The sequence below is a fragment of the Psammomys obesus genome, unplaced genomic scaffold (genome assembly GCF_907164565.1).
Source record: "Psammomys obesus unplaced genomic scaffold, mPsaObe1.curated_primary_1811, whole genome shotgun sequence".
Lineage (NCBI taxonomy): Eukaryota > Metazoa > Chordata > Mammalia > Rodentia > Muridae > Psammomys > Psammomys obesus.
Genome location: NW_026596962.1, coordinates 2,041,733 through 2,185,911, shown reverse-complemented (window position 1 = coordinate 2,185,911; position 144,179 = coordinate 2,041,733). Strand labels below are relative to the sequence as shown.

Below are 144,179 nucleotides of genomic sequence, written 5' to 3'. Positions count from 1 at the left end.
GGGCTATTTGAGACCCTGTCTGGAAAGAAGGGGAGAGGAAGGGAGGGAGGGAAGAAGGGAGAAAGAGAGAGAAAGGGGTTGGGGAGCCAGGGAGGGAGAGAAGGGAGAGGAGATGGAGGAAGGGGTTTAAAGGGCAGCGTGCGGAGGTTTAAGCCTTGGGCTGAGAAGGCACGCTTTGTGGTCTTACTCCTGGCGTGCTGAGGTCCGTGGGTAGGCACAGGAGTTTAGGTGGCCTTGTAGTCTGGGAGCCTGGCTGAAAAACATCTTTTTAAACATCACCTAACTGCTGGGGAGGCCTCGGCCTTGAACATGATTTACTCCCTCTAACTGGGCTTCATTTTTCTCTCCTAGCTTATGTTCCCGAGGAAGAACTGAAGGCAGCCGAAACAGATGAGGAACACGTGGAGGGTGGTGGACTGTCTTTGGACATTCAGGAGAGCGAATTCGTGTGCAATGAAGAGACAGAGATCAAAGAGGCCCAGAGCTACCAGAATTCGCCCGTCAGCACTGCCACCAATCAAGACGCTGGCTACGGGTCGCCCTTCAGCGAGGGCAGCGACCAGCTGGCCCACTTTAAAAGCTCCTCCTCCAGAGAGGAGAAGGAGGAGCCCCAGTGTCCTGACAGTGTCTCCTACCCCCAGGACAGCTTGGCACAAATCAAAGCCGTGTATGCGAACTTGTTCTCAGAGTCCTGCTGGTCTAGCCTAGCTTTGGATTTAAAGAAGTCCAGTTTGACCACCAGCAACAACGATGCCAGCCAGAAGGAGAGCTCCACGCCCACCCCCATGCCCCCGACCAGCACCGCCAGCACCGTCTCCACCACGGCTACCACGGCCGTCACCAGCTGCACCACCAGTACCAGCAGCAGCTCAGGCTATGACTGGCACCAGGCCGCCCTGGCCAAGACGCTGCAGCAGAGCTCGCCCTATGGCCTGCTGCCCGAGCCCAGCCTCTTCAGCACCGTGCAGCTGTACCGGCAGAACAACAAACTGTACGGCTCCGTCTTTACTGGCGCCAGCAAGTTCCGGTGCAAAGACTGCAGCGCAGCCTATGACACGCTGGTGGAACTCACGGTGCACATGAACGAGACGGGCCACTACCGGGATGACAATAGGGACAAGGACTCCGAGAAGACCAAGCGCTGGTCCAAGCCCAGGAAGCGCTCCCTAATGGAGATGGAGGGGAAGGAAGACGCGCAGAAGGTGCTGAAGTGCATGTACTGTGGCCACTCCTTCGAGTCCCTGCAGGACCTTAGCGTCCACATGATCAAGACAAAGCATTACCAGAAAGTGCCTCTGAAGGAGCCCGTGCCAGCCATCACCAAGCTGGTCCCTTCCACCAAGAAGCGAGCACTCCAGGATCTGGCATCCCCGTGTTCCCCGGAGCCCACGGGCATGGCCACCGAGGTTGCGCTGAGTGAGTCGGCCAAGGACCAGAAAACGGCCAACCCCTATGTGACACCCAACAACCGCTACGGCTACCAGAACGGTGCTAGTTACACGTGGCAGTTCGAGGCCCGAAAGGCCCAGATCCTCAAGTGCATGGAGTGCGGCAGCTCCCACGATACCCTGCAGCAGCTCACAGCCCACATGATGGTCACTGGCCACTTCCTCAAGGTAACCACCTCCGCCTCCAAGAAAGGGAAACAGCTGGTGCTGGACCCGGTGGTGGAGGAGAAGATCCAGTCCATCCCCCTGCCCCCGACCACTCACACCCGGCTGCCGGCCTCCAGCATCAAGAAACAGCCGGACTCCCCTGCGGGTCCCACAGCCTCAGAGGAAAAGAAGGAGCCTGAGAAGGAGAAGGAGAAGGAGAAAGCTCCCCCAGCTGCTGGGGACACGGAGAGAAAAATCAAGGAGGAGGCTGACGAGTGCCCTGAGAAGTTTGAGCCCACCGCCTTGTACCAGTACCTGCGTGAGGAAGACCTGGAGGACAGCCCCAAGGGGGGAGTTGATATCCTGAAGTCCCTTGAGAACACCGTGTCCACGGCCATCAGTAAAGCCCAGAACGGCGCACCGTCGTGGGGCGGCTACCCCAGCATCCACGCGGCCTACCAGCTGCCCGGCACGGTGAAGCCGCTGCAGACGGGCGTGCAGAGCGTGCAGATCCAGCCATCCTACGCCGGCAGCGTCAAGTCGCTCTCTTCCACAGAGCACAGTGCTCTCCTACACTCCCCCGGGAGCCTGACGCCCCCTCCCCACAAGAGCAACGTGTCTGCCATGGAGGAGTTGGTGGAGAAGGTGACCGGCAAGGTCAGCGTGAAGAAGGAGGAGAGGCCCACCGAGAAGGAGAAGCCGTCCCCTGTCAAGGCTGCCTCCCCCGTGGCCAAGGAGAACAAAGACCTTCCTAAGCCGGAGGAGACGGGGAGCAAGCCGCCAAAGAAGGGCTCGGACACGGAAAGTGGGAAGGCCAAGAAGGAGGGCCCGCTGGATGGCCACACCCCGAACGGCACGGAGCCTCCTAAAGCCAAGGTCACCAACGGCTGCAGCAACTTGGGCATCATCACAGACCACTCGCCGGAGCCGTCCTTCATCAACCCGCTGAGCGCCCTGCAGTCCATCATGAACACCCACCTGGGGAAGGTGTCCAAGCCCCTGAGCCCCTCCCTGGACCCGCTGGCCATGCTCTACAAGATCAGCAACAGCATGCTGGACAAGCCTGTTTACCCCGCCACCCCCGCCAAGCAGGCCGATGCCATCGACCGCTACTACTACGAGAACAGTGACCAGCCCATCGATCTGACCAAGGCCAAGAGCAAGCCGCTGGGCTCGGGCCTGGCCGACGCCGTGGCCTCGCCGCTGCGGGAGAGCGCCCTCATGGATATCTCGGACATGGTGAAGAACCTGACTGGCCGCCTCACCCCCAAGTCCTCCACGCCCTCCACGGTGTCTGAGAAGTCGGATGCGGATGGCAGCAGCTTCGAGGAGGCCCTGGACGAGCTGTCCCCCGTCCACAAGAGGAAGGGGCGCCAGTCCAACTGGAACCCGCAGCACCTGCTCATCCTGCAGGCCCAGTTTGCCTCCAGCCTCCGAGAGACGGCCGAAGGCAAGTACATCATGTCGGACCTGGGCCCCCAGGAGCGGGTGCACATCTCCAAGTTCACAGGCCTCTCCATGACCACCATCAGCCACTGGCTGGCCAACGTCAAGTACCAGCTGCGGAGGACAGGGGGGACGAAGTTCCTCAAGAACCTCGACACAGGGCACCCTGTTTTCTTTTGTAGCGATTGTGCCTCTCAGTTCAGAACTGCCTCCACCTACATCAGCCACCTGGAGACGCACCTCGGCTTCAGCCTGAAGGACCTCTCCAAGCTGCCGCTCGGTCAGATCCAGGAGCAGCAGAGCGTCTCCAAAGTACTGAGCAGCAAGCCCCTGGGCCCCCTGGGCCCGGCCGAGGAAGACCTGGGCTCCACATTCCAGTGCAAGCTCTGCAACCGAACTTTCGCGAGCAAGCACGCAGTAAAACTGCACCTTAGCAAGACACATGGCAAGTCGCCAGAGGACCACCTCATCTACGTGACGGAGCTGGAGAAGCAGTAGTGTCCAGGGGCACGCGTGACTGCGGGCACCGCTCCCACCCTGTTGTGCTGCACTAGGCCTGGCCTGAGCCGCTGAAATCAGTCTCTCCTTTGTTGCCGACCTGCCTGTCTGGACTCGGTTTTTCTTACACATATTTTGTAGTTATATTTATATGCTCTTTGTCTGATCTGTGCATGTTCTTTTTCTTTTTTTTTTTCTTCCGTGAGTCAAAGTCTGACCTTTATTTTCAGCATCCGTTCTTGTTGTTAAGCTCTCTGTTGTAGGAAATAGTGGGGCACGCTCGGAGACATTGTTTGGCAGTAAAGAAAGATACAAATAGCAGCGATAAAAAGACATCCTAAAATTACGAAGTTGCCATGACAATAAAGGTCTCGGGACCTGGTTGTGTCAAGTTTAACCCTTTGAGGACTTTATCTCTGTGCCTTTCACTCAAAAATTAAAAAAAAAAAATTAAAAAAGAGAGAAGGGGAAAAGGCTCTTAAAGGCTTTTCATTCAGATCAAAAGCTGTGTCAGACACAAAACCTATTTAATAATTAAAAATGAGCTTTTATATGCAGGACTGGTGTGTAACAACACATGCATGCAGAGGTTGAGGCAGGAGGCTGTCTAGGACTCCGGGGTCAGGAAGCCACAACTTTATATGTTCAAAACAAGAGCAATGTGCACCCCAGTCGTCACTATGCCCCAACCCCCTGGATGCTGAAAAATGCCACTTTTGGCAAAAAAGTATGCAAGCTTATTATTTAAAAATGTGTAAAAATGCTATTTCTTTTTTCCTGTAAAATATTGCAGTTTATAGTTATTTACAAATGTAAGCTTTGGTATCAGCTGACCTTTCTATAGCGTGATGCATTGGTAAATGAAAAAAAAAAAACCACAGAAAAAAAAAACCAAAAAAAAAAAAAATAGGGCAAATGTTGGATCCTTTCCTTGTAAATTGCCAGCATCAGCTTACCACGCCTGTATGTTACATATCATATCATTTTAATCTACTCAACTTTCTTTGTACCTTCTGGCTGTATGCGTTCTCTTTTAACTTTTTATATTGTCATTTTATATTAAATTTCTGTGTATATAATGTAAAACCACAATTTTTGGATAAAATTTAGTTCCTGCAGCTTGATTTAAATAGAGAAATTTTACTGGCACCTGCATCTTCTCGGATGCATGTACTCAGAGGAACTATCAGACAAAAATAAATAAATAAAAACAAAGCAAGCAATGCACTATTAATTATACATTTTGATGTCCTGTCATTAATATTGTACAGTACATTTCGGTTCACACAATTAAATCCACTGTTTTCTCAAATGTAAAATAAACCCACACGCAGTTCTTGATTTACAGATTGTCATGTCGTCATTGTTTCCCCTTTGAGAGGCTACTTCAACCATAAGAGGCACTGCTCGTGCGATCAGCCAACAAAAATGTTCTTCAGAGTCGCCATTGCATGGTCTGTGTGCTGACACCCTTCCCTCAGATGAAGATTGCGTGTCTAACAGCGATAACATTCTCACCTCTGCTGGGTGTGGAGTTCAGTCCTTCCGTGGTGCCGGTTGGTTCCCAGAAGGGCTGTGGCGCTTCTTTCTGATAATCCTTCTGTACTGTTGGAAATTGTTGCCGCCAGTTTCTTGTGTACATCTGGGCCCTCCTGGCCAGGGAGCAGGCTAGACCCTCGCATGGCTCAGGCCCTGGGGATCTTGGGATTAGTTCTGTGTTGCTGGCTTGTGAGCTTTAAAAAATGTACTTTTTATTTATTATCATCTGGTGGTTTTCCATCCAGTCATTGAGCAGAGGCATGCTTTTGTCACTGCCAAGGCCCCACACCAGTCCCGACGTGCAGTCAGTCAGCTCCTGGAACTTGCTCTGCTTCATTTTCAGCATCCGAGGACAGGGACCTCTGTTCACCTCCCTCAAAACACTAACAGGAGGAGTCAGTTAGTTTGTTTATTTAACCATCTGCCTGAGTTTCCATGGAATTTTAAGAACTCACCGCTGTTCGGAAGTGCCTAAGCAGTCATGGCGTTTTGGTGACTCCCTGGCCTGCTCCTGAGGTGAGGGTCCACCATGTTTCTGCTGATGGCTGGGGGAGGTGGCACAGGGCAGGCCTGGCCAGTCGTTTGCAGAGACCTCTGCACAGGGTGTTCACTGATCTCTTCCTAATTGTTTTCGCTGGGAAATAGCTGTGACCTTCCGGGGCTTCATTTACACACACCAGCTCAGCTTCTGGGTGAGTGTGTGTGTCCACTGGGCTGAAGGGGTGACAGCGGAATCAGGCAGGCCTACACTGTGGACTCGGGGTCCTTGCAGAACCATGTTTGGATGACGGATGCTTGTTTTTAACTGCAGATGTGCAAACATAAGAGCTGTGAAGCAGCAGCATAATGGGAGACAAGAGTTTCGAGGAGAGGCTGCTGAGGACAGTCCCAAGGTCAGGGTCACTTGCAGCTTGAGTTCTGATCGCGGGGGAGCAGGTTTTCTTTGTAATCCCTTAGCTCATGGGCACATTGGCAGCATTCCAGTTCCCCAACTGCTACACAGAGCTTTTCTCCGCCACACAGACTGTGAGCCCAGTTAACACTACTGAGTGCTTCTAGAACACCAGGCCCTACTGTGTGCACTGCATGTGTGGACTCGGGCCTTCCTCACAGCTTGGCACCGGGTCTCTGACTGTCAGCCAAGTTTGCAGGGGTACAGCGCAATCAGAGCAAGGGGTAGGCGTTTACCCTTGCCACATGGCTTGTGATGGACAGAAGTTGGACTTTGAGCTCCAGGGTACTTACCACGGTGTCTGAGCTCTTCATCACCAGCAGATATGCCCAGGTAAAAAGCTGTGATTCGGAAGAGGCCTGGAAGATCCTGGAAGAGGCCGAGGAGGTGGGTTTGTTTGTTTGTTGTTTTTCCTGGGTTATGAGATAGAGCCTAGCCCTAGAAAACAGAGTGCAGCTACAGGAGGAGCCGCCCTGCCATCGTTCCAGGCACCCCCAGCTTGGCTGTAGCAGTCACCAGCTCCGGTGACTTATGTTCCGCTGGATCTGGAAAATAAGTTTAAAGGATGTTGGCTGTGAGTTTATAACTGGAGCTGCCTGGAGGATGCCCAGCGACATAGAAGCTCAACTAGGAGACAGAACTAGAGAGAGCTTGCCAGTTCCAGGCTTGGGTCCCTAGAGGCGGGGTAGAGAGGCCAGGCGTGGTCAGCACAGCTGTAATCCTAGCTCAGGAGGCAGGACAGGCAGACCCTCAGGGCTCATGGCCCACCAGCCTAGCCTGCTTGCTGATCTCCAGCTGAGGGAAAGATCCTGTCTTAGAGAAAAAAACAAAGTGGATGCTGCAGTAAGAATGGGCCCAAGGTTGGCCTTTGACCCCCATTTGCATGTACATACATGTACCCACACAAATGAGTCTATGTACACACATAGACTAACATGAAGGGTAAATCAAATGCCCACAGTTTGAAGACTTAATGTGCCTCCATTTCCTACGCTGTGCTGGGGCAAACATCTGTCATCTGTATAGTCCCAGAATACAGGCTTCTGTGTATCATGCGATCCTGCCTGTCTCTCTCTCCTCCTCCCTCAGTTCTCAGTGGTTGGGAGGGCAGGTTACCTATACCCTTAGGATGTGGAAGGAAGCAAGCAAGAAGGCAGGCGACTGCTCCCTCAGGCTGGCATGCTTGTTGGGTCAGGCTGGCAGTTGTGCATACACAAAAGTAATATTGGTTTGCATTTCATCTGTAATCTGACCATTATGTTTAATGACTAATTAAGCCCTTTCTCCCCTTGGATGTGGGGTTTTCAAAGTCGAGCTGTTTTTCTGCATGTGGGTTGCTGTGGTTGCGTCGTATCTGAAGTGGGATAAAGCCTGTGGGCTATGATAAGATAGTCGTTTATGGAAGAGAACCTGGCGCTGAGGCAGCGTGCAGAAAAAGCGGTGCTTAAACACTTCAAGATGTGTGCCTTTTGTGGCTGGGAGACAGCTGGGTAAGGTTGCGCAAGCTTGGGGGCCAGAGTAGCTCATCTCCAGAAGCCAGGAGAAGCGCCAGCTCTGCAGCCATGCAAGCCCAAGCCTGGCCACTAGGGAGACTGACACCCGAGGATCCCAGGGACTCCCTGCCCAGCCAGCCTCCTCTCACCAGAGACTTCCAGGCCTGTGAGAGGCCACACATAAAGGAGATGGATGGGATTTCTAAGGATGACATCAGGTGTCTTCTAGCCTCACACATACATACACATGTTCACACAGGCATGAGTACAGACACCCACACAAAGCTTGTGGCTTTTCATTTCAGTGGGAATCCTTAAAGAGCTGTTCATCTGGCAGTGTGGTGCACACTTGAAATCTAGCACTCAGGAGGCAGAAGCAGGTAGATCTCTGAGTCAGGGGCCAGCCTGACTCTCCTAAGTACAGATTATTTGAAATCTCACCGGGATGGACTGTAATACAAGTCCCTAACAGGTAAAGTTTTAAAAAGCAGCCCCTAGGCTCATTTTTAGATTCTCGTTATTTCTCTTAATACTTTGGTGAATAGTTCTGGTCACTTTCTTAAAACCGAGTACTTGGAACTGAAATGTCCCTCACTGTGTTGGGATGCAGGTGGTCATATCTCCCACAGGCAAGCGATAGAGACGCCCCGTAGGCAGCCTGCCCTGCTCAACTTTGCTTTCTGTGCAAGGGAGGATTTTTTTTTAAGTTTTGTGTTTTTTCACTAATTTTCTTGTATAATAATATTTTAACTTATAGTGCTTGTAGTATTTAATTACCTACTCAAGTGATCTAAATGAAATGCGTGAACATTCATGGCTTTGGGTGTACTCTCAGGTGGATTATGACTTCACTTAGGCAGCTGGGACATGTGCTTTACAGATACCCCAACAATGAGAAGAAAAGGCACCCCTGAGGCACTTGAGTCACCTGGCCCTGAGGGCCAGCTTGTGGCAACTGTTTTACTCTCAGGTACCCATTTCCGTCTGTCTTAGCATATCTCATTTGTTGGCTTATTTGCTTCCCCAAGCCCTGGGTCCCAGCCCTGACAAACCGGGTGTGGTGGCGCAGGTCGTCAGCCCGAGTGTGAGGTTAGGGCCAGCTTGGACTAGGAGATACCCTGTCTCAAGTAAAACAAAAACTCTAAAACCAAAGTAGCAATAATAACGATAATTAACAAACAAACAGAACCTCTTCAACTGGACTTGAGGTGCAGGCTTGTACTCCCAGCTACTTGGTAAATTGAGACCGGATCACAATTTTAAGAGTGAGCAATAGAGTGAGTTCAAGACTAGTCTGGGCACTTAGGGAAATGCTATCTAAAAATAAAAAGTGTGTTTTGTTTAGTTCACAGAAAGAGTACTTATCTGTGTGAGGACCTGGGGTCAGTGCCCAGCACCGAAACAGCAACGGCTGTTGGCCAACCCCAGGTCAACCAACAGTGCCCTTTCAGACCTCTACCAAGTAGCCCACCCGGCCCATAGGAAGGGAGGCTTCAAATTCTATGATTTACATTAGTAATCAACCTGTAATATTAGCAAAACAAAAACCTCAGAATCAAGTGGTTAAACCGAAGCAGACCACCTCAAGCTGATTCTACCGAGTGTCGTTCTTTAAGAACGTTAGCAGGCATGGGTCTTCCTGCAAGCTGCTTGTCTCCCATGGCTGAGTTACTCCCGGAGCCGAAGTTTAAGGGCTCTGCTGAGGACCCCCTTCTGTGACCCGGGCTTTGATGAGCAGGTGTAGAAGCTCAGGGTGAGGCAGGGAGGGTCATGGGTTACAGGCAGGAGGTTCCAAGCACACGAACTTGCAGATGGATGGTTTCCCATGAAGAGCAGGGTAACTGCTCAGACCTGGGCCTCCCGAGTCAGCCACCCGGCATGGCTGGCTCAGCAGAGGATGCCGGGGCTCGGGCCTTTGCCTGGAAAGAGTACAGCTGCCCCACATCTAACCATATCTTGTTAAAGTGTTTGGTAAATGGCTTCCCTCACCGTTAAACAGGAGCTTTAAAAATCCAGGCGTCTTCTATCCCAGAGGGTGTGCATCCTGAAGATGGATTTGAAGGTATTAGGGTATGAAGCATTGTAAACAAAACCACCATTCCATGGGCATTTTTCTCTGAAAATTTGTTTGACCAAAAACTCCATTAGTAGCAAGGGGCTGAGGATGGGCATACTGGGAGCACCAGCTTCTAAACAGATAACAGCGAGGAAACCCGTCCATCAGTCAAGTCCCGGTGGCTCCAACTCAGCTGGCTTGCCCAGGGCCTGTCACAAAACACCAATCAGTCCCGAGGTGAAAACACCTGTTTCCCATCAGCAAATTTGCTCCTTTAAATACATTTTAGCTAATTTTTTTTTTAAAGCATGTGTTTGTTTTTTGTTTGTTTGTTTTTCAAGTTTTCACTGACTGGAAGTTAAGGATTTCCTTTCCTCTTCATAATACTCCAGAACATGTAGTGTGAAGCTTACACTATGTCACAGCAAAGCCAAGGGGGAGGGCTTTAAAATCTCTGATGACTAGGATGGTCTGAGGTGATGTGGTGAGTCCTGCTGTGTGCGCCCTGTGTGTGCAGGCCGTGCGCACGCTGCTGCAGCCCAGTGCTTGTGTGCGCTCACCCTGTGGGGGCCAGAGGTCAGTGTCAAGTGTCTCCTTCCATTTTTCTCTGGTTCTCTGGAGACAGGCTCTCTTATGGACCCGGCGTTCATCGATTTGGCTAGGCTGGCCAGTGAGGTCTCCACCTCTCGGCGCAGAGACGACGGTTAGGTCTGATGACTAGGTTAGAGATGAATGTCGTCTCCAGGCGTCTAACCTCAGATCTCCTCTTGTGTGGCAGGCGCCTCACTGACTTCGCCATCTCCCCCTTCCTCTAACTGACAGCTTCTTTATGTTTCATGATATACCTAATTGGTATCAATTATTAATCAATCATTCACATCAACTTCGACCCTTAAATATATTAAAACAATGGGTGCCAAACCCTTGGTTGTTCTGATTTTTTAAATTGAGAGACTAGTGCTCTAAACCCCCGTATACTAGTTATAAAATGTTTACTTATAACTTAGATAGACCTAGTTTTCATTTTCAAAGCAGTGGGTTGTCCTCTTGGATTTTCCTGTGCCTGCTCCATGAGAGCCGTGAAATTCACAAGTCATCAGTGTGAGTTTGCAGGATGCAGAGCTCAAGCAGGTTTTCCTTATAAGGACCATGAGCCTTTGTGTCATGGATCAGTGTGACAAAGGGCTACCTCTTGAACTTAGTGTCTGGGCATATTGGTTGGGGACTTGTTCCTTTTTCTGCCATTCTTTTACCAATGATTAGAAACTGATAGCATTAAAATATGAAGTAATTTGCAAGAAGAAATCAGAATGAAAGGACTGCATTCACATGATAGAGGCCTGTGGAAAAAAATTTCAAGAAACGAGGACATTCAAATAGTAGTTCTTTGCATGGTGATGACATTCTTAAACATCACAAGAATATTCCCCTTGAGTTCTGTGGAGATGGTTGGAACCTGGCAATAAATGGCATCTTCTTTGTTGTCATGGAAGCATCGTAATACCCTAACAAAATCCTCCCAATAAAACAAAGAAGGCTGGCAGAGGCACATAGTTTCCTAACTACACTGTTCAAAGGGAAGCAATAGATTTAAAAAGAGTTTCCAGGTGACCTCTTACTTCTCTTAAAACGTGTTTCTGTACAAACATCTCCTCCCTGGTCTTGAAGGCACCGAGAGTTTTGAGTTCTCCTCACTGGGAATTGGCTGTCTCCAAGCTGGCTTGGCAGCCCGTCCTTTGCCAATGCTTTCCATGCTAGAAGAATGATCTAACTGCATTGCTTTGGCATGAATAGATGCATAAACTCTTTTTTTTAAAAATCTTTTCAGTGTGAAATTGGCAATAAGCTTGCTTGATGCAATCATGGTAGGTAAGATGGGGCTGTGTTCATTTCTTCATGTTTCTCCCCAAGTGCACTGTTGGCCTCTCCTAAGCTTAATGAATCAAAGACAAAACAAACACATTTATCCTGCTGCAGTAAAAGCTTTCCATCAAGGCCTCAGGATCTAGAGTGCTTTGGATTAGGAAAATGCTTCTGCATTGGGGGTGGGGGGGCAAGCAGAAGTGCTGAAGAGAGCAAGTGCTCCATCGGCTGACACCCATGTGGGGTGGGCCAGGTGTCTTCTGCTCTCACAGCCAGACCTTGTGGCAGGAGGAGAGACACTGGCTTTGTGTGTCAGTGGAGAGAGGAAGAATGAACAGTAGGGCATCTGAGAGTCAGGAGAACAAGCCAGGTAGGCGGGAGAGCCCTGAACTGTGGGCAGGGCAGGGCTCTCCATGACCACTGTTGCTCTTAGAAGTTCCTGGGAGCATTCTGTCGCCTGCAGTGGGAAGGAGGGAAAAGAGATGAATGATCACTAAGGAGAGAGAAGAGAGAGCAAAGCTGGAATCAAGCCACCGATCCAGTGAAGTAGCTAGGGAGAGCAACAGGTAGAGAAATGCACCACAGCTGAGCCTGGCCACGACGCTGCCAGGAGACTGGTTGGCAGAAGGCCGTGTGAGGTTTGTGACCAGGAGGTAGCACCTGTTTGGTGGACAGGACAAACTAAGCAAAGCAATCGGAAGCCTCCAGACCTCATGGTTTGGGTATGTCAGTTGGTAAAGAAAACGTCAGCAAAAGGGAATTGGAGTGTGGCCTGTCTAGGGTTAAAGATCTTTAAGCTTTAGAGAGAATGTATAAAAGAAAACTCTCTCTGAAATAATTTATGGAAATGCTGCGCTCCCTTTGAAGGCTCCATGTCACTGTGTGGCACGATGCAATGTTCTCTTTCTTCACCTGTCAGGCAAGGACCACCTCGAAGAGTGTCACTGCTGATTACTAGTTAATTGTCATTAATAAGTGACAACTGACATTATGGGGGCTTAATGCAGAGAGAACAGAAAGGAGCCGCAGATATTCTAATGAGCTGACTCCTACGTGCCCTCTATTGTTGTCGAAAATGAGGGAGCTGTCGTCATTGTTCAGGAGATGGGCTTCGGCTGCTCCGGAAAATATTCTCTTTAATTTCTTTCTGCAGAGATAATTCCTGGTGCTCCATATTTCTCTCTCCCGCCCCTCTCCTTTGAGCACACATGTGCACACACACACGGACACACATGCACACCTTTCCAGCCTTTTCTCTGAGCATGCTTTAAAAAAAAAAAGAGGAAGAATGAAGCCAATTTAAGAAGAACTGGAAGTTATTCCTGGACAAGGGAGCAGTGTGCAAGCACTTGTCTGTGTAACAAGCAGATAGACAGGAGATGCTGCTGCTTTCTATGCATAGAGATTGGCTCGGGGAAGGCGGCGTGAGATTTGTGACCATCGGCAGTCCATGTGTGGTGGACAGACAAGGCTCATGGATCACAGACGGACCAAACTAAACTAAGCAATTGGAAGGAGTCAGAGCTGACAGGTGTGGCCGGCTTCATTGTGCTGAGTGACGTGGGAACAGAGGTGGGAGGGCCTCGGCGGACAGTGGAGGGGGGAGGCCCGAGAAAGGGCCTTAGGAAGCAGAGACCAGACAGGCATGGCGAGAGCATCCAGAGTGCTGAACACACGTCACAGCCATGCCCAGAGAGATGCTGCTTTCCCAGCCACGGAGCCACGAAAATCCCTGTGGGATCTTCCGGAAAGAGGCCAGAATGAGGGGAAGGGATTCCAGAGACAGTCAACTCTGGGCTGCATCAGTTGTCCTCCTCCTCCTCCTCCTCCTCCTCCTCCTCCTCCTCCTCCTCCTCCTTCTTCTTCTTCTTCTTTTTGTAAACTTTATTCACATAAAATTGGCCTGTTTAAAATCCTTAATCACAGGAACGTCCCAGGCACCAACTCCACGCTCCTGGCGTGTGTGTGTGTGTGTGTGTGTGTGTGTGTGTGTGTGTGTGTATGAAGGCTGGGGAGTTAGTGCAATGGGCTAAATGCCTTCCAGGCCATCCTGAGTACTAAGCTGGATTCCCAGCGCCCACAAGAACTGAGCATGGAGTGTGCCATACCGGAGCCCCGTGCTGGAAACGGGGAGGTGCGGACGCCTGTGGGCTGTGCTGGCCAGCCTGGCCAGCCTCACTGGTGAGTTTCGGATCTTAGTGAGAGATGCTATCAAATAAATAGATAAATAGATAAATAAATAAATAGATAGATAAACAAACAAACAAATAAATAAATGAAGTGAATAGCCCACAAGGAGTAACATCGGCAGTTTAACGATGGCTCCACACGCACAGACATGTGCACACACAAACGAGCACCTATGCGAATGGGCACGTGCCTACATACAGTAAACACACAGGTGGTGGTTAAGCCAAGTAACCTGATTCTACCACCTGCACTGCATACGAGCTCCAGAACACACGGTACCACTAAGTGTATGCGATGAGTATTTGCCAATTAAAAACAGGAGGGAACACAAAGAGCGAGTGGAGCCTGCGCCGCAGGAGGCTCTCGCTGGTCCCAGTGCTGTGGGGAGAGGGCGGGTGTCGCGGCGTGCATTGCACTTCCTATCAGCTCAGCTCTAAACAGGAGCGTGGTGTCTGGGAGAAGGCTCAGGCTGACACCAACAGGAAAGAGATGTGTTGTTTTTCAAGTGCCAACACCTCCTAACAACAATTTTTCGTGCTATCAGATCATTTCACACCCCGCCATTCCACCTTCTCTCAAGTCTTATCACACGTGCAGTGTTGAGCAGATCTGATGACTGCACTGGGGAGGGCCGGTCTTGCACGCTCTCCCTGCGTACACGGTGGTCCCTCCCTGCCTTTGTCTCTTGTTCTTCTGTGGTGGGTCTGGAAGACCTTCAGCAGTGGGTTTTGACTTCCTCCACTTTCAGCTGTCCTTGGCTTCCTGACGAGCAGGAAGGCCAAGAAGCTCGGGGTGACCCTCCTTCTTACGGCTCACTCTGCCCACGCTGGTTCTGTTCTCAGGTCAGCAGTGTGGAGCTTCCCCCTCTCTTCATCCACTTCCTCTGTCTATTGTGTTTCTCTTCTGAGTGGGATGCAAGCATCCTCCCCTGGAGTCCTCCTTGTGCTTCTTTGGGTCCATGGATTGAGGGTGTGGGGAGGGGAATGAGAGTGGGGATCAGATATGGGAGGGCTGGGAGAAAGAGGGAGAACTGAGGAGGCATCTCTGGGACAAGCTGGAGACCTACAGCAGGGTGGGCTCCTGGGAGGACATGGGGGTGATTCCAGCTGAGACTCCTAACAGCAGAGGACATGGGGACTGGAGAGGCCTGAAGAGAGTGGAACACCAACCTACCCACAAAACCTTCGACCCAAAATTTACCCTACCTACAAGATGTGCAGGGATAAAGACAGAGCAGAGATTGAGGGAAAGTCCAACCAATGCCTGGTCCTCCCTGAGATCCACTCCATGGGAGAGAGCCAGCGCCTGACACTATTTATGAAACTCTGCTGTGCTCACAGACAGGAGCTGGCGTAGCTGCCCTCTGAGAGACTGCACCCAGCAGTGGATAGAAATAGATGCTGAGACTCACAGTCAAACATTGGGTGGAGCTCACGAAGTCTTGTGGAAGAGTAGAGGCAAGGACTGAGGGAGCTGGAGAAGACAAGAACTCCACAAGAAACCAACGGAGTCAAGCGACCCAGGCCCACAGAGGCTCATGAAGGCTGAAGCACCAACCAAGGAACGTGCACGAGCTGGACCTAGGCCTCCTACCCAGACCACAGATGTAGCCAATGGGCAGCTCAGTCTTCATGTGGGCTCCCTAGCAAGTGTTGCCGGGGCTGTCTCTGGCACGGACTCTGTTGCCTGCTTTTGGATCACTTGCCCCTAGCGGGGCTGCCTTGACTGGTCTCAGCAGAAGAGGATGCACTTATTCCTGACATGACTTGATGTGCCGGGGTGGATTGGTATGAGGTGGGGAAGGAGCTCCCCTTTTCTGAGGAGAAGGGGAGAGGAGACAGGGGGAAGAGGGTGGGAGGGTGGGACTAGGAGAAGAAAATTTTTTAAAAAGTGTGGTGCTGTGGTGCTGAGTGTCTGATGCTTAGTGCCACGGAAGCCTGTGCATTTTGAATGTGAAATGTTGCCCGCTGGCTCATGTGTTTGAACACGTGGTCCCAGCCGGTAGTGCTCTTTGGTGGAGGTTATAGCATCTTTAGGAAGTTGATGGGGTCTTGCTGGAGAACATGGGTAGGTGTGGGCAAACCTTGCCACTTTGGAGGCAGCTGCATTTCCCGCCTGCTCTTAACTGAAAGCCGAGGACTGCACCGTGAGCAGGTGCGCAGGTGAGCTAGGTGCTCAGGAGTCTCTGTCGGCCTTCATAGACGCCATCAGAAGTGTCCTGCCCTTTACCAGGACTCCAGCTTTGGTTCTGAGGGGCTAGACCTGACGGTTTCTAAAAGGACCCTCCAAAATAAATGGGTAACTGCACTCTGCTCTATTCCAACAAAGTCTCACCAAACCATTATATTATATCTGGCCCTGATACAAATTCAAGCTCCTTCCCTTGGGTTGGTGTGGGCTAAGGACAGGGAAGTCCATGGTTCCCCCTGAGCTTAGAGGTGGAGCTGGTAGGTGCTGGACTTGGCTTCCAGCGGGGAAGAGCAGGTACTCTTTTCTGCCTCAGTGCAGCAGAGGAACCCGAGTGGGAGGACCAGGGATGGTCTTCCTGTTCCCCAAAGGCTTCGATTGCTTTCTCTTTGGCACCTTGGTGATGTTCAGCTTCTGTATCACTCGGGCTTCCCCTTTTCTGGTCCTTATTTTGAAGTTTTGAAGTGTGTTGGTTGGGCCTATATCTTCTCATCACCTCTCTGTTTCTCTGTCTCTGTCTCTGTCTCTGTCTCTTACTCCTCCCTTCCACCCCTGGTGTGTGTGTGTGTGTGTGTGTGTGTGTGTGTGTGTGTGTGTGTGTAGGTGCACGCTCAGGTATGCCATGGTGGGCATGTGGAGGTTAGAGGACAGCCTTCTGGTGCCAGTTCTCACTGTTCTACTGTGCTGGCGGTAGGGGGAGATTGTGCTCTCTCCGCCCCCATCTATTATTGGGATGCCCAGGGGTTACAAATTCTTATGTCACTGCATCCAGTTAGGCTCCCCAGGTTCCTGAGGATCAGAATTCAGATAGCCAGGCTTGGGTGGTGAGCTCTTTCACCTGCTGAGTGGTCCCCAAGCCCTCCAGCCTCTCCATCTTCAGTTATGTGTTTTAACTGTTCCAAGTCATTTCTAACATTGGCTTGTCATCTATTTTGGTTTTCATCATTCCTTCTTTTGTCCACCAGCCTGTCATCAAGGACTGTTCATGAAAATTTTCTCGTGGAATTTCTGTTCTTTAATTAGCACACATATAGATTTAGTTCTTACAAAATGGGCTTCGATATTCCTCCATGAAGGAAACTTCATGCTCCAGAGTGCCACCATCACGTCCAGCAATGGATGCTGGGAGAGCCGCTTCCGGCAGCATCATGTTCCACAGCATCATAACTTCGGACTTCGTCACTTCTTGTTGACAGAAGAGGAAAAAGTCCTCCTTTGTCCTGCTGCCTCTTTGTCTTTTACGCTGTTTGCTTTGCACTAAGGTGTAACCACAAGCACAGTGCTTCTCAACAGCTCCCTGCTGACAGCCGGCTCTGTAGGTCCTCACTGCCCTTAGGCTTAACCTGTGCAGCCTGGGCATGGTTCCCGGATGGAATCTCACCTGGGCTCAGGGTCAGCTTCTCAGTGCTGGCTGTTGGCAGAAACCAGTTGCTCATGTTCACACAGACACACTGAGAGTGTGTCCTCAGTTCCGGTCTGTGGCCCCTCCCACAGTGAGGTGGCTGCCTCAGGAAAGGGATGGTCAGGGGAGACCATCTCTGTGGCTTCTGTTTCTTTCAAGAGCTCACCCGTTTGTTCAAAGAAATCCAAGTTGCTTTTGATGAACTCGAAACCATCTTGAAGATGGTTAGTGAGATCCATGAAAATCCCTTCATCTTTTCCAAAGACCGTAATCTGATCTCAGGAGCCACCCCTGCAGTGCGGTCACAGGCAGCCCCCGCAGGGGATGGGACAGCACAGGGGAGGATGTTTGGAAAAACTCTGTAGTGCACCTTCCCAGGGGCCCAGCAGACCTACTGCCATGTCAGGCCTGTCGGATTTAAGATGAAATACAGGTACCCTGCTGTGGTCCCATGGCGCCCAACAACCAGAGAATCATGCAACGCCATTTGTCTCCTTCCTGTGGCCCCGTGCTCTCTTCTCCCCACTCTGCACCTCCTCCTTGGTTGCAGCTCTCTGGTGCTGTCCCGCTGGTGCTGATCCCCACGCCACTGTTGGGTGCTCTGCTGACCTCACGCCAGTGCCTCCTCCATCCTCTGCTTTTGCTTCTCAGGCCTCAGTTTCCAGACAGCTTCCTTCAGGAAGCTGCCTCACCTTCTTGCCTCACCTTACTCTTGTTCAATACCCAGAACAAGAAATGCCACACGTTTTACTGTGGGCAATGAATTATAGCCCCCTTCCTTTCTTGCTCCCGCCTTCTTCTGAGGCGCATTGCCTGCAGGAGCTTGGGTGGGGAGTACTTGAGCAGGAGCAACTCTCCAGTGACACACCACTGGAGCAGACGATCTCAATGACAGACAGTGTCAAAAAATGAGGGGCACCGCATGTGAGGAATGATGCTGAGGTTGACCCCTCGCTCTAACACACATGTACATATATGTACATACGTACTTGCATACAAGAATGAGCATTCACAATTGTGCACGTACATACATGCATGTGCGTCCACAGCTACATAAGCGGCTATTGAATGTCCACTGTGAAATGCTCAACACCAGGCCTTAGAATATACAAGTTACAGAGGCCTCTTCCATGCTGGTAACTGCTGGTTTGCCAAACACTTGTAACTATGACTATACTCCAGCTAACTAAGCAAAAGCGTCAGGGAATCCAAGGAATAGCTTGATAAGATCTTGCAGCTGATGGGGTGTGTCAGTGGTGCCGGCCTCAACCACTTCTGTGGTGCTCCTTAACTCGTGGCTTGGATGCCAGTGTGGCTGCCTCAGAACTTGTCGTCTGAGCTCTCCTGACAGCATGCATGTTGCTCAGCCATGGTGAATGGCTGTCTCAGGCATGCCGAAGTATCACATCCAAGGGTGACCAGCATCAGGAGCTGCAACATCTGGAGGCCGCAAGCAGGAGGTGTGACTTCTGCAGTGGAGCAGGGGAACGCTCAGACTTCCTTTGTGGAGACACTGACTTTCGTCAAGACATTTTAAAAGTGTTCATTTGGGGAGAGATTGAAGAGGGACCAGGGAAGGAGGCATTCGGGGAGGGCTGCAGGAGCGTTTCAAAGCTGACGCTTCCCTTTCCTCTGCTCTTGGCTGGTGTTTTGATTAGTGTGTCCCTCAGGCTATCATTAGCGTCTTTTAGGGGAAAGTATTCAGTCCATAAATATGAAAATAAGCCCATAATTGACCCTTGGACTGAATTTGTTTCCATTAGGTTTTGCTGTTGAAAGAGGCGACTGTTGGAGAGTGCTTGTGAAATAAGCGGACAGTGGGGTGCCTGGAGCAGCTGATGACAAAGACACCATGAAGGGACTGTGCTCAGGAAGGGGAGAAAGGGTGGGAGAAGAGGGAGAGGAGGCTTTGCTTCCAGCTGGAGGCATAATGGGATACAAGTCAAAGGAGCCCGTTATGTCCTCACCAGTAACTAATTGGATGCCGGTGACTGAGCGCCCCTGAAAGCCCACCACCAGCTTCCACTGTGTCAACAGGGTCCCACACAGGCACCTGTAGAAGGCGGCACTGCACTTGTGAGGCCGAAGATGCAAGCTAATAATGACACAGGAGGATGGGGGACACAGAGAGCAGAGCGCTCAGCGGCACCCATGCTGCTTGCTCACAGGCTGGCCTGGGAGCTCTACAGGGGTGACATTAAATTCTCATCTCTCCAGGAACCACTGTCTCTGTGCGGGACCCTCTAAATGCTTCAGCTGTTGCTTTGGTTCTGAGCCTGGCTGCAGAGCCTTGCTGCCCATAAGAAACTGTGGGGTGGCTTCCCCTTCCTTTCGCTTTGTTCTCATGGGAATTCCTACTTCTGACTGGGGAGAACACGTGGCTGCGGCTGCAGCTTAGGCTGTGGCTGTGGCTTAGGCTGTGGCTGTGGTTATGGCTGTGGCTGAGGCTGTGGCTGTGGCTGAGGCTGAGGCTGAGGCTGTGGCTGTGGCTGAGGGTGTGGCTGTGGCTGAGGGTGTGGCTGTGGCTGAGGGTGTGGCTGTGGTTGTGGCTGTGGCTGCAGTGGCCATTTAGGGTGCTGCTGAGCTAGCATGGGGTCGCTCTGAGGTAAAGACACAATTGGCTCAGAATACTAGGGGTAGAAAGTCTGGTATCTTTCACACCACGGCATGGTTCATGCCCTTCCCAGAAAGGTTCATGGTGGGTTTAGAATCCACAGGGAGGCTGACTAGAGAAGGAACACATTCAGAATCTGGCAGGGACACAGGGACGCTGTACTAGGGAGACCAGAAGCTTGGGGTTCCTCCCCAGACTTTGCCACCTCCTCACTCCCCAGACAGGCTCTGTTCAGCTGCTCTCAGGAATGCTGGGTGCTGCTGATGTTGTGTCATGGGGCGGATGTGCCCACTTGTTGATGAGGAGTGCAAGAGAAAGGAAGATGATGTCCTAGGGACAAGACGAGTCTCCTCTTCTCCCCAAGCTCAGCCTCCCCTTGTTAATTTCTTTCTCTCTGCTTGTCAGAACCATCTTTATACGTGAATATTTTGTTTTGCTTCAAATGTGATGCCCTAAGGAATCTGGATTAATAGTACTTGAGGAGCCATCACTCTGGCAACACTGGTGATGTGAAGTCTCCTCAAGGCAGTGTTTGTAACTGTGTTCCCCAGACCAGTGCCTGGAGAGGGCTGGCAATACATGAGCCAGGAAAGAGTTCTCTGCACAAATGGCTTTAGGAATCACTAGGCTACAGAGGCCTCCTTTGTAGCAGTTTTAATATAAAAGGTGACTTCTCAGGAAATACTATGAACTATAGTATTTGGCTATTTGGCTAAAGTTTGTTTATTTGTTTTGTGGTAAGATATACATAGTATAACTGTTTAAGTTTCAGTTCTGTTGCTGTAACATGACGAAAAACAACCTAAGAGAGCAAGGGTTTATTTTTAGCTCACACTTCCAGGTAACAGTTGGTTAAAGCAGAGAGGTCAAGGCGGTGGGAAAGTACAACAGCTGGTCGCATCACACCACAGAAGCATCGAGAACTGACAAGCATGCGTGTGTGTACACTTGCTGGCTTCCTTGTACTCAGATTGGCTTTGCCACCCTTAAGACAGTTACGTACCCTCGTGCCCCCTAAGGAATGAAGCCCCCCATAGTGGGCTGGATCTTCATACATCAATTGTCTTGGTTAAGACAATCCATTCCCCCTCGATATGCATACAGGCCAATCAAATGCAGACATCCCTCACCAAAACTACCTTACCTGGTGACTCTAGTTAGCTTGTGACAAGATGGCAATCAAAACCAAGCGTCCCAACAACATGTCACGTTTAGTCATTTTAAACAGTGCAGTTCAGTGACATTAAGTTTATGTATCGTGCTCTGTTATCATTAGCACCATCCAGCTTAGAACTCTTCCACTGTTCCAAACTGAAACTTTCTACCTATCAAATGCTACCTCACACACCTCATAGCTGTCTGTCAACCAGCATTCTACTTTTACATGCATGATTTTGGCTACCCTAGATCATACACACGCATATGCATATACATATATTAGCTATAATGGAATCATGTGTTTATTCATTCATCAGTGCACATGTGAATTGTTTTCATATTTTGAACAGTATGAATAAAGCTTTTTATGAACATTTAAGTGCAGGTGACTGAGTCCTGAATTCTAATTTCTTTGGCTATAAACTTAGAGTGGAACTTTCAGAGGAGCCAGCGGCGCATTCTGCCCCGTGGCTGTATGTGCTGCACGGTTGCGAGACTGCTGCGCAGTAACCGCACTTTCGGTTTTGCATGAGAGTTCATTAAGCATATATCAAGCCGAAGCAAAAGCTAGATACGTAGACAGACGCCAAAACATTATCAGGTTCTCAAAATATTTAGGAAAAAAAATTGGGACTAGACAGATGACTCAGTGGTTAACAGTACTTGTTGTGCTTGCAGAGGAACTGGGTTTGTGGCTCACAACCATTTGTAACTCCAGTTCCAGGAGAATCAGACCTCCTCTCTTGGCCTTCTAGGCACAAAGTATGAATATAATGCACAGACATACATGCAGGCAAAACACTCATAGGTCTATAATATATCTGAAAAAATGCAGTAGAAATTGAGGGAAGAAGTCCTGCGAAGGCAGTCACCCGGGCTGCTGGAGAGCCTGACATCCAGCAGAAACCGACAGGGGAATCAGTGCTGCCAGCTGCAATCCTGACTAGCCCTCCTCTCCATGCTGAGCTCATCTTAGCTGGACGCCCAGCTTTACTTTCTCACTGCAGACATGGTCTACCATCTAGCTGCTTTCACCCTTCACGTTTTGTTGTTCTCTTTTCGCACTCTCAGAGACGCTGGTGGTAGCCCATCTCCAGACAAGAGGTCTTGGGGGATACTTAGATATAACCAGGTTTGGGTCTGAAATGAGGTGGCCAGCCCCGCTTCTGGAGCCAGTTTCTCACAGAGCTCAAATGGAACATGGCAGTTTGCCAACATAGTCAACATTACACTGTATCCTTCACACTCATCAGTCACACACAAGGATTCCAACTTCTCCGTATCTTCATGAGCATCTGTACTTGTCCTTTGTTTTTGTTGATAGCTGTGCATGAGTGGTGGAAGCATACCTCATGCTGGTTGTGGGTCGCCTTCCCTCAGGCCTTCCCTCAGGCCATCACTGCAGGCCATAAGTACATTTTTCTCTGAGGAAACATTTGTTCACGTCTTATATCCAAGAGTCACTGCCAGATTCGTTATCCGAAGACATTCTCTACGTATTTCCTTCTAAGAATTCCATAGTTTAGCTCTCATGTCTAGGTCTGGGGCTCACCTCCAGTTAACTTTTAAAAGGCTCATTTCTTCCTTGCTAAAATCTGGGAATTGTGTAAATGTTTATTGAAGTCCATTGGTCAATACATATGTCCCCATGTCAGCGCTCTACTGTTTTGATGACTATAGCTCTATAGCAAATTTGGAATAAAAAAGCGAGAACCTTTTCATTTTGACAAGTCTCAGTTTTTAAAATAGCAAACATTTCTTTTTCCACTAGACTTATTGACATATTGTAGATAGCTTCTGCAATTCAACTTCAAATACATTTTTCATCTTACATATAATTTATTATTCTGTAGCTTTAAAGAAAACCATTCAGGCTTACCCGTCCAATATAAGAAAATAGTGGTTGAGACAGTTTAAAATGCAGAAAATTGAAATTTTATGCTTGGCTCTGAAAACTCATTGCCATGTAAGAAGCCAAGTCCCCTTACCTGCCCGAGATCAAAAAATCTGACTCACGTGCCTCACCTTTTCCTCCCCAGCCACCAGGCAAGATGGCAGCCCAAGAAGGGTGGTGTGACAGTTAATGAAATGGAATCCCCAAAATGCTTGAATGAAAGAAAACCATCATTTGCATTCAAGTGGAAGCGCTGGGACAACTCCTGAATGGCTCCCACATGAGGGACCCAGATCACTCCAGGGAGTTTGTCCATGGTACACACCCCCATCCTGGAGAGTCTGAGATTACCTGCAGCCTGGGAAAAGCCCTTTCCCTGTCATTTGTTCATTACAGCACAGTTCACCACAGCCAAGAACACAGACACCTGACGTGTGCATCACCATGGCTGGATAAGGAATGTGGCACATACATGGCACCGAGCGCTATCCAGACAGCACACACACGCACACAAGCACACACGCACACACACTTAATCCTCCTGACATTTGTGACAGCATGCATGGAACTGCAGAGAGCGCTGTGTTAAATGAAATAAGCCAGGCACAGAGAGTCAAGCAGCATGCCGTCTGAGCGCAGAGTCTGAAAAGGTGGACCTCACTGCAGTTGCGAGTGGAGAGTGAAAGGTTGACACCAAAGAGCAGGGAGGGGTGGGGAAAAGGCTGACTGAGGGATGTTACTTACCATCAGGCAGGAGTGAGGTGCTAGAGTCTGACTGTGCAGTGGGGTGATGGTGCCCAGAATAGGATTGTCCTGAACACATTTCAGGCAGCTTTGGCCTGATGTCAACAGGACATATGTGCCAAAGGCGTATGATAGTAGCCCATAAAGACAGACTTTTAAATCTATCAGCTGGAAAATAAATTTAAATTATACCAGGTATGGCAACACGTTTACCATCCTGCTGCTTTGGATGTCGAAGCCAGAGGGCCCTGAGGTCCTGGGGCTCATTAGTATGGGGTAAGTAGCTTTTGTTTTTTATGTTGCTGTTGTTTCTGCTCTGAGTCTTGTGTGTGTGTGACATAGTCTGTTAGTTACATTTTTCTTTTTGCTCAAGTCACCTTTCCCCTTTCAGTGTAGGCATGCATAACATTCAAGAGAGGGTTAACTGGTAGGAGGGTTGAGGGAGGCCTTGTTTTATTTTATGGAATTGTACTGAGGGCAGCAGGCTCCCTGCCTAATCCTTCGAAAGTCTTCTACTGCGTGCCTGAGAGGATGCTAGCCAAGGGTCAGCACAACCCTTGCTGGTCCTCTCGGCTGAAGCCTTTGGTGTGGCTCTCCAGGTTTACTTGCTGCACCCTGAGCAAGCTCTCAGCAGCTCAAGGTTGGGGACAGCAACCCTCGGGATGTGGGGGTGCAGTCTGGCTCCTGGTGGTCCACAGGTGGAAGGAGCTATGATTTTTAAGGCACATCATTTCATAGGGTTTATCATTTCTTTGTAGATGTGGCATATAGGCTCCTGTTGGCATGTGCTTATGTTTATAAAGGTTTGCGTGTGTGTCGTGGCAGAAGTTGACTCTCACCTGGCAAGAGTGATCATATGTCATAATCACACAGTAATTAGAGTGTATCCCAGGACCATAGCCTGGCCTCGGGGTTAAGAGTTTTCCAACTTTAATAAGATTGATTTAAAACATATCCGGGAAAAGACACGTGAAAATACTGTCCGAAATAGACTTGTAATTGTATGCAGTGTTCCACCTATGGGGCCATTGTCAAGTATGGGTGGTTAGAGACATTTAGATTATGAGCGCGTGTGCATACATGCATGTGTGAGCTCTCTCTCTCACACACGTATGCACACACATGATTTATTCTCAACAAGGGGCTCCCAGTGAAAAGGGAGCACACAGTTTCTATTAGCAGTGATGAGAACTGTGGGAGCGAGCATCCGTCCCCAGTCCTGGAAGTTTGCCCCTTAGGGTGCACATAAATTTGAGCTGTTGACCATTTGAAATGTTCTTTTATAGGTAATAAAGGCAGAAAAAAAGCAGCAACGTGTTTTCTAACCCTGGCCACCCGCAGGATCTGCCTGCACAATTCTTCGGGTTTTCTGGAGTCCAGCTGCAGCACACCTTGCTGCCAGCGTGTGTGGGAGCTCCACAGAGCGCCATCCTCGAAACTGACTATAAAGCTGGATCGTGGCGCTATCTCCTTTCCGATGCTCTGCTTAGTGTCCTCAAGCTGTCCAGCGCAGCTGATGCCGTTCTCCATTTCTGTGACTTGTGCAATATTTGTAGAATAGTGTGTGAAGGGTGAGAGTTCCTGATAGGAATAAACAGTCTTTTACCTGTTCCCAGCCCAACACATGTGCTCACAGGCATTCACACATGTGCACGCTTGTGGTACGGGCAGACCCCTGCGCTGTCATCTCCATGGCTACATCTAGTCCTGAGAAGATGGGGGGTGGGCCTGTCTAGTAGTGCAATAAACAACCTCAGGACAGAGATTGGTTGATTAATTGATTCTCCTTGAACAGCTCCAGTGATAAATGACTAAGTACAAAGACTACACATATTTAGTGCACACTAAATGCCTCTGAGTATGTCCAAACACCTTGACACCGTCACCTGCCCAAGCCGGACACAGGCACATCCCAGTTTTCCATATTTTTACCGTGACGGGATCACTTAACATGAGACCAACCCTGTTAACAAATTTTGAAGCACACAGCACTCCACGTTATTAGCCTCTACTGTGCCCTCAAGCACTTAGATTTAAAAATATATATATACGTTTCTGGAATTTATTTAGGTATTCACTCATTTATTTCTTTATATTGCTGTGAGGTATGTTTTGTTTTCATCAGTCATATAAATAATTTCTTAATATCCCAGGGCAAAGCAAACATGTCCAGCAGTGTGATTGAAAATCTCCCTTCCGAGAGCTGCCGGCCAGTGGCGTCAGCATGGGGCGTCCAGGTTACCGAGGCATCCTGTCCTCCCCTCAGGGGCATAGCATGGAGCTGGAGGGTGGTGTCCTCTGATCTGGGCTTCGGGGAAACATCGCTCTACTCTTCCCACTTAGCTGTGTCTTTGGTATTTGTACCTTCTTTCCTCAGTGCCTCCCAGAGGTGGCTCTGGCCGGCGAGTCCTCCCAGCTCTCCCTGAAGCCCTGCTTTCCCAGCAGTCCACGGACTCAGTCCTCCCTCCTGTCCTCAGCCGAGAGGACTCATGGAGCCAGTGGCAGGGGCTCTCAGGCAAGTGGCTGGTTTGATGAAAGTAGCAGGTCACTGTGTGCGCAGACACCTTCCTTGGTGCCAGGCGCTCCACCCCTGCTTCTGAGGTGTTCTTTTGTTTGGCTGTTCCTGAGGCATCTCCTCAGCTGGTGGCCCCAGAGAGGCCTGTGAGCCACATGCTGCATTGGATCGTGTCTTCACTGTAGACGTCAGGAGGGCCCTTCACAGCCCTCATCAGAGTATGGGAATTTCACATGGTCACAGTCAAGACTCACAAGCATCAGGACTCAGGGCCTTTTTGGTTGTCAAATTACACACTCCCGGCTCCTGTCTTTAGCTTCGGAAAGGAGTATCACAGAACAGGTGTGAGGTCTGAATTCATCAGCGGCCACAGGTCTTTGCTCACACGGGGCCGAGCGAGTTTCTGAATGGCTGTGTGTTGACAAGCCTGAGAGAATGAATTACGTTCTTCAGACATTTGACTGTCTTTTCAACACAAATGAATCCTGCTGACCAGGAGCACAAGTCTTAGGGTTGTGTATAGTGTCGCAGGGACCAGTGACAGATTTGTAGATTGGGTAGAACTTGAGCAAGGCAAGTCCACAGGCCACAGTGTTCCTTCAGAGAGGCTTCTGCAGGGAAGGCCTTCGAGTCTAGACCAGGCGGTCCAATAAGCTGATGGCCAGCCTTAAACTCTGCAGAGATGTGGGTCATCACGCTGAAAGAGTCACGGAGAGGCATGCACAGGTCATGGCCGTCGCCCTGAGACACACACAGCACTTGCACACCCTGAGTGGGAGGGACTCTTCGCCACCACTGAGGGCCGAGCCAGCATCTTCACATGGCTCTGGCGATAAGTTCTTCCTCGTGGAAACATTGTAGGGCTGCCCCTGTAGACCAGGAGGGAGATGTCAAAGGAACCAGTGCCCGTGTGGGCTGTGGCTCTCTCTCACAGTTTTGGCTGGAAGACTATGTCAACATGAGTGTGATATCGTACATCTCCTTCTAGCTTTGAATTGATTTGGGACCTTCTGGAGGCATGGGGAGATGGCTTAGCTAAGGCGCTTTCTTTAGAAGCATGGAAACCTCGAGTGCTTGTACTCAACAGCAGAACTGCAGAGAGTGAGGCAGGAAACGCTCCTACGACTTGCTGGGCGCCAGTCCAGCCTTTCTGATGTGCTTCAGTCTCAAAAACAAGGGAAACAGCACCTGAGGAGCTACACCGGAAGTTGTCATCTGGCCTTCACCTACTCTTGCACACACGTATACCCCACACATATGCATGTGCCTACAAGCACACAGATATGTGCGCGCGCGCGCACACACACACACACACACATGACTCAATTGAATTGGAGGTCTGAGGAGAAATAGCCCAGTTATGAGGAAGTCATAGCTCAGTGCGTAGTGGCTGAGAGGACATGGAGAGGAAAGCTATGGTTTTCTTGTACTTCCCATGACTGTGGGATGACTATGAGTTTCTGTGCATGTGGGTCCCTGCCAGCTCCTGCAAATGGCAAGTGTTGTGATGGTGTTTCTACTCCCTGTAGAACTCTCAACCACACATCAGATGGGATGAGCTATAAAGTCAGTTACACACCAAACAGCTCTTCCAGGTGACATTTTGTAAGCAGTGCAGGGTCTTAGGGGACCCTTATCAACAACAGGGAGTGATCAGAGTCCACACAACAATTGCTCATCAGTTGTCTGGGAACTTCCGGTGTGTGGGCTCTTCCAGTGGCTGGTGTGGTGTGGTGGCGAATCCTCCGATTCTAAGGATTTGGGAGGCGGACGCAGGAAGATCTGAGTTCATGCCAGCCTGGGCAGCTTACTGAACCTTGCCTTAAAGTCGTCAGTAACTGGCAAACATGGCATCTTCTGTAATCCTGCCGGCATATCCATACTTTAACTTGGGTATTGGATGGCTTCATTATAAACAGCTCCTTTCCTCCCTCTCATCTTTCCTCAGCCATCTAATTGCAATCCAATAGTCACGCGGGTGGTTTGTTCTGTGAGTGAATGGTGTTGCTGAGGGGAGAAGCAAGCACTGTGATCCAGGGAACCGACAGTGAAGAACTTGGTGAGGTTTCTTTGAGGAAACCCAGCCCTCAGCCTGGTTTAGCTGAGATTTAGGTTGAAAAGGCAAACAACAAACATTGTATCAACGTGTTTACTTTTCCTCCCGTCCCCCTTTAATCCTTCAATTCTTTTGAATGCAGCTGCTCAGGGACCATGGACTTTGTCCCCATCTCTGGTTCTCTTCCATGGATGCTAAAGGATGCTTCTGAGAACACTGGGGATGCAGGATTTACGAGGAGAGCATCATCAGACAGTCTCCCCAGGAGAGGAAAGATGTAAGGCTGAGAGGAACCTGCTCACAACCTAGGAAAAACGCTTGTGTGTGTATGCATGTAGTGAACGTGGGTGTATCAATATACACATATGCATATATACGCATACGTGCTTAATGTATGCATTCATGTGTAACTGTACACGCGCCTATGTGAATGCATAGGAGCGTGTGTATTTGTGTATGCATGTGAACATATATTCACACGTATTTATATGATCACGTGTGTTCATGTGAACATGTGTGTATATGTATGAACCGTGTGTATGTATGTGAAGCATGTAGATATGTAAATGTGTGTGTATGTGTACCTGTGTGTATGTGTGTGGTAGGGTTTGGTTTGTTCCATGTGTTTCTGTTGACGCCTATTGTCTTACTATTTCCCATCATTCTTGTAATGCAATGCTTATTTCATTTACTGTCCGTCTTCTTGGTTAGTTTTTCCAGGGTCTGACGTATGTTTAAGCTCTTCACTCATATCAGCCCTCTTTACCCTTCAGGCTTGTGATTAGGCCCCAGCTCTTTTAAAAAAGCCCCTAAGGCCTGGGTTAGAGACGGGACATTGAATTGTCATGTGTTCATTTCTGAACCTCCTTGTAAGCAGGGCTGGTGTTCTGAGCCCCGTGTACAGGTGTCATGGCATTTATCAGATGAGTCAGCTGCATGAGTTCTGCCTAATGTATGTTATTCAGAAGGTAGCTTTCTAGATAGGAGTCAGGGGCTGAGTGGTCAAGCAGATATGATGAGGGAAAGACCTGGTGGCCACAGGTAATGAGGCTGGGATCCAGGCTCCCCCACATGCACTGTCCTTTCCAAGAAGCTGGGAGCAGCATCTTTGCCTATGTGATCTTCACTGCAAGCATGAGTTAAGGTCACCAAGGAAGAGACAGGACAGGTAACGCTCACTTCTGGGTGGCTTTCTGGATGCTTTGGAGGATTAACTAAGGAAGCAGCACTCATCCTGAATGTGGGGTCCCCTTCATGGACTGGGACCTAGGAGGAACAAAAGAGGGGGAAAGAGAAAATCAGCAGAGTGCCAGGATCACTCTTTTTGTTTCCTGCCAGCCATGATAAAGATCCCTCTGCTCCATGATGCCTTCTCTAACATGAGGGACTTAGCTCTGAGACCACGAGACAAAAATACACCTTTACTTTCTTAACTTACATATACTGGGTGCATTGGTAGATGACAAAAGTAATTGCTACATCATAGAGAGATGACTGACTTTGAGCAACACCCTTTCTTAAAGAAGTTATCTCAAACCAAGAGCTCTAAGGTCCCCCAGGTACCCCATGGCAGAGCTAAGCATCAAATCTGCTGATAAAGGTATACAGTAACCAGGACACAGCCAGAGTTCTAAGCAGTGCTACCTCATTAATATCCTTCTGCAGTGAGAATTTTGGTTTCCTTAAAAAATCATAGAAATATTATGGAGATGTGTTTTCATTTTAATCCCAGGTGTGGGAATTCGAGGCTCCTTCACAGCAGATGACTATGATTTGCCTTGGGCTCTGGTGGTGGCATGATTTTGCCAGCTGCAGAGAGTTTCTTCGATTGTGTGACATTTGGAATTCTGGGACTATTTTAGAGGCTATATAAATGCTAAAGCCCTGATAGGTGAGGTGCTGGTTGGTGGTTGATTGCTGTTGGTTATGGTTTGTTAAGTAGTCATGCAGAAAGAAGAAAGAAGAAGAGGAAGAAGGAGAAGGAGGGGAAGGCAGAGGAGGTGGCAGGGAAGATCAAACTTGCTCCAAGAAGCTCAATGCCTCTAATCAGCAGGAAATAGTCTAAAGATAACGTCCCCTTTCTGAACCCTGCTATTTTTTTTATTTTTCCCTGCTATCCTTTTTTCTTTCTTATTTAGTGTTAGGGTGTTTAAAGAGTGGAAGAAAAGGGTGGAGAAGGTAGAAGAAAAAAGAACCAACAAAGTAGTAAAAAACCTGCCTCATTCTTAAAGAAAACATTGCCTTAATCACAGATGATGGTAGACCTGAAAGCTTCCTCTAAAAGGTGACAGACCTGAGTGCAGATATACAGCAGGTGACTTGTAGAGAAATTTTAATTCAGAACATGGCTGCCCTGGCAAGAGATTATATCCAACGACCTTCTAAGTCTGTGTGATCCGGCTGGAATACAAACATGCCTTTAATCCAGGAGATAGAGGTAAGCAGATCTGAGTTCAGGACCAGCCTAGTAGAGAGCAAGTTTCAGGTGAAGGAAAGTTTAGGTCCAGGTGTGGTGGTGCACGCCTTTAATCCCAAACAATGAAGATAAAGTTAGTTTGTAGAAGGAAGTACCAATGTTTGAAGGTGATGTCTAATTGAGTGGCAGACAAAATGATGAACCAGAGATTTGACAGAATAGGATATGGTCAACTCTCACAAGAAGAGAGAGGAAAGACAGTTTTACCAGGACAGTAATAGAAAGATAAGTTGTAGAGAGAGAAAACTCGGGTGAGGACTGAATGAGCCAGGAGATTAGAGCAGCAATTCAGAAGCTGAGAGAAAAGCCAGACTGAATCAGTCAGCTGGGAGAGGAGTTTGAGCCAGAACAGCTGAGCTGAACCAGCCAGCCCAGAGTTCAGAAAAAACAAAAAGGGTCAGTTTATTAAACAGTAATTCTCAGAGGCTGAAAACATTCTTGGCCTAGATTAGATTGTGCAGAGGCTAGAAGCTTCCAGGACTAGGCCTAGGTTAGCAGAAGGAGGCAGCAAGCCTCCGGGACAACAATTGAAACGGGAGAAAAAAGTTCCTTTTATAGTGATTCTTCTTGATTGGTTTGCTTTTGTTCTTGAGAAATGGCCTCATATTCCTCAAGCTAGGATCAAACTTTCTATGTAGTCAGTGATGACCATGAACCTCTAATCCTCTACTTTCCAAGTGTTGAGATTACAGGAGTAAGCTACCATGCCCAGTGTTTTACGTAATTCTGGGCATCAAACCCAGGCTTTGTACATGCTTGGGAAGCACTCCACCAGGTAAGATATGGTCCCAGTTCTGGCAAAAGATTCTCAGTTTACATGATTTTGTAATTTGAGGAGATGCCATGTTTCATCACCACATGTCACAAGGATGCTGAAGTAGGTCTTCTTTCTCCTCTCAACCATCTTCCCTTTGTACATCCCAGGTCCCACCACGCATTCAGTGGGCATTCCTTCCTGAGTTTCCAAACAGGAAACCTGCTGTCACTTGGCTCTTGGATACTTCTATCTCCAAAGCAAGGATGGGTGGTAATGATCCCATGCAGCCCCCAGACCTGTGAGTACATTGCCTCTTTTTGTGAGTCTAAGAACAGTCCACAGGGATTATTTGTAACCAACGCCGAGATCTGTAAGAAATATCGTGTTGGACTGTGCGTGCATCTGGTACTTCCTGGGTTTAGTTATTCATCATGAAGACAAGTCAGTATGATGTCGCTTGCTTGATTCAAGCTATGTGTGTTCTCCAAAGACATACACATGCATATGTGTGTAATCATGGCAATGCACATACACTATACTAGTAGATAAGGAAACTTTTCTCTGTTCCCAACATCTTGCTAACTCAGCAGATGTGTCATTTCATGGAATGGGCAGGGGTGAAGATTTATCTCTTCTGGGGTCACTCAGCCCTCTGGAATCTATTTACTCTGCGCCAGCAACATTGCCTGGCTCATGCAAGAGCCTCCATGTCTGCAAGTAAAAGGCAGAAAAATGGAATCATGCACATGATTCCTAGATCCTGCCTGAGCATAAGACAACACTCCCCTGGAAGAAAAGCTGAGTAGACAGAGGAGATCACACGCTGCCTGCTGTCCTTGGATGCTGTGTAGGGCCAAGCAAGGCTGACCCTGTGCAAACCCAGGGTCTGTTCTCAAGGTCCATGATGTAAACAGTGTCACATGTTCTGGGCAAAGAGGTTATCCTGCTTGCTCCTCTTCTTCCCATTGCTTGAGATTCAGTCTGTGGCCGCCACTAACTCTGCTCATCAATTTTCTGAGTAAATGACAGATGTGAATTCCCATCTCTTTGTAGTAGGACAGCTGTGACTCCTTTGGCCAGTGGCAAGTGAAAGAAATGACTGAGTAACTTCCAGGTGGAGGCTGAAAGAGCCAGTACAGGTTTTCCTGTGGCTGTCACAACAAAATGCCTCATGTCGGGGGCTTTAAACAACAGAAACAGTGCCACAGAGTTCCAGATGCCAGTCACGTGTGTCAGTACTGGCTGTGCATACCATGTTCTCAATGATACTCAACCAAGGACCCTTCCCAGTCTCTCCCAGATTCTGCTGGCTCAGGGAGCCCCTGGCAGCCTTCAGTCTGCAGCTGTATTGCTGCAGTCTCTACCTCTGTCCTGATGTGATATCTTCCTTGTGTGTGTGGCTTCTGTGTTTCTGTGTCTTCTCTTTCACTAAGAGACAAAGGACCACCGCAAAACCATCCAATAAGACCCAGTTTTACTAACCTCAATGGCAACAACTCTATTTCCAAATAATACCACAGGCTGAGTGTTGGTGTTAGGCCTTCAACAAACACTCAAGAAGGGCATAGTTCAACTTCTGTAATTCTTTTCAAGATGTCCAGTTCTGTCAGCTAGCCCTCACGAGGACAGTGCTTGTAGAGCGCCAAGCTGGACACACAGCATGAACAAAGACAAACATTTTTCAAGCACTGGGATCAACCAGTGTAAATATCAACATACTTCCAGCTTTATTTTTGGTTTGTAACTTGTATAACATCTACTATTCATTGTGTTAAAGCCTGACAATTACCCATCAGCCGTCCTTCCTATTCATTTGTTAAAGCTTGACAATTACCCATCAGCCGTCCTTCCTCCCTGAGACACAGCCAAAGGCAGCTCTATCTTAGTGATGTGTCTGTCACCAATGAGGTGTCAGGGTGAAAGAGAAATTTCTAGGTGGCATCCATGCTGCCCTTTCTGCCCTTTCCCCTCACAAGGGCTGAGTGGGGAGCCTGGTTCACCCCAGTGGAGGAAGGAATAACCTAAGAGAATGGCGGGTGAGGAAGGAGCAGGATCCTGGTCCCTGGGTACCAGGAGAAAACGGAGGTGTCTGCTACCCTGCACTACCCACTGATCTTGGAATCAGCGGTTTCCTGTTCAAACCGCTGATGCCCTGTGTCTCCTGGTGCTAGCAGCTGTGTGTGTGCTTTAAGCAGTGTGCACTCCAGCTGGAGAACAGGGCCCGATTTTCTCCAGTTCCTCTCCTCCTGACATCTTCACATTGTTGTGGGTTTGTTATTGTTTTTAGTTTTTTATTAATTAATTCAATTTACATCTTAGTCATAAGCTCCTCCCTCTTCTCCTCCCAATCCCACTCTCCCTACCACATCCCTTCTTTCCTATTCCTCAGAATAGAGAGCTCCTCTAGCTTATCTATTCAAATGAGGACTGAGTTTGTCTTCCTACCCTGAGGCCTGGTAGAGAAGTCCCATCATGGGGATGTGATCAGAAAGCACACAAATAGTCTGTGTCAGAGATATCTCCCACTCCCCTAACTAGTAGGCCCACATGAAGCCTAAGATGCCCATCGGACTCATCTTCTTGGGGTCTGTGCATTATAGTATGTCTATCCTGTACTATATGACTAATATCTGCTTATAAGTGAGTATATACCATGTGTGTCTTTCTGGGTCTGTGTTACCTCACTCAGGATGATCTTTTCTAGTTCCATCTATTTGCCTGCAAATTTCACAATTTCCATGTGTTCAATGGCTGAGTAGTATTCCGTTGTGTAGATATAACAGAGTTTCTATATCCGTTCTTCAGTTGAGGGACATCTAGGTAGTTTCCAGTTTCTGGCCATTGTGAATGAAGCTGCTATGAACACAGTTGAACAAATGTCCTTGTTGTATGGTGGCACATCTTTCCAGTGTATGCCCAGGAGTGGTAGAGCTGGATTTTGAGGTATGGTTATTTCCAGTCTTTTGAGAATGCACCAGATTGATTTCCAAAGTGGTTGTACAAGTTTGCACTCCCACCAGCAATGGAGACTCTGAGATTCCCTCTTTCACCTGTCACAATGGCTAACTGTCAAGTAACAACACATGCTGGTGAGGTTGTGGAGAAAGGGGAACCCTCCTCCATTGCTGGTGGGAGTACAAACTTATTTTAGTTTTTCTTATGATTGCTTTTGTGACTTTTGTATGTGTTAAAACCAAACTCTATGCTTCTATTCTCCCTTTATTGGCTGAACTCCCAATTTGTATGATGAATCCATGAAAGCTTCTACTTGGTCTTCCACATCCTGCCTTCTGTCAGCTGCAACTTTACAAGGTTGTTAACATTTACATTATATCCCACAACTACAAACAAATTTGTTCAGGTGGATTCCCAAAGTTTGAAATGGAAAGCTGTGTTTATGCACTGTGTACACAGCATTCACCAAGAGTCAAGCAGAATATGAGAACCATTTCCTTCTTTGTGGTACAAAGAATGTAAGGTGACTCCTCGGCTGCTAAAACCAGGGCAACATAAACTGGGCTAGTCAATGATGTCAATTCCCTAAAACTCTGGTAATTTATTTGCTCACACATACTTAGCAAGTGCCGATTTTGGACCGCTGTGAAGATGTTAGGAGCTCGGTGGTGAATGGAATCATTCTAAATCCTTACTCTGCGAGGTCACAGAGTAAGGTTCACCGAGACAGAAGGAAACCCAAAACAATGTGCAAGATGTTGATACAAACAGTAAGGAGACAGGGAAAGCAGGGAGTCAGACAGTTTGTCCCGGAGGTGTGCATCCAGGGAAGTGTCCCAAGGCGGCAGCACACCCAGAAAGACTTCTTCAAGAATGACTGTAATGGAGGGTGGGGGGGAGAGTGGCAAGGGACGACCTCAGCCTAGATCTTGACGGTGGGAGAAGAAACTTTCCAGAGAAAAGGAATTATCTTTTCTGTTACTATGATGAAATACCTTGACAAAAGGCAAAGAGGGGAGGAGGGTTTATTTCTGTGTGTAGTTCCAGAGACACAGCCACAGGCCAGGGAGTCATGGCAACACGAGCAGGACGGCGGCTGATTGCATCTCACCCAGACTCAGAACAGGAAGTAGGGTCAAGCTACTAACCCTCAAAGCCCACCCCCAGTGACACACTTCCTTCTGCATGGCTCCACCTCCATAACCTTCCCAAGCAGAGCTGTCAGCTCAGGAGCAAGGGTTCAGGCACATGAGCTTATGGTGATATTCATATTCAAAGCACAGCAAAGCTGTGGAGATTTAGCAGGATGCCAGTCCACGAGACAGGAAGAGACACTAGTCAACCGGATGTTTTCCGACACGGACAGGAAGATCAGGTCTTAACACCTGACAACTGGGCTAAAGAAGGGAATGGTACAATCCAAGATCACAGGCCCATGGACCTGGTGGGAAATGGTCAACCAAACAGTGCCTGTGACTCTCTTAAGGGGGCAACACCACTGTTCTGCTTGCATCGTGACTGTCAGCTTTTCTCTTCCTTTTGCTTCTTGGTTTTTATCTGGAGTCTGTGATTGCTTTTAGTTTCAAGTCACAATTGACTGGTGGAGTGAAGACATCACATCTTTCTTCCTTGTTCACAAATATCTTGATCTGTAGAACTCTCTACACCATCACAGTTCCTGTCTACACGGAACAGTCATCTGTCTTTGTGTGCACTACAACGACCTTTATTGTAGAGGTGTGATTTGATCACATATCTTTAAGGCCACCACAGATGCAGTAAGGATTGCTGCCGCCCAGCATGCTACTGCCCACCTAAGTGCCACTTAATGGCTGGTGAAGACCACTGAGTCTGGAAGAATTCTGTTTTCCCTCAGCCAGAGAAAAGGTACTTCCTATTTCCTCCTGGTGTAGCATGACCATGTGTCACCATGAAGGGCGTTTTCTGATGACCTACAGAACACCTGGCTGTGGTTGTGGTGGGGGATGGTGACAGCTGGGCCTAAGGTAATGCAGCTGGGGCTGTTCACCTTCCCTGCAAGGAGACGGGAAGGGTCAGAAGAAGCTCATCTGAAGGTCTAGAAATTGCTGTTCAGATGCATGTAGTCTAGGTAGAGTACAGTATACAGGCAGTAGAACTGGAATGGGGCTCCAGCGGCACAGCTTCCCCGAATTGTACCCATGCTGGGATGAAACTATTTGGCAATGTCTGCTCCCTGTGAGTCATTTTAGCTCCTGTGTGTGACTCAAGTAAACTCTTTGTTTCATGAGGCTGGGTTTACACTGAACTGTGTCTTTTCTGTGTCTTGTCATGTCCTTTATAGATCTTTCTTTATGCTTCACCACCCCCTCACCCCGCACGACAGAACACCACCATACCTTTTCCCTCTCTCCCTTCCTCTTTCTCTTTCTTCCTCCTTTTCTCCTTTCCCCATATTCCCAGATCTTTATCTTTCCCACTCTTTGCTTGGTTTTACTCTTCTGTGCTTTGCCTCCTGGGACATCAGAAAAGATAGCAGACATGGTCATAAAAGCCTGGAAGTCCTTTTCCTGTTTTATCAAGTTCCCAATGACTTGTCTCTGAGATTGCCCCGACATGGTTAGAGGTGACAGCGATGCAAGGTAAACTGAGCCTCCTTGGTGCTGGTGGGTGAGAGCTCATGTGATAGCACCCTTAGCAGTGCTGACTCTCAGTGGTGAGCTCAACACTGGGCAGAATGACAGTAATTACTATTCATGGTGGAAGATTCGAAGGAAGCCAGAACTTGGGAGGGAAGCCTTGTGTGAGAGCCTAAGCTGCTCCCTCTGGCCCTGTGCACTTAACATGAGACCCACAACTTTGTGGCTTCATTTCCTCAAGTAAAATGCTTCAAGGAGTTGCTAGTTTTGCCACTTAATCCCTAGAGAGTGCCACACAGCATGAAACACTGTGGACAACAGGGCAGAAGATCTGGAGGGAAAAGCACCAGAAAACATGACACTGCTGTGGGTAAAGTTCAATTAATTTCTTTTGAAACGACACAAACTCACATTGTAAATACACAGTTTTCATTTGTTGTCTTCAAAAGCAGATGTAAAGAGTTTTCTAAAATTTTATGTAGTGAATAAGCATGTTTTTATTCATTCATTCATTCATTCATTCATTCATTCATTCTGTGCATGTGTGCATGTGTGTGCGTGTGTGTGCATTGCGCGCAGGCACGAGTGTACCTGTAAGCAGGCATTGTGTTGACTTTGTGTGTGCACTTGCATGCTTGTGTGTATGTACATGTATGCAGAGGGCAGAGGAGGATCTTGCGCGTTATTTCTCTTCTAAAACCATCCATCTTATTTGTTTCAAAACAGGGTGTCTCACCGGGACCTGGGCTAGGCTGCTGCTTGTTCAGTGAGCCCAAGAGATCCACCGTGTCTGCTCCCTCAGCACTGAGATTGCAAACCATAGCACCACATTCAGCTTTTTAGCTGAGGGTAGTGACCTCAGGTCCTCTTGCCTTCACTGCAAGTACTTCAACAATAGGCCATCTCCCAGAACCCAGGCATTACTTCTAAACGTCAGAGGAAATGCTCTGAAGTACAAGTAATAACCAGTTATGTCTGCTTATCAAATGTGGCTTTCCTCACTTTTCTTTCTTGGCTTTCCTCACTTTTCTTTCTTCTTGTTTTTCTACAAGGTTTCACTCTGTATGCTAAACTGGTCTGGAACTCACTGTACTGTCTAGCTTGGCCTTGAAGTCACAGCAATCCTCTGCCTCAGCCCCCAAGTGCTGTATCTACAGTATGAAGAAAATAATAATGAGGTCAACTTGAATCCACTTTTCCCTTCCAACTCCTTACAAAGAAAATTTTTGTGCTGTAAAATGCTGTGAAGTATTAGACTGGGACTCTGACAACACATTTATGCTATTTTGATAACTGGAGTTCATTAGCAGTAAGATTAGGGACAGGGTATCCCTTCTGCTAATAAAGAGTTTTGCACGTAAGTATGGTGGCCTAATCGACCTTTCCCAGTTCTGATCACTGTTCAAACCCACCAGAAACACCAGCAGACGGTTTCTAGTGCTATTTACTTTGTAAATGGAGGCTATTGCTGTCTAAAAATATGCAAAACACGTTAGAGGGTAATTGCAAGACATTCGGGATTCAAGAAACTTACTTGGAATGGCAAAATATACTATCTTCCACTGGGTGCAAGTGTGTTGTGTTAGCGATGTTAATTGTTCAAACAGCCCTAAATGGCTTAAGAAAACCTGGCAAACACTTGCCTAATACCTCTAAGCAGATGGACAAATTTCTAATTAAATCTAAATTTATTCCTCACATCTCACTTCCTACAAAAAGAGGATCTTGCTGCACTTTGACTCAGGGTGAACCCATCATTCTCAGCTTATTTGCTTCCCAATGAGGCACCCAACTAAGGAATTTCTCAGAATTCCTATTCAGATTAGAAATTAAACTGATTGATCAGGAAGTTGTTTAATCGGGTCTTATATTAACAACATTTATTATTTTATCATTTTTAAAGTATAGTTACACTTCTCATCTCTGGAATCAAATAGGTGACAGAATAAACCAGAGGGAAAGACGTCTTTGGCTCACATTTCTGGGACACAGGCATCATAGTGGGGAATGTGGCAGCTGTGAAGAGCCGGAGAGCTCAGACCAGCAGCCTTTAACAGGGAAGCGCTACACCTGGTATCCAATGATCCAGCCGAGCCCTGTGTCCAGACCTCCCAGAACGGACCACTAGTTAGGGCCTGCACGCTCAAACACATAAGCCTAGACACGTTTCACATTCAAACCACAATTAATTGCTTTTTATTTTTATTTTTTTATACTTTTAAAATTCTTGTCAGTAACAAAGTTTATTGACATATTATTTTTTTTTTTTTTTTTTTTTTTTTTTTTTTTTTTACTGTTTATATGGGTTGTTGAAGTGGAAATTTCTGATTTCTTTGAAGAGTGAGTTTTGTCATGTGATGTTTTGCCCAGGTTGGCCTGTGAAAAGGCACGTGATGTTTTGCTGTGACCCATGACATGTGAGGGGCATGACTTTGGCCAGCTGAGAACATCCATGGGTGGACTCTGAGGAGAGGACATATATAGAGGCCCACACAGAGTGAGACACTGCCTTTTGGATCAACATCGCTGACCTTCATGCTGCAACACTTGACTTCACAGAGAGAAATGTTCCAGAGGGCTTCTCCAGGCAATCCAACTAAGTCTTGTGGCTTTTGCTGACTTTGTGTTGCTGCTCAGTGTTGGCCTTTGGACTGGACTGCTGGTATCCTCTCAACTGAGTTTGGTAACCCCCCAAAGACCCATCGACCCTAATCAGCAGGAAGTAGATAAAAAGGTCTACAGCCCTTTTCCCTACTAATGTCCTACCTACAATTGTGGAGGGTTAGAAGGGAGGTAAAGGTGCTTAACAACCATAAATAAAGTATCTGTGGTGAAAATTCTAGCCTACAGATTGTTATTATTTATTTTAAAGTTAACGTTTATTTATTTGTGTGTATGTGTGTGCATGTGGACATTCCCAGGCCAGTACCATGTGCACCTGTGGAGGCTAGGACGACCCATCAGAGTCAGTTCTCTCCCTCTACAGTGCGCATTCTGGGCACCCAATCCAGGTCATCAGCCTCATTAGAAGCACCTTTAAGCACTGAGTCATTCCCCTGATCCTGCATTGCTCTTCATTATGTCTTTTTCCTTCTTCGGAGTTGACTTTATTTCTTGCTGCAGCCAAGGTCAGGCTTACATCACATGAGTTCTCTAACCTGAAACTGCCATTATTCCACCCTGGTTGCTGCCTTAGAGTTTGTCTAGATTTTGAGCTGTAGCCTAATAGCATGTCTCCTCACCATGCACTGACAGTCCCTCACTGTGCCCTCACATTGGATCTAAATCTGCTGTCATTCTAATCATGTGTTCTTTCCATTTAATTTCTCATTGGCACTTTTAAGACTTTGTTGAGTTTGAGGCCAGCCTTGTCTACAAAGTGAGTCCAGGAGAGCCAAGTCAACACAGAGAAACTCTGACTCAAAAAACCCAAAAGAAGGAAAAAAAAAAAGATTTTGTGTTTTCTTTGTTGTCCTTTAGTTCTGCCATCATATGTTTAGGTTTTGATTTGTCACCATAGAGTCCAGGCTTTTGATCAGAAGAGTGTCAATCCAAATCTTAAAATTTTGTTACTATCCCTTTAATTAGTGGCTTTTCTTTTGCTGAGTTTACCCTTTGAGTATGCAAGACTTTTAATGTGTTTTTCACATCTCTTGTTTTCTATTTCTAACTTTTTCTATGTGCATCCTTGACAAATTCCTGAACAGCATTTTCCAACTCACTAATGCGTTCTTCATCTCTTTCAGTTGAGTTCATTTTATTCACAGGGTTTTTATTTTAGAAACTCTATTTAATTATCACTTATCTCTTCGTATTTTTGTGTTCATGTTTGAACTTACCTGCTTTTAAAACAAATTTCTTACTCATCCCAGGAGACTGAGCACATTGTGATTTCAGTCTTCGTCTTTCCTATACCTTCAGTTATTCTCTCTGAAGACATGGAGTCTTCTTTCTTTCCTGTTCTTCCATTCTGTCTTGGCATTATGACTTTATTGGGCCATAAGAAGGCAGTGGACATTTACAGATTCCAGCAACCTGATATTGGGCCTGAGCTAAGCCCAGTAGAGTCAGCTCAGCTGGATTTATGAGCAATAAATGCCCTTGCTGCTTAGGTTGTGCATGGTTCTGTTGTTGCTCCATAGCCTCATCACAACAGGTGGCATCAGGCTCTGTTGTTGGTTTTCATCCCCCTCTTTTAGAATTCTCTCTCTTTCTCTCTGTAATAGAGAGAAAGAGTATGTGTATATGTATCTGTAAAACTATTTCAAGATTTATTGTTTCTATTTTATTGTGGCTGATTTTATTCCCTGATTGCAGACCTTATTATCTGTACTGCAAAGCACATAAAGTTTGAATTCTTATTTGGAGGCTTGTGATGGTTAGTTTTAATTGTCAACTTGATACATCCAGAGCCACCTGGGAGGGGGAACTGTGGCCATGTCTGTGGGAAGTCATCTTGATGGTGCTGACTGACGTGGGAAGACTGGAAGATGTGTAACTCTCTTCAGGTTCTCTCTGCCTTGACTTACACACAATAATGGACTGTAGACTGAGTGCCAGCTGAACCCTCGCTCCCTTAAGCTGTGCCTTTCAGGGTATTTTATCATAGCAACAGAAATGAAACTAAGGTAAAGCATCTCTTGAGAAATTTTCTCCATAATTTCTGTGATTTTACTTTCTCTGGCCTTATGATCCCCAGCCAGGTCATGCACAAAATATCTATCTCTTCTTATTTGTACATTGCTGATCGATCATCTGAGCCAGGAAGAGATCTGGCCTGGTTCTGGCCAGGTTCTTTCTCTGTGTCTCCTCACCATGGCATATATTAAGCTTTCTGGGATTGAGTGAGTTTTATCAGTCCCTGTTTGTGCTTGATGGAGCCGTATCTTAGTTCTTAAAGCAGAGTGGTTTCCATCATATTCCACAGTCTAGAGACACTTCAAACACCTGGGAAGGGAACTATATATTTGTAAGTGGAAAGGAAATCTCAGAAGAATTCAAAATACATTGAACTAAGTGAAAATGAAAATACAACATACAAACTATGTGGAACACAGTAAATCATCCTGAAAAAGAGATTTACAACATCAAATTTATATACAAGAAAAGCAGAAAAGTATCGAATCAATTCTCAAAGCCCTCATCTCGGGAACCTGGAAACCAGTGAAATAAATCCAAAACAAGCAAGAAGGAGGGAAATAAGTCTAAGGGCAGAAATCTATAACAGTGAAAACAGAAAAACAGTAGAGAAAAAGAATGAAATAAAACCCCGTTTTCTTTGAGTAGATCAATCAAATTGATAAAAAGAAAAGAAGGAAAAAATACTGACATCAAGAATAAAATGGGGACCTACAAACTTATAGGAATGAAAAGTACAGTAGAATTCCACAAGCAAATCTACAATTATAAATGTAGCAATTATTCAAAAACACAAATTGCTACAACATACTGACATGAAATACAGTGATTTAATAGCCCTGTGGCTAACTATGGAAAATTATTCTCTGGTTTAACTTTTTTTTTTTTTTCTGAGTCAGGTATCTAGCATCAGATAGATACTTACCAAATGTTCAAAGAAAAAAAAATAGTGTCACATCTATATAATCTATTTTAGGAAATAAAAAAGGGCATATTGTAATGTTTTATGACACTAGTGTTACACTGATGGCCATACTATGCAGCTACCCTATAGCCGAGTATTCTTCATGAAAGTGAACGTTAGAATCGTTAAGTAGAATCCAACCAAATGAGAAGGATTACATGCCATGATCAAGTTCTGTGCACATGAGTTTGACTCAGTGTTCAAAGATCAGTTAGTGTAATTTGCCACTTGAACAAACTAGAAAAGAGAGAATATACTCATATCAATCAAGGGAGAAGCAGCTTTGACAAACTCCAACACCCGCTGATGGAAAAAGAAATAAGGGTAAGTAGCAGCCTCTTCAGCTGGCGAGAAAGTGCAGTTAAGGGACAAAGGGCCAACATGATGCTTAACAGTAAAGGGTAGATACTTGCTCCCTCAGGCTGAGAGCAAGGTAAGAATGTCTCCCATTTTCAGATAATGTAATCATACTGAAACTGTAAAAATCACTTGTAGGCAAGGTGGTTCTAGCTAAGGTAAACATACAAAAATCAACTATATTTTTTAAGCATTACAAAATTAGCAAAAATTTCAACAAGTGAAATACTTAAAATGTAAATATCATAAAATATATTGACATGTATACAAAATTTTATAAAATTATCAAATAATATACAAATGAAGGAATGTTATCAAACAAACCATTTAACTTTGTAAAAATGCCACCCCACCAATGTATATTAAAGTTCAACAAAACATGGTTCAAAAACCCCCAGAAGTATTTTTATGAAGTTTATTATATTGTGACATTGACAGTGAACTGCAGAGAAACTAGAAGATTTGTTTATCTTAAAAGAAGACTAGGATGGGAAGGATCTGTCTGCCCAGCTGTAAAGCAGCTACAACTCCAGTGATCTGGACTGTCTGACACTGGCAGAGGCTGGTGGCTGCATCAGTGAAACAGAACAGACAAGCTAGAACCAGCCACCTCGCAATGAAGGAAAGACAACCTTTTCAACATGAAGAGAAAGACATCCATATGTCAATAAGCGGTCCTTCTGCCTAAATGTCAGCAGTTACACAGATGTCATACAAAACTTATCAGGTATTTGGATGTAAAATTCTGAAAGCTTAAGAAAAAGGTAGTGAAATTATTTGCAAAATTTTAGGGCCATCCAAAGAGTTCTTAGATACTAAACCAAAAGTGCAACTCATGAAGGAAACTGAAGGTGTTGTACAAAACACTGTACTGTTCTGTGATAGAGTGTATCCAGACACTAGAAAGTCAGTTTAGAGCTTGAGAGATTTGTAAACCGGGAACAGAAAGGACTAGCAGCTGGAATAAAGACCTTCCAAAGCCTAACCGTAAGTGTCCACTCAGAAAAAAAGACGTTTGCGTAAGAGGACACGTGGATGCAAATAAAGATAAAATGTCTGCAACATCATCAGCCACCGCACTAGTAAAAATTACCCATGACGACTTCTTAGGAAGCCATGGGAACTGTCGCAGCAAAAAATGATGGCAGCATGGGATACCAAGGGCACGGACAAACTGGGTCCACCAAAGCCAGGCTCCCATGATGCACTTCCTCTGGAAAGACTAAAAGTCCTAACATCTGCAAACAGAGCCACAGACTGGGGACCAAGTGTCCACAAACATGAGCCAACAGTGGGCATTTCCCTTCAAACCATCACAGCTGTGGTAGAGCTCCTGGACGGTGGGCAAAGAAGCCCGTGGAGGTGGTTATATTCTGTGTGACCCCATTTACACAGCATCATTGGACTGACAGAAATGGAGGAGAGGTCAAGGATTTGAAGGGATCTGTGATGGGGGTGGGGAGAGGAGGCCCCAGGGGGATCTTTGATGGTAGCATGTCAATATCAGATGAAAATCAGATAATTTGTGTTGCTGGGCTTGGAGCAGGATGAGCACAACGTGAGCTTACCATGGCCTTTGCCCGGATTCAAACGAGCATCCTGGCTAAACTCCGTGCCAATCAAATGATTGCCTTTATGAGGAGGCTGCAGAACTAGTAGTGCCGAGGAGGAAGATGTCGGTGCTCTGGGTGAATTAGTGATACACCGTCCAGCATCTTCCTCATAACGTCCGTGGAACAGATAGCACGGAACCCAGAAGGCTAGAAATACTATTCTATCAGCGCTCACATGGATCCTTCCCTACACAGCACACAGAAATCATAGAGCAAAAAGATGAATGAAGCATTGGGAGAGAGGATGGAGCGACGACTCAGTGGTTAAGAGCACTGGCTGCTCTTCCAGAGGGCCTGGGTTTGGTTTAAAGCATCCACATTGGACAGCTCACAGCCACCTGTAATTCTAACTCCAGGGCCCCAACGGCCTCTTCCAGCTGCCATGAACTCCTGCATACAAAGGGCACAAACACACACATATTAAGAAAACAAATTAAGAGAACCTCTGGTATTTATTTCTTCTTGTGCTGCCTCTCATCAGGCAAGGCCCGGGCTGGGTGCCCTCTGTACATGGCTCTTCCATCAGACCATAATTTTTGAATTGATCTGCTTTACTGTTCCTGTTTTCCTCCTGTGGATCTTAATACAGCCATAAGGTTGCCCTCTCTTTATCTACTTTTACGTTTTCTTTTTGGTGTGAGCATGTGTGTGTGATTGTCTGCTCATGTATGTGTGTGTGGTGATGTTCACGTGTGTGTATGTGTGTGTGTGTGTGTGTGTGTGTTGGCCAGATATCAGATTTCGAGTATATTCCTCAGGTGCCATATACCTTGGCTTTTGAGATGAGGTCTCTTACTGGCCTGGAATTTGGCTAGTAGTCTGGGCTCACTGGCCAGGGGACTCCAGGGACCCCCTGTGTCTCTCTCCTGAGCTCTGGGATTATAAATGCATACAGAGGCTGGAGAGCATCATGTGTCTTTGTCTCTGTCCATCTTATTTCTGAGACAGCAACATCATTTCATTGAGGCTGGCTGGCCAGTGAGCCCCTGGGATCTGCCTGTCTCTGTCTTCCAGTGCTGGGATTTTAGGCCAGGTTCAACATTTACCATATGCCGGATCAAAATCAGGTCCATTCCTTTACCCAGGAAGCCTGTGTCATGGTCGCAGCCCACATGTGACTTTTCTTTCGTGAGATCTGGTGTCTGAACTCAGGTCCTTATGCATGTCTGACAAGCATTTTATCAGCCAAACTATTTTTCTGGCCCACGTTTTTCTGCTTTGAACACAAAGAACCTTCTTTTTACAGAGAACCCATGAAAGCTGTATGACCCGCCTTGGCTTGGCTTTGACTTCTGAGTCATTGTCCCTCTCTACTGAACATCGTGTTATAACCGACATCTAAACACCCAAACAACTTGTTCTAGAAACCCTGTCCGTTCCCCATGTCCCTTCCTTACAGGGAACCCGCCCTAATTTATTGCCCTTTGCTTCTTCTCTGCTTTTCCTTCCTCTTCCTCTCCTTCTCCAGCTCCCCTTCTGTTTCCTCTTTCCTTTTCCTGGGAGACATGGATTTCTTTGTGGTTGGGGTGAGTGATTGAATTTTACCTGTGTTAAATTATAGTCGCGCGTTCTGGTAATTGCGGAGGGCCACGCAGAGGAGCAGAGCATTGCGTGCTGTTGTGCTGGGATTTCCCAGATGTATAATTTCAAATTGCTATGGAAAAAAAAGCTCTGCAATGCATTAATAATAGCATAAAATGTAACTTGCTGGGCCGAGGTGAGCGCAGGCTTTATTTTCTTAGCTGCAAAACAAGCTATGGACCTCGGGTGACTCGCATTTATTGTTAGAATGGGTTTTCTATTGCACACCTTCTGAAACACAAAATAAGGAAAGATTTATATCAAATCCCATCCTCCTTTGCAGCGCTCTGAGCCACACACCCGGAGAGCACATGCAGAACATTAAAGCACACAGTTGTTCTTATTTTTCCTCCTTTTAACTCAGTAGCTCAAAAAGCAGAGGTTTTACCCTGTGATTCAAAAGCACACACCCACATCCGGAGGAAGAAGCAGGTTGCCAGGGCTGTTTCTTTACATGGTGCCATTATTCTCTACCTAGCTTCTGACAAATACCGCTATCACAACGTTGAGAGAGAGAGAGAGAGAGGAGAGTAAAACTGCGGGAAGAGATAGAGTTTCCTTCGTATCAGAAGGTAGTGAGCTTTAAAGCCTGTTGTTGGGCAGACATGTCTGCACAAACATGGACATGTGCCTGGCCTTCCAGGCAAATATGGGTTCTGAGTCAAACATGGGTGACAAGGACAGAGCTATGCATATCTGTGAACGGTGCCCAAATCCAAGCGTGTTTCACGTGCGGCTGAAGGGTGTGTTTTTATGCCCTCGTGTGTTCTTCACCTGCTCAGGAGGACAGGGGAGCCACTGCAGCTTTAACAGAATTGACTGAAAATTGAATCCAAGAACTGGTTAAAACAATGCCTTTAGGAAGTAGTTCACATGACGATTTGGCCTTTTTCAACAACTAGGAGTGGCTTTATTGTTCCTATTTGGTGGAACAATAGACTCACAGACATGAAAGTCTGAGGGAGGGGTGGGTGCTGGGCAAGATGCTTGGAATGCCTCACTCCAGAGTCTGGCTTCTCTTTCCTCATGGACTGGGCCAGGCAGCGGCTCCATGCAGTAGTCAGGCCTGCTTTTCTCTGCTGCCATGAAACCAGGCATCACCTACAACTTCTTGTCTTGCAGTGTGGTTCACCAGATGGGTGGGATCCTTCTTTCCCTGCCATCTTGGGACTTGATGGGGCATACAAGGAGGCAGCCAGAGGGTTTGCAAACAGCACTTCCTGGTTTGCACAGGGACTAGGGTTCATTCTCATGAAAGTTGAGCAGCTACCTGAAGGACCTCGCTGAAGGAAGGACAGAGTCTCTCTGCGCTGTAGAAAGGCTGTGTAGAAATGCATCTTTATCAAGCTGTGCATTGCTAAAAATAGAAGTGCCATCTTCACTTCCTAGATGTCGGAACAGGTCCCTGGGAGCCTCTGTGGACCACGTGCGGTGGCCCATGGTGTTGTGTTAATATAGGAGCCAGCAGAAGGGCCGTCTGCTCTGTTCCTTCCGGCTGGGGGAAGGGTAGGCCACCACCTCCTGGTGCTTCTTGAAAATGGGCCTGCCGCTCTTTCTATAGAGAGATCTCCTTTCCTGTGTGACCAGCTTCCCACTCCACCGCTCTGGTAGCTTTACTCTCTCATGGTTTTTTTCCCTGTGTCTGTAGCTCTCATCTGAACTTGAGCACCATGTGAAGAAGCACAGAGCTGGTGATCATCATCATGAAGGGGTGTTTGCCACTCACTAACACTGGAAAGAACCTGCTGGGATTATGCCCAGTCAAGCAGGCATCCTAACTGCAGGTCTTTCTTTAGACTTTACCTTAGTGCATTCTTTAAAGGATTTGCTAGAATGTCACCCACGGCCTTGTGTTGATGGCTTGCTTCCCGGGATAGCAGTGCTCAGAGGCAGAGCCACTGAGAGTTGACAGGTTCATGTGGTCTCTGACATCATTAACAGGTCAGTCCACCGATGAACTTAGAGTCTAACCGGCTACTGAGAGGAAACTAGAAGGCGAGACATACTTAGAGGAAGCTGATCATTGCATCATGGTTCTGAACACTCTCTTCTGTCTACCATGACATGGCTCAGACAGGATGTTTTTGCTATGATATCCTTGCCTCACTTCAGGCCAGAAAGGATGGAGTCAAATGACCATGGACTAAAACTTCTGAAACTGAGCCAAAGCACTCTCCCCTTTTAAGTACTTTCCCTTGGGTAGTCTGTCAAAGTAACTGAGAGCTGACCAGCACAATAGTAAATGGCATCTCTGACATCATTAGTAGTTAGGAATCTGCTCCTGACTGCCATGGCAACCGTGCTGGACCTCTGAAGAGGCAGCGTTGCCAGGACTGTGGGAGGACACTCAGCATCTCCTGGGGACCCAAAAAGCAGCATTTGTGTGATGCTTGCTCAAGGATGGCTCTTCATTTACTGTGCCAAACTCAGCACTAAGAGAAGAAGAAATATGTGTCACTCATGCTTTCACTCCTGAGTGAAATGTCCTAGACTGGGCACACACCCGTTCCCAGGGCACCTTCAGGAGGTCTCCACAGGATGCTGAGGGGCTCTGTAGGCCATGGTGGTTTAATAATCATACTGACCTGATACTCCCTCATTTCCCAACATACCTGCTAGAGGTTACATGGCAGACAGTATGGCAAGCAGACCGAATGCAGGAGGCTTAAGCCAGACTTCTAAAAGAATTCAGAAAGATGAAATATGATACCACTCTCTTCACCTTTAAAAATAGTTATTTTTCATAAAAGGCATGGTCTTATGCAATGAGTTTTCTATTACTATTTTTGATGACTTAGTAAATAAATTTCTCAGTCTTAATTTGTAACATGATAAATATCAGCATTAACTACACGGGCAGAGTTATTTGTGGTTCTCAACAGATATAAGATATAAATGGTTCATGAGACATCACACCTGAGTGCTGCGGTGGTGGAAGATTCTGGAAGAAGTGCTGCTCGCTTCCTTTCTGTCCTCACTGACTGAGGATGTCTCTGTCATTACCCAAGGAAGAGCTACCTTTTCTCACCTTTGGATGATTCTGACACAAAACCACTCAAGTCCACTGTCTAAGGATCTGAGGAGCTGCCCAAGGTGCACCCTGGGTCTGGAGTCTCCACCAGTGAGGTAGTCCCTGGAGACCCCAGCCTCACATGTTGACATGTCCTGGACTGTGGCCATGGTTCATATTGCATCCATGACAATTCTAGGGCTGCATCTTGAGAAGAACTGTGGTCAGAGGGTGCACTTCCTGCTACCTCATGGCCCTCCTGCCGTGATGACCACGCGGTGGACTGTAACCTCAGACTTCGAGACAGACTGAACTGCTGCTTTTGTAATGCATGTTGTCACAGCGGTGAGAAGCTAACTGATATTTTGTTTTAAATTCGATGTTTCTTTAATTAAAGAATACAGCCAAAGACCTTCCTCTAACCCTTTGAAAGCAGGGTTTTGGTTTGTGGGCAGGAGACAATGTTTTCATTATTTCATTATAAACTGCCATGAATTTCCTAGAGTGATAAAACTTTATTCCCACTGCCCTTTACCCCCAATTACAGAGATAATTCCTGACGATAAAGACCCCTCAATTTGTGAGGAAGAGTTGCAGAACAAAAGTTTTATGTACTCCAAAAGCGACACTATCAGAGCAGTCTGAGTAGAAGCCTCTCCCTTGGCCTGTCACCCTGAGGAGCACAGCTGTTTCTGAGATGGACAGGCAGGTGCCAAGCTTTCCTGAGCGCTTTTCTCCAGCTCTAATTTCTGTGCTCCTCAGTCCGAGTTCATTACCTAGAAAGGCACATTAAAAATAATGAGAAAAGCACTTCACTGCCTCTCACAAATTATAACAGGCAGATGCAGTTCAGATTAGATAAAGTATGTATTTATTTCATGGAACAAACATGCAGACAATAAAATTTTGTTTAACAGTGAGCATATTATTCAGGGACCCGGTGATAGAATTCTAATCTTCATTATGGAAAATCGCTTTCCAGGTGGCAGAACTGAGCTGAGGTAATCCCTCAGGTGTCCTCACAATGGCTTCCCTCCCCTCCAATCATGGGCTGGCCGTTCTATGCGGCTACTTACAAGCATGGCTGGGCTTCATAACCCTGGGAGCCTTAGCCTTGACCCAGTTCAACAGGCCTCGCTCTCTGAGCCCAGAGTCAAGCCTCTGAAGGGCTGATGCTGGGGCCCTGAGTTCACTTTGTCTGTGAAAGGTCCGTCTGTGAAGGGGCTCGGAGGAGCAGGGCACCAAGGCAGAGCGTGCTTCCCGCAGTGACGCTGCGGCACACACTGCGAAGTGTGGAAACATCCTGGCTGTACATTTCATCCTGTTCTTTATGCCTTAACCCTGATACCCAGACCACAGAGTGCTCACACCCTTCATAAGTACAGAGACATATGGATCCCTAACATTTACGTGAAAATTGGGTGCTGAGGGGTGTGCAGGCAAGAAAGCTCCCAGAGCTCACTGGCAGCCAGTCTCTAACCTAATGAGCAAGCTATGGGTTCGCTGAGAGGCCTGTTCCCAAGATACGTGGAAGGCAGTGGAAGACAGCTGTGTCAACCCCTAGCCCACATATGTCCACATATATCCCTCCCCACACACTCCCGCCACATCTCTCTCTCTTCCTCCCTCCCCTTCACAAATGAAGACAACTTACGCTCACCTTCTTTCCTCCTCAAGGCTTTGGATTGGAGAAAGTTGAATTACCTGTTCTGTGTGTACAGGGAGAGAGAGAGTAAAAGGAGGAAGAGAACAAAACAAAGAAGCACCTGAGTGTCCAGGTTGTGGCCCGTGGGTCTGTGTCTTTCAGAAGTCTTTGAGTAAGAATTCCTATGGTGAGAGGCGGAGGCCATCTGTGTGGCACCGTCAGCCAGTGGGTTTGCTGACTGCGGTTTACCAGTCAGTAAGAAGGCAGGTTTGGAAGACAGGCCTCTCCAGGATCACTGCCTGGCTCTGCAAATCCTCCTGGGCACAGTACCTGTTTCCAGTCACGGGGCGTTACTCTTTATGACTTTTATGAAGCAGAACTCCCGAGGCACACATGCTGGAATGCGCCTTCATCAGGAGGTGACTGTGGAACAGGCCTCGCACACTGCATGGCTGCGGGCCTCACACACTGCATGGCTGCGGGCCTCACACATGTGCCTGCGGGCTGCACACGCACGGCAGCTAGCTCATGAGGGGAGCCTCAACCTGACTGGAAAGTGAGACACAGGTAGATTTCTAAGTCTGTAGAAGGGCAACGGGCTCCTCTCTGCAATTATATACCTATAAGAGTAATAACGATGACCCACACCAACAGTTACGGTCTTCCTGCTGACATGCTGCCAAAGGTCTCACTGCAGCAGGTTACAGGTTGCTTGGAAGCTCGCTTGTCTGCCCCTTCCCACACTGACTTCTCCAGGCAGGCTTGCCGAATGCGCGAACAACATGGCCAACCGCACCCCGCTGTCCGTCTGCGCCCTGCTCGGGTCCTGGCTGAATGCCTCCACCGCGCACATTTCCTAAGTTTTGTGGCAACGGCGCTTACTTAGCTTCCCCACTAATGCTAACTGGGAACGTGACCATTCTGAGCTTTTCCATGCAAGGACGAGAATATTCCTGCATGGGAATTTCAAGGAAAACCCAGATACTGCCGTGACCCCTGGCAGGGTGACTTCCTGTCATGTGCAGCCCCGAACAGAGGCTCTGCTGCCACTGCCCTCTGAGTCCCACTGTGAGGAGATGTGTTAATTCTTCATCATGCTCAGCAGCATGGTAGGTTGGCCAACCATCCAAGTGTAATCGTCCTGTGCGTGGCCCACAGCTCCACGCTGCGGGGTGGCCTTCGAGGCGTTAGGGCAGGAAGTGACGGGGCCAAGGCCGTGTTTGCATGACAGCCGGCCTTCCCACTTGCTGGCAGTTTGTAAATTCATATTCTTGCAGGGCTTGTGGCCACATTTTGAATTTAATCCAACTTTAAAAAAAATGCCTGCAAACACTTATTTAAGGAGTTGAAATGATAACGTGAAGAGCATTGGCTAGCCATTTTTTTCCTCTCTGCAGGCTAGCCCACTGTGTCCTCTGTGAGAGCTAAGTTGCTGTCTCCTGGGAGATAGCCCCTTCACAGCTCAGGCTGTGGTCGCTAGAGGCTGGCCCATTGCCACCAAGGCTTTTTAGAGATCCGCACTGATTTGACCACAGCAAAATGACAGAAAACGGGAGAAAGTGACCCCTGAACAACCTTGATTTAACTATCAAAAGTTCTCAAAGAGATGGAAATGCCTTCTCTGAGAGAATGTGTGTACCGAAGGTGCTCAGGACTCTGGCCATGAGTGTAAATTATCATCTGTCATCTTTCTGGTGCCGCATGGCATCCAGTTATAATCCAGCCCTGAGAACTGCTTCCAGGGGTGAGGACCAGGTGGGGAAGGGCACCAGAAACACCACTTGACCTTGGGTACCAGACAGTACCAGAACACTGGGTCCGTTGGCTGTCATGACCCACATCTTCACAGCCGGGAAGTCTAGAGGCCCTCACAGGTGTGAAAGAATGATGGTGAAAAACTGATTTATGATGATCTCAAGAATGTGTCTCCCAAGATGTGTTCTGCTGCTTGGAGACTTCAGGTTTCAGCTCTATTAATTCTGCAGAGCTGTCTGGGATTACCCATCTGTTTAAAGGTTAACTGTCTTCACACTTAGGAAATGGGTATTTCTGTTTTGGTTCCTACTTTGTTCATGTTAATGATTTATAAAACACTGAATGTAAAAGCTGCTGAACTGGCTTTAAATCCACACATGATACCTCTACCTGCCCATGATTTAAAGACATATTGTTTTAGCCAAGTGGATCATGGTAAAGGCTTGGAAATCCCACCACTGTCTGTGCCGCATTTTGAATACAGGGAAGGGAAAGTACCAGCCACGCAGGAGCATGCCCTGTGGGAAGAAAGCCTGTTTTGGTGTAAGTGGCAGGCCAGGTGGGTGGGCGTTGGGGTTTTGGCATTCTTGACTCTCTAACCCACATTTCTCCATATAGATTTTTATCCAAATAAATACCTTTCAGAAATGGGGCACAATTACCATCTTAATGTGCTATTCTTCTATGTTCTTGAGATTTTATTTCCTCATATTAAAAAGCTCATTATTTTTCCTCTTGTGATTATTGGAACTATAACAACTTGCTTTGTGATTCTGGTTTTGCTGTCTAGAGTGAAGAAGATTCTGTGACTTCAGATAATCTATTAGACACTCATTTATGTTTTCACAGTCCTGTTAAATAGGGTCAACTCACAGAAGCAATTGTGCCTATTTCTCTTGACACAAGCATTCTGATGGCTTGGGATGAACCCCAGTGACCCTCTGCAGGTCGCAGCGCGGCGTGTGTGTCCTGTGCCATGGGCTGCAATGCTGTTGGGTGGAAATGGCGCACAGCTCTGTCTACTGTTGCTTTCCTACTTCCCTGTTGGGTTGTGAACATCTTGCCAACACTGGCCAAGGATTGGTGTTGCCTGGTTACCTGAGAGGACCCCACAGGGCTCACCGAGCTCTGGCATTGGTCCTCTCATTCAAATTTTTTTTTTTTTTTTTGGTTGCATGACCTCGTCAGAAGGAGATCTTTAAACAATTCCTTCTGAGCATGTTCATTATTTTATAAAACAGGCATGGTTATTGATGCCAATTTCAAATGCACCATAAAGCACATGTAATATAGAAATAAAACTGGCCATGTTAGTGAAATAAATATTTAAGCTACTTTATTTGACTTTGTAATAAAGTTTTCTTTTGCCTTGCACATTGCTGCTCTGCAAGGTGGGTTTTTTTTTCCCCTTTGCCTTTCTGAAACCATTAACTAATCTTTCAGTTCGTATGAACTCAGGGTGGACTCTCTAAAAGTCAGAGGTGACTTAACATTTTTTCACTTCCTTTCTCTTTGCTTTCTGTTTTGGAAGACATTTTCTCACACTGTAGCCTGGGTTCACTTAAAATTCTCTATGCAGCGCAGAGTTGTCTCAAACTTTCGGTGACTCTCCTGCCTTCAGCCTCCAGAAGCGCTAGTTTTATAGGTGTGAGCCACCAATCTGGGCTGTCTTCTGCTTGCCTTTTGAGACCTTTCTGAGGAGAGGCGGGTCATTATTGTGTTTGTGATGCTAGCCCACGTAATATCAATATCGTTATTGCCACAGTCTTTAACCACAGTCCTTAACCTCTTTCTAAGTCACCTTTCCCACTTGTGAGGGCTCAGACAAATCAAGTGCATAGGTGTGCCCCAGCCAGCTTCGGGAAAGGCAACAGCTGATTGCCTCACCCTCTGCTGCAGGCACTCCTGACACTCTGTGGATGCCCTTGCTGGTGTAGGCCTTCTGCTTGGTGGCTGCCATTTCAGTGGAGAAACAGCCGGCTCACAGTGACTGCAGATTAGCCTGCGTGTCCTTCCTGCTGGCAGAGCACAGCCACTGCAGACAGAGCTCCAGGAGAAAAGCTCATTTTCTGGAGCGGGAGCCTCAGTTTCTCCACCTGCAACAGAGCCACAGCAGCTTCTCCTCTTACTCCTTGTGAGGGTTAAACAGGCTGCAGCAGCAATTGCCGAGACACGGAATGTGTGCCCAGAAGGCCGGGTCTGCTGTGGCCCGCACACCAGTGCCCCTGCTAGCTCAGCCTCTGTGCTGACCTTGAGTGCAAAGCGCGGTGACAGACTAAGACAAAGACCCAACCTTAGCTGTTTAATTTAGAAAATCAGTCCAAATTCACACAAAACAAAAATTTTAAGATTTCTTTTTATTTTCACTTAAGTGTGTTTGTGCATGTGAGCAGAGTTGCTGGGAGAGGATGTCGGATCCCCTGGGGCTGGAGCTACGGTTGGATATCAGCTGCCTGCTCTGAGACTTGGGAACTGATCTTAAGAGCCCTAAGAGAGCAGTCTGTGTGTTTCTTGAGACAGGGTCTCACTGTGTGGCCCTGGAGAGTTGGAACTTGCTTTACAGACCAGCTGGCCTCAAGCTCACAGAACTCCACCTGTTTTTGCCTTTCAAGTGCTGGGTTTAAAAGCGTGTGTCACGGTACCCAGCTTGGTATGTGTTCTAAGCAATGGGCCATTTTTTTTTCCAGCTGAATTCTTTACAAAAATTATTCTGTTCTATCGCCCCCCCTCCACCCTGTCCAGACAGGTTTCTGTGTAGTAGGCTGACTTTGAACTCACTATGCATCCAAGGATGACCTTGAACTCCTGATCCTCCTTCTTCTACTTCCTGAGGCTGGGATGATAGGATTGCTGCACTGAGCCTGATTTCAATATAAATTCTTTAATTATTTACGTATTCCCTCTCCATCTCCTTGGTCTTTACCCATGATGCCCGGCTGCTCCCTGACATGTTTCATCCAGCACAATAGAACAAGGTCCTCCCTTGGAGTGCTGCACATTCTACTCGAGATTCAACGATATGCACATGGCATCTGCTTGATATTCTGGCTCCAATTTTTCAACCTTAAAACTCAGTGAGAAGATGCCAATAGTGGGAAAAAAATCTCTCTCTCCCTTTGAATAAAGTTAAAGGTAGGATAATTTTTGATTAACTGTGCTGACAACATGGAACGCACTTCTGACTTAACTCACCAGTTTAACTGTGGCTTCGCAGGGCGCGTAGCTGTAGGTGTGGTAATTAATAATGAGGCAGCTGAAGACTCCAGACTCCAGACAACAGCGGCTGGTGATTACTGTGCTCTCTCTCTCCCCCCGCTCTCTTTCTCTGTCTTTCTGGCTCTGTTCTTTAAAAGTTGCCTCCTGCAAACGTTCTCCAGCTGTTGAGAAATTGTTTTTCATCTGGAGCCGACGATTGTTTTTAAGGGATTAATTCAGATGCAGGAGGAGTCCCCGGGACTCGTGTCTACATCTGCAGCAATAATCATTAGATGCTAAAACTGTGGCTACATGAGGCAAGAATCTCTAATGATACTCTATTATTTGGGCCCCACTTTTTCTGAGCTTCCGCTGGAGCTGCTTGAGTGCTGAAGCAGAGGAGTACAGGAGATGCTGTCTAGGGAGGGGGAGGTCTGGTTCTAATGGCCCCCAAGCTGAGGTCTCTCTAACCTCAAATTCACTTTGCTTCATCTATGGTCCTAAGGAAAGACACCATCTCAAAGCACCAATGGTGATGTGACCTACGTCCTCCCTGAGCTGGCCCTTGAGGTCGTCCGGGGGTTTTCACAGCGGGCCTGGTGGCCTCTTGAGTGGCATTGACATAGCCAACAGGCCTGTGTGCACATGTAAAGTGAAAGCTCTCCCCAGGTTTAGTGATGTCAGAATCCTGTGCTCTAATGCTCCAGTGTCACGTGGCTGCCTGGGAGACCCACCTAGAATTAAGATGTAAAACAGCACATGCCATTGCTACGGGAACACTGTCTCTATGAGGAAAACAAAGTGAGGAGCACACAGGAACAGGAGCGTGCTTTTAAAGAGGTTTTGCGCCATGAACTTCCCTGGTTAGGAAGACGGCACAACCGTCTCCTTCCCTCCTTTCAAAAGGCATCTGCCTTGAGGTGCACTCTTGTTTCAGCTGAGCAAAGAGACGATTGAGGATGTATTCTAAGGTGAAGATATCCCTTGAGAGCGACAGAGAGATGGGTTTGTGTTCACATGGTCTAGGATGGAGAAGAAACAGAGGCCCATATGGTTTTAGTTTCAGGTTGCCACAAGAATTCCCCAGAGAGTGGAGTCAGTCTTGTGAATCTTGAGCAACACAGGAGGGATGAGGGGCAGGCTTTCTCCAGAGAGATAGACAAGACACATGCACGAGCACACACACCCACCCCTGCAAACAGGCTGGGGAGGCTGAGATTTTCATGGCTATAGTCCCATCGCTCAGTTGGCCTAGGGAATGGCAGAAAAAGGATATGGTGGGTAAGAGAGGACAGAGAATAATGGTGGGTAAGAGAGGACAGAGAATACGCGTGAGTTTGTTCCTGGGTCACAGAAACCTCTCACCTTTGGCTATGAGGTGATTATGCTTTTCCTTGTCCAAGTGTGGGGCTGTGACTCCAGGCTGGGCAGCAGCCTTCGGGAGAGGCCTAGGTTGCAGCATATGCAGCTGAAAGGTTTCTGGGGCACAAGCTTCTAGTCGACAAAATCAGCTCCGGGACACGGTACATTGTAGCTGATGCAGGGCTCATTTACCAGGCACAAGACCCTGAGTGTGGTTCCCTAGCCCCACCCCACTACAACAAGAGGGGTGGTGGTTCACAGTTCCAGCATCAGGGAGCAGAGGTGGGAGAATGAGGAGTTCAAGGTTATCCTTGATAACACATAACGTTTGAGGCAGGTGTGGGCTACACGAAACTGTCTCTAAACAAACAAGCCAACAAAACCCCCACCCACCACTACCACCCATCCGGCCAACCATGTCCGTGCCGAAAGGCCAGACTGAAAAGAATCTGCTGAGAATGCTGAGGGAACAGTGTTTGGCGTTCACAGAAGTAAAACAGCTGCTCAGGTATGGTAGATCCACCATCCCCTCAGGCCTCCTCCCAGAATCCTCTTTCTGCATCTCTAGCTACTATGACCCAGCTTTTCAAACCTATTGTCAATATGACTGTTTTAATATGAATAACTCTAAGAAACTATTTTTGAATGGGCAAAAAATAAAAGAGAAGAAAAATAAAAACAAGGGAAGCCAAGATCTGCCAACAGCAACCAGCCGGTGGTTTGGAGGATGCGTGGCTCACCTTAGGCACCACCCTTACAGACTTCAACCGTGAGGCGAGAAATGATCCCGGGGGAATTCATTCTACAAGAGAAAAGCTCCTCATTTAATTTGATTCAAGATCAAGGGTATCTTATTCTTCTCCATTGTGAAAAAGAAGCATGAAATTTGGGGTCCAGGATGGGAGCTGTGTAAGAGGGAGGAGAAAGAAACCAGTTGCTGGAGGGCTGTGCTCTCTGTGTGTAACACAACAGGAGAGAAACATCTCAAATATGTAGGGATTCAGCACGAAGCACAGTTGCTTTCCCGGTTGTTGAAGCCCCCGTTGTTTGGGTTTCTAGAACACACCCCCTCAAGAATGCCTCTGTGGGCCTACTGCATCAGAGCGTGCTTCTTACCGGTTGCTACAAGGCTTGGAACTCAGGAATTCTTTATGCAATGACAGTACAGCGGCTGGGACCCTTATTACAACACCTAGGCAGTGAGAACCCGACACCCTGCTATCAGGCAGGCCAGGCAGCCTTGCCAAGCCGGGTGGCAATCCCAAAGATTTCCTTCCCTGATTCCCAGGATGGCAGCACCGGCTGGCCCATCGCAGAAGCACCTAGAGGGGGCATCTGCGGCATGCAGCCTCCAGAATTCTTACACAACCCTCAAGATGGTCTCAAATAGGAGAGCTCGAAAAGAAAAGACAAAGAAAACAAAATAGTCCAAGGCCTTTTTAAAATTTCTTTGCAAGTAGGCGAGGCGCTAAGATTTTCAAACCCATTTTAACCCAATTCCAAAAAGCAAGGAAGGTTTTTGTTTGTTTGTTTGTTTGTTTTTAACCTCTGGAGAGTTATTTTGTGGAGGAATTTGTAAACAGTAGTTGGCATTTCAAAATAAATGGATGAAATTGTGTCACATTTTAATTTACCCATTTTATCTTGTTTTTATTATTTTTTCTGTAGTAGGTACATAGGAAAACCGACTTCTTTAAAAATTAAGTAAAATAATGCTGTAGAGTGTTAGGTATGGTGGGTGAGTTCAACATGTGGAAATTATGAACCAAATGAGTGTACACATTGCAAATGCTACAGGCCAGAGCTCAGCAGTCTTTCCCACCCCTCCTGGGAAGTGGTGATTTCACAGTGTCAAGAACCAGCTATGCCATGGTTTCTTTGCCTTTGAAGGCCTTGGGAGAAGCCTGGGCTTCTTATGTGAACAGGAAAGTCATAATTATGGCCATGAATCCTCTCAGCAAGGGCCACTCAGCCTGGTGATGAAGGGGTTTGTGTCTCTATAGCAAGACCAAGATGGCCACAGATAGGCTCAAGATGGGGGGAGGGGGAGGAGGAATGCTCTGTCAACTGTTAATACTTGCTGAGAGACATCTAAACACACAGAGTAAAAAAAGATGTAGGAAACTGTGTGTATCAGACACCTAGCTTCAACTGTGGCCAAATCTTGCTTGTCCCCTCCCTCTCCGTATGGACAACTGAGAAACAAATCACAACTGTTACCATATTTTATGTCAAGGTTTTACTATAAGGGCTTTAAGAAAAACTAAACTCTGTATTTCTCCTCCTCTTCTCCTTCTCTTCCCTCTCTCTCTCCTCCTCTTCTCTCTTCTTCCTCCCCCGTCCCCCCACATGGTGGCCAAGAGCTGCTTCTAATAAACCTGCATTTATATATTAAAAAAAAAAAAGAAAGAAAGAAAAGAAAACCTAAACCATAGAGCCGGCATGGTGGTATACACCTGTAATCCCAGCACTCGGAGAGGCAGAGGGAGGTGGATCTCTGTGAGTTCGAGGCCAGCCTGGTCTACAAAGTGAATCCAGGACAGCCAAGGCTACACAGAGAAACCCTGTCTCGAAAAAAAAAAAAGAAAAACAAAACAAAAACAAAGAGACCCTAAACCATACACAGCTGTCTCTATCATATCAGCCTTAAAACCACAGCTCCTCCATTTCTTTGGCTTGTATGGGTGTGTGTTCTTGTATGTGTGGGCATGATGTTCCCGCATGGATATGTGTTCCTGCATAAGTGCATGTGTGTGCAAGTCAATGAGGGGTACAGAGACTGATGGTGAATGTCATCCTCAATTGCTCTTCACCTAATTTGTTGTGGCAGGGCTTCTCCCCGAGCGCGGAGCTCCCGGATTCAGCCAGCCTGGCCGGCTGCTCAGTGCCTGTCTCTGTCTCCCGGGGCTGGGACTGCAGGAGGATGTCCTGATTCTCATGATTCTCATGCGTACCGTGTAAGGGCTTTCTACCATGAGCCAACTCCTCGCCTTTCACCACGCTTTCTTAAAGGCACAGACTGGGTAGCCTGTGCCGCCTTGCTTTGCTTCCAGCATACTTCGCTGCTATCCTTTCAAGTTCGCGTCTCGGTAAGGCCTGCCCACAGCACACAGCTGCTGCAGTAGGCAAGTCCTTACCTGCAGGTCCCCTCTGTCTGTCTGTCGCTTATCTCTCCCCGAATGGAACTGTTTGCTCTGTGGACACCCCAGCCTGGACAGGGCCAGTGGCCTTTCTCTGCTACCAGTTGTTCTTCCCGTGAAATTTCTGGAAGTAGTTGTTGGTAAAGGACCACCTTCTCTCTATCTCTTTGTCTCTCCCTGTCTCTGTCTCTGTCTCTGTCTCTCTCGACAAGAATAATTCACAGTCCAGGGACTCTGGTTAAAGAACACTTACATGTAAGAAGTATTTGAAAGTATTTAAAAGCTGCTCCTGCTGCTTATTTAAAACACAGCATTTTCATGCATTTAAACTGCTCCAAAAATATGACCATTCCTACTTCGGCAAACTGATCTTCTGCCAGGCAGTGGGTTGCTTCTAAAGGGTTTCAATTCTACTTTCACCAGACAGAAGTGAAAGGAATTCTTGGTGCAGGAATCCAGAACTTGATGAAGCTTTGGAACAGCACCTGTCAGCTTTGCTCGGGAGATTGGGTCAGCTGCTCTCATTTCTCTTTAGCAAAGGATATTCAGGTGTGGTTTTCCAGGAAGGAAAGTGATGAACACTGAAAGTGGTCAAGATGCAGACAGGACTGGTGCAGATACAGTTAAAGACTGAATTAGTTGGTCATTGAGATTTCTCATATAGTGTATTTCCATTCCTTAAAAGAAAACAAAAACAAAAAAATCAAATCATCCATTTTTTGATCCACAAAAGAAGAGACAGCCAGGTTCAACAGACTGCCCAATAGGATTGCTCAATCTGTACACGCTGGGCCTTAAAGAAAGCGATGAGATGGGATTAATGAATGTGTGGAAACAGCTGTTAAGCATGTAAATTAGAGGTGGGTGTGGCCTAGCTACTGGTATATTTGTCTCCAATCCTGGGTGCCTAGGAGGAAGGAGGTTGTTAGTTGGGCCACAAAATGGCTCATTGTCCCTCCCCCACTCCCAACACAAGCTGCCGCTGCTCATGTGGGGGCACATTTTCCCATTGGGTCAGTGAGCCCAAGGCTCCAGCCCTGAGATGCAACATTCCCTAAGACTCCGCAACACATATCAGAGGCCATCTAAAGTGTGCACTCTTGCTACAAGACAAAGAACCATGTGCATCAAGGTCTATGAGGGGGTGTGGATGGTTGTACTCACCTCTCAGAAACAGAGGCCAACTCTTACACCAGCTTTATTCTGTGAAGTGTCCAGAGCAGTCCTTTGCTGTTATGTTCACTCGAAGTTCTGTGGTGTGGCTGATTGGGAGGGGCTTGAACTTGAGGTCTATGGGTGGAGGGGTTCCTCAGCAGCACTCCATGCTGTGAAGCCCGTTTAGTATGGAGACAGATGGTCAAATTTAAAGCCATGCCTCACAAGACTTTGATACCGTTGTTAATTTTCCATCTCACACCCTATGGTGTCAGTAAGGGCGAGCCTGATGTGGCCCCACACATCTTAGGACCACTTGCTCCCCAGCTATTTGGATCAAGTCATTTGGTCCAGGAGTGGAGGAAGAGATGAGAGGGTCTCTCCATGACACCTCCATCTTCTGGGTCCATATGATTTGTTTCTCCACATGCAATGTTGACCTGCACTTGAAACTTCTTTAATTAATCTTTGGGGGAAGGAGATGTTTTGAAAACAAGACAGGCAATCATGAGAGAGATAATGGATTGATGGTGAGCACGTGGGAGATCCCAGCATGCTCGCCCCCAGTGAGGTGGCGGGTGCTGCACGTGACTTGGGAAGAGCCCTCCAGGACCAAAAATGCAAGAGGCATTCGATTGGAACACTTAGCAATCACAAAACCAAGACAGAGGTTAAATTGTTTTGAGCGAGAGAAATTAATACATTAAAGGTTACATTTCCAGCTGCGAGGCAGTGAGCTGGGCCCTTCTGCGGTGTCAGAATTACATAAGGCAGGAGAAATGGCTCTGAAATGATTGTGGAATCATTAAGGCAAGGCAAGGCAGAGCAAGACACTTCCCAGCAGGAGGGTGTGAAGAAGAATAAAGACGTGGAGAGAGCTCATTAAGAATGAATTGCAGACCATAAACATTTGGAAGCGCCGAGTGTGGAGTTCTATCTGTTATCTAATGACTCGGAGATTAGAAAACTAGCAATGACTTTCAGAAAAGGAGTTGACTTTGGGGCAGATTGTTTGCCATTCTGGGGAGAAAAAAAAAAGTTGGTTTTTTTTGTTGCTGTTTTGGGTTGTTTTTTTTTTCCTAGTTTTTGTTTTTTGTCTTTTATGTTTGTTTGTTTCTTTGTTTTCAGTTGGGGAAAAGTCTCCTATCTTGGTAAATCAGCAAAATGTAAGCAACTTCAGCAACCTTCTGACAGGATTTTCTGTTGTATAATTGTACACTGTCTCCGATTTTGTTATAAGGACACGGAAGAGACTTCAGTGGTCTCTCAGTGGGTGCAGGGAGGGGAGGTGGCCAGGTAGGGATAGGGGCAAAAGGAGACAGAAGTCCACACTCAGGCATTTGTCTTCAGAATGACTTATAAAGCTCCATCCAAAAAGCCTTGCAGGTAAATCCTTTAAAGCGGTCTCAGGTTTTGCTTTGGCTGAGGGCATTCCATTTATATGGCTGTTAATTGTATGGTTTGATGGGCAGCGTCAGGACAGCTAGAAGAAGATAATCCATCTTTGGTGTGGGCTCTCTCTTCCCCCTTGTACACCCTCCTCTCCACACCAAGAAGCGATGATTTAAGACTTCAAACTCTGGCCATGTGTGAACCCCTTAATCTTCCAGAACATTCAGTGCCCTTTACTTTGTGGTTAACATAAGCCAAAGATGGTGGGAAAGAGCCAACCTACATGACTGGGCCTTTAAAGTGTCTCTTTGGAAAACGGATGGTGGTCTGGTAATGCACTGTCCTCTGGGAAAGAGCAGGGCTCAGATGCTCTGGAGGCCTGGTGAGCGCTTTCCTAATGGCTTCTTAGAAGCAAAGGCTTCCACTGGGCAGCGTGATGCCAGCACCGCTTTACTCACAGGGGAGGCTTGGGTGTGGGCAGCCATAGTGACACACTGAGAGTACAACGTCTCCTCCTGATCAGAGGTGACTCCTGGGTTTGGTTACTGTTGTTTTTCTTAATGTGAACTTTTAGAAACAATCGTCCACACCAGTGTGAGTGGGGAGCTCCTACCTCTCCCCGACACCAGAGATACAGAGCTCTTGAGATCATTGTGTCACTTGTTAAGAACAATGTTGATCCTTCTCTTGCCAGTTTGGGCTGCAGTCAGTTTACCAAGGTCCCAGTGGTGTCATCAGCATGACTTTGGACGTGGACACCTGCATAATTGCCTTTAATCAGCAGGTGTCACAACCTCCTTCCCTTAAGTGCTGGGCTTGGCCTAGTCAGTGCTGAGAGCCGGAAGTAGGGGTGCCCTGATGAGAGTCTTTCAAGGTATGGTGCTGCGGGCTCCTCCGCTTTCCTCAACAGCCAACCAGTGGGATCAGTATTGGAAGGAATCATGAGAGGTTTGACTAATTGTCCATGTTAAGAAAACCCACAATGTGGTCCTTGTTAAAGTCACTCAGCACAGGACACGAAAGATCTTCCTCTCCGCTGTCTACGGCTCTGTTCTCCAACATTCCAGTTCTAGAATGAAGAACCCTCAGGATCGCAGATGCCATGTAAGTGAAGAAAGGGCACTATCATACCCTAGTCACTTTTACTGCTTCTCTTGTAATTCCCCTCCTAGTTGGCTACATGCGGCGTCAGAACGGGTATATTTTGGATGGCTGTTTTACACACGTGCTTCTGCACTATGTTTTAAAGTGTGCATTGTTCTAACAACAGCTGTCTACAGGGCCACATGGCTCTTCTGAGGGTTGGCTCCATTCGTTATACACTATCAAAACACCACATTGATTAATAACATGCAATCTCGCCAGAAAAGATTTTATGTTTGGTGAAGCTGAGTCATTATATTCAGTATATACATTTTTAAGAATTTAAAATTCTTAAAAATGTATTTATTACTATAATTTGTGTGTGTGAGAGGCATACGCCATAAAGCACACATGAAGATATTTGGTTCTCTTGTCCTACTTTTATGTGGGATTTTGGGTATTGAACTTAGTTTACAAGTCTTGCATGGCGAGTGTCTTTATCTGCTGAGCAACCTCACAACCCCTATTTTTAAAAATAGTTTTCTGTCCCTCTGGAAAGATTGAAGTCTTTCCTTGGCAACAGATACTGTTAGTTATTTTCCCCGTAGTTACAGGCTTACTTTGTTTCTTTTGGGAAAATGCCTGCCAAGTTCCTGCATGTGAATAACCACAGTTATTCTTTTGAGGAAATAAAACGGTTTTGCGTGGAAAAGCATCTGGTTCTGGTTTCAGTCCAACGGTAGCACAAATGCTGATCCTGGGGACCCAGCTTCTTTTGTGGCAAGGTTTTTCTTTTCATCACTCAGAAGAGTAAATGAACACGAATTTGAAAATGAAGACTCCACAGAATGGCAACCTTTAGGGCTTCCTCAAGAAAGTGAGATTGGCTGGTTTCTAATGTGGGTGTGGCAGAAGACACACAGTGACCCCAGGATGGCTGTGCTGTGGGTCCCACAGTCTCCACCACTGATGATTTCAAAGCCCCAGAGCAATTGCCAATATAGGGCAGAGGCAAACTACCTCCTCACTATTAGAATGAAAAATAGTTTGCCCTGAGGACGGATGGGCTAAATGGGTGTGGGGAGCCAAAGTTCATCAAGTCACACTTGAATAACCACGTAATTTAAAGCAGGGTTTTCAATGGTGTTGAGACACCAGGACACATCGATGATGAGAAAAATACATTAATTAATTTTTTTTTTCATCAGGCGTAGAGGTTCCTGCCTGTGATCACAGTAAGGGAGAGGCTAAGGCAGGAGAATGTTTATGACTTCATGGCAAGCTTGGGCTGACTAGTATGTTCCAGGCCAGCTTGGAATATGCAGTGCTGTCTTATCTAAAAATGGAAGAAAGAAAAATGATGAAGTAAATAAAGCAAATAAACAAAAAACTAACCCCCTCTACTGTTAGGTTTGGTAAGTATTACTAGGAGCTTGCTCTATGCCCTTGGTGGGGGAGGGACATTGGGAACTGCTGCTCTGGAAGAGGCCTCCTTCCGCGGGCATCTTCATTTCTGGAGACTCCATAAGCAAGGAGGGTTTGGGATTCACGAAAGTGGTACAAAACTTTCCACAGGGAATGGCACTAACTGAGCAGCTTGGAGAGTAGCCTCCAACTGGGGAATACCGCGTCTCCACAGCAGTTTCTGCCTCAGGTCCTCAGCTCTGTAGTCTGTGCTTTCCCAGTCTGCCTGTTGTCCAAGCACACCACACCAAAAGCCCTGCAAACCTCACGTGTGGTGACCTCTGTTTCCACATATGCATTCTCTCTTCAACAAGTGCTTCTTCCATACCCACCTGCCCTCACCTCACTCTCTCTGCTCCCACCCACTCCCATTCTGCACTGGTCTTCATCCTTCAAGAATCAGGCCACATGTCACCTCTTCTCAGGAGAGCCAACACAGCTGACTTGGGATTCTTGCCTTTGTTATACCACTTGGTGTCTGTAGAACTTAGCCATTGTATCCTCTTTTCAAGTCTCAGTCTCCTCATCTGTGAAAGGCTCTTGTTGCTTATTGTGGGCATGGAAAGAGATAAGTCTATGTAAGGAACCATGACAGCTGCTGGGAAGACCAGGAGTATGGTCAGCAGTACCGTCTCCATTTTTGTCCCATCTTTCTCCTTTATGTCATTGGAATGATGCTACAAATGGCCGCTCAAGTTATAGATGATGAGGTTATAGATGATGAGAAAATGACCTGGCAGGGCAGATGGGCTTCCCCAGAGCTCAAGTTCTGGTGCAGTGTTAGGTAAATTGGAGACATAGTAAAATGGGAAGTAAGCATGAGAATCATGGCTGACACTGTCCAATATGGTGCCACTGGCCACTGGCCACACGTGACTTTTAAGTTTTAGATTTGAATACTTATGCATTAAATCAAACTAAAAATCAGTTCCTTGCATAGTGTCACTGTTTAAAGTGATTAGAGGTCACATTTGCCTGGTGGCTATCTGGTGGGGCTGCACAGCTTATGGGAAATCTCTATTGTTGAGGAAGATTCTTCATGTTAGGGCTGTAACATATAACAGTGTTTTCCAGCTAGCACTGGGGTGATTTCCACCCGTCACTCTCAGAAGATAGGCTTGAGTGCTAACACCTTTGACAGGGACCGTTAGTAACTATATCTATGTACTAACGCAGACTTGACACTAACAGGGGATTTCTTGACAATGTCCTTGGCATGGGTAAGACATCTGTATGGCAAGGCAGACTGAAGGTCTTGGGACCTGTTTGCTCACTGCCTTTGCTCACCTCGGCTAGGGAGATTGTCTGGATCCCTGGGTGATGAGACACTGGATCAGGCCTACTGTGGAGACAGAGGCACTCTCTTTCTTGACCTCGGAGCAAATGAGAACACTAGCGTATCTGCACTTCTCAGTTACTCCGGAGAATGCTAGCCAGAAACAGGCATTTCGTGGCTGAGATGGTTCCTCTTGTCAGCTTGACACAATCACCTGGGAAGGGAGTCTTAATGAGGGGCTGTCTATATTAGGATGGCCTGTGGGGATTATCTTGATTTTGTTAGTTGCAGTAGGGAGGCTTGTCCTCTGGGTGTGGCAGCATTCTGAGCAGCGGATCCAGCTGTAAGAGTGGAGAAAGTGAGCTGAGCACGAGGCTGCACATACTAATCCATTGCTGTCTGCTCTTGCCTGGATATCCTGGGACTAGCTGCTGTGAGTTTCTGCTGCCTTAACTTCTCCTCAACAGTAGAGTATCATTGGTAACTGTGAGCCAAATAAACCCTTTCTGCCTCACGATGCTTCTGTCAGGGTATTTTACCAGAGCGGCAGGAACGACTCTAAAGTAGTAGCTTCTGAGGAAAGCTGGATTGTGGTTCGTAGCTAACGTTGCTCCTGATGTGCTATCTCTTCCTTGGAAGCCACACAAAAGGTCTCTTTTCCAAGTGACCTTTCCCATGTCTCTGTGGGTTGTCCACTGCTGTCATGAGGGTACTGAAGTGACAGACCATGGCTCAGGAACTCATTATTGATAACCTTGCCTTTGGAATTAGGTGGAGCAATATGTCCGCACACAAAACTTTCCAGGAGCTTACTGTGAAGTTCAGGGCCATGGTTGGGGCTGGTAAGAACAAGCCATGGCTTCAGCAGCTTCTCCTTTAGTTTGCATCTTCCTCACAGGCCGTACCAGACTGGCTTTCTGATTTCTGTGCTCCAGGGCCTTGGATGACAGCTCATTGTTTGACTGTAGCCTGCCAAGGCAGCAGAAGTCAGGATTGCTTTCAAGGTTGCAGTGCCAACAACGACTTTGGTAGCAAGTAGGGCTTCCCTGGCTCTGATGTGTACTTGACCTAGGTTTGCATAATGAGTGATAACCTGCCACACAGCACTTATGGGGAAGTGTGACTCACGCAGGCCCTGGCAGAGTTCTTGGGCCTGGAGAAAGGTGTCTCCCTCTTAGGATGGCATCCCATGCCAGTTCTGAATCACAGGATGTGGAGACGGCAGAGACATTAGAGGTCACCCAGCTCATGTCTGAGGTTATAGATGATGAGAAAATGATCTGGCAGGGCAGATGGGCTTCCCCAGGCACAGAACCAGGGCCAGAACTGAGTGCTTTTGGCTCTAGTCCTGTGTTCTAGGGTTGTTTACTTGCTGGCTTGTTCTCAGGTCAGTGTGATGTTCCCTATTCTGTCCGGATGTCTTATCTACTCCGCTGGAAAGCAACTTTTAGGTGCATGAAGGCTGTGATGTTAGGTTTAAATGTCATTCTGACATGACCTAGAGTCACCTGGGAAGACAGTCTCAGTGAAGGATTGTCTACACTGGCTTGGTCAGCGTGCATGTCTGTGGGAGACTCTCTCGATTACACTGACTGACCAGTGTGAGAAGACCCAGCTGAATGTTGCAAAAAAGCAACAAAAGCAAAAGTCCTTCCCAGAACCTACGCTGTGTCTTCCAAGCAGAAGCATTCCAGGGAAGGCATCGTAGGCCCTAAGTAACAAGACTTCCAGAAGGGGCGGTGGTAGGCCTGTGGGTGGAACAGGGCTGTCTGGGGGAGTGTGGGATGAGCGGGACTGCTCAGGTTGCTGAAGGTGACCTAGTGACCTTGTTGGCAGAGGCTGCATCCGGGAGACCGGGTGTGGAAAGGCATCCGAGGGATTCTGCTGAGAGGTGCTAGTTATGTGGTGTGTTCGTGGAGCAAAGCGAATAGATGTAACACAATACATGAAATGTTGTGTGAGCCTTTCCTCATAGGTAGCTGTGTTGGCTTTGTCATTTCCCTGTGTTAATTATAGCAAAATATCTCAACTCAATGGCTGAAGACAACATAAATTTATTGTATCATATTTACGGAGGCCAGAAGACGGCCCCAGTGGATGGAAATCAGTGTGACAGCGCTGACTCTGAGGTGGTCCAGAAGAGAAGAGAGAGACAATGTCTGGTGCTATTCTAATTCCTTAGCTTCTGATCAGCTCCTCCATCTTCCAACTAGCCAACAGCTGGCCATACCTAGCTCTGAACTTCTACCACGTGGCCGCCTCCTCTGATCAAATCTCTCTGGCCCCCCTATGAGAATACATGTGATTACACCCAGGCCTCAGAACCATCCAGAATAAGCTCTGGCATCATCCTCGTGGGGCTTCCCAGTTTCCCAGGACTGCCGGTAACAAGGTCACAGAGACTGTGGCAGGAGCAAAGGAATTCAAGCCCAGATAGTTCTGAAGGCCAGAAGCCAGAGATCACAGTGTGTCTGGTTTCCCCAGGGTGAAGGATGGAGGGCTCCAGAGAGTCAGTGGAGGCTGTGGCAGAGGAGATAAACAGGTGCAAAAGAAGCAGAGGCAGAGGGACGCTGTGAGTGTGTATGGCCTTCTAAGCATGCAAGCCTCACGTGTCTGTGTATATGTGAAGCTGGGAGAGGTTGTGAGATGCCTGAGTGAATATGTGTCTGTGGGTGTGTATGGCTTGTTGGTCTTTGTGTGAGAAAGTGTGTATTCGGTGCAGGGATGTGGGAGGGGTGACATCACAAAGTTCGGTGTCCCCCCTTACTCGAACATGGCAGCCTGCTTTGGGACATGGAATATCAGTTGGTGGATGTGGTGGCTTGAACAAGAACTGTCTTTCATCAACTAATGTATCTGAATTTTCAGTTGGTGGTCATACTGTTTGGGGAAGTTATGGGATGTTTACTGCCTTCCTGGAAGGAAGTGTGTCACCGGAAGTGGGCTTTGGCATTCTCTAGCCTGTCCCACACTCTGTTTTCTTCCTCGGTGTCACATACCTGGCTGAAAGGTGGTCAGCCATTTCCCTGCCACCATCTTCCCCGGGCCACATGGCGAAAACAAACCCTTTCTTCTCTAAGTTATGTTGGTTAATGGTATTCTATCACAACAGAATAGTTAACACAATGGGGAAACTATTAATCCTGGGGAAGACAAGCAGCCCCTTGAATAAAGGGAGCGTTGTTCCACAGACACCTTCCTGCCCATGGCTGCACATGTGAGGCTCCTACCTCGGGAGCCCAGTGCCTCAGCCAAGATTAGCAACTGCAGCGACCAGGAAGACGAGAAGAGTCCAAGAACCAGTGGCAAGAACATTTAAGAAAAGCTGAATGCTGGCCCAGGTGACAAGCCACACACAAGCAGCAAAGAGGAAAAATATGCTAAAAGCTACCACTCCTGACATCCGAATGGGATATGGAAAGCCAGAGAGGGAAACACTCCAGGAGAGATGGTGTGCTGTTGTGGTTCACATCTGCCCTTTTCACAGAAAGATAAGGTGGGAAGGGAGGATAAGTGTGGGCTCTACCACGGCACTGTCACCTGGATTAGCACAGAGGTAAAGGCTGGGTGACCTGGAAAACTCTGAGCTGTGGAAGAGGTTAAGAACCGAGATCCAACTCCCTGTGGACCCTGGGGCGTAAGCGTACCCCTGCTTGCTTACAGCCACGCGTGCCTTGTACACCCACCACATACAAACAGAGGCTGCAAACAACAACCCCACTGAGACTGGGCACTCTGGAATGGAGAAGAAACACTTGAGCACTGGACACAGGGAAGCAGAAAGAAAAGCTCATTTACCTTTGATATAGAAACCAAAGGTATCTGAAGAGATGGCTCAGTCTGTGAAGTGCCTGACACACAAGAGACACGGCTCAGCACAAGAACCACATGAAAATCCAGGAAGGAGCACACCTTCGTGTGATCTCAGCGCAGGTGACAGAGCAATCCCTGGGGCTTGCTGGCCAGCCTGGCCGGCTTCTTGAGTTCGCTCACGGTCAGAGACCTCGTTTCATGAAACCACCCAGTTGTAAGAAATGACACTGGCCTCTACCTGCAGATACAGGCATTTATGTGTGAAGCTGCCTACACATGAGCATCTACACACATAAACACACACACACACACACACACACACACACACACACACGCACACGCACACGCAAACACACACTAAATAACATCAGCAGAAAGAAAGAAAATTCAGTGGTATCTTTTCCGGTAGGAACTCCTGGCTCTCTATACTGCCAATGTGAATGAAAATAAAAGTGTGTTGGGATTCTGAAGTGAAGATTCCTGTCCCTTCAACCAAGACATCTGCTGCAGGAGCCCTTTATCTGGTGCTTTGTATACATATTTTTAATCCTATACAAAAATGATAGGGTGTCAAGAAAGATCTGTAATAGCACCATTTTTTTTATTTCACTTCAAAGACTTGGCCATTTCTATCCATGTGACATTCACGCTCCTTCAGGGTCAAACAACATCTTGCAGCCTTCATAAAATGATTAAATATTTTAAACAGCTCCTGCTTATACCTCTACCGCCCCCGGAGACTGATACTGTTATCGTTTTTGTCAAAGCCAGTTTCCATCCGCATTTGTCATTCCTGCTTGCATTTATGAGTTATCAATCGCCACGTCAAAATGCAAAATAACTGATGTTCTTTGGGCGGTATTGGATGGTCTATCTGGGGCTTTTAATCAATGCTGATTCTTATTTTCCATACCCATACATAAATCTCCACTATTCCGGGCAACATAGAATGCGTTTGTACACAGTGCGGTGACAGAGCAGCAGTTACATTATCAAAGATTGCACCTCGGGGCTAACTGCGTGCCAAGGGCTTTCAGGAGGGAACACTGGGAATTGCTGCGCAGGAGACACAACCATTGTGGAGACGATAAGGAATTGGTTGTTGCCATTTATAAATCAACACCCTGGTCACTAACCCTCACTTACATACAGTCCAAATTCCTGCCCCGATCCTCTGCAACTTAGCCATTTTTTTAAAAAAGGCAAAGTTGGCATAATCTACATAAATAATAATGAACTGTGTTCTGATTTCTTCAACTTTTCCCTAGGGCATAAATTCAAATAGCAGCGTGTGACATATTCAGGAACAGCTTCTGGTTTTTAACCTACGCTGGATTTTTCTGTGTTATATCCCACCCCCAGCTGCTCTGGAGGAGAATTTTGTTTTGCCCTTTGAAAGGGCATTTCCCTAATGGAACAGCAATCACTGTCAAAATCATTCAACACGACACAAGTGCCCCGTGGGTTCTAGCACAAGCAGACACCCAAGGCCATGGGAAACCATGCAGGTACCTTTGAAGTGAGGCAGCAAGGACATAGAAATAAGCCCACTGTGGACTACAGCACCAGTGTGCACTCAGCGGGGCCCAGCAGTCCACAACTCCTCGAGAAGACCAGGGTATGAAGATGGCCTCCCCTTGCTATCACGGCACCTTCTTGGAGCTCACTATGGGCTAACCGGTGTTTATTCCCACCCTGCCAACCCCCACCCCGTTGGCAGAGTAACTGCTGTTGGCTGGTAAGCCTGGCAGCCGAGCTGTTGGCAGGCCTTCCTGTGCTGAACGGGACCCTGTCTCCATGAATACTCTGGGATTTACAGCAGAAATCAAGAGGCAGAAAGATTGCTGCTGCAACAAACTTCGATTCCAAAAAGGCAGTGGTAACGGTACCTCCCTACATCTGAAATGTGAGCCCAAATGCACGAGTAAACAAACCTAAGTGTACTTGGAGGGAGGATAATGGCCAAAACCCACCAAGAAGAGAAAACTCAGATGTGCTCACTGTTTAAAAGGCAGTTTCAGAACCCAGCTTCTAAGTGAACCCAGAACTGCAGCAGTGTGGTGGCACAGCCTTCTGCATCATACTTCAAAATGCAGATGCCCCGCATGGAATCCAGGGGCGCAGCTGGACCAGAGCGGCGAGCAGCCAGCCTCATTTGATACGATGCGTGTTCACTGAGCAGAACGTGAGGGCCTCAACATTTAGTCATCTGAACACTGGGGAACTCACTCACTCACCACACAGTGATGTCTCTGTCACCTCTGATTTCAAAGACTTTGAGCAGCCGCATGAGGTCATTAACAAGGTGACATTCGGTGTCTGAGACCACCTTTGCATTCCATCCTCAAGCATGGTCTAGACCAAGTGTGGTTCTCTCGTGTTCGCTACATCTTGGTGGTTGAAAGCCCCGCCCCTGAGATTTTCAGGCTGGAATAGGCAGCAGCCCATCTGATCATCCTGCCTTTCCCTTTCCTTGGCACGTTCTCAGAACTGTCCTCAGCCAGGGGCTACCTGTTTTGGCCGTGCTCACTAGTCATAGTCAGGCTGGGTCACAGGAAAACAGCATTCCGAAGAGGCTGGTGACAAAACTCAGCGTTTGCCTCACAAGCCTGAGGAGCTGAGTCGGAGCCCAGGACCCACGTGAAAAGGCCAGGCATGATGCTGTTTACCTGTAGTGCAGGTACGGGGCAGGTGGAGGCAGCTCACTGGCCAACCAGCCTAGCCTAATTGGTGAGGTCCAAGTCAATGAGAGACTGACCTTTCAAAAAGAGTGGATGCCATGCCTGGGGTGATAACCCAGGTTGTCCTCTGGCCTACACACACACACACACACACACACACACACACACACACGAAATCCTCACAACAAATACACACATGCACATGTACATTGCATGCATGAAGAAGCATACAACCAAACCAAACCAAACTAAAACCTGGGCGTTGTGGCTCCCATCTCTCTAAACACTGCTCTTTTACTTTCTCTGCCCAAGATTATTCATTTACTCCACATACACAGCCATCCTCTGTATTCTTGGGGAGCTGGTTCTAGGCCCTCTGAGGACACCAAGGTCTGTGATGCCCAAGTCCCTTGTCTCTGCATGTGGCTGACGGGCATAGTCTGCACACATTGGGCAGCCCTAGGCTACTTACAATGCCCACTGCAATATGAATGCTGTAGAAATAGTCATATTGTATTATTTTGAGGATGATGGCAGAAAAGAGGTACATACATGCTTAGTACAGTTAGTTTTTCCTGGGTTTTTGATTTTAGGAGGTAAGGTCTCCTATAACCCAGGCTGGGCCTTGAACTCAGTGTGCGTCACAGGTGAGTTCAGACTTTAAATGCCCCTGCCTCCACCTTCTGGGAACTAGGATTACAGTCATACACCGCTCTGCCTCGTTTATCGTACTGAGGATTGGCCCCAGAGCCTCACGAATGTGGAACGAGCTCTCACCGAGCTAGACCCCACCCCTGTCCTTCTAGCTATTTTTATTTGCAGCTAGTTGAGTGGCTAGATGTAGGACCTCCGGATTCAGAGGGCTGGCTGAGCAGGCTCAGTGCCTACTGTGTTTCAGGTAGGTACAATGCCACAGGACGTCGCCTAGCTACAGCACCCCTAAACACACAGTGGGCTTGAGGGTGGTCAGGTCATGATGGCAAGATCAGCCTTGTGTGTTTCTCTTGGACAACAACAAAAAAAAACCGTTATTTTATACAACAAGTATAATAATGCAAAGCTAACCACTGCCATGTTGGGGGCGACTTGTTCTCAGGCTGAGATCACTTGGCCACCATTGATTGGGATACTTTGGCTGACTTGGTTTCGAGAGGGTGTCTGTGTCTCTTACTTAGTGCAGGTCAACCTGGCGCAGACCCTTTGAAAGCAAAGAAAGGAGTGATACTACCAGACTGATGTGGTCCTGGGGAAGGAGACAGGATAAAGGTACGTGAATTCCCCCTAGGAACTGGCCCTGGGAGAAGCAGATCCTGAGATGGGAGTGATTCAATGTGCTAGACAATTTATTGTCTGTTGCAGCCTCCTGTTTGCTCACAGAATTACTGCTTCAGCATGGCGCGAATCCAAGCTGAGTAGTCAGTCTTTCAACTTAGCAACAGGAGGAACTCAGGCACGTGGTGCCGTCTAGTACGGTGCTTTTGCCACTTTTCCGAAGAAGCGTTGGCACTGTCTGGGGATGTGTTTTGTGTGGTGAGTGGGATTAACTGCCAGCAGCCAGGGCTAAGATGTCCCTGGGGCCGCTGGGCAGCTTGGGATGCACAGGGTGGCACAGAAGCATCTGTCCCTCAATGTCAACAGCGCGAAGTTGAAGGTGGGGAGAGCTGGATTAGCACAGCCAAGCTTAAGAGACTTGACTGACACATGACAAGCCTACCGGAGTGTACGGGAAGAAAGCAAGAGTAAGGGAATGTGAGGCAGTGTGTCAGGTGAGTTTATAGATTGCAGTCAGAGCTCAGTGAGCCGGCCCCACGAGGGACGGCACAAGCCTGACCGCCAGTGTCTCCCCCGCCCCCCGCCTCTCATAAGCATCGGAGAGCACTGATTCTCAGAAGCTGTGGCCCGACCTCCGCGCGTGCACGCCTGCCCTCGCACATCGTAGCTCTCCCACGGAAATGCGGAGCGATTATAAACAAGAGCAAACGTCACTCCAGCGAGTGCCCCCACTTCTGCTTGGTAAGAGCCGGTGGACGGTCGTTGACGTGTGCCCTGCTGAAGGGCACACTGTATACACCCACCCCCACAGAGCCCGCGGCGTGCGGACGTGGCGTTACATATTTAACTATCCAAATTACACTGTGCTGAAACGACTCTCTTCGGGGAAAAAAAGAAGCAATGTTTTTCACACTTATTTTAAATTTTGGATGAATTACAGACAAATACAGTTAAATTTAATTTCTGGAATCATGAGAAAGTACGCGTGATGACTGTTTCGCCTTGTCATAACAGCATATGTGTCGATATTTCTAGGGGAAATCAAAGACAAATTCCAAATGACAATTTTGCAAATGATTCCAAAACCAGAAAGCACTGAGCATTTTGGCAAAGGGTCCATGCTCTCTCTGTCCATAACCTTGGGATAAATCCTTGATATCTGCGAATTGTGAGCTTCTTAGTGCAAGGTAAATATTCTGGACAGCAGGGGCTCTTGGGGCCAACGAGCCTTCAGCTGATTCACGCTCCTCCAGCCCCGTGGTCTGACCTTCACCCAGTCATTTTAACCCACTGGTCCCTTCATTTCCTGTCCTGGAAAGTGGAATTAACAAGGCTGCATTTGCTTCCTGGGAGTTGCTGCACCATTGTAGAAATGCAGGGTCCAGAAGGAAGGTTCGCTGTTATTTCATTATTACAACTATGGTAGTAATAACAAATGGATCGGCTGAGCAGGAACAAGTCACTATGTCCTTATCCTGAGTGTGTTAGTATCTGTGTGAACTGGAGCAGACCACACACTGGGCCATAAAGCAACAAAGATGTGCCTCGAAGGACTCTGAAATCGAGGTGTTGTCTGGGCCTGCTCACTCGGAAGGCTTTAGGGGGTGAGCTCCAGCCTCACTCCTGTCTGGCCATATCAGCAATTCTGGGTTTCTCTTGGCTTGTGGTGTGCTAGGCCGATCTTTGCCTCTGTTATCACATATTCTGTTTTTATCTAGATCTTTTCTCCTCACCAGCCATGTTGGATTATAGCCCACATTAATCCAATGTGACCTCATATTCATGTGTTACATCAGCAAAGACCCTATTAACCTAGTGAGTTTGCTCTCATAGATGTGGGTTGATGGCATTTTGGAGATACAGTATCAACAAGATTCAGAGCAAAACTGAATAAGCTGGCTTTGTTGGCTTTCATGGAAACAAGAACAGCTCAACCACGTAAAGGTCTCTTGGCTTGTTGGCTCCCACATGAAGACACAGGAAGCCACTGAGCTCCCATGCCCTGAGGACCTACTGAAATGCGATGTGGAATGAGGGGTGGAGCAGACATAAGCAGGAAGTCACCCAAAGGGGTGACCTGAAGACCCAGCCCCGCAGGATGTGCTGTAGCTCCTGTGGAGTGCTCAAGGCCCTTTGTGGTGGCAGTGAGTTTGTGTGTTTTCACCACGCTGCAGGCTGTTACAAGAGAGTTCTACCTTCTGGGAACTCATGATTAGAGGCGACACCCTCTCTGATCTGGGTGAAATGGCTTGTCTGGTAGAAAACCTTAACCCATGTCTGCAGTTGCCTTGGGGCTGACTAAATTTTGGCTTTCTGAAGTTCTTTGCACATTCACCTCACATCAACAGTAAATTGTGACTAAATCCTCATCAAACAGGCTTTTGTTTTTGGTTAAATTGTGTCTTCTCAAACTATGTACTTTGAAGTCCTCATCCTCTACTTCCTCAGAACATTGAAGCTATCTGCCAATAAGTGTTTAAAGACACATGCACATTACAATGAGGTCCAGGAGAAGGCTCTAATACAAAAGGACTACTGTGTTCTGAAAGAAGAGCTCTGGACAGACGCATGGGGGGGGGTGCAGCCGGGGATGGGGCAGGAGGTCCAGGCATTGCTTCTGTGTGCCACCGATCACAAGTGGTCTCAGGTGTCTAGTCTTCAAACCGGGGCAATCCGTCTCTGTTGATGGCTCTTCTCGGCGGTAGCCAGTAGCCCTGGTTAACTCAATGACAATTGAATGTCAAGGAGGAAATGGGTGTCCTGTGATGAGGAGGCCTCAGTATCCAGTCACCCCGTGCCTGAGGCGTTTGTTCTTTGGACACTATTTACTCACCCTTTGCCTCAGCACTGGCAACTGACAACTGACAACTCACTTGTGAGGCCTTCTTCCCTCACTGAAGTCTGCTTCCTGAAGTCATAGCCCCGCCCCTGAAAGCAGACCACTTCCTCTTCCTCTTGGCCACACTGAGTACTTGAGAAGAGCAACTGAGTCCCTCATTTCTTATCTAGCCAAGTATTAACACTTGCGGAAATCAATCCAGCACAGAGTTGTATACTTGATACTGCCTGATGGAAAGGGTCTCTATCCCTCTATCCCTCTATGCCTCTGCATTCCTGCTTCCAAGAAGCCAGATCGACCCTTGGCTTTCTGGATCCCAGGTGCACAATGCTTGGCTCTGGTTGCCTGTGGGGCGTGTTCTGGCTTTGCCTGGTGATCTGCAGAATAGAGTGAGGACTTTGCCTTCTATGAGACAAATCTGGAGAAGATTTTAGAGTTGTTAGCAGAAGGAAGAAAGTCTTTCTTAGGAAAAAAAAAAGTCTTCCCGTGTGAGATGAGACACTAGAAATGACAGGAAAACCTCGTTTATTTCACACAGACATGGTTGGCGAGAAACACGGTTAGCCTAGGTCACCTGTGTAACAGGAATCTGAAGCTAATGGCTGTCTTTATTTCCGCGTAAGTCGGGCCGCCAGTGCACAAGGGGGCAGAGCGCTGCCACCTGCTCCGTTCTTGGCCTGGGCCGCTATGCTGAATCATGCTACAGGTTAACCTCACTTCACATAAATGAAACCGCACACACCAAGACAAGTTTGTGACATTCCTCTCAGCTGGAGATCTGTTTTGGAGACAGACTGTGTCCTGAAAAACTGGCCATTCAGTCCTTCAGTTCATTATCTTCTTCCGTTTCCTGGCCCCCCCTTTCTCTTAGCCCTTTCACCATGAAAAGGTTTTCTTTAAAGATAGAACCATTCACACATGTGGGGATCAGAATATTGGGGTCCAACTTAGTACACTGCCTGACATGGTGGAACACGCCTGCAATCCTAGCACATGAGAGACTGAGGCAGGAGGATCATGAGTCTGAGGTGAGTCTGGGATGTACAGCAAGATCCTGTCTTAAAAACTTAAGAAAAATCAACACATACCAAAAAAAAAAAAAAAAAGCCCACCCAACAGTTTGACCAGAAGAGGCAAACAGTTTTTTCTTTTCCTTCGTTTTGGTGTTTCCCCTCCTAGAATGTGTCTCCTACAGTAACCAGTGATGCATGTCCTCATTTAATGTTGGTCAAGGGAGTCAAGCAACAGTTTTCCATGTATTTCTGTGAAATCAGTGACATCATTCTGTGTCTTGTGCCCAGTCACTAAACAGGGGACTCACATTCTAATGGCCCATCTCTCCACAAGCTGAAATACAGCAAAGGGAACTACGGTCACATGACTTTTGTAGCCTCGATGGTGAGATGCCTGAGGGCACCATTGGCACTCCACATTGACAAGTGTCAGGGCAGAGCCAAAGCAGTTCCCAAACCCAACCTCCACAGGAGGGAGAGTCCACTTGAGGTCAAGGTTAGTCTCGAGCTCATAGGCTCACGCTTGTTCTGTCAGTGTCCCCTTGCTCAGTTCCTGGGCAATTCTTTGAAGCTGTTGTCTGAGTCTCCAGCTGGCAGCTGGAGTCCTTTTCCACCCTGCCTCTTTGGTGTGTCCTTTCTTCTTGGCTGGTCCCTCATATACTCCTACTCACTGCCTGGTGACTGGGTAGCTGCAGCCTGCAAAGCGAGGCTCCCTGCCTCCTGCTTCTGCTGCCCCAGTTCGTCTTATACATAGCTGGCAGGATCATCTTCCAAGGACGCTGTTTTCATCAAGCTGCTCCCCTGCTCGGAAGCCCACAATAGCTGTGCCTTGTCTTTCCGCAGAGCACTCCCCCCTTCCCTGACTCACTGTGCCCTGACCCCAGAGGTCCTCTCTCCAGCAGCGGGGTAGGTTCCCCGTCCTCTGCGTGGGTGTTGCTGCTGTGGTGGCTCTCTATCTGCGCTCTCCAAGCCCGGCATCCAAATCGTCCTCTGCCTACTTTCCCTGTCTGCAGCCCATTTCTCATGCACATTTCCCATTTCTTCAAGTCCATCTGAGTGAATGCAAGACACGCCCAGCACCTGTGACTCTTCACCTTAGATTGCCACACAAGGAGTCCTGTTTAGTTGGATCCTGAGTGGGGTCTGCTCCATGGGTTCCAGCACGAGCCACCCAGTTTGTCCTCACTCTTGTTTGATTGACTCCTGTCATCGTGACTTTAGCACAAGGACTGAGAACCTGTTCTGAAATCTCACACAGCTCAAATTCTGACTCTGTCATTAACTTCCTAAATGACCTTAAGCAAGTTGCTTGGCATTTTACCCCTTGGTTTCCCCATCTGTGTAGTAGGCTCAGTAATATTAGTGATGCCTTCTCCGGCTTATTTCAAGGCGTACATAAGAACATGTCAGCCACTCGATAAGTCCTTATGAAAACGGAAAAGCATTCTTATTCTTGCCACATGTGCCAGGCACTCTGATTATAAGCCCACACACTTTGTAGGTAAAGAGAAAACACCAGATTTTCTAAGACATATTGATTTTACTTACTTTTTCTATTTGTCTAAGTTTTTATGAACTGTTATTGTGTGTGAGTGGAGGCATACATATCATGGCATGCATATGGGAGTCAGAAGTCAATTTGTGGGTGTGAGGTCACTCCTTCTAGCATGCAGGTTCTGGGGATTGAACTCCGTTCCTCAGACTTGGCGGCAAACACCCTTCCCCACTGAACCATATCACTGGCCCTACATGTTTGTTTTTATAATGCTAGGGATAGACCCTGAGCGCTCTGCCATGCTCAGCACACTGACATCCTAGCCATACTGCCTTCTTTGCGTTGCTTACATTTCTTGAAGCTGGATTTTTGCTCGCTGCTTCTGAACGTTCCTAGCTTCTACCTGGCAACTTGCACTACAGGAAGTACTTCAACTTTGAGGCCCTCATTCCGTTCCCCAGGTGGGAGGTACTCATTGACTCCCTGCCTCTTGGACAATAACTCAGCCATGCTTCCTGTGTGCCTGCTATCTCTGCTGGGTAACAAGACACCGCTAACCTAACGCGTTCAATCAAAAACACGTGACGTAGCTTATGCGGACTTCTGGGCCAGACCCGGATAAAGTGGTTTCTCTGGTTGCGCTTGTTCTTTATCGCACCCTCCGCTGCCGGGAGGACCAGCGCAGGCAGCTTCCACTGGCCTCAGCTAATGCGGCCTTTAATTTTTTTAAATTTTTAATTATTTCTCTTAATTTTGGAGATTATAAAATAAACATATCATTTATCTTTCTAAATCATCCCATGTACCTTTATTGTCTCTCTCTAGAATTCATGGCCTCCTTTTTCATCATTTGTTGTTACATGAACATGTTTATACACACATGTGTATACATACATATTCATAAATATAACCTTCTTAGTTTATACGATGCCACATGTATGTTGTTAGAACTGACGCTTTGGGATCAGACGAACAGTTCTGTTCTCTTCCCTGCTGAAGGGAATGTGCACTCTTAGCCCTCCTGCTTTGCTGGTGGTTCTGCGTATAGGATTCAGGGCTCTCGGGCTTCCCTGACTACGCTAGCATGTCTGTTACCATTGTCATGGATAAGGTCATGTGTAGTCATATTAGTGAGACTTTAGGGGTGTAGCTTCTGACATTACTAGGAGGGAGAATCTCACAGCAAACTCCTCTTAGCATCTTCCTGCCCCCATTCCCACAATATTCCGAGCCTTGGGTGGGGGAGTTTTATAGATTATCCACTGGGACCGGCTCTGCATTTGATTGGGCGTGGTTTTCTGTAATGGTCTCTACCTATTGCAGAAGGCATTTCCTCCACAAGGGGTGAGACTTCACTTACCGCTTGGTATAAGGACAAATATTTAGAACGTAGGTAGGGATTTCACTGGTTTAGTAGGATGGTGGTTTGGGGTTCTCCTCTAAGCTCCATGACTTCACCAGTCGTGAGTAGTTGGCTTCTAGCGTCAGGCATGCTTTCTTCTGTGGGACAAGTCTACAGGTGCTGTTTTCCTTAGGAGCTCCTGTAGATGAAGAAGGCATAGCTTCTGTCCTGGCCAGGACAAGAAGGCACTTTTTTTTTTTTTTTTTTTTTTTTTTTAATGGGAAAGAAAGTGGCTGTCTAGGGACACAGTGTTGCCCATTCTCATGTTTATTAATGTCAACTATGTCAGGCTTGACAAACTTATTCCTCCATGGAATGCACAGCACAAGTCTTAGGGAGTCTGTCATTGCAACTTTTGTTTTTTCACCAGCTCTGTAGAACACAACCTCTGATGGACATGTTTAACTCTAAACTGCATGTTTAGAGAGACCCTCACTTAACTGGCTGTGTCCGATAGTTTGCTGACCCCTGACCTAGTTAAATCAATGTGTCCTTTAGATTTCTTCCTGTGGACTAGATACCAGGGTTCTGATGGCAAAACCCAGGAGTCGGTTGTTTCCATTGTTATCATTCCTCCTTATTATCATTCCTTCCTGCATTTTCTAGATTGCCTGTCAAGGGGAATGGCAGATGAGTCCTCCCTGAGCTTCTGGTCTGGTAGAGCCAACAGGACCCTCAGTTGTCCTGACTATACAGGACCCTCAGGGCCAAGCAATGTCATCTGTCTTTTAAAGGGTGACATGGTATCTATAAAAATTACTCCAGGCAATTTCCAAAAATATCATCACAAAAGAATATTACAAATAAGAGAGCTTGGAAGCACATTAAAGCGCTTCATGGTCTTGCTCTGAAGCAAGGCCTCCTTCAGAGAAGGCTCTGGGCTGGAAACATCAGCACAACACTGAAGACCTGACTACACCGCGTGAAGAAGAAGCAGGAGAGTGCAGAAGCTGGCTACTAAACACAGCAGATCCATGTCTGTCACGCTCAGCGCTGCTCTCAGAATGGCACAGCCTGTTCTACATTTACTCCTCAGAATCAGCAAGTTGCATTGGCAGAGAAAAGCTGTCACATTGGGTGGCATTTGTTACATCCATTATTTTACTTAAGTTTAGACATCTATTTGCAAAATCAGATCCTACTTTAAAAAATTGCAGTGTTTCGCAACATTAAACAAAATGACAAGCTGTAGAAAATAAAGTTGATTAGTAAGCAATGCATGGGGGAAAATTCTCCTTCAGGTTCCAAAATGAAGACTTCAGTCGAACAGAGCAGTCATCGTTCTTACAGGCAGGAGGGTGGCTGGGCGTTTGGTGTGAATCCTTGCAACGACAGAGCCCAGCTGTCTGTCAGCCCTGTCTGTGCTCCAGGTGATCAGACGGAGCCCTGGTGGGCTCCTCACCATTACACAACAGCCTTGGCGCTTCACCCACCCTGTCTCATTGGCCCAGGGTACCGAGCCTTGATCCTACATCATCTAAGCCACCTACCAAGATCCTGAGATCCATCGTGCAGCTCTGTGTAGATCCAACTGACATGTGAGATCAGCTTCTAAGAAGAAATGATAACACGTACCCAGTCTGTGAACTAGTCAGAGTTCTTCAGGGAAGTCGAGCCAAAAGGGTGCACAGACACATCATCAGTGTCTTGATGTGGTGATCAGATCTAAGAGTCGTCGCTGTACAGGCTGGTGTGTGTGTCAACTTGACACAAGCTAGAGGAATCAAAGACTCAGTTGAGGAAATGCCTCCATGAGACCCAGCTGCAAGGCATTTTCCCAATTAGTGATCAGTGGGGAAGGGGCCAGTCCATTGTGGGTGGGGCTATCCCTTCATTGGTGGTCCTGGGTTCTGTAAGAAAGCAGGCTGAGCAAGCCAAGGGAAGCAAGGTAGCAAGCTGCCTCCATGGCCTCTGCATCAGCTCCTGCCCCCAGGTTCCTGCCCTGCTTGAGCTCCTGTCCTGACTTCCTCCAGTGATAGACTATGATCTGGAAGTATAAGCTGAATAAACCCTCTCTTCTCTGACTTGCCTTTTGGTCATGGTGTTTTGTCACAACAATAGAAACCCTGACTAAGGCAGTCACTGTCACAAATGCACAAAGGTGAAATACAGTTAGCAGAAACCATGCATTAAAATTTGATCTTTTCCCAGCATATTAGCACGTAACTTTCCTATTGCTATGATAAAAAACCATGGCCAAAGGGACTTACAGGGGCAATGTTTAATTGAGACTTACAGTTCAGCGAGATAGGAGTCCATTACCACCAGGGCAGGGAGCACAGCAGCAAACAGGCAGGCGTGGCTCTGACACAGCGGTGGAGGATCCCCATCCCAGTCCACAAACAGGAATCAGAGAGCACACCAGGAATGACATGACTCTTCTGAAACTCGCAAGCCCACCTCCAGTGATGTTTCCCCTCTAACAAGGCCACATCTCCTAATGCACCCCCAAAAGTGCCATAAACTGGGGAGCAAGTGTTCTAACATCTGAGTGAATGGGAATTACCTTCATTTCAACTACCGTCCCAATACAGTGACAAGCGGTAGGGCACAGTCTCATGGTGCTGGGGGAGAAGCACCCAGCTCTTCTCACAAGAGCAAGCAACCGATACACTGGCATTCCACGCTACTCCCTGTGATGTGGGGTGGCTTGTATAACACACGTGTTTGACTTATGTTACTTTAATGAGGCTTTTAGGAACACATCACAGCAGTTAGGAAGTAAATATGTAACACACACAGAGGGAGACAGATAGAAAGAGACAGAGACACAGAGATGGGGGGGGCTGGATCCCAGTAAGTCCCACAAAATACCATTGGCAACTTGAAAACCCAAGGCATCCAGCAGATGAATTTAGTCCATGTATGAGGTCCCATTAACCCAGAGTGCTGGAGTCCAGAGACTAGGGAAGAGGAGCACCCTGGGCCAAATAGAGAGAAAGAATCTGTTCTTTGTGGCTCTTTTTGTTGTGCAGGGATCCTCAGCAGGTTGGGTGGTGCCCACCCAAATGGGCAGGCCATCTGCTTTGTATGGTCTGCTGATCCAAGTGTGCTTGTCCTCCAGGAGTGCCATCACAGATACACCCAGAATTATCACCTTGCCAGCTATGTCAGCATCTCTTGGCTCCATCAAAGTAGCATGAAATTAACCATCAGCATTTAACTCTTTCTCTGTTCTGTCTTCATAGTGAAAGAATAGTGTGAAGGAACGTGCCTTACAGGTGATTTTGGAGAACTGAAGCTGGGTTTTCTGAGTCTCGAGATGCATCCTGTTTCCACAGCCATCTTAACTCTTATCTTAACTCCGTAATCTTTAAGTGGCCACAGTGTTGTGCCTTTGAGCACCTCTCCTTCTCCCTCCCCAGGTGCCTGCTATGGAGCCTGCTGATAGGTTCAGGACAGATGTCTCCTCTGGCCTCCTCTCTAGTGGGACTGCTTTCCCTCTTCCCTCCTCAACAAACCCTTCCTCCCAGGCTCTGTGGAGCTAGCAGGTTCTAAATAGGGCTCCTGGGCTATGGAACCTAAACCCTTTATCCTGTGGGACTGGTGTGAAGAAGGTGTTATCACCCCTGTACAGGGTAGGGACTATGGCAGTGATGAGATTTGGGCTGTGGTTTAAAGACAGTCTTTTTGGGGGTGAAGAGCCACCCAGATCTATCCCCAGAGGAAAGCAGAGGGACCCTGGGAAAGCTGTAGGACACATTTTTTTTTGTTTGTTTGTTTGTTTGATCCTTGCTTTGGGGCCTTATAGTCTCACAATCACTCAAATTTGTGTCTGTGTTGTTAAACTGGCACTGAACCATCTGCAATAGGAGCATCACTGTGCAGACACAATTCTGTCTACATGCCCAGGCTGCCCCTCTAAATGGCTGCTCGTGAGGTCTGGCCAGTGGAAGATGCAAAGAGATGGAAGATCAAGAGGAAGAAGATCAAGAGGACCTGGCGTCTGGACCTCTCTGCCTCCAGATTCCAGGTACAGTATCTTTCTGTACCATTAATCAATTAATTAGTTAATTACAGGGTTTCAATATGTTGCCCTGTTCTTGAAGCTGCCCTCTTCCCACCTAAGCACCCACGTCCACCCTGACTTTCTGCTTGCACACCTGGGGCTCTTGGCTCTTCCGCATTTTCTTTGCTTTGGTCTGGCCGCTCTCTGCACCTGAGCCTGGTCTGGACTTGGCTTGATTCAGTCTGAAGCAGCCTCATTTATTTATAAACACTAAGTGCATTGGCTCTTTCAGGTGCCACCTCAGAAAAGGTTTATATTTCAACCGAAAGGAATGCATTTAGGAAGAGTTCTTCTCTTCTGGACCCAGAGCTGAGGAGAATGCAGCTCAGCAAGACATCCCCAACCTGGGGCAGCCAGCCACATCCTGGATCTGGGACCTAGTGAGTTGGCTATAAACTACAGTGACCTTTCCAAATACCACAGGGCCATGCCCTTGGGCAGCTCACAGTAATTGACTATGGGTTTTGCAGTCAATTAAGAATATTTTAAACACCCTGTTTCTTGCTAAGGATTAAGAGTTTTAAGGCTCCTAGTTAAAAAAATGACTATATAAATAATTCTGTTTTCACAATTATTTTACTTCTTGTTTTAATTCTCATTTTTCTCTCTGACATACAGGATAGGAAAAAATTGTAGACTGTGATTCAAGCAACCATACATTGTCCAAATTGCCTCTGCCCTAGTTTTACTTTTTAATTTCTGTGAATTCAAGATGGAAATTCCAATTTAAGGAAAACATGATCCCCAGGTTCCCAAATGCGCGACACGACTCATCCAGCCTTTCTGTGCATCTGAAGATGTGAAGTTGTCCACAGGACAGCATCTCGTGGCCATAATTATTGATCCCTCAGACCTAGGCCTCAACTCAGCAGGAACAAGTAGGCAGCGAGAACCCTGCTGTCTTAATGAAACCCACACTTTCAGCACAGAATGAAAAACCCAGACTCAAAGACATGTAGGACAAGCTTCCTTCCTGTAAAGGTGATTATATGGCTGAGCTTGTGTGTGCACACGTCCAGGCCATGAGGTCATGTGTGTCCGTGTCCATTTGTTCATGTTTACTTCTCACCAAGCTGAAGGGTGTTATCACCAGTTTGCTGCTGTTGTCAGACTGCAGCATGGAGCCTGTAGAGACTAGCTGAACTTGGAGATCCTCACTGCTTGTGAAACTGAGAATCAGACACAATGAGAGAAAGAGAAAGAGAGAGAGAGAAGAACATAAAGAAAATCAGGGTGGTGGGGCAGATACTGTTTTTTTCTTGAGAAAGTGAATAATGTCATCGTTGATTTAATTAGCAGATCCTAGATGTGCTGACAAAGGAGGTTTTCTGGGGAGATGCACTGGGTTGTGTCAATGGTCTGAGTGATTAGGCAGAGCTGAGTTCCTGGTAATAACAGACGAACAACACAACTCGCCAAACCTCAAACAGTGCATAAATCAATTTGCTGGGAATTAACCACTCTCTTCAAAATTAGGGGTTACTTGACAGGGTTTCAGTAGTTGGGTTGTCACGGGCTTGTATTTCTAGCCGGGACTTATCTACTATCGATACAGAAATATCCCGTGACTGTAGGCTGATTCTGGGGAAGCAGAAGATCCCTGGCGGGAAGGAGAGCTCCAGGGACGAATCAGGGAAAGCGCTTGCTCTTGTATGGTGCCAGATGCTTAGCAGGGCACTGTGAATGAGGGGCTGCGTTTTTAGGAGTCTTTAGAGGTCAAATGACCCCTCTCCTAAAGAGCTTAACAATTTGTTAAATGCAATGCCTGAAAGTGAACCCTGGCCCCCATAAATTAATGGAAAGCAGAAAGGCATCCTGAGGTCACTCAGCTGGGGACTAAATCCATCACATCCTCAGGGCACAATGCTGTGAGCCTTCAGGGTAAATGCTGGGACCAGACTCTCCCAGGGCTTTCTGCTCTAAGGAAGGAAGGGAAAAGCAAAGAGCTTCAAAGACCGGACAATTTCTACAGTAACTGGAAAGCTAAAATTAAAACTAGCATGTGATCCAGCTATACCACTCCTGGGCATATACCCAAAGGACTCTGTTTCCTGCCATGGAGACACATGCTCATCCCTGTTCAGCGCTGCTTTCTTCACAATAGGTAGAAAATGGAAACCAGCTAGACAGCCATCAAAGGACCAATAGGTGATGAGAATGCAGCGCACACGAGGCAGGGAGGCATGGGGAATGACTTAGCTGCTTGGTTTTGCACTATGATTCTTTCCTCCTCCTAACAACAGCACACTTGCTCCTAGTCCTTCACCTGAACACACTATGCACACACACCCTCTGTGAAGAGCGTACATCAGCCTCAGACCCAACATGCTCTGAATATTGGGATGTGTTTCTTCTGCCCTAACTTCCATTAAACTCAGTTTCCATTCAAATATGCTGGGTGGGGTGAGTGGAAAGGACAATCCAGTGAGAATTTGTTTTAGGGCATGCACAGTAAAGCAAACCCTGTTCTGAGTTTACCGTCTTCTGCCTGTTCTGACTGGGAGAAGATCTGGTTAAAAGCAGGTGCACTGTGGGAAAGGACATGGACAGTGGGAAAGTGACCTTATGACCCAGTACATCATGTAAAGCAGCAAGCCATGCCAGTCATAGCCCTTGGCAGCTCAACCCCTTCTCTTAGGTAGCATACCAGGAAACCCCAGACAGCAGCCATGACTCCACTGTGCCCGAGCTCTGTGCCTTGCTGTCAGTCCTGAGAGTGTATTGTTTGGAGGGCCGTACAGCCTGAGTAAGCCTGTCTTGCTGGTTGGGCAGATCCATGAGGGCCCTTATTTCAGTTCTTGGAATAAGAACCTGCAAATACCTGACCCAGACCCCAACTTCTGGCAGCACAGATAAATAATGAAGTTCTATTTAACCCTGAAGAAAAGTGGCATCGTGAGGTTTTCAGAAAAATGGATGGAGTTGTCAAATATTACATTAAGTGACGAACCCAGTTTCAGAAAGACAAATGTTGCATGTTCTCTTAAATGTAGATTCTGACTCTCAACTATTTTTTATTGTTGTTTTTTTGTTTTGTTTTGAGATATGGTCTAAATATTCTGGGTAGCCTGGGACTCAGTGTATAGACCAGGTTAGCCGCAAATTCACAGAGATCCTCTGTCTTCTAAAGGCTGGAATTAAAGGCACGCACCACCACATTCAACTTTATATATTAACATATATTGTTTAGACACATAAATATACATATATGTATATGTGTGTATGTGTGTTTCTCTCCACCCTTTCTTTTTCTCTGTATTTCCTTTAGATGAACATATTTTGCTTTTTTTGCTAAGTCCTTAAATGTAAATTGGGCTTGCCTCTTCTTGTTCAACATATCTGAAAAGAGATTGTTGCTGTTTCCATATTTGACTCAGCAGTGATGGTCTCTTGGAGTGTACATGTAGAAGCAGTGGAAATTTCCCCTAGAAGAATGCCAGTGTCTGTCCAATTCCTTGGTGCCCAACATAAAAGTTTTCAGGTCAGTTTAAAGGCCATGAGTCCACCTAGCCAGTTGCTAGAGTAACAGGAACGTTTTCCGACTATTAGAGCTTCCATAACATCACCCCCTGCTGTCTCATTCTGCATCCTCTCCTGCTCAGGTTCTGCAGTAATCAGTGATGTCCTCAGTTTCACTAAGGATCCAGCCTTCTTGCTCACCTGGAAAACACTGTTGATATTCAGTTACAAAACAGAGCGGAAGCATTTATTATTCCAGATCAATCCCCCACCCCCTCTAAAGACTACTTTAATCATATCTATGGTCTTCTTGGGAAAAATATTTCAAAATCTCTAACCAATTAAAAACACAGCTTTATTAGTTCACAATTTACACTCCACAAAAGAATTACCTGTTTGATTACAAGTCAGTTCATTTAGAGCATTTACATAATTGCACAATTACCACCCAAATCTGATTTAAAATATTTCTATGACCCCAAAAGACCCATTGATGGTCATTCCGTGTCCCCAGACATAAGCAGCCACTACTCTAATTTCTGCTTCTGTGCACGTGCTATTCTGGGCATTGGTAGACGTGGAGTCATACAAGGGGTGGGTGGTTGTGACTTGCTCCCTTCATTTAGCACACTGTTTTTGGAGGTCATCCATAAGTGCTTTCTCCCTTTAGTGGCTGCATAGTAGTTTATCTTTTGGATATGCCACATTCTGCTTCTCTTTCAGCAGGGATGAGGCTTGATTGTTTTTCTAAGTCATTTTTACAGAGGTGCTTGATCCCTTAGGAACAAGGCTACTTTCTGGATTCTCGTAATAGAAGTCATGAAGCTTGTGTGCAGCAGCCGGCCAGCAGGTTCTCAACATAGACTAATACATGCCCCAAACGCGCCATCCCGCCCTGGCCCACAGCTCATCTAGGCAGATTTTCTGTCTAGCTCATGGAAGACAATTAATCAAGTCGATCAGCTGATACCTTTTATTAAAAAGAAATCCTTCACAGGTAAAACTGGACTTCTTGATTTGAATTCGGTCAGAGATAATTGTAATGATTGATATAATGCCCCCTGGACAGCCCCACCTTCACCTGCCTCCTTGAGGTCCCTCTTGCTGCTGCCTTTTGTGTACGTCTCCATCCAATAAGTGTGTAGAGATTAATTTTTTATTTGTATGTGTGAGAATTTTATATGCAGGATTCTCTCCCCCATCTTGTGTACGTGTGTGTGTGCCTGCTCGTGTGTGTGTGTGTGTGTGTGTGTGTGTGTGTGTGTGTGTGTGTGCCTGCTCATGTGTGTGTGCGTGCGTTAGTGAGGTATGCGTGACACAGTGGCCCCAGCAGGGTGTTAGGTATCTCTGTCTATCATTCTCTTCCTCGTTTCTTTGAGTTGAGGTCTCTCACTGAACTCAGTTAGGCTGGCAGCAGAAAGTCGCAGTGATGCTTGTTTTCACTACCGTAGTGCTGGGGTTACGGGGACGCACGTGGCCACGGTTGACCTTCTGTGTGGGCTCTGGAGTTATGTTCTCATGCTTGAGTAGCGCCCACTCATAAATACTGAGCGGCCCCCACCCCCATGTGGGTTCTTCACTTAATTTGGACTGCAAATGCCTCTTGAGTAGCTCCAGGATCTACACTTGAGACAATGACCCCAGGCTAGGCCTGAGCTTGTGACAACAGTGAAAATGTTCCACTCCTGTATGCCCACCCTGAGACATTCATACAGTTTCTAAGGACGACAGCCTTGCCTGTCTTGTCTGGCTTGACTTTATTACGGCTAAATGATTTTCTCCTAAGGTAACTCAAATGTCTTACAGGGCAGTTACTGAATTTTGGAGAGTTGAATTTTCTTAGTTTGATTTCCCTTGCTGTGATAAAGCACTCACCAAATGCATTCTGGGGAGGATGGCCACTATGTTCAGAGTGGTTTTTGTTGTTTGTTTGTTTGTTTTTTAATATGGGTGTTGGAGGAGAAATGTATGTCCTAATGTGTTCATAACACACACTTTTCTGACTAGGGAGGGAGCCATCTTTATTTCTTCTTACAGTAACGTCTGTCACTGAAGAAGGCAGGGCAGAACCCGAGGGCAGGAGCTGAAACAGAAATGTGGTTTGCTACAAGGCTCACCACATTCAGCTACCTTCTTACACCTGCCAGGACCCCTGCCCAGGCATGACACTACCCACAGTGGGCATGCCCACTATTGGCCCTCTGGCAGCAATAATTAATTTTTAAAGATACCCCAGAGACTTGCCTATCGTCCAGCATGACAGAGGCATTTCTCAGCTGAGGTCCCTCTTCTCGAATTACTTTATCTCTCGTCAGGTTGACAGTAACACCCCACAAAAACCAAACGAAACCTAACCAATACATGGATGCTAGCACGGTGTCGACATCGCCTGACTTCTCACATCTGAAGTTCGCTGCTGCAGTGAGTGGCGTGTGCGTGTGTGTGTGCACACATGTGAGCGCACAAGCACACCTGTGCATATCCGTGTGTGTGTGTGTGCATATGTGAACAGGCCTGGGACAACCTTGCCTGTCATTCACTGGATGGCACCGACCTTGTTTCCTCAGACAGTGTCTCTTGCTGGAGCCCCAGGAATCTTCCTCCCAGCACTGATTTTGTGTGTACACTGCCAGCCACTGTGTTCAGAGTGGCTTATTAAATGTGGGGCTCTAATTCATCCCCCCATGCTTTCACAACAGGCACCTTCCTGACTAGAGAGCCATCTCCCTAACCACCAACTAGTGGTCCTACTATGTGGCTTTGGGAGGTCAGGCCTGTCAAAGTTCCTGCATCCATTTCTGACTGTACTGCTTTTTTCTGCACAATTTTTCTTCTGAGTCACCAACTGTGTCCCTTTCAGAGACTTTTAGAGTCTAGAACATTCCTTATGTCACAGAAGGAAGCAATGCGAAGAATGGTAACTGACAAAGGTCTCTTGTCATCTGCCTATGACCACACCAGCTCTGTAGACGTCACATCGGGGCCGGTGAGATGATTCAGTGGGTATGGATGGTACCCAGCAAGCCTGGTGCATTGAACATGCTCACAAGTAATGACCTAGGACCAGTGTGATGTCAGAGCTGAGGTGCTGCCATAGGACCAAGGAAAGAGGAGAGAACCAATTCCTCAAGTTGTTCTCAGATCTACACACACACACACACACACACACACACACACACACAGAGGCACGTGCACAACATAAAATAAACAAATCATTTTTAAAAACACAATGGGAGCTAGGCAGTGGTGGCGTACTCCTTTAATCCCAGCACTTGGGAGGCAGAGGCAGGCAGATCTTTGATTTCGAGGCCAGCCTAGTCTACAGAGTGAGTTCCAGGACAGCCAGGGATACACAGAGAAACCCTATCTAGATAAACAAAACAAAAAACCCCAAACCCAACCAATGAAACAATCAATCAATCAAACAAACAAACAAAAGCCACAGTGGGAAATCCCTCACAGGAAGGAACTCAGTGTCCCACCCTGCCCTTGCTGGCGCTCAGAAGATGGTACACGGCTCTGAGGATGCCTCCAAGACAGCACCTGTCTCTGCACAGAGAACCTCTTCGTTCATAGCACAGATCGCTGTAAGAACAAACATGGCTCCAAATGAAGGCACTGAAGAACCAACAAAAGGCACAAAATCCATTATTTACATGGCAATGTTAAGATTATAATGAGGGCAAGAAAAACACTCTGAAATTTATCAATTCTTGTGACAACTTTGAGACAGCAAGGAAAGTGGCAGAGTGTCTGAAACCGGCTCGCTGTCCAACAGACAGTGAGACACCGAAAAATAGCACCTCGTTCATCTCCCAGCTGACATCCCGGAGGCTGGAATGAGAGCAGAAAAGGTTATACAATTAACCCATTCCTGTCAGAAATAATCCTAAGAGGGTAGCCTCTGAATGACTTTTAAAAATGACCCCACTAAGGTGAGCTGCACAGCCACTCAGACTTCAATGTAGGATGAGATTCTGGTTGGCTTGGCTCCAGCTGATGGTCAGGCTTACCCTTCACCCCTCTCCTCTTTTCCCCCTCCCTCTCTTCCTCTCTCTCTCCCTCCTCTCTTCAGTCTCCTGCCCTCTCCTGCTCTGCCCTGTCCTCTCTCTTCTTCCATTTTTTCCTTATCCTGATACTGACCATTGGATTTAGGGCCTCATACGTTAGACCAGCTTTCTGCCTATCAGCTCTAGCTGCAGTCTACTTTTGATTTGGGGACAGGATCCCATTAAGCTTCCAAGCCAAACTTTGACCTCACTCTGCAGCCCAGGGAGACATGGAACAGTCCTTGAATTCACTCCATAGCCCAGGCAGGGCTTTAACTTGAGGTCTTGACATAGCACCCTGCTCAGTGGTAGCTGGGATCACAGGCCTGTGCCACCTGGCCTGACTTTGTGTTTCTTTATGACAAATGGAATTTAATTTGTGCTCATCTTAACGACTAGGCAACAGGCCAGCCCTTCCACATCAGCTTTATTTACGATCTCAAACCACTTTGTTCACCTGTGTGTCGTAAAGACTAACTCGTGAGGATGGAAGCTAGCTTTGTGTGGGGCTCAAGCTTTCATACTAGAAGCATCCATGAGGGCGACACTTGGGAAACCGGATGGAGGCCAGTGATAATTGGCAGTTGCTGCCGAATTGGCACATGCTTCTTAGAAAAGCACGGTTTGGAAGCTTCAGCTACTGAGCTGACACCTGTACCCACTCAGCGCCTCAGGCCAGTGTGGTTTCACAGAGATCTCAGCATAATGACCCAGAGGGAGAGACCCCTCAGTATGAAGACACACCCTGAAGAGTGGCTCAGTGACTTGAATGCCCTGGCTACAGCCACTGTTCAGACACAGGACTGAGTGGGTTGGGCTCTCAGGGGTGACTAACATTGCTGTTTCCAGCCAAGCTTAAGCTAGTGGAGCCAAGCCATAGGCGTGTAACATAGACCCAGGACAGGAGCGGGAAGCCTGGATCGGTGACTTCGCCTGGTAAACTCTCGGGTTCCGTCCTTGATGTCACTGAGGGGCAGTCGGTGGAGGGCCATCTTGGGTATGATTTCTGGTGCCAGTCAGGCGTTTTTAACTGTTACTGCATGGATGATGATGATGACTTGGAGAGGGACGACTGCTGCCCCTGGCTGGGGACCTTGGAGACAAGAGATGCTGGCCAGTCTTGGGTAAGTCCTGGTTCCTCGGTGTGAAGGATGAGGTCGTTGCATCTTAGCTTGTTCACTGTTCACACGGAATCAGTTTGTACTGAGTGACAGCAAGGACTGCTTTGTGTTTGCAAGAGTATGTTGCTTTCCTTATTGTCCCATTCCCAAGCAATTGGATGCTAAAGGCTGTGTTTTCTCCTTGATTTTCCTTTCATCTAGGATTTTTTACAGAGCTCAAGGAATTGGGTATGAGTTGTAAGGTTTTGCTGAAGGCTCTAAGTCATCTGTCTTTCTTTCTTGTCTTGGTTTATTACTGGTAAACAAAGTTGACGATGAGAGGAACACGTTCGTATTCTATGCTTTTCTACACAGGCCTGTCTCCAGAGTCCACTCTGTGGACCAGTGACCTGAATGTCTATTTTCAGTCAAGTCTGAGGTCAGACCACTGTTGAAGGAGCAACTACACAATAAAGAGTAACACAGGAGGGTTGCTTTTAGGTGAAGGGGAATTTTGTTACATGACAAGTTTTCATGAGTCTGTATTTTATTTGAACAATTCTACATGGCCCAGGAGCCAGGAAATTGGATATGAGGTTGGGGATTTTTGGATCAATGTCAGCAGTCACACAGAGGTTGAAGGAGTTTAAGGTGATCAAGGAGGCCAAATTCAAGTAGGTAACCTCCACTCAGGGTCCCATAGAAGCAGGAGGCTAATAGTTTGGGTGAACTGGGAGGAGCTGAATGATAGGGAAGGACAGAGCTTTTCTTTGATGGTCAGGATTCAGAAAGAAAGCAAGCCTGAGTGGAGAGGACAGGAGGGGGGAGGCAGGGCACAAGCAGAACAGGGAGAGTTAAAGTGAGAACACATGGAGAGAGGCAGGCAGAGAGAGGTGGACATACATGGAGAGAAGTCAAACCATCACAAGATGACCAATCCCTGGGGCACCCCTGCGTTCCAGCTTCCTCTGAAAAGCACACTCACTCTCTTGAGCATCTTCCAGCTTCCCAGTGAGCTCAGAAGTGTTACCTCATTTCTCTTCACAGCACACCCATGAGCTAGTGAGGGTCTTTGCAAAGCTCAGATTTATAAGCTGGCTGAAAGCTAAGCACCCGGTGGTCCACAGTCCATTCCAGGTCACTGGGCAAGTAAGGATCAGAGCCCAAATTAAACCAAGCACCAGATTCAGCTGTGGTGGTTCAACTGGGAAACTCTGTTTAAGGGGCTTTCATCTTGTTCCATTGGGAATTTTTCTTGTAAAGATTCAATGAAATGGCTTCTCTATGGCTATATGCATTTATTTCTTCTTCACACACTTATAAGTCACATTGATACACAGAGTCAATTTGCACACAAACATACAAATGCTTCATGCCTCAGGTTGATTAATAAATGTTAAAAATAAAATAAACTCGGGAAAGGACTCTTAATAATTAAGATTTTTAATTCAAATTATTTTAATCCTGGAAGAATATTTTGGCTCTTTATTTTATATTTTATTTTGCAGTAGCTTGTTGTCGTACAGCTTTGGAGTAGCCCTGTCATCTGGCAAAAGCATATGTCCTGCTTTAGACCTGACCTCCATCCTGAGGAGAAACTACCATTCCATTTGTATGCTGGTGACTCCCCTGCCTCAACCTCTTCCTTGAAGATTTTCAGTCAGAAGGGAGTGCAGGTCTGAAGAATGACCAGAAGATGGTTCATATATGTCTGTATAAATAAATAAATAAATAAATAAATAAACAAATAAATAAATAAATAAATATACACACATATACACTATATACTATACACTATATACTATATAGTATAACAGATACACTTATACATATATATTAAAAATATATTTTATATGTATATATACACATATATATTCTGTAAGGAGGTATACTGCTTTAGAAGTTGTGGCACCGTAGAAGGACTTTAATCCAGGAACGTGGCTGCTCTGGCAAGGGATCACGTCCAAAGACCTAGGTCTGTGTGATCCGGCTGGAGCAGACACGCCCCTAGTGCACGCCTTTAATCCCAAACAAGGACATTTAATTGAAGGGCAGATAAAGTGACAACATTTGACAGAATGAGTCAGAGGTAGGATATGTTCAACTCTCAGGGAGAACAGACAGGATGGAAAAGCTACCTAAAAGCAGCACAAAGAGCAGGCAGTTCATGGAGACAGTATAGTAGAGTTTGGGAGCACAGTGCAGTCCAGGGCAGTTCACCTGAGGGCAGCTGAGTTCACTTCAGTTTGTGGCTTTCAGAGGCATTTTTCCCAAGCAGAGAAGTTCAGTGAGAAGACAAGAGAAGCCAGTTTGAATTAGTCAGCTCAAAGAGCAGTTTTGAGCAAGAACAGCTGAGTTGAACCAGCCAGCCAGAGTTCAGGAAGAACTAGAAAGGGTGAGCTTATTCAGCACTAAGTCTCAGAGGCTGAAAACATTCTAGGCCTAGGTCAGCAGATGGAGGGTAGAAGCTGAAATCTTCAAGGTCTAGGCTTGCAGAAGATTAGATTGTATGGAGGCTAGAAGCTTCCAAGCCTAGGCCTTAGGATAGTTAGACAGAAACACTCCAGGCTCAGCCTAAGCCATACATTTCTAAAGCTTGGGTATGGTTGTCATTTCCCACTGACTTCTGAGAAAATAAAAACAACATTTACATGGCACAAAACATATTGTCATGTTTATATCTAGAAGGTTTCCTGGGTTGTGTGTTGTCAATATTATTTTGTCAAAGCGAATTAGTCATGCACCTCAAAATGCCTAGGAAGTAGGTGACACTCAATGAACTGTTGGGAAACCTTTAGTTCACACCCATCCACTGTGTCTGAGTGGGTAAAAACCTCACACAGTGTGTCCCAGTGAGTCATCACCTGTTCCTTTCCTTGGTGGTTTAACGAGTTCTTGGAAGTGAGGACTTCTGTTATGCCCAGTGTGTATTTTAATGCTTAGCCCTGTGCCCAGAGTGTGGTCCATCTTTAGTAATGTTTGATTTATGGATTGATTGATGAGTAAAAAACAAACAACAGAAACAAAACCAAAGCCAAATGAGTCTATTTGCCCTCCTTTCTAGATTCCAGAAGAAAGGCAAAGCTGATTTTGTCACATGTTGTCTTTGGTTCCTTATGTGATCCTCATGTTGTTCAAACAAATATCAACTACGTCCAAGAGCATAAAATTAGACTAAGAGGGGATGTAGCATGATAAGAGGAAGGGGAGAAGAAAGTGGGAAAGAACAGGAGGAGGGAGGAACTAGTTGGAGGAGGAGGAGAGGAGCTGCAGGAGGAGAAATAGGAAAGATGCTTCCTTGCAGAGGATCTTGGCCTATGAGTCAGGCCAACTTAGTAGAGTAGGTAAAGACACATCGGTGCAGTGAGGGGCGGAAAGAAGTGGCCTATGGGCCTCACAGCAGTTGGCCTTGGAGGAAGAGAGGGCAAAGAGTCTCAAAAGCTAAGAGGACAGGAGCCTTCTAACGATGCTGAGCAAGGACATGAGTCGAGAGACACGGTCCATACCTTCTTAGTGCTACACTCCTGGGCCTTTTGATAGATAGCATCGGGTATACACTACCCCATACATTCAAAACAGCATCAGACGTCTACTGCACCATGCGTTCTAAACAGCCTGCACTCTCAAAGATGTGGAACTGCAGAACACTACTGTTCCCAGATGCAGAAATAAGGAAGATCCCGATGTCAAATCGTAAAATGCAGCTATCCACTGTCTAAACCCTTCTAATAAGTTACCGTGGCTGCTCATCAGGGACAGGAAGGCAGGCTGTCCCTTCGGCTGAGTGACACGGGTGACTCGTGTGTGTGAGTGTGTGTGTGTGTGTGTGTGTGTGTGTGTGTGTGTGTGTATGTGTGGTGGACATGCTATTCTGAGCAGGGTGGAGCGCATGGACAATGAACAAGACGAGGCAATGTTCAAAGTCCTCTCGGGGTGAGCAACTTCTGCAAGGGTGTTCCTGCCTTACCTGGGAGCGACAGGGGCTGTGCAAGACCCACCTCCAACTGCACCCACGTGCAGAAGGCTCAGCAGAATCCCGGTGTCCCCCTATCGAAAGTACCCCCAGAAACTAGTGTGAAGAAAACCATTGTTCAAGATTTAGATTTGGCATACACTCCTGTATTTTCTGGTGCGAATGGCACTTGGCTCATGGTCCAGGTGAGGCATTTAACCCATCTTAATTTCCATGATTGAAAATAGTATCTACTAGTTTCTCACCTTAACTGGAAGGAGATGTCATGCACATTAATACTTATGATGGGCTTCATCTTCCATGGAGTCGCAGAATGATGAGCAAGTAAGTGAACTTTTTGCCTTTGGATTTCAGCCACATTTTTTTCCCTTAAGGTATAAAAGGCAAACCCATTGTTAAAATCAGTGTTGCTCAATATGCCTCTCCCAGATGTGTTTTGAGAGGGTCCATTCTTAAATGAGAAGTTACAGAAGCTGTTCCGATGGAAACAAACTAGTGTTGATTGCTGGTCAGCCAACTGGAAAGGAGGCCACCTCAGGAAGGATGCAAGCTAATGAAAAAATGGGCTTGATTTGGGAGTGTGATGGGCTCCCTGCCAGCGGCTGGCATGGGTGTTGTGAGATTACAGCAGCGCAAGGAGAGGCAGATTGAGAATAAGTGACTTGTGTCTGGAAGATTAAACTGAAAATCTGTTGTTAAATGTGAAAGATGTAAAATGGAATTAGGGCCTGGAGGATGTTTGTGGGGTGCTACACACTCAGCAGACAACGTGGGGACCCTGTCCTCACTGTCAGCAGCTCGCTCTTCCTGTGGTGGCTCAGTTGTTTCTCACCCCACCGTGCTGACTGATAACTAGGAGAGAGCTTGGGCTCTTAGCACCTAGGGCCCCGTGTGGCGCCCCCTTCCCAGGGCCGTTAATTAACGCTGACCTTCAGACATGAGGAATTATACTGATGTAGCCATTTGGTGTCCCTGAAAGCCAAAAGCCAATGGACAATCTTCCCTCAACACCCCCCCCCCCATGTGTGTGTGTTTGTGGTGTCCTATGCTCACATCCCTTTTGTTCTGCTTTTTAGTTTAGTATTACACGTTCACTGCCTTTAGCCTAAAACTCAGCTTGGTAGGTGATGGCTCATGGTGAGCCTGTTGGCCTTCCCATGGGTTGTCAAAGGGTCCCCGTGTTCTGTGGAGTCAGCTGTGGATCTCTAGTCTCCCTGTCTACCTTGCCAGCCATGATGGGGTCTGTGCCCTCCCATTAGGTGGAATGCTTGGCCCAATGCCCTTGAACACGTCTCATTAATTCTGTGAGGCTGTTGGGAGCTTAGTCTATGAGCTGAAGATGGTCCTGGGACACTCCAGCCGGCATCCTGGAGTTCTTCCCAGACATCTTAGTTCAACCAACAGGTGAGTAAACAGATAAATGAGAGTGAGTGTCTTTCTCATAATGGCCGCCTATCATCCATTCCTAGTCCTGAATCCCACTTGCCACTAGAATTCTGACTTCAGGGACCCCACATAGGACTGCTGTAAAAAATGCTGCCATATTTTCCCACCCTCCTGTATGCCATGTGGCCATGTGGATCATCATGGAGAAGACGGGTGTGCCACACAGCACTTTGTTTTGCTAGATTGTGACATCTTATATGTTTATGTGACTGGAGCTTTGTAGAGCACAGTGAGATGAAAGACAAGCAGTGAAAGAAGACGACACTGTTAGGTTAATGTGCACCACCAATTCCTTTTTATTTTTTCCTTTAAAATCAGCCCACATCAATTTGTTACACATAAAATCAAATAGCCAAAGCCCCTGGCTTGTGTTTCTTATGTGGTAGGGAAACAGCTTTCTGGAAACTCCCCTCCCTGCTGCTATGAGGCCATGATCTACCACCAAGCCCAGCAGCCTAGGGTTGCCGCTCTCCTGATAGCCTAGTGTCTGTGCCAGATAACATGATAGCTTTGTGATGATGACAGTGTCAACAGGGATCAGTTTGAGACACCCAAGCTCATTTTCACTTTTGACCCAAGCAGGACTCATTCCCAGATTTTCAGATGTGAAAAGCTCACGCACTAATTAGCACCGTCCCTTGCCCTCAGCATCAATTTTGAAAGTCACTAGTTCAAACTGCACACCCAGAAACTTGGCAACATCATCCAAAAGAAATCCAAACAGATTTCAAATTAATCAGCTTAGGAATCCAATTTGCTAGCTATAATAAGACTTTATATTTACATGACACTTCTTTCCATTATCATTCTTACAGCTAATGATGCTGGGATAAATATTGATTAAATATTGTTCAGCATACAACAAAGATGGGGCAGCTATCCTGCTGATTGGAATACTTCAATTAACAGTCCCATCTTGTTCATTCCCAGAGCCTCTCTTGCAGGCTCACACTCTCCCTAGCCACTGCCTAACTTTGCTAACCACCCAGATAGCGTGTACACCTGTGCACGCTATCAATATAGGTCTAAGATACCTTCCCACTCCCCAGAAACCTCTGTGCTGAATGTCTGGCTTACACCCAGTGCCGCTACTGAGAGCAGCAAGAGCCTTTGAAATTTCCCCAGTTCTCACCCTGATGCCTCCTGGTTCACCTTTGTCCAGGCACTAGTCTCTGGAGTCCAGTTCTTGGATGTGAGGGTTATCCTCTGCTCTGTGGAAACATCTACCCTGCTTTCTTTTTGCCAAGCCTTGAAAAGGAAAGGACAAGCCTTCTTATGGGGAGAAGGGGACTTTGTGTCTCCAGTTCTTTTGGCTGGTTTCACATATGTAATATGTTTTGCTCAAATTCACCCCTAATGCTACTGCTACACACTCCTTACACAGCTGCACATCGATGTGGCCAGGGTCTGGGGGGGCTGTGTTTTAGGGTTCTCTCACTGTGCTGGGAAGAGCTGCAGATTTCACCCCACTCTTTGTAGAGGCAGGAAGGGCTTGGAGTAGTACCGCTTAAAATCTTTAGGGAAAAGTGTTGACTAATATATACATACATATGTGTATATATATGTTTTTTATATACAAAAGCCAAGGCTCTGATTAGCGCTGTTCCTGCCCCAGCTTGGAAAGTCTTTTGAGAACCCACAGTCACTTTCTCCCCAATACACACAGAGTGAATGCACACACACACAAAGCACACACAAAGAGGCATACACAGTCCTGCATAGGCACACACACACAGAAGCATGCACAGGCACACACACATGTACATGGGCACAGGCACATGCACATGGGAGCGCACACACGAGCACACATGCACGCACTCACACATGCACGAGTCTGTGTGCTTTAATATGGGCTACATCCTCTTTAAACCAGAGTAACGGGACTAGAGATACAGCTCAGTTGTTGGAGTGTTTGTCTAACACTCCGTACTTCACAGAGCACATAAATGGGTTGTCAGGTAGAAGCAGGAGAAATCAGACACTGAGGTTGTCCTTGTCTATCTAGTGCATTAGGATAAGCTAGAGCTATGAAGTCATACCTCATCTTGAAAGAAAACCAACCAACCAACCAACCAACCAACCAACCAGCCAGCCAGCCAGCCAGCCAACCAACCAACCAACCAACCAGCCAGCCAGCCAGCCAGCCAGCCAGCCAACCAGCCAGCCAGCCAACCAACCAACCAACCAGCCAAGATAATAAAATAAATAAAATGGCTGAATAATGGCTTCCATGGGTGCTGGCCTACTGTCTTGCTAGCTGATCTTGTCTCTGACTGTGATCACAGGCACACTTCAGCCTGTAACTGGCCTAGTCACTTCAAGCCTCCCTGTATTGAGGCTGGAGACAGGCACACTTCCCAGGAGAATTGAAAAGAAGTGAGCAAGGGCGGACAAATTTATGAATACACACAGAGATGCTTCTCAGCTTTATACGAGGAAGAGAGTCCACACTATAAAGGAAATGGTTGCTGCAAGTGCTTATGGGAGCAGCTAGAGCAGAAACACCAAAACTGCTGCTATGGAGCCTCTCCTGTGGGCCTGGCCTTCTCACTGCTTCTAGCCGAGAGTCAGCTCCAGTCTGTAAGGCCAGGAAACATCCTCATCCATGGACTGACACACACAGCCAGCGTGGCAGCCCCGTGCACAGCTCCTGCCTCCACTCCTGCTCTGTGCTTCCCCAAACTGCTACAGTCCCCGACTGCGCCTGCACCTGTGAATTCAATGTCACCGCCACTGCTTGCCAGCCGGGGCAGAAAAGGCTTGAAGATGCTCTTTTTTCTCAGGCCCAAGATGCTGAACAGTATCAAGGTTTGTTTCAGTACCTGAAGCCTAAGGCATCAAAGACCTATGTGTTATCTTCATCTCTATTTCTTCTTTCACAGCAGATGATCCTGGCCATTAAGGTATAGGTTGGTAAAGATGTCAAGTATCTGCCTGGGAGCTGCTTGGTATGAGGCCTGTCAATGAGGGCTGTGAAGTTCTTCACCCAACAGGAGCAACTGATGCTCAATGCCTTCAGTTCCCTGGCTCAGAGACCTCTGGCCTCTTTGGAAATTAGATTTTACTCCCCCCCCCGCCCCATGCTTAAGGATCCTGTTACTGCAGTGTCTGACAGAGTGCCTGCCCCTTGGCAGCCCTCAGAGCTGTGTCATGGGCAGGCCCAGTTGTCTGCTTGCTGCCTCCCTGGGGAGCAGCTCTCACCACTGGCCCTGTGTCTGAGATGCTTGTTGACCTTCAGAGAAGGACTTACACAGATGCTGTGGCCTTTGGCCTGGGTCAGCATCCTAGCCAAGCAGCTTCCGAGGCAGGGAGCGTCTGCTTCCTTTGCGCTAGCGAGGATGACAGCGAGAATGACAGTACCCAGTGGGGATGATGGCAGCAGAGGCCACAGCCCCTTGGGCCACTGTCAGGAGAGTCTGGGAAGCACCCTAGTGTCCCCTGCCACATAAGAAACACTCTACAAAGACCTCGACCTTCTCTGCTCTTATCGGCAGTGTACCAAGCTGCACCGACTCCCGGGACCTCACCTGTGGGGGCTTCAGGGTCCCAGGCTCTCATTTTAGACTCCTGTGCTTGGGATATGGACCCTCTGGTCTGCTCCGTAAGTGGGAATAAATGTGTCTACATCACTTTACTGCTAGCCACTAGTCTTCAGGATGAGCGTGTGTGTGTGTGTGTGTGTGTGTGTGTCTGTGTGTGTGTGTGTGTGTGCGCGCGTGCACGAGTGCGTGTACGTGCTTGGCGTAGAGGAGGGTGTGCCTCCTGGATCCTGCTTCTGTCCAGGCCAGCCCCCTCCTCTACCATCCCTTCTCTAGTATGTGATCAGTTGGCTTCCAAAATAGTGTCAAAAGAACATTGCATATCAGTTGAGTCCATTTTGACTCTCAAACGACCTTGCAGAAACCACCTTGGAGGCTTGGCTTTTGGCCACTGCCCTTTTCCAAGCGCTGCCTATGTCACAGGGTGTCAGCTTTGTTCTGACTCTGCAGCTGACAGGCTCATATGCTCTTATCTTTCACGGTGTTATTGATCAACGTGAATGTCTTTGTGTGCAGATAATTTAATGTGATTCGAATCTAGTGCTGGATTTCCCGGGCACTACTGGCCTCACTATGCCAAGAGCCTTTCAAGTCCTGTGGCACCATCATTGGGGACAAGGCCCCCTGTCTGAGACTTAGGCATGAGCCCAGGGCTTCGAGACGGACTCTGGGAGAGGAAGAGGTAGAGGAAAAATGTCTGCCACCACGAACGCACGCAGCGGCTCCCGGGCTTTCGCCACTCCCTCGGTGGGTGAAGCTGGGCTGCCTGGTGGCGCCCGTAGCGGACTCTCCAGACCTGCCCTTGTGTACGTCGCCTGGGTACGCACCTCATTTGTTCTTGGAGCCCTTTGCCGTCTGGGACTCCTCTCATTATTCCACAAAACCCACTGTCAGTCAACAGCCATCAATCACATGAAACTCACGCGTTCCTTGGATCTGTCAGGGAATCAAAAGACTGTTAGGGTTGTTGTGATTACCCATTCATGAGCCATTTTGACTGGAAACTTCACAGACCTTCCTGTTGCTACAAAGAGGGGGAAGCATTTAAATCAATCATTGAAACAATATGTCAGCGAGGAAGTCTATTTCTTGCCACAAGAAAACCACTGGTGCCTGGCCTTTGGCTTTGGCAGATACTTCTCGCCTTACCCATGGATGGGTTGTGTATGAGCACGTGGCCGGCTTTATTTTCGGAGGGGGAAGGTCTGCAGTGAAAGGTCATCACTGAGGTAATGCCTTAGTGGCAATTGGATGTTTGCAGGGGGATATTGTTATGCTGCTGCCCATAGGTCTGGAGAGGAGGAAGATATCGAGGGGGTGCTGGGCTCATTCCCTTTCAAGAAAGAGGAAAGCCCCTGATTATTCTGCTGTATGTTTCAGTGGTGAGAAGCGGACATGCCGCTCTCAGAAGCATGCCCCACAACTTGCTTTTCGTCAGGCAGGTCGTCAGGGAACACTGTGCTGAGCTTGGCACCCAGCATTATCTGAGCCAGGGAGGACATCCATCTTCCCTGCCTCAGCCTCCCCGATGGGCTCGGTGTGTTTGGCTATCTCCAACCAACACTGACAAATTAACTTTCCTCTAGCTCACCATCGCTTTGCTTTGTGGGTTGTTCTCACTCACCTTTGCAGCAGGCAGACTCGGCCATTCTTTCGGAAAGCAGTGTCAGCCAGTCATCCTGGAATGGCCACACAGAGCCCTTCTGACACTCAGGGTGACAAATGTTGGAAGGCTGAAGGACCTGGCTGGCACTGTGTGTGGCCCAGTTCTGTCCTTCTGCCACTGACAGTGCACAGGCAAGGTGGCCAGGCGCACAGAAGGAGCGATGAGATGTCAAAGCCCCAGAAATGTGTCCATTTCTCAGTGACAAGCCTAACTGGCAAGTGACTCCTCCAGATCACCTCATGGAGGGGAGCCCAGAAAGGGAGAAACCAAGAAAAACAAAAGCAAGATCATCCATCAGCCAACCAGCTGTCGAGGCACTACTTACAGAAGAGCCATAAGGAAGCATGGAGGTTAGAAGACATATCGGGAAAACGGGAGTACCACCAGTTCCAATTAATAGCAAAACAAAACAAAAAAAAAAAAAAACATCAGAAGCAACTTGGGAGTTTGACCACTTAAGATCTTTAAGGCCTTCTGGTGATTTCCTATAACTCCAGATGAATGCAGATCTCCCAGCATCCAAGGTGCCCACCCTCACAGAGCAGGTGTGCTCGAGCATTTTTAAATCGTCCCTGACCATTGATGATAACGAAGAGCATGATGTGGACAGGTGTGCTGGCCTCCTCTGCTGCCTTTAGAGAGCTGCTGCAGTCACCTGACATCTCGACGAGGGTGAGAGGTGGAATCTATGCTCTCCCTGGGGAGACACCCTTGTCACCCTTCCCATCCAGGTCCCTGTGGATCTGCTCTGATTACTGGAGCTGCTTTTAGCTGACTTCCACACCTGCAGCTTGGAAATGGCCATGTGCCAGCACAGACTCTAGCCTTCCATCAGCAACGGATCTCAGAGCAGGGGGAGGGGCCACCAAGGGCACTGCAGTCATTCTGTCTCCTGCTTTCATGTGACCTACCTGAGAGGCTGTTGCTGCATGCCAGCTCTTGGCATGCAACCTGAGACACGTGTGTGTCTTAAGAAGAAAGAAGAGGGGGAGGAAAAGTGAGAAAAAGGAGAAGGAGGAGCAGAAGGAGGAGAAATAGAAGGAGGAGGAAAAGAAGGAAGAGGAGGAGAAGAAGGAAGAGGAGGAGGAGAAGGGAGAGGAGGAAGAGAAGGAGAAGAAAAGGAGGAGGAGTTGAAGGAAGAGAGGGAAGAGAAAGAGGAGAAGGAAGAGGAGGAGGAGGACTAGGAAGAGGAGGAATTGTTATAGGCAGTAGGAGACCCTTGTCTGTCATTTCTCAGGTGCTGCCCAACTTGTTTATTGAAACAAGATTTTTCTCTAGTCTGGAGCTCACTAAGCAGGCTAGGTTAGCTGGCCAGAAGGCCAGGTAGATCTGTCCATTTCTGCCTTCCCAGAATGCTAGGATTACAGGTATATGCTACCATATCGGACCTTTGAAACATGAATTCTGGGGACAATGTCAGTCAAGCCCTCAGGCTTGTAAGCGCTATACTCACTGATAGGTCTCCCAGCTCAGAAAGGTACCTGTGGCTCCTCGGCTATCTTCACATTCATGCTGTTGCTCATTTATAAACTGAGGACAGGATTGGGAATGGAAGGCTGAGCCTGGGACTCACGCTTTACTCTGGAGCCTCATGTCTTCACCTGTCAACGGGTTCTTTGGGGAAGCAACCATTTCAACTGCCAACCAGGAGGGGGACACCTAAACAACTGAAAGAAAATGCTTATGTTCAAAAGGTACAGAGCAAAATAAAGGAAACCCAGCCTCCAGCTGGAGGGGGGGTGTGTGGTAATAAGCCCTGTGTGAGACTTCTCCAGCACTGAGAATACAGATCTGAGGCAGAATGTTCTTATCCACGATGTTTCTAAACACTGAACTGTGGCAAACTCCAAAGTGGCCAGCTATGCCTACATGATGCAAAATCATGGTTAGGTCCCCCATAACCACCTCTGCTCAGTCAAGGACAAGTTCAGACAGCACAGGGGTATTTCTCTTTATTCTAAGAATATTTAGGAATGTCTTGGGTCTTAGGGCAACCAAGGCTGGAGATGGATGTTGACCTCACATCCACACAAGAGGTCTAATTGCTATGTGTGATCTTCTGTTTAGATCCAGCTGTAGAAATGTCATGTTTACCCATGGTAAAGAAACAATGATGTCATTAGAGGGCCAAGCAACTTGTCTCTAGCAGTGGTTAGTGTATCCCTCTAAAAGCCTCGAAAACAGGCAACATGCTGACTCTCTTCTCGTTTCCCTTTTGTTTGAGAGTATTCCCATCCAACCAATTAATTCATCAGCCACCATTTTGGGGGGGCTTTGTCTGTTGAAAAGCTTATTATTTCAGAGGAAGTACACTGAGAAAAAAAAAAGGCAATTATTATAATTAGCTAGCTGGGATGGAGGGAGGCCTCCTGCCTTCCATTGCATACAGTCTGGAGACCGCACTTGAAGAACTGTAAGGAGAAAATATTTATTATATATTTAAATTAGGGCCTCACTGGAGCCCAGGTGAACCCAGAACTCACTATGTAGCCCACACCGGACTACAACTCACAGCAGCCTTCTTGCTTTGGACTCCCACGTGCTGGGAGTGTAGAAGAAAGCCAGGATGTAAAACCTGAAAACAGAAGGAAGCCAATATGTGAGATCCAAAAGATTGCTGTGAGTAATGTTGGTGACGTGTCAAGCACAGAGCTTCACTGGATCATGCTTTTAGATAAGGGTGGTGACATGAGTGCTGTGGTTGGGTTAGGAGGCTCAGGGCAGCCTCCCCAGGCAGGTTGAGTTTGAGAGGGAGGAGACATCTCCACTGAGTGGGCCAACCAGACTGAGGGCATTCATCTTCCTTGCCTTTCACAGTGGTTCTAGCTGGGTTCTCCCCTGGAGAAGGACAGTGATGTGCTCAGAGCATGGCTCCTCTCCAGATTGTAGCAGGGTCTCAGATCTGTTGGTGGATGCAGATAAAACAATGCAGAAAATCTTTCAACAGCCCAAGAGAATTTCTGGCGGGGAAACTTAAGACTTCCTGCTCTTGATTTCTGATCCTGAGCAATCATTGGAAATCAAGTGTAGATGATGTTCTAAATTATTTAAAAATGAGCAGAACAGAACCTTGTCATTCACAAGAGAGCATTGCTTTCTAAACATCCACTTTTGTTTATGAGTAAAATGGTCTGGAGCCTGGGGGTTGTGTTTCAAGCTAGCTCCAGGCTGATGCCAGGGCTGCTGGTACAAACACATGCTCTCGAAAGCAAGGTGTCTGAGGAGACGCCCGGTCTTAGGGGGTTTTGTTGTTGTTGTTGTTGTTGCTGCTGCTGCTGGTGCTGCTGCTGCTGTGGCTGCTGCCCAGACACAAGCAACTGAAGGATGAAAGGGTTTATTTGGGCTCACAGTTCCAGATACAGTCTGTCAGTGTGGGAAAGTCAAGGAGGAAGGACGGTGAAACAGCTGATCCCAGAGACACTATTTAACATGCATGCTCTCTTTGTTCTTTTCGCCACATACAGTCTAGCATCAGCAAGCCTGGGGAATGGTGCCACCCACAGTGACTAGACCTTTCCACACTGACTAATGTAATGAAGAGAATCCCCCACAGATACTCTCAGAAGCCCATCTCTGGTGATTGTGTCAAACCAACAACTAAAACCAGCTAGCCATCACAACAAATGTACATACTTCATTTTCCAACTTTGAATAAGGTGGCTAGTATCAGAGGGCTGCCCTTGAGTGGCTGAGACTCATCACGAGTAGGCTGCTTGCTTGCTTTCCACAATGTTCCACTTCAGAGCATTAGGTTAAGAAGACTGGATTGTCTTTGAAGAAAGAAATTGAAGAAGATATCAGAAGATGGAAAGATTTCCTACACTCATGGCTTTGCAGGATTAATATAGTAAAAATGGCCACCTTACCAAAATCAATCTATAGATTCAATGCAATTCCCATCAAATTACCAACACAATTCTTTACAGACTTTGAAAGAAAAATTCTCACTTTCATATGGAACAACAAGAAACCCAGAATTGCTAAAACAATTCTCTACAGTAAAAGATCTTCAGGAGGTATCTCCATCCCTGATCTCAAGCTGTACTATAGAGCAACATTACTAAAAACTGTATGGTACTTGTAGAGAAACAGACTGGTGGATCAATGGAATCGAATATAAGACCCTTACATAAACCCACACACTTATGGACACCTGATTTTTGACAAAGATGCCAAAACCATTCAATGGAAAAAAGACAGCATCTTCTGTTGCTCTCCTTGTGGAGTTCCCGTCCCCTCCAGCTCTTACTATTTCCCACTTCTTACATAGAATTCCATTCACTCTGCCCATCAGTTGGCCATCAGGCTCAGCATCTGCTTTGACGGTCTATACTGCAGAAGCTTTCAGAGGCCCTCTGTGGCAGGTTTCAAGGTTGTTCCTGTTTTCTTCTGGCTTTCAGAGGTCCTCTGTAGCAGGTTCCGAGGTTGTTTCCTATTTTCTTTTTCTTCTGATGTCCATCCTCTTTGCCTTTCAGGATGGGGATTGAACATTTTAGTTAGGGTCCTCTTTTTTGCTTAGTTTGTTTAGATGTACAGATTTTAGTGGGTTTATTCTATATTGTATGTTTATATGAGTGAGTATATACCATGCGTGTCTTTTTGCTTCTGGGACAACTCACTCAGGATGATCCTTTCCAGGTCCCACCATTTACCTGCAAATTTCATGATTTCCTTATTTTTCATTGCTGAGTAATACTCCATTGTATAGATGTACCACAGTTTCTGCATCCATTCTTCAGTTGAGGGGCATCTGGGTTGTTTCCAGCTTCTGGCTATTACAAATAAAGCTGCTACAAACATGGTTGAGCAAATGTCCTTTTTGTGTACTTGCGCCTCTTTTGGGTATATGCCTAGGAGTGGTATGGCTGGATCTTGAGGAAGCGCTATTCCTAGTTGTCTGAGAAAGCGCCAGATTGATTTCCAGAGTGGTTGTACAAGTTTACAATCCCACCAGCAGTGGAGAAGGGTTCCCCTTTCTCCACAACCTCTCCAGCATGTGTTGTCCCTTGAGTTTTTCATCTTGGCCATTCTGATGGGTGTAAGGTGAAATCTCAGGGTTGTTTTGATTTGCATTTCCCTAATGGCTAATGAGGTTGAGCATTTCTTTAAGTGCTTCTCTGCCATTCGATATTCCTCTACAGAGAATTCTCTCTTTAGCTCTGTTCCCCATTTTTTAAGTGGATTACTTGGTTTATTGCTTTTCAGCTTGTTTAGTTCTTTATATATATTGGATGTGAGTCCTCTGTCAGATAAAGGGTTGGTGATGATTCTTTCCCAATCTGTAGGCAGTCGCTTTATTTTGATGACGGTGTCCTTTGCTTTACAGAAGATTTTCAAGATAATTTGAACACAGGGAACTTCCCAGAGACCCATACTCCAACCAAGGACTATTCGTGGAGATGACCTGGAACCCCTGCACAGGTGTAGCCCATGGCAGTTCAGTGTCCAAGTGGGTTACATAGTAATGGGAAGAGGGACTGCCTCTGACATAATCTGATTGGCCTGCTCGTTGATCACTTCCCCCTGAGGGGGGAGCAGCCTTATCAGGCCACAGTAGAGGACAATGCAGCCACTTTTGATGAGAACTTATAGACTAAGATCAGAAAGAAGAGGAGAACCTCCCCTATCAGTGGACTTGGGGAGGGGCATGCATGCAGAAAGGGGAGGGAGGGTGGGATCGGGAGGGGAGGAGGGAGGGGCTTTTGGGGGGATACAAAATGAATAAAGTGTAATTAATAAAAAAATTTTAAAAAAAGACAGCATCTTCAACGAATGGTGCTGGTCTAACTGGATGTCTACATGTAGAAAAATGAAAATAGATCCATACTTAACACCCTGCACAAAACTAAAGTCCAAGGGATTAAAGACCTCAATATAAAACCATACACACTAAACCGCTTAAAAGAAAAAGTGGGGAAGAGCCTTGGCACAGGAGACAATTTCCTGAACAGAACACCAACAGCACAGGCTCTAAGAGCAACAATTGATAAATGGGACCTCATGAAACTGAAAAGCTTCTGTAAAGCAAAGGACACCGTCATCAAAACAAAACGACTGCCTACAGATCGGGAAAGGATCTTCACCAACCCTATATCTGACAGAGGACTAATATCCAGTATGTATAAAGAACTCAAGAAGTTAAACAGCAACAAATCAAGTAATCCAATTAAAAAATGGAGTACAGAGCTAAACAGAGAATTCTTGATAGAGGAATATCGAATGGCAGAGAAACACTTAAAGAAATGTTCAACGTCCTTAGTTATAAGGGAAATGCAAATCAAAACAACCCTAAGATTTCACCTGACACCGATCAGAATGGCTAAGATCAAAAACTCAAGTGACAACACATGCTGGAGAGGTTGTGGAGAAAGGGGAACCCTCCTCCACTGCTGGTGGGAATGTAAACTTGTACAACCACTCTGGAAAGCAATCTGGCACTTCCTCAGACAACTAGGAGTAGTGCTTCCCCAAGATCCAGCTATACCACTCCTAGGCATATACCCAAAAGAGACTCAAGTACACAATAAGAACATTTGCTCAACCATGTTTGTAGCAGCGTTATTTATAATAGCCAGAAGCTGGAAACAGCCCAGATGCCCCTCAGTGGAGGAATGGATACAGAAATTGTGGTACATCTACACAATGGAATATTACTCAGCAATAAAAAACAAGGAAATCATGAAATTTGCAGGTAAATGGTGGGATCTGGAAAAGATCATCCTGAATGAGCTATCCCAGAAGCAGAAAGACGCACATGGTATATACTCACTCATATAGACATATAATATAGGATAAACCTCCTAAAATCTGTACACCTAAAGAAACTAATCAAGAGGGAGGACTCTTGCTAAAATGCCCAATTCCTATCCCGAAAGGCAAAGAGGATGGACATCAGAAGAAGATGAAAAGAGGGAACAAGTCAGGAGCCTGACACAGAGGACCTCTGAAAGGCTCTGCCCTGCAGACTATCGATGCAGATGCTGAGACTTATGGGCAACCTTTGGGCAGACTGCAGGGAAATCTTAGGAAAGAAGTGGGAAACAGTAAGATCTGGAGAGGACAGGAACTCCACAAGGAGAGCAACAGAATCAAAAAATGTGAGCACAGAGGTCTTTCCTGAAACTGATACTCCAACCAAGGACCATGCCTGGAGATAACCTAAGACCCCTGCACAGATACAGCTCATGGCAGTTCAGTATCCAAGTGGGTTCCATTGTAATAGGAACAGGAACTCTCTCTGACATGAACTGATTGGCCTACTCTTTAGTTACCTCCCCCTGAGGGGAAAGCAGCATTACCAGGCCACAGAAGAAGACAATGCAGCCACTCCTGATGAGACCTAATTGACTAGGATCAGAAGGAAGGAAAAGAAGACCTCCCCTACCAGTGGACTTGGGGAGGGGCATGAATGCAGAGGGTGGAGGAAGGGAGGGATTGGGATGGGAGGAGGGAGGGAACCACAGGGGGGATACAAAGTGAATAAAGTGTAATTAATAAAGAATTTAAAAAAAAAGAAGACTGGATTGGAATGACTGAGAACAGCCTTTTAAAAAAATCTCGTAAACCTCTTCTTTAACATAAATGCTATTTATATTACTCATTTGCATAGAAAACCTGCTTTGCATGGCTAATATTTGCTATAAATTCTCACACCAAGAAGATCCTTAAAAAATTGTCTCTTAAAGATACATTTACTAGGACGTGAAGTTTCCTGTCAGCCTTGAGTGCTTTGTGTCCCAGTCAATGACAGGCGAACTCTTCTGGACAGGACTGGGTGATCACTTGTCCCAGCTGGGATTCTGAGCAAGAGGCACAAGCCAGCTCCCTGAGCCACCCCCTTCCTGTGCAAGTTGGAAAGGGGTAAATAGGAATGTATTCTGCTTGTGGATAACAAAGAAAACAGAATTTTTTCTTCCCAAGATGCAGAGCTTCTGCCTTTTTCAAGGGCTGGTAAAGCTGAAATAGCTCACAGTTTTGCATTTACATTTTAAAGGATGTATTTGTATTCAAATTCAAAGAGGGGGGACTCACATCCTTGTTTCGAATGTCTTTATTCCTCAATCAGCTACCAGAATGCTTTGAAACACTTCAGCTCAGGTATTCTTGATCGCCTTTGGTCTTGCTATAGGTGAAACTATTAAGCGCTCCTTAGCCAGGCAGTGACACTAAAGGTTCTAGCTGGATGGCAAGACATGGGGGCCTTTCTAGCCAAGTTTTTGAAAGGAGTTCACTTACTCTGGAAAGACATGGACAGACCTACATCAGAGGAAACAGAAGCAAATGGCTTTCTTAGTCTTTGTTTCCTTAAACACTAATACAAGTGATGAAAGTGGTAAATCACTGGGGCCGTCACTGGGCTCCACAAGTGAAAATAGTGTCTACGCAGATTGTACAACTCTCGTCTAGTGTGCATACGTGTGTGTGTGTGTGTGTGTGTGTGTGTGTCCTTGCGCACATGTATGTGTGTGTTTTTAAAATTCTCCTTCATAGGTCAGTGCTTCCTCAAGTATTTGACCAAGCTCTTTCTACAAGGAACTGCCAAGCGTGGAAAGACACATTCAGTGGGGATTTATTGTCTGCTGTAAGCCAAGAACGGTATCCTCCAATCTGTATAATCAGCTCTCATGGCCACAATCATTTTGAAGGTTAAAGGTCAGTTATTTTTGTAGACCATCTTTCAGTCTGAGTTTGTGTGATTTTCTTCACAATAGCAATTTCACCTGGCCTGAGCAGGGGACTGGGTTCTCACTGAGTCTCTCGGCTGCCGCAGGCTGATGTTTGCATGGCTCCTGTTGCCTTTGCCAAAGCCCTCACAGGAAGCCCCCTGTACCCAGCCTGCTGCTTCTACACATTCCTGATCTCCCCCGAGATGACATCTGGCCACCGCTGCTCTGGGTATTGGTCCCTGCACCTACTGAGCATCCTGACAGAACTGTCTGAAAGTAAAACAAAGGAAGAAAAGGGTAAAGGTTGAGAAGAAAAAGGAAGGGTAGGAGTAGACATTTTCAGAATATCCAGTCTCAGAATGGTTTGTTTCCCAATTAACTCAGGGCAGGTGGAAATAGCTTATTTTATACTGTTCTATTGACCATGAAAATCACCTGTCTTCTGACAGGTGCTGAAATATTTAATTCTAAAAGGAGTATCTGAAAAGGCAGGTAGCTAGTGGTAGGCACAGCTAGTTTATTTGTGGGTCTGTGCCCAGGAGTGCCCAAGCATGTCTTGAAAAAATGGAAGCAGCAGGTGTTTAGGCACTGCAACGTAACTCTTCACAGAACATACTTCTTTCAATACAGATTAAACATACAATTTGAAGCCTGACCTTTCCGGGTAATCAAAGATTTCTACTTTATGGTTTTTACTGACGCCGTTTGGGAGAGACAAGAAAAAGCATACTGATTGCGGTGTACTCTGTGTGGGATTAAAAGGCGATGTCTGGTTGAATTTTGTCTCTTGAGCAGAGTTGATGTGCACAGTCCTTGTGAAACTAGGCTGCCTTCCTACTTACAGGAAAGAGACCTCAAGGAGCCTCAAGTGGTGGCAGGACCGAACAGTTAAAGGCTCACGTGGCTGGTAGAGCCGAGAAGGGTCATGTGTGGTTTACTACAATACTTGTATGTTGAGTGTGCTAAAGGGCCGGTGAAAGATGGCTTCCCCTCCAGAGACCAGCTCTGAAACACTCACCCTCTTTGTCTTTTATTTTCATACTTCTGCATGTGGCAGCCTTCACTCTTGACAGTTGGTAAAATATCTGATTCTAAGGTAATAGGCAACTGAGCTGGAGCAAAAGACAGAGCACCCCTGTAGACTACAGCAGGCCAGTGTCGACAATCACAGTGCTCAGAGCGTGTGTCTCCTACCTGAGACCTCAGCCTCACAAACAGAAGGCTTGGAAGGAACTATCCTGAGGGCCTGTGCAGCGTTGATCACCTAGTCTAAAGTGCTGATGTAGATGAGTGTGGACTGAGTTCAACTCATGCCACCAAGGAGGGTGGGCTTAGAAAAAGAAAAGGTGCATTCACCCTGAGGGCGGAGAGACAGATGGTGAGTCTTATGGTTAACAGCTACGGGTGATGGGTGATGGGGCATGGGCATTGGCAGGCTGGATCCCTCTGGCTTTGCTGTGGCTGCACCACAAGCACACCTGCTGTGGCCAGAGCCGCAGGGTGCACCTCCTTACCAACTACATGCTCAGTGCGTTTCCTGTGAGGATGACTGTGCCAGGGTCACTGTTTCCTCATTGCGTAGCAACTCCCTGACTGTTTTTTTGTTTGTTTGTTTGTTTGTTTTTTTGACACAGGGTTTCTTTGAATAGCCCTGGCTGTTCTGGTACTTGCTCTCTAGTAGACTAGGCTGGCCTCGAACTTAGAGTCACTTGCCTCTGCCTCTGGAGTGCTGTTATTAAAGGTATTTGCCACATCACTACAGAAACCTGCTATCAGGGAAGAGGGGCAACAGTGAGAGGCTAACCTGAAGGAAGCAGTGTGGGAGCTGGTCAAGGGTCATCACCATTTTAGTTGTATCAGTTTCAACTCCATGTCCCCTGAGATCATTCTCTACTTTCTTTGTTTAGTGCTCAAGTGGTTCTCTGCTTCCTTCCTACCAAACAAACTTTTATCTGGTGTAGAAACCAATGGGTTTCCCAACTGTTCAAGGTGGTGGTCAGGGGGTTGCTGCTGACTGTGTATCAGGGTAAAAGTGAGGGTCTCTGTTTAAGGAACTGACTTCACTCTTGTAGACATAGTTCAGGCAGACAGGAGACTTGTGGAGTGGTGACTCTGCTGGTCTTGAAGGAGATGGAGATTAAATATCTGTCTTCTTTCCTTGACTAAAATGCCAGAGAGTATCATACTGCATACGATATAGGAAAAGCTAAAGAACTACCCAAGTGTCCAGAGCTGAAGTGCCCAAGGACACCCCAGAGCTCACATAGGCGCATGATTCCAGAACTCCTTAGAGCTGATCTTCTTGGGCTCCCTGTTCATGAATGGGAAGCCATGTTCAAGGACATACAGGGCTGGAGACATGAGGTGGATGGTTGAAACTTGACACTTGCTTGGCCAAATCTTGCCATTAGTGGTATTTATGATGACAAGAGCCACATTTGGAAAGAATTCTGGGCATATTCTAGAAGCAAGCTTTCTCTCCACTAGCAACTCACAAAGAGAACTCCATGAAGGTCAGTCACAACCTTCATTTCACCCTGTCATTCGCCACCAAGGTGCTGCTTTCAAGCACCCGCTGCTTCTTTGATCTGAAGATTAATACATATTTTTGTCTTGACATTGCCCTCCGAGTTAGTGTTTTAGAACAATCATCTAGGAAAATCTGATTTACTACCTCACAGAGAAATACAGCTTGCAAATGAGGCAAATAAGAGATAATTTAGGACACAGTTGATCTGCATACAAACTAAATGGAAAATGCTGAATCAAATGCCATGCTGTCATAGTTTTTTATTAAATCAAAATCAAGTTTTCTCAAAGAGAGGTGACCACCTGTCTCGGGCTCCCATTAGGCTGTTGAACTTCACAAACTCTGTATTCACCTCAGGATTCTTCACAGTGAAAGGGATTGCTTCCCTGTTTCCTCGCCTCAAATACATTGATCCTTTTGCTGTCAATGACCCTATTTGCAGGCCCATTATTTCAAAGATCCATTACTATTAACATCAACTAATGGTTAATTACAACAGAATTCCTATGGAAGTGCATAAGAGAGCCATATGAATGTCAAATGAGTACATTAATGATAGCTGCTATCAAAGTGACTAGAAAATGATTTCATAATGACGGGGGAGGTAATATATAATGAAGGGACCGCTTCTGCCTCTATTCATCACAGACTTTAAATGCATTCTTGGCCTCCTGACCCGGGAGCTACCTGAGAGCCTGTACCTGAAGGCTGCTGAGGAACCAATATGTGACAGACCCCAGTCAAAATCTAGACAGTTCTGGTCATCACTGTGTTAAGTGTTGAGGATTGATGCTATTTGATTTCCCTTTACCAAGGGTCCTAGAAATACTAGACAGCGACTTAAGTAAATTCAGTTCATTAATTCACCCACTGAAACATCCTATAAACATTTATCAGACATATACGAAGATAGTGACATGGTACTAGGAACAAGAGACAAGAAAAATACGAACTTTTCACAACAAGAAAAGACAAATGGAAAAAGATGTGTGTAACTTAATTAAAATAATTTGTTTCCTAGGCAAAAGAAGAAAAGTAGCATTTGGGAGCTCCGTGCTTCTAGGACTTTGTGGGCAAAGGTCAAAAACAGACATTCCATCTGTACTCTATTGCATGGGTAATATAATCACGTATTGATAATGGGATCACAGAACGGCCATTTCTAGCTCTAGTAGAGAATGGTGAAATTCATGCATCATATTTGGATAAAGGCATGCAGGAGACCTGGGATAAGATAAGTAGAACCAAAGCCCATATATGAGTGAAGCCTAAGGTATTTACTGTGACATGCGGAGAGCATGGAATTCCTTGTGTCTGAAAATATCAGTATACAAATCTAAGAAATCTACACAAAGATAACACCAAAGAAAAAATATACCTTAGCACATAGCATTCAAACTTCTGAAACATAAGACAGAAGGGACCTCTAGAGAGCAGACAGGGGAAATTAGGATTATAGTCCAAGAACAATCATCTAAATAGTGGTGAACATTCATCAGAGGCAGGTGGCTCCCAATTAATGAAGGAGTGCTGTAAAGGACCAGAAGAAAACAAACTGCTGACAAACATTCTATAGCTAGTAAAACTATCCCTTTGAAAAAGATATCTTCAGACATTTCAGATAAATGGAAATAGAAGATTTGTTCTAACTAGAAGATCTGTATTACAAGGGAGACCATTCTTCACAGAGGAAGATGAAAATTCACCTCTAGGGAGGATATTAATGAATGGCAACTATTTCTCAATACATATGAGGAATGTGATGCTTAAAGCAAACATAAGATGTGTTATAGACCTGTTACGTTGAAGAGGATTTGTGATGAAATGGTACAAGGAGAGGCAGGGCCATACTCGATAAACTGTGGGTTGTGATCGTTTATTGGTTCTTATCAATTGGGATGAGGATGGCAAAAGTATTTAAAACAAAGAAGGTTTTTTGAACATCCTATTTGGAATCAAATGGTCACACACCTAGGCAGCCGTCACCACTTTCCAGGACATAGCTTTGCCCCAGCCTTCGTTTTGAGTGCACACAGTGTTTGTTTAGCACTGCCCATGCCATCACAACATACAACATGAGCTAAACACTGCCGGAAACACTGAGCTCAGGTTGGAGCCCTCTGTGTGCTGTGAAGCACAGAGCTTCCACTGTTGATAGTCTCCTGATCTTCTAGAAGCACAACGGCTGAGTTACAGGCAACAAAGACTCAGCACCAGCTTGCCCTCACTCTCTAGCACGTCAGCCTCAGCAGACAGGGGACTGTGCCCCTAGAACATGTGATTTCAGATATTGCTTCCCGAGTTACCAACCTTCATTTCAAAAAACGTCTCAGTGAACTTTGGCGTGAGAATAGGACAAAATTTACAACTTTTCAAATGGGCCTAAACATACTTCTATTATTTTCAACTATGTGATGGTGCAGGGTGACTTTCTCAGCATTAATGACTATAAAACCAAAATGTCAATCAATTTTGAGAGGTGTTAAAGGCGTTCTATGTCTTTCACTGTCAAATTTTCAGCCAAGATTTAATTTTTTATGGGGTATGCTTGTGTGTCTAGGTCTGTGTGTGTGTGTGTGTATGTGTGTGTATGTGTGTGTACACACAGCTCTATGTGTAAATGTGTATGCAAGTGTAGGCCTGGAACAAACATTATGTGTCTTCCTTTATCACTCTATCACTCTCTGCCTTAGTTTTTGAGCTTTCCTGTCTGGCCTTTGAGCCCCAGCGATCTCCAAACGCTGGAAATAAGGCTCATAAAGTTATATCCAGCTTTTTTACATAGGTGCCAGGAATTTGAACTTATATCCTCTTTCCTTCTCCCTAAGACTTAGTTCTTCATGTAAATATAAACAAATTCATCTATCTCATTAGTATGTAAATCTGCTTTCTTACCTTAATAAGGTAAGAAAAATTATGGGCATACCCAATAACTGTTTTAAAACATTGATTTATTAGAAAGTAAACATCAACTTTGTATTATATCTATTTTATGTATCTGTATGTCTAAGGTTCTTTAAAAAATTGTCTTCAGAAAGAGTCTCACGTGACAAGAGTGTAAGAAGCGTGGGACAGGGCACCGTGCACCGCTGTTGTTCCCAGTGCTGTGTTTTGAACAGGACCGCTCTCCTCTGAAGTAGGTGTAAGTTAAAGCTTTATATGGAATCCGCACAACAACCCTTAAAAAGAACATGAGAAGCCTGGGCAACTCGTGAGACTTAAAACATCTCATCAACATGCCACAGACAAGTGAGGAAGGCCAGAAAGAGGTACCCAAAGAGGTAGATGACAGAAATCGAATAACGCATTATATCTCAGTGGTCAATTTAATAGGGTTTAGAAACACCACGGCAAGGAATCTTGAGGCATCTCAGTGAAGGAGTGTTGAGATTAGGGTAACTAAGGTGTGAAAACTCTCTGAACGTGTGTGGTGCCCTTCCATGGGCTAGTCCTCTTACTGAGTCCTTCCTGGGGTAGCCCCCTTACTGAGTCCTTCCTGGGGTAGCCCCCTTACTGAGTCCTTCCTGGGCTAGCCCCCTTACTGAGAACGAAGGCAGAGCATGCCGGGCAGCAGCGTTCTTCTCCTGTCACCTGACTATGGACGCTGTGTGGCCCGCTGCCTCATACCCCTGTGGCCATGCCTTCTCCACCATGACTGTCCTTGGAACTGTGAGCTAAAATGAACTCTCCGATCCTTAGGTTGCTTTTGTCAGGGCTTTAAGTGACAACAAGGCAAGTCGATAATTCACAGATAGAAACAGCAGTGGACCAGAGCTCAGCCTCGCCGGGGTGCTAGTGGCCTTCTGCTCCCTGCCTCTGAATTGTTTTCCTATCACCCCTCTTGTGCTCCTATTTTTCACTAGTGCTGGCTAGTCAGCAGTCTCAGAGCATGGGGAAATTGGGGGTAGAGGGAGGACACTCCCAGAGGCTCTCGGGCAGGGTGGTCTTGTGTTTGCAATGGGAAATCAACAGAGATCTAGCTTCAAACAAGGAGGACAGTGAGGGCTGACACCCAAGATTGCCCTCTGACATCCGTACACCCGCCTTCAGGCACACACCCACTCACATAGACCAAACATGCACACACATGGTTAAAGCACCGATGTGCTGCCTGCTACAGTGGTTTTCTTCCTCCTAGCCGTATGCCCAAGGCTGTGGGATTCTTTGAGTGAGTAGTTATCTCCTTAGAGAACAGAATACCGTGCATCCAGTAAAAACAACGTAGGGAAATAGAAAATGACTTGAGGAGCGTTCTGAGAACAATGTGAACACTAAAACAATATTCCCATTTCACAGCAACTTCTCATGTCCATGCACATATTACTCTTAGCTAATTCTGGATGTGCCCATTGTAAGAAATTTTTGTCTTCACCTTTGATGTCTCTATATTCTGACTCTCGTAAAAATGAATCATATTTATAGTTAGAAAACTAAAATTGGAAAGGGAAATTGGTAAAGATTGTGGTATAAGGCAACAAGAGCAGAGCTAAAGAGAAACGGGGAGGCTATGGCATATTTACAAAGTGGAGCTGAAATGTCTGGGATGAGCTGGGAAATGAAGAGCAGGGCAGGACTGTGGGCGGTGCCCATTCAGAAGACTGGCACCTCCTCAGCAACGAGTAGGGCAGGAAGCTAAAAGTCTACAGGCAAGTAGTGTGTGGTGGCTTCAAATTCAGTGTGCACAACCAGGGCCGCAGCTGGACACATGCCTCTGACATTCTGCAGAAAGGTCAGGACAGAGAAACACATTTCAAAGTTAGGAGCATTCAGAAACATCAGTTAAAGCCAGAAGAATGATCACGTCAACCAGGCAGAAGAGATTAAAGTGGGACAGGCACAAAGACAAGCGGGAAATCAGGCCGTAGTGATGGCCAGGGAGCTAAGAAAACACTGCAAAATGAAATGTTGTCAACAATATAAATCTCTGAGAAGAGACTCTGAGCTTTATATCTCCAGAGGTTTGATAATTAATAACTGTGGGTGATTTGGTTGCCAGCTGCTCCAGTAGCAGTGTGGGCAGACGTGTTCTGTGATGGGGCAAATGCCGTCCTGCTCTCCAGCAGCGAGCCATGAAGAGAAAGCTGCAGTGCTTTTGTTTTTCCTGGCATTCTCATTTCTTAAATGTACTATTTATCTACATTTTTAATTTATCATAAACAATATTTTTATTTGTTTGAGAATTTCATGTGTGCATACAGCGTATTTTGATCACATACCTATGCTCCCACTTCCTCCTCCAACTCTCTAGACTCCCCAGAAACCATAGCCTCCTAACTTTCATGCCCCCTTCATGGATGTTCACAGGTGGAAGAAGCCAAATGACAGAACAGATCAAAGGTGTTTCTGTGGGGGAGGGGTGGACATGAGGTGGGCGTGGTAGCCTAGTTGGATCTGCAGAGTGGACAAGTCTCATTTTCACTAAGAGAACTGCAGGGGCAGGTAGGCTGGGCATGCAGACTGCAGACGTTTCATTGCAGACAGCCCAGTTCTCCCTGGACAGCAGGGACTCCTATCTTCTCAGAATAACTGGCGGTGGTAGGTAGAATTTTAGAGCTGCGGGAGGTGGTGACAAACGCCTACAATCCCGGCACCCAACAGCTGATGTTCTGTCTTTTCAGTGGCTTTATGGAACTTTCCTGGTGGCTGGCAAACATAGTCCACAAGATCTGGCATAGGAGGAGTGGGGCTGGGGAGAGAGTCTGGGGATAGGTGGCCGTGGCTGGGCCCTTGGTCCTCTAAGTCTCGGAACGGACTCCTGTCTCACCTACCTCTTTAGTGTTTCTTCACCTACTCATTAAATGTTTGTGAAGGACTTCTGCTTCAAGGTTTGGAGATCACGTGACAGTGGAGCCCAGAGCTCACTGCCATGAAGGGGAAGGCCAGGAGCTCTGGGGAACCATGTGGCTGCTTTTGTCTGTGCTTGGCAACAAAAGCCCGCACTTGGTCATGTGTGTGCAGCACAGCAGGAGTTGGGTTGCCCGGCTCTCTATGGAAGAAGGCATCCACGATTCTCCAGGGAGCCCATGGGACACTCCAGAGGACTTCAGGTAGCAAGAGCTTCTTAAGTGACCACAGCTGAGCCTTTTGTCAGCTCTGATGAGCTTGGGTCCTTGCGTTCGACAGGCAGAGGGCAGCTACCCTGCTGGTCCTGATTCTTTTAAACACTGGGGCATTGACCTGTGGTATCTTCTTTGGCTGATTTTGTCAAGCAGGTGTCCTGAGTGTTTTCCAGAATGACACTGAGGGGTCCCTGTGGTTTTCTCTGCAAACCCTGAAGTGGTACAGGTACCCAGGCCCAGAGCAGGGAAGGTAGCACACTCACTGTTGCCAACTAAAGGCGACTGTTAGTTCTCTAAATGAGGGAAAGAGATAAAATTAAAGGGGCATGGGTTCAGGTGATCGGAGAGATGGGGAAAGTCAGGGAGGAGCTGGGGGACAGGAAACTGATCAATATATTCTACGAAAAAATTTATTTTCAATAAAAAATAAAGTCCAAAGTGTAACAACTTTGACTACATTTGTCTTTTTTTTTTTTTAACATTCACTCTTTGTACTTGTTTGTTTACTACACAGTAGTGTGTGTATGCGCACCGCAATGCTCAGGTGCATGTCAGAGAACAGTTCTGGGGACTCAGATTTCTCCTTCTACCCTGTGGCTTCTGGGGACTGAACTCTGGGCATCAGATTTGGTGGCCAATGCTCTTAAATGTGAAACATTACTGTGATGCTTTTCAAATATGATGTAGGAAGACAGAATTAAGCCCACAAGAACCTGCCGTCGCTGGAGTCTGGAATGGGAGTCTCCAGGTTCTCGGTGTCCTATTCAGGGACTTGGAATAAGGGTAACTCTTGCAAAGTAGCAAAGGTATGCCCAAGTCAGACACTCCAAGGGAGCAGGGTGCCCCTGAGGGAGAATGCACCCGAGGGCCCAGTTACTTGTTGGGGTTCTCTTTAGGGGAGTTCAAAAGAAGGAGTAGGTTGGTTGGTGAGGTTATGGTAGGGTAGCTCTCTGTTTTGATCAACAGGCTTGGATTATGTAAGCCCTTGCTTGGGGAAGGTGTTCCTCTCCATAATGCATCCCATTTACTCATATGCACTCATAATTTTGCATTTTTATCATTGTAAGTAGATTTTCCCAAAAATGGTGCTCAAAGCCCAGTTTGCCTTAGCGCACACGCATTCCAAACTGCACTGGACTGGACTGGCCTTTTCCACCCTGGATACGTTTGCATAGAGGTTGTCCAGGAGAGAGGAGTTTTTGACGGTGTCTAAGGAGGAGAGACACATTCTGTTGTTTGGAGTGGGGTGTGGTGCCAGATGCAGGCAAGCCTCATGCGTTGCTCAGAGGGGTGGTTACTGCCCAAGCTGACTGCAGTTCTGGGCTACAGAGCTGTACCCTGGGCTTGACCGCCTCAGTGCCTGTGTTCATCTTAGGTTCGAGTTTAACAAAACAAAACAAAACACCTTTCAAAAATACTTTACAAAAGTTTTCATCTTTCAAAAACGTTTCAGAAGTTTTCATCCTTGTAGTCCCTTTTTTTAAACCACCATGGAGATATTCTGCCTGGCACCCCCATAGCAAACAGAAGACAAACAGCATGTGGGATGCTGCTCAGAGAGGGCAGGCACACCTGAAGGACATGGCTCCCCACTGGCAAATCCCACTGGGCTGTGCTGGCAGGACCTTGAGGCATGGCTGTCTAAGACAGCCTGCTGGTCTTAGGCATTTCCAGGCTTTTCTAGGGTGGGAGGGATCCCTTGGGGCCATGCTTTCTGAATCGGTTTCTGCTTTGCCTAACCAGCAGAGCTGAAGTGGCCAGACATGCTCTTCTGGTCCCACCAGCCAGGTCCACAGCTTCCTCCACAAGCTTCATCTCAGGATTACAGCTCCAGGAGTTCTGTCCCAGAAGTGTACTCTCTGGAAATGGTCTTCAGAAGTTCCCCTCTGAATGTTGTCCTTGAAATTGCCCTCAGAACTTGACACCAGAAGTCGGCCTGGAAAGACAGCTGGGGAAACTGGTCTCAGCAAATCGGCTTTCAGAAGTAGGGCCCAAGCTCACTCAGAAATGCTCTTCAATGAAAAAAGACATGATCAATTGTATCGCAGAGGACATAGCTGTGTGTGCAGGTTAGAGGTGACCATGGTGGGAGCAGGGCTTTTAGGTCGCACTGCATCACACAGCAGTAACCCACCATATGCGGGGGAGGTTTGATTCAGAGGGACACAAATCTGGGTCCTGGGTGAGACTAATTTTCCTTGGCATCCAGAGCACAGAACAGTCCAAGTCCAGAAGAAAGCTGGTTTTTTATGTTTGTGCTGGGAGCCAGAGAATGCATTTATTCTAGAGTTAAGAACTAGTGAGAAGATGAAGAGAATTGGAGCAATTTTAAACAGCAGGAATGTCTGCCTGGGCTGCAGTCTCCTCTGGAGGAGGTAAGGGGCCAAATCTCCTTTCCTTCTGTAACCCAGCATCACAGCAGAGGGACCGGAGAGCCATCAAGGTGAGTGGTATTCACAGGCGCCCCATTAGCCAGGAGGAGGGGCCAAACAGCGGCATCTTTCATTCTGGCCCTTGCAGTTCACACAAAGGATTTTCACTTTAGTCCTGTTTGGAAACAAAACAACAAACAAACAAACAAACAAAAACAGACTACAGGGGCAGGGGAGTAAGGGCAAAGTAATCTAAAATGCCCCCCTTACTAGAGACTATTCTGTAGCCATATACCAGCCTAGCTTGTCGGCTGCTATGGACCCAAGTTAATAAAGCGCCTATTTTATAGAATGGTGACTACAGACTGCTTTAAATGGCTTGGAAAAAAAACATTCCTGCAGCATTCCCTGGAGTGAGACTCAGGACAATATTAAATCCAATGAATCACAGCCTTCAGGAGGGCAGGGCGGCACGCTGCAGAACAGCTTCGAGTAATGGCTGGCCTGGGTGTCCCTGGTGGCCATGGGGACCGCAGCAGGCACAGGCACTCACTCAAAAGAGAATTGGTTACTGAGGGCGATGCTGTGTCACATGTCCCCTCTTGATGGAGTTCCTGGGAGTTGCATAACTCTCCTGTGCCTACTTCAGTCTAGGAAGGCGCCTACTGGAAGGTGTTTGCTTTATTTGCAAAGCACCCAGTCAAGCAGTGGCCTCACTGTTTGGGCAAGTGCCATTGACTTGGAAATCATTTCAGGGCTTGATCAGAATGTATCCCCATCCCTGGGGAGGTCTGCTTCATAGTACCTGTTGGCCTATTTATCTGGGGGCTGAAATGATCATACTCTCTTCAAAGTGCACCTTAAGGAATGGGCTAGCTAAGCAGTCTGCTCCTCCAGATTCTTTCCAGAGGTCTCTGATTCCACCACCTCCCTTGGGCAGTAAGCAGCCCTCAGAGCTTAAATTATACTCCTAGAACTTGGTAGGAGCCCCCTGGAAAACAAAACGTTAAGCCTCTGCTATTCCAAGGATGCCTCAAAGCCCGGCGAAGTCAGAGATGGCACCTGAGACTTTGTTAGAACTGTGCAGCCTCTGGCCCACTCAGACCCACATCTGTTCTTTTTTTTAATATAATTTTTTATTTATTATAATTTATTCACTTTGTATCCTAGCTGTAGCCCCACCCTCATCTCCTCCCAGTCTTGCCCTCCCTTCTTCCCTCCCTCATCTCCTCCCATGTCTCTCCCCTAGTTTACTGATAGGGGAGGTCCTCCTCCCCTTCCGTCTGACCCTAGCCTATCATCAGGACTGTCTTTCATAGTCTTCCTCTGTGGCCTGGTAAGGCTTTCCCCCAGAGAATCTTATAAAAGAAGGGGATACAAAAAGACCTGGAAGGGTCTGGAGCTCCACAAGGAGAGCAACAGAACCAAAATATCTAGGCACAGGGGTCTTTTCTGCGACTGATGCTCCAACCAAGGACCATGCATGGAGATAACCTAGAACCCCTGTTCAGATGTAGCCCATGGCAGTTCAGTCTCCCATATCTGTTTTTAAGCAGTTGAGTCCTGAACACACCAACTTTGACAAGTGCAGCTTTGAGGAACTCCTGTCAAGTCAATGGCTCTGACTCATGGCGTGTCATTACATGGGAGTCCTCCAATGCATAACACAGCCCACCCCAGCCCTTCTCAAAAGCCCAGTTGTCCAAACACTGTCCCAATGGTGACTCACTTGTGCTTCACCGTTAGCGATGAGTCATGTTTGTGAACCCTGGCTGAGGTGTGTCAGCACCTTCTGACGCTGCCACCTGCAGTGCTCATGGGCTCTACTTGTCAGTGATGTGGAAAGATTAAGCCCACACATGCTTTTGTGAGTAGTGCATGAGCTGGCATCATGGAGCCTTGTGTTAACAGAGCCAGTCTCCCATGCTAACGTGCCTATGAAGTAGGGCAGCAGGCAAAGACACTGTGTCTGGACAAGTCCTCTGGGAGGAACTGGGACCTCCAAGGGAAGCTGCAGATGAGAACCCAAAGTGTGCATCTCTTTCTTCATTGCCTCTGTCTTTGGGGACTTCTGTGACACTGAGAGCCACTGTATCCAGAACACCCATCTTTTTGCTGGAGCTCTTGCCACCTCGGCCTGTGTAAGGGGAAGGACATTAGAGGGACAGATGAAATAAAAACTGGTTTCTGAAAATTTATTATAAAATCCAGAGGAACTGTCTACACAGTGGTTTATTCTGAGCTTTCGTTTATTCAACGGCTTCTACTGTACAACTGGCTGACTCTGGGTGACCAACAAAGACAACCCCCTTAATGACAAGAATTTTGATTTTAGTCCTCAATGCAGTTTTTTTCCCTGTCTCCCAGCCACACAAATGTGGGCGGTGGAATAAGAATTCCATGCAGGCTTTCCCTCCCCCTTGTTCTGGGGAGCCTGGCCATCTGCAGGCAGGTCCTCAGGTGGGTTTAGCCTGCGGTCCCGCAGCTGTGCTGTGACCTCTGAATCGCTGGCTCTCCCAACTGGATTCTTCCCTACACAGCTGCCACAGGCAACCTGGCCAAAGTCAGCCAGGCGGGCAGAGCAAGGGCTCGCTCATCAAGGACTTCACACCTGCCTTAACTTTGAGTCTCCTTGCTCCTGTCAGGAGGTGCCACAACCTTCCGCGTAGCTCTTGTTGGTGTTAATTATTTCCTTTCCATTTCCAGCTGGCTCAGAGCTTTAGCACCTTAAGTTGCTCGTTTGATCTCTCTGCTCAGGAACAAGGTAATTAAGTCAGCCACGATTTAAGAAAACGGATCTGCCTGGACGTGTTGCCCGTCTTCAGACACCGCTCCATCCTAAATCATTTGATAATGTAAGAGGCTCTGTGCAGTTCTCTACTTGACTGAGGGTTGGTTCATTAGGTCACAATCAGTAATTGATTCCCAGTGTGTCTCGGCTGGTTTTATTACAGTAATGAGGACTCTCTCTCTCCCTCTCCCTTTTTCATCTCCTCTAATATGTTACCCAAACCATCAGCTTCTCAGTTTGGTGTCAGGATGACGTTGACAGGTTGTTAGCAACTATATGATGTATGGAACATCACAGAGACATCTCAAACTGTGTAGCTGTGCTCTGCTTGGAGCCTTAGGTGGCCCCGGAATCAGTGAAAACGCTTGCAAGGAAGAAGTTACAGCACTGATTGGAAATATGACTACCAGCTTGATGTCCTAATGAAGAAGCTCTTTGTGGCGCTGTGTCTGTTTTGACTTGCAGGGCTGGGTGGCGTCTGAAACTCTCTTCCAGAACATTCCTGAGCTCTGAAGGCGACTTGTGGGGCTTGAGAGCTAAGCAGACACGATTTTGTCAAATGTTACTCTTTCTCTGTGAAGCCCCCCCCCCTTTTTTTAAAGTGAGCAGTAACTTGCTGATCCCTCTAGAATCTGCTTTCCCCTTAAGTCCTTTTCATCTTGAGAAAGGGAAATGGATCATCTGAAGGCCACGAGACAGGAATGTGCTGTTATTTATTGTACTTCTATCTCCACTGAAGAGCTCACCCTTCTCTACAAAAGATAAAAGGGGGATGAGGACATTGTCTGGTTTTGATGGATATAATAAAAATGCTAGAATCAAATTTAATGTTTACTTTTATCCAGCAACACTTTTTAAAATTTAAATTTCTGTCCGGATTTTGGGGGCTTCCGAGGATAGGCACAGGAATTAGACGTGTGTAATAATGTGAGGATGTTGGTTCAACATAGCTAGCAGTCTTGGACTAATTCTCTGAGTGGGAAGCCAGGGAAAGCCTGGGGTTCTCCGAACTCTTGATGGCCTATGGCGAGGATGACAGAGAGGCCAGATGCATTTGCACTGTGAGATAAATTCTGTTGTGAGAGTGAACATTACAAAAATCAGCCCAGCACTGTAGACCCATCAATGTTTACCTTGCAAAGGTAAGTCATGAGGCCACTGAGCAAAGACCAAGAGACCAAAACTTTGGCCTTAATACTGGGGTGACTTTAGTTGCACAGTGCGGTCAGGTAAATATGTTCCTACCACACAAATGATGTTCCCTGGGAAAGGCTGTGTGTGGGACACACTCGAAGTGTGGATTTGAGGACCCTGAGAACAGTCACTCCCGAATTCATTCTTCCAGTGCAGAGGCAGACAGGTAAGGGCAGGCCATTGTCAGCTAGCTCCAACGTGACACACCGCTGTCAGCTTACTCCATGTTTGCAGCTGGGAGTATGAAAAGCTTTATCAACACTAAAAATAATATTCAGCAAGCCTCATCGATATTTTCTCAAATAAAGCACCTATTTCAGGTGAGGTTAGAAGTTTTATTCACAGGATTAATTCCATCCCGCAGACCACTGTGTAATGCCTGACAAAAGATCTTTTTATAAATTCGACGTTGGAAAATAAGTCATAATCCTGTTGGCTCCCTCCATTTTCTTTCCACCGTGAAGAAGGTATTCAACAGCACAAGGTCTGCTGCAGACTGAGGCAGGTGGAACAGATATTAATAAATCACTGGGAAATAAATAGATGAAAGTGACAGGGGCTATGAGAAATCAAATTATTACAGTTGTTTTGCTGCCACGCACAGAGTGAATAGTTCTTAGTCTAGAGCTTAGACCCCAAGACAACTGGACTTCTAAATGTTCCCTGAGGCTTCCTGGGGGTCCACGTTCAGCACTGTTTTGACCCCTGGCTTCCGAAAGACCGAGTTTTCTAAGAGTCTGCGTGTGTACTTTGTACAGTTAATATGGAAGTCTCTCAGTGTTATGATGCAGTGTCTGCAGACTTGAGTGAAGGAAGGGGTGGGGGAAGAGAGAGTGACAGAGGAAGGAAGAAAGGAAGGAAGGAAGGAAGGAAGGAAGGAAGGGAGGGAGGGAGGAAGGAAGGAAGGAAGGAAGGAAGGAAGGAAGGAAGGAAGGAAGGTGAGAGAGAGAGAGAGAAGGAAAGACCAACCCAGGTGAGTTGAAAGCGGCAAATTATCAAGCTGCTCTGTACCCGCCTGTCACAGGGGTCTTGTTTACCAGCCCTTCACCTCGACAGGAGGAGCTGGGAACCTCGTGGCACATACTAAAGATGGAGCTTCCTTGCTCCTTGAGAAGTGTTGGTCTGGCACTGAGAGCTGGCAGTTTTGCCACTGAATTAAGGGAGTGGCTGTCATCTAAGGAGCTACACCGCATCTCGAGGCATTCAGACATGCCTGTGCCACTTTGGCATCCAAGGTCAACAAATTATTTCAGCTGCACGTTTGCTCTTTGAGAGCATCGGGAGTGTTGTCTGTGGGTTAAGAGTCCATGCCCTGAGAGCCGACTGTCACGCACACCAGCGACAGGCTGGTGGACCGCACAATACTGTGAAATACCTCAACAAATACACTTGACAAACCCCAGGGACATCTACGTCCTGGTTAGCTTTGGCTATTCTTTTTTTTAATTTTTTTATTAATTACACTTTATTCATTTTCTATCTCCCCATAAACCCCTCCCTCCTCCCCTCCTGATCCCACCCTCCCTCCCCTTTCTGCATGCATGCCCCTCCCCAAGTCCACTGATAGGGGAGGTTCTCCTCTCCTTTCTGATCTTAGTCTATCAGTTCTCATCAGGAATGGCTGCATTGTCCTCTACCGTGGCCTGGTAAGGCTGCTCCCCCTCAGGGGGAGGTGATCAAAGAGCAGGCCAATCAGATTATGTCAGAGGCAGTCCCTCTTCCCATTACTATGTAACCCATTTGGACACTGAACTGCCATGGGCTACACCTGTGCAGGAGTTCTAGGTTATCTCCATGAATAGTCCTTGGTTGGAGAATGAGTCTCTGGGAAGTTCCCTGTGTTCAAATTATCTTGTTCTGTTGCTCTGCTTGTGGAGTTCCCGTCCCCTCCAGCTTTTACTATTTCCCACTTCTTACATAAAATTCCATTTACTCTGCCCATCAGTTGGCCATCAGGCTCAGCATCTGCTTTGACAGTCTATACTGCAGAGGCTTTCAAAGGCCCTCTGTGGCAGGTTCCAAGGTTGTTTCCTGTTTTCTTCTGGCTTTCAGAGGCCCTCTGTAGCAGGTTCCGGGGTTGTTTCCTATTTTCTTTTTCTTCTGATGTCCATCCTCTTTGCCTTTCAGGATGGGGATTGAACATTTTAGTTAGGGTCCTCTCTTTTGCTTAGTTTGTTTAGATGTACAGATTTTAGTGGATTTATTCTATGTTGTATGTTTATATGAGTGAGTATATACCATGCGTGTCTTTTTGCTTCTGGGACAACTCACTCAGGATGATCCTTTCCAGGTCCCACCATTTACCTGCAAATTTCATGATTTCCTTATTTTTCATTGCTGAGTAATACTCCATTGTATAGATGTACCACAGTTTCTGCATCCATTCTTCAGTTGAGGGGCATCTGGGTTGTTTCCAGCTTCTGGCTATTACAAATAAAGCTGCTACAAACATGGTTGAGCAAATGTCCTTTTTGTGTACTTGCGCCTCTTTTGGGTATATGCCTAGGAGTGGTATGGCTGGATCTTGAGGAAGCGCTATTCCTAGTTGTCTGAGAAAGCGCCAGATTGATTTCCAGAGTGGTTGTACAAGTTTACATTCTCACCAGCAGTGGAGAAGGGTTCCCCTTTCTCCACAACCTCTCCAGCATGTGTTGTCCCTTGAGTTTTTCATCTTGGCCATTCTGATGGGTGTAAGGTGAAATCTCAGGGTTGTTTTGATTTGCATTTCCCTAATGGCTAATGAGGTTGAGCATTTCTTTAAGTGCTTCTCTGCCATTCGATATTCCTCTACAGAGAATTCTCTGTTTAGCTCTGTTCCCCATTTCTTAAGTGGATTACTTGGTTTGTTGCTTTTCAGCTTGTTTAGTTCTTTATATATATTGGATGTGAGTCCTCTGTCAGATAAAGGGTTGGTGATGATTCTTTCCCAATCTGTAGGCAGTCGCTTTGTTTTGAATATGGTGTCCTTTGCTTTACAGAAGCTTTTCAGTTTCATGAGGTCCCATTTATTGATTGTTGCTCTTAGAGCCTGTGCTGTTGGTGTTCTGTTCAGGAAGTTTTCTCCTGTACCAAAGAGTTCTAGGGTATTCCCCACTTTTTTTTCTAGCCGATTTAATGTGTCTGGTTTTATGTTGAGGTCTTTGATCCACTTGGACTTCAGTTTTGTGCAGGGTGATAAGTATGGATCTATTTTCATTTTTCTACATGTAGACATCCAGTTGGACCAGCACCATTTGTTGAAGATGCTGTCTTTTTTCCATTGTATGGTTTTGGCATCTTTGTCAAAAATCAGGTGTCCGTAAGTGTGTAGGTTTCTTTCTGGGTCTTCTGTTCGATTCCATTGATCCACCATTCTGTTTCTATGCCAGTACCATGCAGTTTTTATAACTGTTGCTCTATAGTACAGCTTGAGATCAGGGATGGAGATACCTCCAGAAGATCTTTTATTGTAGAGGATTGTTTTAGCAATTCTCGGTTTCTTGTTATTCCATACGAAGTTGAGAATTTTTCTTTCCAGGTCTGTAAATAATTGTGTTGGCAATTTGATGGAAATTGCATTAAATCTGTAGATTGCTTTTGGTAAGATGGCCATTTTTACTATGTTAATCCTGCCAAGCCATGAGCATGGGAGATCTTTCCATCTTCTCATATCTTCCTCTAATTCTTTCTTCAGAGACTTGAAATTTTTTTCATACAAGTCTTTGACTTGCTTGGTTAGTGTTACACCAAGGTACTTTATGTCATTTGTGGCTATTGTGAATGGTGTTGTTTCTCTAATTTCTTTCTCAGCCCTTTTGTCTTTTGTATACAGGAGTGCTACTGATTTTTTTGAGTTAATTTTGTATCCGGCCACTTTGCTGAAGGTGTTTATCAGCTGTAGGAGTTCCCTGGTAGAGTTTTTGGGGTCACTCATGTATACTATCATATCATCTGCAAATGGTGATAATTTGACTTCTTCCTTTCCCATCTGTATCCCCTTGATCTCCTTCAACTGTCTTATTGCTCTAGCAAGGACTTCCAGCACTATGTTGAAGAGATATGGAGAGAGTGGGCAGCCTTGTCTTGTCCCAGATTTCAGTGGGATTGCTTTAAGTTTCTCTCTGTTCAGTTTGATGTTGGCTATAGGCTTGCTGTATATCGCCTGTACTATGTTTAGATATGTGTCTTGTATCCCTGATCTCTCCAGTACTTTAAACATGAATGGATGTTGGATTTTGTCAAATGCTTTTTCAGCATCTAGGGAGATTATCATGTGGTTTTTTTCTTTCAGTTTGTTAATATGGTGGATCACATTGATGGATTTCCGTATAATGAACCACCCCTGCATACCTGGGATGAAGCCTACTTGGTCATAGTGGATAATATCTTTGATGTGTTCTTGGATTCGGTTTGCAAGTATTTTGTTAAGTATTTTTGCATCAATGTTCATAAGGGAGATTGGCCTGAAATTCTCTTTCTATGTTGAGTCTTTGTGAGGTTTAGGTACCAAGGTGACTGTGGCTTCATAGAATGAGTTTGGTAATGTTCCTTCTGTTTCTATTTTGTGGAATAGTTTGAAGAGAATTGGAGTTAGCTCTTCTTTGACGGTCTGGTAGAATTCTGCACTGAGGCCATCTGGTCCTGGGCTTTTTTTGGATGGGAGTCTTTTGATGACTGCTTCTATTTCTTTGGGGGATATAGGACTATTTAATTGATTTACCTGGTCCTGATTCAGCTTTGGTAAGTCAAATCGATCAAGAAAATTGTCATTTCATTTAGATTTTCAAATTTTGTTGAGTATAGACTTTTGAAGTAAGTCCTAATGATTGTTTGGATTTCCTCAGTGTCTGTAGTTATGTCCCCCTTTTCATTTCTGATTTTGTTGATTTGGGTGGTGTCTCTCTGCCTTTTAGTTAGCTTGGCTAAGGGTTTGTCGATCTTGTTGATTTTCTCAAAGAACCAGCTCTTGGTTTCATTGATTCTTTGAATTGTTTTATTTGTTTCTAATTGATTGATTTCAGCCCTGAGTTTGATTATTTCCAGCCGTTACTCCTTTTTGGTGTATCTGCTTCTTCTTTTTCTAGGGTTTTTAAGTGGGCCATTAAGTTGCTTGAACGAGCTGTCTCAAATTTCTTCTTGAAGGCACTTAGTGCTATGAACTTTCCTCTTAGCACTGCTTTCATTGTGTCCCACAAGTTTGGGTATGTTGTGTCTTCATTTTAATTGAGTTCTAGAAAGGCTTTAATTTCTTTCTTTATTTCTTCCCTGACCCAGCTGTCATTTAGTAACAAATTGTTTAGTTTCCATGTGTGTTGTAGGCTTTTTGCTAATTCTGTTGTTGTTGAAGTCCAGCTTTATTCCGTGGTGATCAGACAGGATACAAGGGATTATTTTAGTCTTCTTGTATCTGTAGAGGCTTGCTTTGTGACCAGCTATATGGTCTATTTTGGAGAAGGTTCCATGAGGTGCTGAGAAGAAGGTAAATTCTTTTGTGTTTGGGTGTAAAGTTCTGTAAATGTCTGTGAGGTCCATTTGATTCATGACCTCTGTCAGAGATATTGTTTCTTTGTTTAATTTCTGTTTTGTTGACCTGTCCTTTGTTGAGAGTGGGGTGTTGAAGTCTCCCACTATTAATTTGTGGGGATCTATATGTGGTTTAAATTTTATCAATGTTTCCTTTACAAATGTGGGTGCTCTTGTATTTGGGGCATAGATGTTCAGGATTGTGATGTTTTCCTGGTGGAATTTTCTCTTGATGAGTATGAAGTGTCCTTCCTCATCTCTTTTTATTAATTTTGGTTGAAAGTCTATTTTATCAGATATTAGAATGGCTACTCCTGCTTGTTTCTTGGGTCCATTTGCTTGGAAAGTCGTCTTCCAACCTTTTACCCTCAGGTAATATCTATCTTTGTGCCTTAGGTGTGTTTCTTGTATGCAACAGATTGCTGGGTTTTGTTTACATATCCATTCTCTTAATCTGTGTCTTTTTACTGGAGAGTTGAGTCCATTGATGTTGAGAGAGATTAATGACCAGTGGCTGTTAGATCCTTTGATTTTGATGTTGGCTGTGTTCATAAGGTTGTGTGCTTGGTTGCTTTTGTTTTACTGTAGTAAGGTTAATTATTTCCTGTGTTTTCTTGACAGAAGCTAATTTTCTTGGGTTGTATTTTCCCTTCCAGTGTCTTCTGTAATGCTGGATTTGTGTGTAGGTATTGTTGAAATTTGTTTTTGTCATTGAATATCTTGTTTTCTCCGTCTATGAGGACTGAGAGTTTTGCAGGGTATAGTAGCCTGGGCTGACATCAGTGTTCTCTTAGGGTCTGCATGATATCTGTCCAGGCCCTTCTGGCTTTCATAGTTTCTGTTGAAAAGTCAGGTGTGATTCTAATGGGTTTGCCATTATATGTTACTTGGCCTTTTTCCCTTGCAGCTTTTAGTATTTTTTTCTTTGTTCTGTATACTTACTGTTTTGGTTATTATGTGGCGGGAGGATTTTCTTTTCTGGTCAAATTTGTTGGGTGTTCTGTAGGCCTCATGTATTCTTATTGGCTTCTCCTTTAACTTGGGGAAATTTTCTTCAATGATTTTGTTGAAAATATTTTCTGGGCCTTGGAGAAGGGAGTCTTCTTTTTCCTCTATTCCTATTATTCTTAGGTTTTGTCTTTTCATATTGTCTTGGATTTCTTGGACGGTCTGTGTCAGGAATTTTTTGGATTTAACATTTTCTTTGACAGATACATCGATTTCTTCCATTGTATCTTCTACACCTGAGATTCTTTCTTCCATTTCTTGTATTCTGTTGGTTATGCTTACCTCTGTAGTTCCTGTTTTCTTCCCTAAATTCTTCCTCTCCATTATTTCCTCCATTTGTGTTTTCTTTAATTTTTCTAGTTTTATCTTCAGGTCTTGAGTTGTTTTGTTTACTTCCTTCACCTGTCTGCTTGTATTTTCCTCTTTTTCTTTTAGTTCCTTCAACTCTGTCTCTTTGATTTCTTTCAGTGATTTAATTATTTCTTTTCTGAAGGCCACAAGCTGTTTGGCTGCATCTTCCCGTATTTCTTCACAGATGGCCCTAATCTGCTTGTCTTTATCTTCCTCCATTTCTTTACGGATAGCCATGATCTGTTTGGTTTTATCTTCCTCTAATTCTTTACATATTTTATTTGTTTCCTCCATTATCCTCTTCATCAGCATAGATGTAAGGTCATCTTCTTGATTTTCTATTATGCTACATTGAGCAGGGCTGTTCGCCCCTGGATGGCTGGGTTCTGGAGATGCCATATTGCTCTGTCTTTTGTTGGTTGAGCTTTTATGCTGACCTCTACCCATTGGGCTGATTTAGGTGTTGGCTGTTAGTTTCTGTGCTTCCTGGAGTCCTGAGGTAGGGCGTATCCCCTTGGCCGGCAGATGATTTTTCCTGAAGGAGTCCTTCTCTGCTTTTTGGTTATGGTCACTGTATGGCCAGTGTTTCTCAGGAGTTGCCACTGCTCACCTCAGGTTTATAAGCCCTGAGTAGTAGCTGTGGTCTATGTTAGGCAGGGGGGATCTCCTCTTACCCATAGAAGTTCTCAAGACAGGTGCCCCACTGCTGGATTTCTTGTTATAAATTTAGTGTGCTGCTGCTCACTAAATTTCCATGTACAGTCCTCTTGAAGAACCTGCTGATTCCCTAGCTGTGGGGATTTCTCCCAACAGGGAAACTCAGTCTGTTATCCTGGGGCGCACAGTTCTGTCTGGGAAAGTGGGAGGTGCACTCAGCAAGTTTCTGGGCCAGAGGCTGATTGCTCCGCTCTGGACCTGGAGAATGTGCACCTAGGTTGAGTTGGCGCCTGGGGGCGCTGCTCTGGTCTGGAGGCTGGGTGCCTCACTCTGGGCCAGAAGCTGTGTGTCCCTGTCTGGGATGGCGGCTGCAGGCACTGCTCTGGTCCAGATGCTGCGGGTGCAGCCCTCTTGAAGGACCAGGGATTTCCACAGTTTTGACAGTCTAGCTAGGGATAACTGGTTGATCCTTGGCACAGTATCTGAGGGCTGCTGTAATGGCTCTCTGGCTTTTGTAGGTCTGAGGATTCAGCTGTGTGTCCCAGTGCCCTAGGGGAACTCAGTAATGGCAGCAGAGCACAGCGCTCCTGCCTGCATTAGGCAGGGCTCCGTGCAGACGCCTGGGTCCCGGCTCTGGGTCCGGGCTGGCTCTTGGGGCGCCCGTGGAACCCGAGTCTTTTCCAGGGGATGTCTTCCCTGATCCGTGGGGTTATCTCTCGACTGGGAAATCCAGTCTATGGTGTTGTGGGCCCACAGTTCAGTCTGGGACCATGACCAGATCACGCTGGGGTGTAGCTCTGGGCTGGCGACCAAGCGCCTGGTGGAACCGGGATCTCTTCCTCGGTTTAGCCGGGTGAGTTAAAGCCGATTGAATCCCCCACCGTGGGGTATCCTCTCACCTGTGAAACACAATCAGTTGTGTTTTATGGCCTCGAGTTCTGATTGCTGGTCACTGTGCCAATCCTGCTGTGCTGCTCCTCAGAATGAGAGTCCTCCCAGCGCCACCATCTTGCCCCACCTCCTCAGCTTTGGCTATTCTTGTCTGATTTCTCTCTCTAGGGTTATTGCTATTTCCCACCTGGAATGTGCTCTTGCCTGTGCTTCGGTGCAAACCCACACCTTAGGGTGAACCCAACAGTCTCTCCGCTCTTGGGATGCTCCTTACTCTGACTATGAGACTTTCTGGCAGCAAAGGGCCCCAATGCTACTTGGGTTCTGGCCCTGGGGCCTCTGAACACTCCAAGTTCAGGAATCCAGCACAGAATGCCGAAAAGCCTGTCCTGAAGACACTTCTCCCCCATCATTGCATCTTGAATTCCAGCCTGTCTAAACTCCAGGCTGCCACCATTCCTGTTTCTATGCCTAATCCCATCTGTTTTCAAATCCCACCCCTGCTAACTCTGCACATCCTTGAGTCCACCTGCCTGTGAGCTCTTCTAGCCAGTGTCATTTCATCTCTAACTTATATCTGGGTATGACAATTAGCATCTAATGTTGCCTTCTATAGACATCTTATATTGTGCTTCCCAGTGAAGTTTCAGGGCAGGGTTCCAGGGTGTCCTATAATTCAAACCCTCAACAGTTAGCTCCATTCTCTGGATGAAGCAGGGCACATAAGACAGTATCCACCACGGGCTGCCTATATCACAAACCATTTCTCGGCATCCCTTGCTTTCCTCCTTCGCCCTCCACCTTGCATTCCTCCGGACAGAGGGGTCCCAGCACTCAGTGTTTAGAGGAAGACAGGCTCTTTGTGCTCTAGGCTTTTTATAAAGCCCATTCTTGACCAGGGAATCTTTTTCCTCTCTGGTCTAAGGGGATAAGTAAACCTTGTCTACTTCATATGGGATGAGTATCAGCCAGGACAGGAATGAATGCATGCAGGCATCTCAGAGGCACTGAAGAATTAGCAAAATATCTTTGCATTTGGACATTTGAATGAGTGTGGCGCCTTCACAGTATTGACTTTGGTAAACACCAGAAAAACAACAGCAAAAACATTTAAGATACGTATTTTGCAAATAAGCTCTTAGTTAGACCTGCTTAGGATGACAATTTCTAGGAGTCTCTATCTGTCTCTCTTTCTTCCTCCACCCCCCCACAAAGACATTGTCATATATATAATTTGTTCAATCTAATGACAGATTCAAAATTACTACAGAAATAAAATATATTAAAGAATTAAAAACTTTCGGCAACAAGGCAATGCAGAGAATGTACCTTGGTCTCAAAATCTGCTTTTAATTTTTAAGTTGCATTTGTTTGCTTTGGTGTGTAGGGGAGCAGAGGAAAATTTGTGGGAGCTGGTTCTCTCCTTCTGTCTCCTAGGTCCTGGGTTTCAAACGCAGGCCCCCGATGCGTAGCACTGTGCCCTGCTTCTGCTTCTCTGTACATTCCCACCTCGCATGGCTTGGGGAACCTGGGCCAGGAGGCTTGCCTTCCTCATACTCAGGGGATTAAAGGACTGTGGAGCAGGGGCACCTCTGGCTGGCACAGTGCTTTCTGTGACCAAGCATGTTGGGAGAGATGACATGATTTTCTTCTCTGGGTTTGTTGGGCAAGAACTTGAAAAGCACAAAGAGGACTGAAGGGTTCTGGAGGTCCCTTGCTTCAGTGACTGGTGGGAATCTCTTGGCCTAAGATGAAACCAGTAGACACATATAGAAAACACAAGTACTCTAGTCCTCCCATAGCACCCCTACGACATATAGAAGCACATACGCACCACACATGAACACTAGCACACAAACAGACAAAGCAGATACACTATAACACACACACCACACACAACACCCGCACATCCCCATACAACACAACAAATCACATACTACCTTCAAACTCACTGCAGGTGTTTTCTGCCTCCCACAGGCATGTACACGAACTCTACAAACAGCTAAATAGGATCCACATCTCCTGTCTCCTGTCAATAACCTACCTATCCTTCTGTATCACATACTCCTTGTCTACAACTTATTTTATTCACTTGCTGTAGAACACATCTTCCTAAGTGTAACTCTATCTCATTCTTTTTAATAGCTGTCTAATATTCAATTTAAGGGTGACACAATTTATTTAACTATTCCCCTATTGATGGAAATTTGGTTGTTCACAGATTTTAATGAGACCATGACATTCTATCTTGTGATTCGGTCATAATTTATTAAAGCATTCTGCTATTGATACACACTTAGGCTCTAAGCAGAGTTTCCTATTACACAGCTCTCAATCAACAGCTTTGCACATATATCTTTATAATGTTTTTATCTTTTTGATAGATTCATAAAAGTGAGATTGCTTGGGCAAAGCATATGCAAATATATTTGATTAGACAATGCCAAAGAGTTCCCCTAAAGTTGTATTCACGCTTTCTCCTGACAATAGCTATGGTGTGGTATATTTTATTTACATAAAATATCCCAGCCACAGTCAGCATCACTGATACAGGCTGTGATCACAGTCAGATTTCCAAGAACTATTCCATCATTCCTTACCTCCATTCTCCTTTACTCAATAGTGTGGTAGAGCATGTTTTGGTGGATTTATTTGTCATTTGAACTTCTTGTCTGTATCTAGTCCTCGTCTCTTTTGGGACTCACTTGCCATGGTTTTTTAATGAATTGGATTTCTCAGAATATGGGATATTAACATTTATTCTGTTGTGAATGTTTCTTTCCCTGGTCTGACATTTGTCTTTTAATTTTCTTTAGTCTGTTTTTTTTTTTTTTACTGAAAATAAATTTATAATGTTTTGTAAGCAAACACTTTCTTTCCCCCTTCCTCTTTTTTCTCTCCCTCCCCACCTGTTTCTCTCCTGGAGTCTAATGTAGCCAAAAATAACTCTGCACTTTCTATGTCACGAAGGAAGACCTTGAACTTCTGAGCCTCCTTCCACTTCCAGAGAAGTGGAATTACAGGTGGGACCACCAGTAGCGCCTTGGTTTGAACCCAGGCCTGTGTGCATGACAAGTAAGTACTTTACCCATGAGCACCTCTCCTCAGAAGCCCCCACTCTAGTCCCCTCTCCTCTCTTCTCCCCACTCCTCTCTCCTCTCCTTCTCTCCCTCTCCCTTTCCTTCCCCTCTTTCTCCTGCCCCCTTTCTCTTCCCTTTTCTCTCTCCCTCCTCTCTCTCTTTCATTTTGTGTACTCCCTCATGTTTTTCCTGCTCCTCTCTTGGACTTTGCTTTTGTCTGTTTTCATTTTGGAGGCTGCTGTGGCCCTTGCACAAGGGCTCTGCCACTGAGCTGTTACCTTAAGCCTGGATCTTTAATTTTTCTTACACTTATGTCTTTGATTTAACAGAGATCTGTTGTTTGTGATGCTGGGACTATCTTGTTTTAATTTCTCTAAGTGGATTAGTCTGTTGTTTTCATTCTACACATTTAAAGGAATGAACTGCTTTCCCCTTGCTAATTTGACATGCCACTTTTATCATGGACATGCTTAGATTGGTTTCTGGGCTATCATTCTCCCCTCCCCCACTGGTGTCTACGTGGCAGTAGGCCCATATTTATATCACCCTTGTAAATTGAGATTCTTGCAAAGCTCCCCAGTTTCTTTGAGAGAAGATGAGGGGAGAAAGTTACAGGTATGGGGGAGTGTCATGGAGAGTGGGTGGTTGAGATAACAGGGAAAGAGACTACTTAAAACAGTCTTTGTTCCAAATGTTACAATGATATCTAATATGTTGCATGCTAATTAAAAATGAAACAAAATGATACTAATAAACAAACAATCACTTTTATTTACAAGTAGATAAAACACATTGTTGGACATGGTGCCTTTGTCAGGAGAAATTTTATTTTTATTTGTTGGGAGAGAATGAATTTCACACATTTGGGAAGAAATCATCATGATTTAACTAAAATTCAAGGTCATAAAATCCATTCTAATGGGACAGAATGCCCTTCAGAAAACTTAAATTCTTCTTGGGGCCCCACATTTGCCCTCTCCTGGGGGAGGAGGGAGAGAGGTCTCTGCCCAGAGGTTAGTAATCCCTCAGGTTGGGCTCTGGAACCTGTTCTGTGGCTATCTCAGAGGAGGGAGCCCTTGGCTGCCTCCCTGCTCGCCTTAAATCTCCAGATCATGCAGGGCAGTGCGAAACTTCCCCTTTTCCCAGCAGGAGAGTGAAGACAGCATGGGTGTAAATCTCAGGCAGCTGATTGCTGGAGCCCACAAGCTCTGCCTTGTAAATAATTCACATCCATGCTGGAAATCTGCATATGAGGATGAAATGTCATTTATAACTCATAGGATATTGGCTTGGCTGTGAACAGCTTTTCAATCCCTTCCACTCATTAAGCTAAGGAAGAGAGGATGTACAAGATATAGGATAAGCTCTTCCCAGTCAGCCCCCACTCTGATCCAGGCTGCTTAGTAATACTTAATAGGAAACAGGACTTGGGGAAGAGGGTTAGCCTGGCCTCACCTCATTATCCCAAGCTCTTTCTGGCCTCCTCTTCACTGAACCCCGTGAATGAGCCAGAAACACTCTGGGCCATCAAGCTTTCACACTGTGATGTGAATGCTACAGTTGCACAAAGAATATATAATGTCCAATTAGGGACTTATCTCCCCCAAGTGCTGGGACCCACATAGAGGACTTGTGCAGACACATGTGGGTCTTTGTAATGGGCCACTTTTCTTTCCATATTAAATATTGATTGGATATGGGAGGAAGTCAACATCTAAATAGAACTTAAGTCTTATCCCAGAGTCTTCGGTATTAAGGCCTTTTACATTTGTTTCTTCATGTGTGTGTGTGGTAGGGGATAGAAAGAGAGAAAGAGTGAGTGAGTGAGAGAGAGAGAGAGAGAGAGAGAGAGAGAGGCTCTTTCACTGGCCTGGAGCTCTCCAAGTAGGCAGGGTGGTTCCATGGAGCCCTACGGACCCTTCTGTGTCAGCCTCCCCAGTCTGAAGATTGCAAGTGCATGCTACCATCCACCATCCTTGTTACCAAACAAGCAAAGACACAAGACACTACGGGTTCTGGGGGTGGTCAGTGTTTGCAAGAGAACACTTGATGCGAAGACCATGAACGTCTTTAGAGCAGGAAATAGATACAGCGTAGTCTTTTGTCCTTGCTGCTATAGGCTCAGACTGTGGAGCATTCAGTGGGAAAACAGGGGTGTTTTTACCTGTGAAGGAAAGAAAAATTAATATGACCGCTGGCTTGATGACAAGCTTCTGAAGACACCCCAGCCCACAGTCCAGCTAGCCTGTCTCCCGGGACCTTAGCTAAGCACAGCTGTGGTCACCCTGTAACTGAACCCAGATAGGCTGAGCTTCTGGACGGCTTCCTGCAGACTGCTTGTAGGAAAGCCTGGAAGGCTTCTTGATGGCATTGTTGGCTGTTAAGTTGGAAGGTGTCTTAGGAGACGTTGGGGTTCGTGGAATGGGGCTAACGCACACCTGTCCCTCCGGCCATGGCAGTTGCTGCAAACTGTTGCTCACCATGCCCGTCTGCACGGCTCAGGCTCCATCCTGGGTGCGGGTTGTGTGGGATGTCTTCCTTCCAATCCCGCTTCCACACAGAATGTGGTTGCCACCGGTGTCTGTACTCTCAGAGGTGACTACAAATTGATTGCTCGATAAATGTTCTGATGTTGGTTTGAAGCCACCAAGGTGATCATTCATCCCCTTCTCAAAATATTCTGCATTTACCCTTTTCCCAGTCCCCAGAGACCCTCATGTCCTGCTATAATTTCTTAATAACATCAGTCATGTAGAAAAGCACTGGCGGTGTGGGGGAAAGAGGGATGTGGTGTTCATTTTCATAGCTGAAAGGGCTTAGTTATAATTATAGTTTACAGCATCGGGCTTTTAAAGCTTCATGGATAAGCATATATAGGCAGTGTACATATTCCAAAATCAATTAAAGAGGTTTTGTTTAGATAGTGAAAATATACATTCCTCCTATGTATCTGAAATAAGTAAAAAAAGAGAATCATGATTTTCAATGAGTTATCTAAAACAACTCATTTTAAAAGACATGTTTTTATTTTTAAGTATGTGTATGTGTGTGGGTCTGTGTATATGAAGGAAGGTGCCAAGGAGGCCAGAAACAGACATTACCAGGTCGCCAGGGCTGGAGTTCTGTGTGGTTATGTGCTGATGAGCTGCCTGGCCTGGGTGCCAGGCACTGAACTCAGGACTTCCGGAAGAGAATCGAGCCCTGTTACCCACCAGCCCAACTCTGCAACTCCTAAAGTAAGAGATCTGGCTTGCAGGGCTTTAACTAGTATAAATTAAAAGTAGCTTGAGAGAACACTCCAGGAAACATGGTTCCATGTTATTCTGAGAGCACTAGACTGGAGTGTTTTCTCAGGTTTTCTCTTCAAAATGTAACAAGTCAAAGTTAAACACATTGTAAAAGACTTTGACTAATGTAGTTTCAGTGTTCTGATGAGGTTTGAATATATAGATTATTTACTGACTTAAAATTTAAATAGATAGATAGATAAATAAATAAATAAATAAATAGGACAAAGTACAGTTTTCTCAGATCAGCCCATGTATCATGACTTTAACAGAGGGTGTGATTCTTGAGTAATAACATTTTTATAACTTTATTGTGAATTTCTGTCCCCTGGGAGCACAGATTGATTGACAGTTGGCTGAAGGGTGTTAAACACCAGCTACCACAACTAAAGTCAGGATAAAACAAGAATGTCCACTCTCCCTACTCATGTTTAATATAGTACTTGAAGTCTTAGTTAAAGCAGCAAGATAAGTGAACTAGACAAAGAGATGTAATAGGAAAGAAAGAACACAAACTATCCTCATTTGTGATGATGTGATTCTATCTATCATAAAAACCCTGCAGAATACAGAAGAAATGCCCCATGCCTGATAAACATTCAGCAAATAGCAAGACACAAAATTACCATGGAAAAAGGAACCTTCTTATATACTAACCATGAAATTACCAAGAAAGAAATCAGGGGACAACAGAATTTACAACAGTCATTTTAAAGAAGGAGGAGGAGGAAGACGTGAAGGAGGAGAAAGAGAAGAAGGAAGAGAAAGAGAAGAAGGAGGAGAAGAATGAGAAGAAGAAGAAGAAAAAGAAGAAAAGGAGAAAAGCAAAGCAAAAATCTTGCAATAAATTTAAACAAGGAATTGAAAGACTTCTACAACAACCTGAAGACACTTCAAAGAAATAAAGATATCAAAAGATGGAAGAGATCCCTCCTACCACTCCCAGAGCTATAGGATTAATACTATAAAAACAGCCGTACTGCTGAATGCAATCTACAGATTTTCACAATATCCGTAAAAAAGGCTAATTAAATTCTTAACAGAATTGGAAAAACAATCTTAAGTTTCACTTGGAAACATAAAAAAAACCAGGTAACCAAACTATCTTGGACAATAACTATCTTGGACCAAAACTATCTTGGACAACAAACAAACAAACAAACAAACAACTTGCTTAACTATCAACATCTTGAATTTGAAGTTACACTACAGAGCTACTGCATAAAAGCAGGATGTTACTGGCTTAAAACAAATACATTGATCAATAGAATAGAATTGAAGACTCCCAAATAAGTTCACACTACAAAAGTCTCCTTATTTTTGACAAAGAAGTCAACAATCTATATTGAAGAAAAGACAACATCTTCAACAAATGTTGCTGGCCAAACTACATAGCT

At 46.4% G+C, this 144,179-nt stretch overlaps 1 protein-coding gene across 1 annotated transcript in view; it reads left to right on the top strand.

The window, feature by feature from the left end:
* The window catches only part of Tshz1 (teashirt zinc finger homeobox 1), an 8,774-nt gene extending 3,890 nt beyond the window's left edge, over positions 1 to 4,884 (top strand). The window contains exon 2 of the mRNA XM_055598740.1: positions 352 to 4,884. Within this exon, the coding sequence (XP_055454715.1) occupies positions 352 to 3,539 (3,188 nt within the window). The 3' untranslated portion in view covers positions 3,540 to 4,884. The remainder of the gene's footprint in view (positions 1 to 351) is intronic.
* Positions 4,885 to 144,179: the final 139,295 nt, after the last annotated feature.